General features: G+C 35.9%; 1 pseudogene; it reads left to right on the plus strand.

Moving 5' to 3' along the window:
- The first annotated feature begins 84,574 nt into the window (after window positions 1-84,574).
- On the plus strand, window positions 84,575-84,674 carry LOC122101717 (annotated as a pseudogene).
- Window positions 84,675-144,179: the final 59,505 nt, after the last annotated feature.

Below are 144,179 nucleotides of genomic sequence, written 5' to 3' on the forward strand. Positions count from 1 at the left end.
AGAGAAGATTGTAAACAGAAAATACAAAAAGTGATAGTGCCAGAACTGCTTCAGGAGCTGCTGTCTGATATTTAAGATTTCTAGTACATGATAATGTTTTAATCAGGATTAAATGCTTTCAGGAACCAAATTTTTTCTAGTTATATTTTATTGAAGAAATATGTTGTTCAAAAGTAATGAAAGGGTAGCAGCTTATAACCTGTAGAAAAAATGCTTACACACTCATTGTGGTAGACAGTAAAATATCTTCCCAAAATATCTTTAGTCCCGAAATATCTAATCAATCAAATGTAGATTTACATTTTACGTATAAGTTTGTAAAGTAATCACCTTTCATTACCCAAGGAACACAAATTTGATTAATTATCAGATGGGCAAAGTATACTCAAAAGTCCCAGCTGTAGTTCAAAAGGGACATCATTAGGTAAGAATCATCAGAAAGATGTGAAGATGCTACATTAGAAGATTAAGGAAAAGACAAGAACAAAAATACTGAAGTTTCTGGAAAGCGGAAAAGGAAGTAAATGTCTTTTCCACTAGAATCACCTGAAAAAATATTTTAGCTCTGTAGGAGGCTCAATTTTAATCTAGTGAGACTTATTTTAGATTTCTGTCCTTTAGAAATGTAAATGATAAATACGGATTATTCATGACAATTATCTTGTAGAAATATTATACAGCAGATTTGGTGTAGTAAGCTAACTCAACTACAGCCTTTTCCTGATGCAACTACAAGGGTACCATGTATCCTAGTTTCTGAGAATAAGGAAAAGTTGCCACCAGCTTTGTACACATGTATGATGTACATACTACTAAGGTCCTTGCATTAATGAAGTCTTGAATTCCTAAATAATATTTAAATAAGAAGATCCCTATCTTCATTTTCATATTTGGGGATCACTAAGTACCAATGTTATATAGAAGGCTAGGGTAAGAATATAGAAATGATATCTGTCTCCTGTTATTATAAAGATAATTTATGTTATTTTGATTTACAGTTTCTTAGGTAATAATAAAGGTAAAACCGAAACAGTAACTCAATCTTCTCTACTTCCTATCTTTCCAACAGAAATTAGAGAATCCAGTAAAGATAAGCAATCCCAGGATGGTATAGGATGTTATAGGATCACCAGATGGTGAAAAAGAAGTTAACCAAAATGGATCCCATGGAACAATGGGGGAAAAAATCTACACCTACAGATTGTGATACAGCTAGAGAATAGTTTGCACTATGCTAAGTCTTTGACATTTTAGCTACTTTCATCTCTTAGGAAATGACTTTATTAATACTCAAGGGTTTGCAGTTTATAACCCAGCAACAAATTATGCTTCTAAATATAATCAAGCATGATACTAAGAGTAACCAAGGCTACTTGTATTGCTATAGCTGATAAAGAAGAATGATCTTGGGGAATAGTCAAACAATCTTGAACTTCTTCATACCTTTCCTCTTCTCCAACATGAGAAGTCCTAGTCTAGATATGTAAAATTTCAATAAAGGATTTTTATATTTTTTTATCATTCACACTAAAGCAAATACACTTTTCCTCTTTGCAATCCTGACTTTGAACGAGTCAGACCCTCACCATTATTTTATACACAAACGTTTACTGCTTTGGCTTAGTTGTTTTCTTGCCTTTGCGTGTTGCTCTGTATTATTTTGGCAACTACATAGAAAAAAAAGATAAATCCATTTTACTTATGTTGGATTGTTCAAAGTCAAGCTGTCTTCAGTTTTCTTTTCCCTTCTTCACTGTTAATTGAAGTTTAATATTGCTCTTTAAATGATAACAAAAACGTGATACTTTAACGTATATTCTCATTGAAACCAGTGAAAACAGGAGTGTCGGCAATTGTTTTATAATTGTTTCAAATATTTTCCTTGGCTATTTTCATTATTGCCTTTGTTCCTGTCTTCTAATCAGGAACACAAGGTTAGACAAAAGATCTTCCTAAGGAATAGGATGTTTGGCAGAAAAAAAATAGATATATGATTAAAGGTTTTCATCTCTTAAGAGACTGAAAAGCTCAGAAGACATTTTGTTATTACTTGTACAGTTAAGATGACTTGAATGTTTTGATTCTTAAACTAAGTGAAATGCATGTAAAATGTTACAGTTGTTCCAAAAAACGATTAGGGTTTATATTTTTCTGCTTCAATGAGATGAAACCTCTTACAAGGTTGGAGGGCCTATTTATTTTAAGGTAGAAGGGTTAATGTTAGAAAGCCAAGGGAGATTCCTAAAACAACACTTCCTATCACATATCAGTTAATTATACTTTTGACATATAAGTATATAATCACGCAAATATGAAATGAGTGAGAAATGTGTGATTTACACAATTGATTCAATGACAACTAAAACCAGACTTCACTTCTCTACGTTTATATAAACTAGTATATCTACTGAGGATTTAAAAGTTTTTATAATACATATTTTAACATTTATACCAAAATATTAGTTTTGTAACTGTTTATTTTTAATTTTTGTCTGTCATGGAGCTTGAAATCTTGACCTGGACGATGTTGGTCAGGTCTTCAGCTCAAGACTAATGCTCTACCACTTGAGCCACAGCCAGTTTTCTGGTGGATCATTGGAGATAAGAGTCTCATGGTCTTTCCTGCCTAGGCTGGCTTTGAACCATGATTCTCACCTCTCAGCCTCCTTTGTAAATAGGGTTATAAGCATGAGCCATTGGTGCCTAGCAACATAAATATTTTTTACACATTTATGAAGTATGGAGTGATAATCCCATTCATTTATATGTTGTTCAATGATCAAGCCACATCATATCCATTAATTTCTGCATGTAACATTTCTTCATGGGGAAAATGCTCAAAAACTTATCTTCTGGCTGTGATGAAATATCTATTCTTAACTATAATCACTTTACTTCTTGTAGTATAAAATTAATATATTTACTTTTAGTCATGGAAGTTTGCTAATTACATTTATATAAAACATGAATTGTAAAGTGAAAGAAATTCATAGTTCTTTTACTTGTTTAAAGAAAATAATTATGCATTTTTTCAAGTATATTTCTTTGAGAATGTGTAGCATTCATTGATTTAACTGTTAAAATTGATAAGAGTTACATTATATCAAGTAGATTCAAACTTGTATTTAAAAATTGCACACTGAACACAAATAGACTTCACTTTCTTCTAAGACATAATTAAAATAATAGTATAGCAAAGCGTGGTGTTAGTTGTTCATGTGTAAAATCATAGAAACTCAGGAAGCTAACACCTGAATATTTTAGCTCAATATCAGTCCAAACAGACAAAAATGTGAAAACTTATCTCCAAGTATCCAGCAGGAGGCAGAAGGTGAGGATGTGGCTCAAGGAATAGAATGTCATCAGCCATGAGCAAAAAATGCAAGGGAGACCATTAAACATTGAGTTCAAGCACTAAAAATGGCATATACACAAAAGACAACAACAAAAAATAGTATAAGCATCAATAATTAAGACAAAATAGTAGAAAAAATCATGAGAAATGTTGTGAAAACATCTGGAAGACAAAAATTATTAGATAGAATTTTGATTCATGAGAGGTAAAAGTCACAGTATAATTTGGACAATCTCATTGTAGTCATTTGTGTTGAAACCTGGCTATTGGGTAACATGAGTCAGGTAATGAGTACATTTCCTTTTATAAAATGTCTTCAGTTCCCTCACTTGTTCCCAGTCCCACCCTCCTGTCCCTACCCGTGTGTTAAATAGTTCACTTTCATCAATGTTCAATGAACTCCACTGCTGCAATTTTTCACTAACAAAAAAAAACACAACTAAGAAAAAAATGAACCTCATTTTGCACGTGGTCTTTTATATTGTGGTCCTTTGTACTTGTTGATTATGTGACTATCTCATGAGTCTGGGCTTGAATCACTAGGGAGGGCTACTAGAAGAAAATTTCAAAATCTAGAGCAGCTAACACAGCTGTGCAGTTGTTTGTGGGTTTCGCTACAGTAGCAGCAGGACATATGATATACAAAGGAAATGATTCCAGTGCTTTACAGTCCAGAATGTGATGAAAAGCATACTTTTATCTTCTTAGATGAAATAAGAAGACCACACTTTAAAAGCTAACTAAACGATCAGCCCTTTAAATAACATTGCCATCTTTTAGGCACTCCATATAATTCAAGTCCTTCATCTCCCCACAACCATTGCTGCCATTCACAATCATTGCTAAGGTGAATATCCAGTTCTTTTTGATATTTCAAATGTATTAGGAGCAATATAAACAATAATACAAGTTGTTGAGAAAAGTTAATTTAGAATCAGTAAACAAATAAGATTCAACTCTATAGCATAACCTTTAGGAAAAATGAATTAAGGATTATGGCATGTCCTTTGTAATTTAATATTAGACATTAGGGCAAAATGCCAGAAAAAGACTCTGCAAGAAGGAAAGAGAAGTATTTGATACGATATATTAATGATTAACTAGGGAAAAGTAGTTTTACCTACAGGTTCTATTATATGATAACATACTTTTGTCTACTAATCAGAGAGACTCAAAAAGATTTTTAATTATGATATGAAAAATGCATCATCATGAATGAATGAAATCACGGAGTGGATGGCTCATTATTCTCATTATTTTGAATTATCTGGTGTTTTTGTTTGTGTGGAAGTATGAATGTATGTTATGTCTGGGGAGGAAAGTTTGATTATTAGATCATTGTGTGATACCCAGTGTCAGGAACCTAACATGAGTCAGAGTGGTAAATATGTATGTGTGTGTGTGTGTGTGTGTGTGTGTGTGTGTGTGTGTGTGTGTGTGTGTGTGTGTGTGTGTGCCTGGAAGTCTATATATAAAAAGAAGTATCTTATTTCCCTAAGGGTATATATATATAATTCTATTAGGTGTACTACATTAATGACAGCAGATAAAAGTAATAAACATTTGGGGGCTTATGTTTATGTTCGTATGATTGCATGAACAAGCAAAAAGTTATGTTTGGGGTATGAGTTTTATAGAAGGTCAGCTGAAAATATAAACAATTGGAATCTTGAGAAAGATATCAATGGCAATCATTTCAGTGTAGATCAATTTTAGACAACACTTGCAAAGGTATGCAATCCTATATGTAAATGCAACATTTATTGATTTTCCAAAGCTACACTATTATAGAAATTTGTAGGAAAACAAGTTAAATTATAAAAACACAAAAGTAATATGATTATTCATTGCATAGTTTTACATTTTAGTTTCCTCAAGTAAAAATACCATTTATTTCTTCTGTATAGGAAGGAAAAACCTAAATATTACAGTTTGTGCCATATTTCACATTGGGAAGCATTGCCTATATCAATAAGTTTATTTCTTTTGTTTCTGTTTTCCTATTCATAATGCGTCTTCTCATAGTATTCTTCTAAGGACTTTTTCTTTCTCCCAGATTGGGGCTTAAACATAACTCATGATCTCAGTTTGTTTGCTAACAGTAATCAGTCTACCATTTGAATCATGTCTCCAGCCCAGAAATTTTTTAAGTTAATTGGAGTTAGAGCCTCATAAACTTTCCTACCAGGTGGAAAACCATTATCCCCCAAGTCTCATCCTTCTTAATCACTAGGATTATAGAGATGAATCATGGACCCCAAGAATCGATGACTTTTCATGTCTTATAGATTCCACATGTTTGCTAGTAATTGTAATAGTAAACGACCACAGATTGGGTAGCATTAACACTGTAAATAAATTGCCTCTGAGTTGGTGGAACTAGAAGTCCAAGATCAGAGTTGGCTTCTTCTGAGTCCTCTTTCCTTAGCATATTCAAGGCCTTCTGCATCTATTGGAGGAGACTTCCACTTAAATGCTATCTTTGAGATTGTTTCAATATACAATCACTTTCTAATGCAGTGGTTTTTTGATAGTAAGATTTTAATGGGACCGTATTCAACACATAAAATATTACTTAATGGACTGAAGAAAATCTCATAGGAAATTATTTGGTTTGGGCATGGAAGTTGTGGTTATACTATAAAAAATTAGCAAAAGAGGTAAAGGTTTTATTAGAGCTTGTAACACCAGTATGAAGTCTTAACCTTAGACATGCCACATTCTTACCTGGTACATAATTAAATTCCTAGCTGTACTGGAGGATTGAACCTAAAACCCTATACTTGTTAAACGGCATATCTACTACTGCCATACCTTCAGATTGTAATTGGTTTGCTTATTTTGAGGTAGTATCAGTATGCCTGGGCCTGATTGGACTGTGGTCCTCCTAACACAAGCAAAAAATATTGCACCCAGCAAATGGTTAGAGTTTCTGAAATTTTTTTTTGTGTCTGTGCTTGCCTGTAACTGGAATTCTTTAATCTTTCTTTCCCAAGTAGATAAGATTAGAGGTCTGAGGCTCTTTATCCAGTAAAACTATACAATTTGAAAATATCTTGATATTGCCTATATTTGTGATTAATATATATAACTAACCATAATTTTCTCCCTCTTTTGTTTAGAACTCTGTGTTGAAAACATTGGCTTACTTGATATACATGGCTTTGTTTAGGATGAAATCCCATAACAATCCAAAAAAATCTCCCAAATGTTTATGTTCAAAATCATGGAAAAGAAGGCTTCAGGTTAGAAAAAAAACACTGATCCTTAAGTTATAAATGCAATATATTTATAATGTTAGTCAATGCTTTCTTAAGTATGAGAAGAGAAGGAACGCAGAAATGTGAAAGATGTCAGATATAATTTTGATAACCTACTAGGTCTCTGGGGAAATTCTGTAGTTGTCACTTCATGTTAACTTCCTTTCTTAAAGCTTGCTTTATTAAACCCCTGTGGGTTGGACTGATTGGTAACCTTCTCCAGGAAATGAGGCTGATTTTAGAAAGTCTGATGGTATGGTAAATAAGGAATGATGAGAATGAGGACAGATATTGTCACAGAATGAGCCGACCGGGTTCAACTGCTAAACAGCAAAACAAAGCTAAGTAACAAGTCTGGAAGATATATAGATAGATACGTATATCTCCAGGAAATGAGGCTGATTTTAGAAGTCTGATGGTATGGTAAATAAGGAATGATGAGAATGAGGACAGATATTGTCACAGAATGAGCCGACCGGGTTCAACTGCTGAACAGCAAAACAAAGCTAAGTAACAAGTCTGGAAGATATATAGATAGATACGTATACACATAAATTTACATGCATGCATGAAATAGTAAATCTCCAGTAGAATATAGAGAAATTTGGCCTGACAATTGTTAAAATATATGAAACTGATTGCAGGAAAGGTACAGTAAAATATCAATAGTTTATCATAGATTTTGCATACATTTTTTAAAGGATAAAAAATCTTCCTTCATTATATATTTACCCTTAGTATATTTTAAGTTTTTTTACATTGTAGTAGGAACATATATACAATGCTGAAAATTAGAATTACACACAATATGCAACATGGCTAGCACTGGTGTTTCAAGGTTGAATCTTAGCTAGTTAAGAGATTGAGATCTGAAGATTACAATTTGAAGCCAGCAGGAGTAGGAAAGATCATTAGATTCTAATCTCCAATTAACCAACCGGGCAAATGGATTTCCAGTTCAAATTATATGTAGATCACTGGCCTTGACCACAAAAGCACCATCCCAGCCCTGAGTTTAAGGATCAATAGAAATAAAAACACAAAATACAACATGGAGTTAGATATTTTATAATAAAGCACATTTTTATATACTCTACATTGTTAGAAAGACTAGACTTCTGTGTTAGCTTTATAACCTTCCATAATAAGTGTTATTGTCCATATATTAAGCGGAAAGGCTTACTCAGATTTAAAAGTTTGAAGGTTTCTGTATATGTTCAGTTTGTTTTATTGCTTTGGGGGGCTGTGACAAGACAATGTCAAGGTGGGGAGTATGTCAAAGAGAAATGTTTTTGACTGAGAAAGATTAAAATATAGAAGAAGGAAGATGAGATTCTATGTACTCATAGGTTTCAGTCTAAAGAACTTAATCCCTAGCAGAACTACTCAAGTATTCTCCACAATCTGGGAGGAAATGGAAAGCCATTTTTCTTTCACACATTGGTCTTTCTGGGGCATACTAAAATCAAGTGGCAACATCTTCACCTATGACATAATATTACTCCATTATGATTTACAGAGTAAGTTTCCTGGCATATAATTTTTTTCTTCCTTTTTTTTGGGTGGTGATATAAATATATTTTTCATAAAGGCAACCTTGTCTTAACCATTGCCCACAAAATTTATGCTGTCATAGAATCAGAGTTTTTTTGATTAAATTAACACAATAGTTGGCTCATTTATGCCAACACAAAATATAAACACTAATGACATTTTTCACTGAACAACCACTCATAGAAAAATCATGAAATAATGAAGAACAAATCCATGTAAATTATTTTCTGTGGGTCGTGGGACTTGAACTCTGGGCTGGGCCGGTGTTCAGCTCTTCAGCTCAAGGCTTCCACTGTACCACTTGAGCCACAGTGCTGTTTCTAGTTTTTAGGTGGTTTATTGGAGATAAGGGTCTTACAGTCTTTTCTGACCAGGCTAGCTTTCAACCAATATCCTCAGATCTCAGACTCCTGAGTAGCTAGGATTGCAGGCATGAACCATGAAGCCCAGATCCAAGTCAATTTTTAAAAAGCAAGCTTATTTAAACTTCTGGCTTTTTCCAAAAACAAACTTATTTTTTCAGCATTAGTTTATAACTATGAGTTATTTATAGATATAACTCGGATTATTTTTAATAATATCAAGTATAATTTTATTATTACTCAGTATCTCACAAAAATCCACTTTAATTGACTTTCCCCAAAGTCAATTATTACATACTATCTCACACTATTGTTATTACATTCTATATTGCATATAGTGTGAAGTGAATCTAGTTTGGACAATTTCATATAAATTAGTAGATGCTTTTTTAGCATTAAAAATTCACATCTCTGGTCTTAAACAAAGAAAAGAAGATTTTAGAGTGAAAATCAAATATGAATGTGTAGTGTGTCCCAATTAAACCAAAAATTCTAAGTTAATACAGGCAAAATTATTACCATTGGAAATAGTGAGGCAAGAGGAGGCAGAATTCAATCACGTCAAATAATGTCTCTGTTTTTCTGCTACCTCTTCCACTAACAAGAACTCCAGGGTCCCAGTTGTCACAAAACTTCAAGTATCTCTCTTAGAATTCTATGTGGAAAAGTTCTGAATCACTGATGCTTTTTCTACTTTCTGTTTTATGAAACAAAATATAGACACAAAACAATTAAAATAAATGTACACATATGTTGAAGTCACCACAGCTTGAAAAACAACCAAGAAATTGGAACTACCCCAGGAACAAAAACATGTTATGTTCAGTTTTTTTTTTTTAAGTACGAAAACCTCAAACACATGTTAACTTGAGCAGAGATATAAGGATAACTGTCTTTCAGAAATAAGGTTGTGTTAATTTGTAATTAAATTCATCTGGATGAACCTAATATAGCAAATCCCTTGAATGGATCAAATTCTTTAAAACAAAGGTAACTGTATGTGAAGTAAGATCTGCACATATTTAAAAGAAAAAATATTACAGTATTAAATCACAAAAATCATGAATACTTAAAAAATTCAGAAATGCAACGAATAAGTCCAAAAGTATCCATATAGAGAACTAAATCCTACTGATTTCACAGGAACAAAATATGCAAATAATAGAATCCTAGCAGTGTACCCGAGTATACATAATTTTAAACTACTCCAAATTACACTGTAGAAGATTTAATGTGGGTTATCATAATGAAAGCATCAAAATATGATATAAGTGAAATAAAAAAATCTAATGAAAAGAGAGAATAGGAGTAGTTTCTGGAAAATACTGTTTTAATAAATGTTGGTCAATATCTTTCTAGTACTGACAAAATTGCATACCTACTTAGTTAGATCCAAAAAAGATCCAAGTTACTCTAGCTGATTTGAAACTTTGGCAAAGTAGCAGGATACAACTGTTACAATATTAGGGATTTGACTCTGGCACTGAATTCATTTCCTCTTTCATCTGACAAATGAATATATGAAAGAACATATCTTCTCCAACTAAATATCAAGACCTAACTAAACATATAATCAGAAAAGTCATCATGCAAACCGTATTCCAAACTGGCATTTAAGAAAAATCAGTGATACGTATTCTGTATTTATTTTAAATGATTTTTCCATAAATTTTTTCCTTTAGCTTGCATTTTTAAAACATTGTGTTAAATGATGTATATCTTGGTAACTAATTTTGGATGACTCTTTAAATTTAGTTCTGCATATAATGTCTCAATTCAGCTCCTAATCCATGAAGTGATGTTGATTACGAAACAAATGCTAGTAACCACTTTTTATAATGCACAAAATTTCATAAGCATAATTTCAGTAAGCATAGGTTAACATTTTGATATCATGGTCTCATGACTGATGAGCTCTATCGGCATGAGTATAGTTGTACTTAGATTCCTCAGCCTCAATTTAACCACTGTTAAAACAAATGTTTATATCTTTGTCATCCATCAGTGTTAAACTTGAATATAAAGCCTAAGGAAAATGATAAGGTAAGAATTTAGTTTTTCAGGATATAAAGTAAACAGAAATGCAGCATAGAGTAACTCATTGATTGAAAGTCAATCTATTTCTCCAAAACATTCTAAGCATTTCCTTACAATGTGTATTATTCTCAAGAAGGGAATGGGGAATGTGAGAAGAGGACTAACCAAGTATTGTCTTCGAATATACATAATTTGGATTTACCTCTTTATTTCATTATAGGCATTTGGGATAAAAACTTTTTGAATAATTGATTTCTAGGTCAGGTATAATATATCCTAGTTCCATATACCAAACTACATTCAGAAAATGATATATAGTGATTGAGTAAAGAAAACATATTCAATAAATAGCAAAAAGTATATACCTATAGGGATAATATTTTGAATAGTGCATTGAAAATATTCTAATATAATAATTAATTGGATTGAACAATTTCATATTGACAGCAATTAACTAGGATACTTTAATTTTAATTGGACAAGATAGTTTTTCTAAATGAGCAAAATCAATTTCTCCTTTTACTTTATTAGGGAAATAACTGAACAAAAAGTGGAAATTAACATATGAATCTACAAAAGATGGAATGAATTTTTGTCTTTTTATTATCAAATATTAATTTCACAAGTTATTTTATTATGTTATACACATATCCATATAATGTAGCTTGCTAAATTTTATTCATTTTATGAATTTCATTTCTTATTTTTATACTTTTATTATGTCATATACTAAAATAAATTATTTGAACATATATACTCCACAATATTTCTCTTCATCTCCTCTCTTAATTTTTTCCAAATTTAATCAGTTCCAACTTTTATAACTTAGTGAATCATTTTATTTTCTATGTCTAGATTCTGCGTATGAGAAATCTAGAATTTGTTTTTCACAGTATGGCATATTGCTTTAATATGAAGATTTCTTCTTCTATGTATTTTCTTGAAGATGATATGATTTCAGTATTATGTCTGGCTAAGTAATACATCATTGCGCATATATGCATATATATATATTACAATTTCTTTATTCAATGAGTGATTAAGGGATATGTAGGTTAATTCTATAGTTAGTTGTTGTTTTTTTTATGTGGGATAAGGAAGGATGGAAATAATGATGTTTGGACTGAGAAACATGTTCTTTATGCAGGCACTCTAGGATTTGAAACATCCTCTCAGCTGCTCTTTCATAAGTATTTCAATAATGCATTATATCTAAAAAATAAAATTTAATTACATTTGCAAAATGTTCTATTTCAGTATCTATATTATTATTTATTATAGTGTCACATTTAGTATGTCATATGAGTATGTGGGTGTATGTGAGCATGAAAATGCATGCATTTTTTTATTATGTAGATGAATCTAAGGAAACTGAATTTATGTGAGATAACGTAAGTTGCTAATTTGGTGTATATGTCCAGTTTGTGGAGTGTGATTTCAAGATCACATTTTGGTAGGTTTCGTACCGAGTAAGTAGATGTTTCTAATCCAAAATCATAAGCACTAAAACAGATACTCTGTTTTATAATCATTCAATGTTAGTAATCCAGACATTGTAATAAGGAGAAAAAAATTGCTTGAAAGTATGATGGGTCAGTAGTAGGCCTTTAGAAACTCTATATTTTCCCCAAAATCTTCGGATGTACTCTTTGGATATTAATTTAAAATATATTTATAAACATACAGATATAATATGATCTTGCATATGTAAATATATGTATATAGTGTAAATATATATTTAGTTATATTTAAATTTGTATTATAAATATCCATTTATATTTAATTCATCCCAACTTATATATACTGTGTGTATGTATATGTATATGTTTGTATATATATATATATATATATATACTTTTTTCTTTTTTTAAATTAATTTTAAGTTTTATTTTTGTCGAACATACTGTATAGAGGGGTTACAATTACATGGCCAAGATAATGCATACATTTTTATCAAGCATTGCAGCCTCCTCTTTGGTTACCCTTCACATCCCTTCCCAGCTTCTGCCCCTCACCCAATCCTCCCCCCTCCCAGTACCAACGTTGTAAAGTTCATATATTACATGAAAACTTGTACTTCTCATTGTTGCAACAGGTCAACCTGTATCCTTAAACTACTTGTTTTTCCCCATCTCCTGCACAAATTATACTGACATCAAATACAGTGAAAGTAGGGGTTATATTGTGGGGGTGGTACATACAAAGCAACAAAGAAATAATCTTATAATTGCATTAGAAACAAATGCATGAAAAAAAACATGAAAATACATATGTAAGGGTTCATTTTCCTAGCATCACATTATCTGATATTTTCTGCTTGACTCATACATATACTAGATATTAAAATAAGGGAGACCATGGGACCTATGTTTCTTTGGGCTTGGCTTACTTCACTTAATATAATTTTTTCCAAGTCTTTCCATTTCCTAATAAAAGGGGCACTGTCATTCTTTCTGATGGAGGCATAGAATTCCATTGTGTATATATACCACATTTTCTTGATCCATTCATCTACTGACAGGCATCTGGGTTGGTTCCATATCTTAGCTTAGGTAAATAATGCTGCAATAAACATAGTTGTGCTGGTAGATTTAGTGAGGTCTTGTTTGTAAACATTTGGGTAAATGCCCAAAAGTGGAATTGCTGGGTCATAGGGGAGCTCTATGTGTAGTGTTTTGAGGAACCTCCATACTGCTTAACAAAGTGGTTGAACAAGTCAACACTCCCAGCAGCAATGAAGTAAGGTTCCCTTCTGTCCACATCCCCTCCAGTATCTGTTGTTGTTAGAGTTCTGAATAATAGCCATTCTAACTGGAGTGAGGTGGTATCTCAATGTTGTTTTGATTTGCATTTCTTTTATGGCTAGGGAGGTTGAGCATTTCTTCATGTGTCTATTGACCATCCTTCTTTCTTCTTCATAGAAGTCCTCTTTAAGTCTTTAGCCCACTTATTTATCCGGCAGTTGTTTCTTTGAGGATTTGTTTTTGGGGGATTTAATTTTTTGAGTTCCAAGTATATTTTAGATATGAGACCCTTGTCCGTTGTATGGCTAGTGAAGATATTCTCTCAATCCGTGGGCTTTCTATTGATCTTACTAGCTATGTCCTTTGCCATGCAGAAGCTCTGCAACTTCATGCAATCCCATTTGTCCAAACTTTCTTTGATTTGTTGTGTTTCTGGGTCTCTATTCAGAAAATTTCGGCCTGAGCCAAGGAGATCTAGGGTTTCTCCTATTCTATCCTGTAATGTTTTCAGAGTGCCTGCTTTGACTTCGAGGTCTTTGATCCATTTGGAGTTGATTCTGGTGCAGGGTGATATATAAGGATCTAGCTTTAGTTTTCTACAAGTAGTTAACCAATTTTGCCAGCACCATTTACTGAAGAGGCTGTCTTTCTTCCATTCTCTTGTTTCAGCTCCCTTATTGAAGATTAGATGGCTATAGGTCTATAGATTCACTTCTGGGTTTTCAATTCTATTCCATTGGCCCTGAGGTCTGTTCTTATTCCATAGGTTTATTAAGTCAGTTTGTTCGAACAGGCAGAAAAATGCTCTGCTTTACCCAGGATTTTGCGATCCTCCTCCCAGGCTAGTTAAAAGGGGGGCAGATCTGCTTTGAGTCTCAAAAAAGAGGGGGATGCAGTGATGAGGCTAGGTTCTGGGTAGAGTTGAGGCTTTTCAACAAACAGTAGCTTTTCCAGGGGGCTAATTTGTGAAAAACTCACAGATCCCAGCCTGGAGTCATTCTCAGGGTTTCCGTTTACTGAATTTCAATTGATTGTCCAGGCTGCTAGAGGGAGGGGCAGCTTCTGACTCTGATTACCCGGGGAAGAAAGCCACTCCTAGGGCTGGTGCCCAACCTGGGTGACTTTTCCCTGGGTGGAGCTGGGTCTGGCAGGTCTCGCCGCCATTAAGTACTTGTGACCTGCTAAATGACTCCTTTTATTCCAAGGATTGAGTTGGAGCTAGCAGCTCCGTCGAGCTTTGTCGGTATCCAAGATGGAGATCTCTGGTACTGGGGTGGGGGTGTGACCTTCCCTTCTCTGCTCCCTGAGAAGGAGTGAGGAAGTCAGGCTTCTATTCATGCCGAGTCTTGGTTCCTGGGTCATCTCTGGTCTGTGAACTGCAGGATGAAGATATCTGCTCCTTGTTGGTTCTTGCTGGTGTTGAGTAGAATCCACTCTCTTGCTGCGTCTGGCTCCGTCCGGGACTCTCTGTGACTCAGGTAGGGATCCTGCGATCGCTGCCGCAGATCGCCACCGCTGCCGCCGCCGCAGCAGCTGCTGGCAAGAGCTCAGATGTGTCTGCTTGCCTGGATTTTCTCTCTCTAGCTTAACTCTCTGTCCTGTGATGGCACACTTGGTGTGATTCTCTGGCTTAGGACTGTTCACTAGAACTCTAAAACTGCTTTCTCTGCGAGAGCTTGTTTAGACTCCAGCTTCTCCTCTGCCATCTTCCCGGAACTCCCTTCTTCATCCTCTTAATCTTCCTCCTCCTCCTCCTCCTCTTCCTCCTCCTCCTCCTCCTCCTCCTCCTTCTCCTTCTTCTTCTTCTTCTTTCTTGTTCTCCTTCTACTTCTTCTCCCTCCTCCTCCTTCTCCTCCTCCTCCTGTTCCTCCTCCTCCTCCTCCTCTTCTTCTTCTTATCATTATTATTATTATTATTGTGCTTTAGAGGGGACAGTTAAACACGGGTGGTAATGACTACATTTCTTTCGTCTTTGTTTTGTTTCAGTCAGTAATGAGGCTTGATCCCAGGGCCTGAACACTGTCTCTGAGCTCTTTCGCTGAAGAATGGAACTCATATTGAGCCACAGCCCTATTTCCCTGAGTGCATTTCTTTTGGGACAATGTTACCCTTTCCCTTCATCTCTTCCAGTTGCATAAGTCATTTTCAATATATTACCAATTGAACACCACAGTTGCTCATGTTCCTCCTTTGTCTCCCCTTTTCTTTGCCCCTTTAACTTCTCAAAGAGAGATAAATGAAGAAACATGACAAAAATGAAAGTAAATAAAGAAAAATATCTGTTTATGTTTCCTGGTCACTGGCTATTTTTGAGATAAAATGTGTTTGTGTGTGTGTGTGTGTGTGTGTGTGTGTGTTTCGATACTGGGACTTGAACTCAGGGAGCTGACCTTTAGCTTTTTAACTCAAGGGTAACAGTCTACGACTTGAACCAAACTTCCACTTCTTGATTTTGAATGGTTAATTGGAGATAGAAATTTCACAGATTTTTCCTACCTGGTCTAGCTATAATACACTTTCTGTAGATCTCAGGTTTATAAAAAGCTAGAGTTACAGGTGTGAGACATAGGTAGTGCTTGGCCTACCTTCTTTTTGTTAAGTAGTGGAAATGTAAAAGACAGTTCCAACCATAATAAAAAAGAAATCCATTTAACATTCCCAGCTTCATTAACTTTTAATACTTTGTCACAATTGATATGTACAGAGAAACATTTTTTATAAATGCTCGTGCAATTTGGTTTTCATCTGGGTTTTTTCCTCATGATGAACTTGATTTTATATCTTTTTACCTACTAAATATTGATGAGAATATATCCAGAAGAAATTAATGACCTTTTGTTCGATATCATAAGGAAATGGTGTAAGCTAACACGTGATAAATTTGTGGGCAGGACCCTGATGATATATCCACATTCTTAGCCAGAAGACTGTAGTGCCTGGTACAAATCATCTAGATCTGGCAAAACCCTGACTCAGGCCTTGTTACCACCTTCCTGTATGTCCCCTTAAGAGTACAATCCTGACTCTCCAGTGACCATGAGAGAGCCCTGCTGGGCCTTCTCAGGACACAGGTAGGATCACCAGTCAGTCATAGCACCTACTGCTTCCTATAATGGAACAACACAGGTAATGTTAGGTCCTTAAGCTGTTATCAGTCCCAAGGTTTCCTCCTTGAACATTCGATCCTAAGACTTAAGGAGACATCAAAATCTCTGTTCCTTGTGCCTGTTGTGGACCTGTATTTCTTTTGCTGCTGTAATCTTCGTGGAAAGAAATGATCTGAGCTCTATAAGCCATTTTGCTTATTCTAGGACCTTAGGGTAAGTCTGGCTTTTAGACTTAGACAAAAAGAAATATAGTGATAAAAAATAGCAAACAACATTTTTTCTAGTCTATTTATTACCCAAATATGTTTTCAAATTCTACCAATAATTCTTATTAGTAAGAAACATTTAATTAGCAGTCACGTTCTCAAAGGCCTAAGTTCCTCAGTGAGCTATGCAAGAGAAACAGCAGCAAGTGTCAGGGTCCTCCAGTCTAACTTCTTGCCCAGGGAGGAGTGCCTCCAAATTGAACAAAGAATACTTCTTTCTTATATCTCAGATTACGTGTCCAAGGTATACATACCAAAGAGAGCTAAGGACAGGAGATTAGTCTGACTTAGGAACAATGCAGATCACAAACACGAATTCTATGTTAACAGAAACGAAAAGAAATTTTTCTTATTCATATAATACAATAAAAAGCACTACTTTTCTCATTATCTCTTAATTGTGGCTATACGTACTTAGTACTAGCTTCTTGAAAGTCCTCAGAATCTCTTTGACTGGAACTCAGAAGTTCCGTTAGTATCAGCTTGAGATTTTATGAAAAAAAATAATTTTTATATTTTTAAAAATCTATTTTATTATAAAGATGCTGTACAGAGGGGTTACATTTACATGAGTAAATTAAACATTGTTACCCACGCCAGTGTTTTTCTCCCTCTGTCCCTTCACTGCAGTCCTCCCTACCCCTGTTACATTGTAAAGTTAATTTCTGCCATAGTGTCCTGTGAGTATCATTGATGGAATGGGTCAGCTTTTGTACTTCTTTCAGCATTTTGTTATTTCCCTTCTCTTCCCCCAGTCAGATAAATGCATATACAGGATGCAGGGTACCAGATTCCAAGACAGGAATTGCCATGGATAAAACCAATAGGAAAAGAAAAATGACATAAAATAAGAAGAAAGAACTAGCTGCTGTACATTGGCTATAACAAGCTTGACAATTAAACAAAAGAAGACCTGCAGTTTCTATGTCTTGAAGTTCATTTCAATTAGCATCATTTTGTATGGTCAATTATATATATGAATATACATGTTATGAATATATATATATATATATATATTCAAAACTCCTCAGCTATTATAATCCACTTTCAGGAGTAACAGGTTAATGCTAATCATTGCAAAGGAGGGAAATCATAGAGCCCATGTTTCTTTGGGCTGGCTTGATTAACTTAGTATGATATTTTTCCAAGTCTTTTCATTTTCTTACAAAAGGGACCATGTCATTCTTTCTGATAGAAGCATAAAATTCCATTGTGTAATTATACCACATTTTCTTGGTCCATTCATCTACTGAAGGAGAACTGGGTTCGCTCCATACCTTTGCTATGTAAACAATGCTGCAATGAACATAGTTGTGCTGGTAGCTTAATGTGCCCTAGTTTGAGATCATTTGGATAAATACTGAGGTGTGGGATTGTTGGAGAAGTTCTATGTTGAATCTTTTGAGGAATCTCCATACTGCCTTCTAGAGTGGTTGAACCAGCTTACATTCCTACCATCAGTGTCGTAGGGTTCCAATTTAGCCATATCCACCCCAGCATCTTTTATTATTTGTTCTCTTGATAATGGCCATTCTAACTAGGGTGAGTGGAATCTAAATGTGGTTTTGGTTTTTCTTTGCATTTCTTTTATCACCAGTGATGCTGAGCATCCCTCTTCTCTTTCTGAGATACCACACTGTTACAGGTTTCTAGTGTCTCAACAGAGGCATAGAAACTTGTAATATTGTGTGATTTTGTTGTACATTCACTTCACTTGAGTTTCCAATGACTCCTATAACTTACAGTAAAGGTTTATACTATTTATCTTACTGAAAAAAAACACTCATTTTCAAAAAGCATAGAAAAAAATATCTTTGTCAGGGGTCCCAGTGAATTCTAAGGAAGTTTCTTTGCTGGGAAATTTTACTTGGTTATTTGTTCGTTATGTCATTTTAATGGCGTTTCACCACCAACTGTTCAACAAACTAACAACTATGTTGCCTCATTGGATTTTGCTTCAAAAGTTACAAAATATTTTGACATATTTTTGGTTTGTGTTTGGGGGAATTTGGCTGTTGGAGTTCAAGTGGGCCAGTACTCAGGCTTCAACTGAGGGTCTGGAGCTCTTGCTTAGATTGCTTTACTCAGTGCTGTCACTGTGCCACTCAAATCTCATCTCCACTTCTGGCTATTTCTAATTAGTTGACGATAAGAATCTTGAGGATTTATTACCTTGGTTTGCCATCAAACTGTGATCATCAGATCCCACCTTCGTGATCAGCTAAGATTACAAGAATGAGCCAGACACTGGACATATTGTGCTCTCTATGAAACCTAAACAAGAGCACATAATTCTGAAGCATGTGTGTAAATTTATGTATTTCAAAATTAGTTAGAAAAATATAGCATTTATGTGTGTGTGTGTGTATATACATACATAATATAAATGTGCAGAGGGAAATGAGGATGTATCTGCTGATTTTGAGGAAAGAGTTCACCTATGGTCTTTCTCAGACTGGGCTACACTGTACAGAATGCTTGAGAATAAAGGTGAGGTAAATGATGTCATCATCCAATTAACTACATCCCTTGCTAATATATGCATATACTGTGGTGTTGTCATGATTATTTCGTGTATGAAAGCCAGTACTGGGGTTGAATTCAGGACCTAGGTACTGTTGCTTAGCTTTTCTATGCGATGCTAGCACTCTACCATTTGAAGCACAGCTCAGCTTTCTGCATTTACTGTTTAATTGGAGGTAAGAGTCTTTTTTGCTCAGTTGGCTTTGAAGTGAGTTCTTCATATCTCACCACTCTGAGTAGCTACTTTTACAGTCCTGAGCTTCTAATGCCTAGCTTTTTATTATTACTTTTACAAGCTACATGCTCACACACATTTCTTGCATTCAAAAATCTCACTGTTTATCCTGAATGACAATATGTGAGGAAAGATGGATCAGTGTGTATGTTATCAAATGGGCCTCTAGCCCAATTAACATCCTTCTGGCATTAACATATTCCAATGAGTGAGCACACATTTCCACTTTCACTCTGCCTTTTTTATCTTCCTTTATGAACTGTCTTTGATACATCTTATCTCCCAAACAGGAGATATTATGTGAATGTATTTGATAATATTTCAGATGGGGGTGGTGTTGTGTGTCTGGATGTCTGTTGTCGGAGGCCGCCCAGTTGGGCTTCAGGCACAGAGCTAATGCTTCCTGTCTACTATTTGCATCTTAGACTTCTAAGAAGCTAGGATAACAAGCATGAACCACCTCCAACTGGCTTGTTTTAGAAGCATTAATTGCTTTTCCTTCATTGCTTTTTTTCCTGGAAAGTTGATCTAGACAGGCTGCTTGTACCTCATGATAAGGTCATTTGAATAATACCCTTTGCCTCTGGCATTTCTGAAAATCATTTCCTCAGTTCTAGGCAGATGAATTTGTTCTAAAGCCAATAGCATTTTCCTTCTGAGATGTCAGGTAACTTATTTAAATCTCTTATCCTTTCCTTTGGCAAAGCAATTAGAATGTCTCTTAAAACCCTACTTCTTGAGAGTATTAGAGTTAGAAGGTATCATGTGCACACTTTCAATTAGTGTCTCCTTTTATAAGCATATGTTACAAGATTAGGTGGAAGAATGATGACTATTGAATTAATTTGATAACAACTCTAGGATTTTTAAGGCTTAATGCTCATTAACTCAACGGAGGATTAAAGGCATTCACAATAGTGGAATGTGGCTACTACCCATATGATGTATGTGGAAACTGATCACAATTCTTATGATTAATAAAATAAATCCTCAAATTTCCAGTGGAAGACTGCTATGCTAACTGGAGGAGACACTAATTGTAACAGGGCATTGAAAAATGGTAATGAAGCAAAATATGGGGGAGAGCAATTGCTAAGGATATAATTTCCAAGGCTCATACCAAATACATTGAACGAGAATACTAAGTGATGAATGACTGAGCACCAAATTATATTTGTTAGCTTCTTTGTTTTGTGACGTCATGGGATTTGGACCTGAGGCCTGGGTGCTGTCCCTTAGTTTTTTCCTCAAGCCTAGTGCTCTTCCTGTTGAACCACAGCTTCATATCCATATTTTTGGTGGTTAATTGCAGATCAGTCTTACAAAATTTCTTCTTTGGGCTTAATTAAAACTGATCCTCAGATATCAGCCGCCTGAATAAGTAGGATTCCAGTTGTAAGCTACAATTACATTTTAGAAATATTCTTGTGGTTTTTTCCCTTCCCCTCCACAAATTATAACAACATCAAATACAGTGAAAGCAGGGGTTATACTGTGGGGTAGGGACATGCAAAGCAACAAAGAAAAAAATCTTATAAATGTGTAAAAAACAATCGCACAAAAGAAATAAAACATTTGAATATATATCTTAGGGTTCATTTCCCTAACATCAACTTATCTGAACTTTTCTGCTTGACTCAGACATATACTATTTACTGCAAATAAGGGAAACCATAGGACCTATGTTTCTTTGGGCCTGGCTTACTTCACTTAATAGGGATACAGGTGGACCCAGTGCAACAATGAGATGTACAAGTTCTTATGTCGAAAATGAACTTTACAACTTTGGTGGGGGGGGGGGAATAAGACTGGGTTGAGGGAGGATGGGAAGGGATGGGAAGAGGAAACAAAGGAGGAGGTTACAATACTTGATAAGAAATGTACTCATTATCTTGCCCATGTAATTGTAACCCCTCTGTACAGTATTTCCACAATAAAAAAAGAAAAGAAAGGAAAAGAAAAGAAATATTCTTTTGGAGAATCAGATATGTCTGACTACTATTTTAGCACTTTGGTTCCAGTTGGTCATTTCAGATTTATGGTAAAATCCGAAGTTTTCTTCTTGTAATCCACAGAATACAACATCTATCTAATTTATTCCTATCTTCATTTTTGACCTCCTTTTTTTTCATTGTACAATTCCATTCTTACTTTACAAGCAAGTATGTCTGTTCTTTTTTACTTTTCTGAAGCCAGTCAGGTCCAATCCTATCAATGGGGGATGTATTTGCTGTTCTTACTGCCTGGACTACCTGCTCTTAGATAATTGTCTGGATGATGACTCTCATATCAACTATCTCTTGTTCAGGGAGGTCTCCTCCCATCCCCACTGTGAAGTTGTTGCTACAAAATCACCAATGTCATGTCTCTGATTTATAGAAATTCTCATTATGATTTCTGGTTTTCTTTTCAGCATGAAATTGGTAAAGAGAGAGCCACATTAACTTCTGTTTCTCCAACACCTGTAACAATGCCTAGTCTTTAGTGCTCAGGAGCCTTACATGGAGATCAGTCTTCTCCAGCTCAATTTATCCTAGCTTCTGGTCAGAACAGCCTTCAAGCTGAAGTTTGGTGGCTAGTAGTCATTCCTCTCATTCTTTGTGTATTTTGGTGTTGTTGAGTCCACTACAGGGCAAAACCAGTACCTGACACCTATTTGTGGCTATGGCAAAGGTGGCTGTGACATCATAGCAATTATGGCCATTGTTTTGTGAAGCTGTGTGAGGACACCCACCCCGACACAATTTCCCCCATATATGTGTCTCTTTTGCCCAGGAGTGCCTTAAACAATTCAGCAACCAAACTGTCACCCAGTTCCTGATACACTCAGAGTATGTTTCCATTTCCTTTAAAAAAAGAACAATTCAAGACATGCTTTGATGATTTGTCATTGAATTACTGAAACAGAGTATATAATTTTATGTACTTGTAAGTCTTTGTCCATCTCTCTTGAGCCCTTGCCATATTTCCATGTGTTTGCAGCTTGGGAAGGGAAATAAGGTTTAATTCAGTAGAGTCAGGGACTATAGTTCAGAAGGCTATTTTTAGACCCTTTTGGAGAGAATGACAAGTCTTCATCTGATGTTCTACATATGGCCATCTTGGTACAGGAACTAAGTAGACTATCATAAGATAAGAGGCTTGTCCTGATTTCTACTGACTTTCATCTGGGCTCAGGGAGTGTGATCCCACTGCATATGTGTCTCTTTGTTACACTGGGGGTCCCAGACCTCCTCTAAAAGTCTAAGGCCATGGGGGTAAGTGAGACTAAAACTCAGAACCCAGCTTCCCACATCACTAGGATTAAAGGCGTGAGCCTTATAGACTCAGCTTTTAACTGCTTTTTTATACATAGTGTAGTCATTTTCATTATATTCACTTCATAGACAGATATATAAAAATATATGTATATGTTTATTCATCTATTTATAATCAGTGTTAGATCTAGAAACACACAAATATATTCATATAATTATAATCAAATTATATCAATACTTTCCCCAATAATAATTTACACTAATGTTTTGTGAAATATATACTCAAGACTAAAAATTTAAATGCCTTTGTAGTTTGAAAAATCATATTCAATCTTATATATTATATAATATACTATATATATAACATCAAGAATATAACATATATGTATATATAATTTATTTAATTATGTTATTTTTCTTCCTGATTTTGTGTTTGTTCATCTATGTAAGCCTTTCTTCTATTGATGATGGCTTTTACTTTCCCTTATACATATTTCCTATATATTTTGTCAAATATGTTCAGACCTAAATACATTTTTTATATTATTGGGGCCAAATTTTTCTTCCTTGTTACTGAAAGCACAATGAAGATGTATAAAGATTTGAACTCACTGTTGGAAGAGTGTCCCACATTCCACTAAATGTTGTGCATTTTCCCAATTGACAGAATAGTTTTCTACACATCAGATCTGCTATGTCCTAGACATTTTTAGCCACCTTATCACCCCATGCAGGCATGGCCTGGCTTCTTTGCCTCTCCCTGTGCATTTAACAGTTCCCTTTATATGCAGTAGGCTCTCTTGTACAGCCTCCTGTCACTCTATCCCCCCTGACCAATAGAACACGTGGGTACGATGCCTCAGAATGTAGTCTGAAATAGAAACATAGTTAGTATTCATGAATCGGGAATATATAATGAACATTGACATTTTAATAAAGTTAGAAAAATAAATAGAGTGAACATTTTACAACAATCAGAACAAAAAGAAAATTAAAGATTTTCCCAGGAAGGGAGAAAGGAAACTCTAAATCTAAATTGGTCTCTAAGTTGCCTTCACGCAGGAAGTCTGCCTCATAGTCCTCAAAGTCAAAAGGTATTTACTTCCTCACTAAAGACAGGATTTTCTTTCAGAGTCCAGGGAGGGACAGATTCTAATTTCTCAATTGGAAATTGGATCCCCTGCAGAAGGACAGATTCGTCTGGGTATTCAGTGAGGAAAGATTCCCTTTCCCCAACTGAATCTAGATTTTGGGCCTCATTTATTGGTTTTCCTGAACATAGGCTGCGGTCATTTTCCATTAGCACACATTTACCCTGCATACCAAGACGTGTCTTTTTGACTGGTTTGGAGCCAATCTAGGTGGCTTGTGAATATCAATGGAAGACATTCTGGATTGTCTTCTTCCTTGATGGTATTTGCAGGTGCACCTGCATCACATGTGGGGTTCAGAACCACTGGGACGAGCACAGGACTCAAAACCTGCTTGGGCCTTTCTACAAAATCAAAAACTCTTATATTCACATACTTTTTGGAGATCAGTAATGGCTTCCAATCTCTATCAGTCACCATAGATGACATCACTGATGGGTTCTTTTTCTGGAGTTCAGCAGGAGCTGCTCTATGGTGATGCAAACTTGAGAATGGAAATAGATAGAGGATTCTTAGAACTCTAGATGTTAAGGTTTGACTAAACTTTTATGAGGATGTAATGGGAGAATCTGTAGAATTTGAGTTTTGACTGAACACATGAGAAAGTAGGGTGTTTCTAATGAGTGGCTACTTCCAAGTTCTTTCAAATGGATAACAGATATTACCTGGAAAAGAACATCCATAAAAGGAATTTTGCCAAGCTGGGGCATACTTAGGGCTCTTGGCCAATTCGGCACATCCCTAGAGACCCAGGTTCTATCCCTATACACCAGCTCTGAGGCATCTAAACAAGGACTTCTTCCTATTTTTCTTAGTCTCATGGGTAATGCGTTCCTCCAGCTGGTCCAGAAGAACATGGAAGCAGAAGAGCAAGTTTGAAGAGGGCATTTTGAGTTTGACGTACTGTGTAAGTTCTTTCAGGGTGTCATGGTCCTTGTGCTCATAGAAATCATCAAGTTAGAAGTCCGTCCACATAGGGAAGATGGAACAAACCATGCTGTTGGCAGATTGGGGACAAGAGAAATGAGAGCACGCCTTACCCTTCCTGAGCCTTTTAATATAACGTTTTTCTGGCGGGACATGCATGTTGGGAAGTGGGAAAAGACGCTTCCATGCAGGATGCTCCTCACAACCCACTTCTAGGAATTTCTCTAATACAATCCTTTACAATTTCCCATGTGACAGGAGGAGAAACTTGTTTCCCCACTGGATCTGACTTTTTATACACAACCCTCCTTGTCATCCATGAGAGTCCAAAACGACAACCACATCCACAACTGTGTAATCTGCTATCCACTGACATGGCAAGCCTCAACCCACTGGGGAAAATCACAACTGGTGTGCAAAAAACGATTTGACTTTGATTCAGAAACTTCAAAGATACCCAGTTTTCAAAGACAGAACTTCTCTTTGTGCCAACGTCCACTTATTTCTTCATCTTGTTCATCTTCCTCCCAGTAATAGTAGAAAGATCTGTACCAATGCCAGGAGATAAGGAGAATAACTCTATGCTTTTCCTTTTCTGAACTAACAGGACACACATGGGAGTCGCTAAGTCCCACATGGTAATGTAAAAATGGCAGACAAAAAGTGGAGATATGTCTATACAATTTCAAGGAAATACTGTGAGGATGCTTATATTCCTCTGTCCACATAAATGCACAATGGCTCATGCCTCTAATCCTACTAATCCGGAGAGTGAGATCTACGGATCACAGTTTGAACCCAGTCTAGTTTGTAAAATTGTAAAGACACTTTTCTTCAATTAACCAGCCAAAGGCCAGACCTGGACCTGGGGCTCAAGTGGTAAAGTGCTACGAATGGGACAGCACTCAGGCCCCAAATTCAAGTTCAAGTTGCATTCTTTGTTCTGTCCATATTCCTTCATAGGCTTCCAAGATAGTGATTTCCTAGGAGAGGGTGGACGATGGGTGCCACTGAATCATTCCTTCAATGATAGTTTCTCAGCAAGCATACTGCTAAGGTTCCACTAGCTTATGAGGCAAATGAAATGTTCTGGCAGCCCAATACTAAGGAAGTAGCCGGGGAGGGTACTTCTTTGTCTCAAGCCAAGCTCCTGCACCAGACCCCAGTGAAACACTCTCAGAGAGGTACCAAGTATCCCAATAACCTTCCAGAGGGGGTCTCATCAGCCCTGGGTTTGAAAAAGGAAAACTCACTTTTTAAACAGAATATCCAGCAAGTGCTCCATTGTGGCCCATTCTCTATAATGGTGGAGAAAGTTTCCAACACAGCAGAGATCACCTTTCTGGTAGGCAGGGACCAGTTCCATTACCAGCATTTCCAACATGCCTGAGTCCAAGCTCCATAAATTATCAGGCATATTCAGGGTTTGTGCTGACTGATTGTCACACTGAGGTTGTAAAAAGAATGGATCTTTGAAACATGGAAATGGGAGTACACTTCAAAATGAGTAATTGTAATAGAGTGGATTGAAAAGTACACTGCAAATATTTTCTCAGTAAACACATATAAAAACACACAATAAAAAGATTGTACTGTGGGCTAGGATGAGATTAAATAGATTTCTTGTCCTAGTTATACCTGGCCTGAGTTGCCTTGTGATTCCCTTGGTTTCTTCTTATAAAAAGGTCTGACCATAGCTAAGACATGGAACCAACCCAGATGCCCCTCAGTAGATGAATGGATCAAGAAGATGTGGTATATATACACAATGGAATTCTATGCCTCCATCAGAAAGAATGACATTGCCCCATTTGTTAGACAATGGAAAGGCTTGGAAAAAATTATATTAAGTGAAGTAAGCCAGGCCCAAAGAAACATAGGTCCCATGGTTTCCCTTATTTGCAATATCTAGTATAGGTATGAGTCAAGCGGAAAAAGTCAGATAATGTGATGTTAGGAAAACGAAACCTCAAATATGTATTTTAATGTTTTTGTTTCTTTCATGCATGTGTTTATAACGCATTTATAAGATTATTTCTTTGTTGCTTTGTATGTCCCTCCCCCACAGTGTAACCCCCGCTTTCACTATATTTGATGTCAGTATAACATGTGGAGGTGATGGGGACAAACAAGTTGTTTAAGGATTCAGGTGGACCTGTTGCAACAATGAGAAGTACAAAATGTCATGTCAAAAACGAGCTTTACAATGTCGGTGGGGGGGGGTATGATTGGGTGGGAGGGAGGGGGGAGGCTGGGAAGGGAGGTGAAGGGTAAACAAAGGAGGAGGCTGCAATGCTTGGTAAGAAATGTATGCATTATCTTGCCCATGTAATTGTAACCCCTCTGTACAGTATGTTCTCAAATAAAATAAAATAAAATTTAAAAAAAAAAAAAAGGTCTGAGATATGGGATTCATGTTTATCACTGATCCAATGTCTGCAGCGTCGAGTGAGGCACTCACACCTCTCATGCTGAGACCTGAGTCTCTTGAACTTTGAAAACAACACAGGAACACCTTTCTTGTTCCTGAGCTACAGGCCACATGAGGTGTCTTGAGCTGACTGTCAGTTACAGTTGCTTAGCTTTCAGAGTTCCATATTATATTCCATTGTGAGGGAAGTAGTGTCATCTCTCAGAGCCCAATGATCTAAGCTGTTTGCTCACATAAGAACATGCCAAAGACAAACTGAAGGCTGAAATCTCCCCTCCCACATCACTCTATACACATGTGGACATTGTCAAATCCCAACATCCTCAGCTAGGCCTAGGAACCAGCACGGTCTCAGCCTCATAGAACCCTTCCTAAGTCAGATCCATGCCTTGTTTGTCACTATTCCTCTCATCTGCACAAATCATTTTGCCTCTCAGGGCCCTCTCAGCCTGCTATGTGCTTCTTGCATCTATTTTTGACATCCACTTCCTAGAACATTGTTAGGTTTTTGTTTCCTAATCTTCTGTTTGCTCTTGAAGTACCTGTGTGATGTCATGTGGAAAAAAGGCAAGTATAAAAGGTGGGAAAATCATACAAGTATTGAAAACAAACCTTACACATATAGTCAGATATTTTTACAGGTGTACATTCTGGTAAGATAAAAGATTATTTTGAAACTTTTGTCATATTTTATGATTGAGGGGAAGGGGAGAAGATAAGAGAGGTTACATTGTCTTCTCATAATACAATGATTAAAAATACTGTGGTTGAAGGAATGTAAGATTTAAAGATAAAAACTGCTCCTGTCTGTTTTATAAGCTAGTCGTTTATAAAGTATTCCTCACTAAAGTCTTATCATGACTGTCCCACGAACTACCTTTCTCCTTCAAAATAATCAGGAAAAACATTCAGAAATAAGTGAGCTGTTTTCCAATATCTGGATAAGAATTTAAGATACAACACTGCCTGCAATGTGTGTATACATGTGTGTGGGAGTGTATGTGTGTATGTGTGTTAATGTGTGTCTGTGCAAATGTGTGTTTTAGGACTTGAACTCAGGGGCTAGATGGCAAACCTGAGGCATCTTTCCCTTGAATGTAATGCTCTACCAATTTTGCCACAGTTCCACTGCAAGCTTTTTGTAGTGAACTGGAGAGGAGAGACTCATACAATTTCCTGCTCAGGCTATCTGAACTAAATCTCAGGACTCAACCTCCTGATTAGCTAGAGTTATAATTATGAGCCTCCAGAACCTGGTGATGAAGCATTGTTACTGGAGGCAATGGGGTTTCAAGTTTCAGTCCAGCTTCACAACACTCTACATCATAAAACAGCAACAGCAAAACTCTATATCAAAATATAATAATAAGATATAATTAGAATACAATTTAGTGATGTAGTCTGCTAGCATAACTTTCAGGAAACCATGGTCTTAATGATTTAGCATCACAAAACCAAACAAAATGAGATAATTTCATTAGACTCAACAAATTTTTTAATTCTATCTTATAATAATTTCAAAACATTATAAGAAACAGGAAAACATTCATATGTATAAGGAGAATGTAAAGAAAAATGGCAGATTTTGAAATGGAAAATTCTACACTGCAGGAAAACTATTGTCATGGTGAATAGGTGATAATGTTCTTCAGAGCAGCAGTAGATAAATATTTATTTCCTATACATAGTCAAACTTGTATCTATCTTTATCAACTTCCAATCTTCTAGTGCACATTATCAATGTATTCATGTTTATGGTATATTTCAAAATAGCTAGCAAAGTCAGGAGGTTAACAAAATACATTAGCTTCAATGTTTTAGGACATAAACCTGCTAATTATATTGACTATTCTATATATTAAAAATGAAGTGTGTTATCATTGTATGCTGTAAGTATGTACGTACACTACTTCAACGTGAAATGGAATACAAGATTTTTCCTGTGAAGCTTGCTATTCAGGACATCACTTCCAGACCAGTGTAGTTTTACCTGCAATCCTCCCCAACCATTAGCTACGTGTGATGGAATATGTTTATCATCCCAGGTTCATGGGTAGTTGAGAGCAGGAGGATTTCAATTCTATGCCATTCTAGGCAAGAATTTCCACATGGCTCCATCTCAACCAAAGAAGTTTCAACATTGCCTAGCACCTATCAACCCTCACCTAGGAGAAAATAAAAATAAGAGCATTGTAGTATAAGAAACAAATTATATTAAAACATGCCAATATAAACTATCATGAACAACACACACCTAGTGTTTGTTTCTCATACCTGTAATACTAACTATAGCTAGGATTATATATGTGAGCCCGAGGCACCAAGCAGTTCATCATTTTAAAAAAGTCTATTTGAAGACAGGTGCCAGTGTCTCATGCCTATAATCCCAGCTACTCACTAGGCTTAGATCTGAGTATCGCAGTTCAAAGCCAATCCCCATAAGAATCTTATCTCCAATTAGCAACTCAAAAACCAGAAGTGGCCTGTTGCTCAATTGGTAGAGTGCTACCTAATTTGAGCACAGAAGCATAGGGACAGTGCCCAGACCCTGAGTTCACCCCACAACTGACTCAAAAAATAAATAAACTTTTTAATGGCTGAATTTCTTGTGAATTAAAATGACAGCTGTGGTATACAATTCTATAGACTACAACAGATTTCATTATATTTGTAGTTAGAAAAAGCAGCAGCACTTGAATAAAGGACATTTTTTTTCATAAACTGGGGCAGACTGGTCTCTAATTAGAGGAAATTGCTGGACTCATACGTAGTATTTTTTGGTTGGTTTTTGTTTTGTTTTTTGAACAGGATGAGAAACATTATTTCTGCCAATGGTCATTTGGATATGTTTGACATCATTCACAGGCCGTGTAGAATTAACAGTAAAGACAAGACACAGTCAACTGGCAATAAACCTACTTGTTTTTATGCCATGTTCCAAAGGATTGTTTAGCTTATATGTCCCTATGGACTATAGTTTCCTATTCTTGCCTTCATCAAAATACAAGTATGTTCCACCAATTCAGATTTGAGCCAGGCAATATGTAGTATTAGTGCTAAGAGTCGAGGAAAATTGTAACACAACCAGGGAAGCATAAAACCAACACTTTAGTAGCTGGACACTGAAGACTCAGGCCTTTAATCCTAGCTACTCAGGAGGCTGATGATCACAGTTCAAAGACAGCAGGAGTGAGAAAATTTGTGACTCTTCTCTTCAATTAACAACCAAAAAGCCATAAAAGGAGCTGGGGCTCCAGAGGTAGAGTAGCCTTGATTACAAAAACCCAGGGGCAGCACCCAATCCTGAATTCAAGCTGAAGGTCAGGTACACAAATAAAAAACATCAACAACAACAAAAAAAGAAACTGGGAGAAAGCTCAGGAAAGGATGGCATTGTCTACAAGAAAAATATACACATGACATGAATTGTGAAATGGTAAACTCACTGTACACACCTTAGTAACAATTACATTTAAAAAATAATCTGAGAAATCCCAAAGCCATGGGCCTTATGATGTGCATCTGCTTTCCAGAATTTCAAAGTTACATCATCTGAGCTGGTACCTCATCTGAAGCCCAGGGTGATTAGTAAATATGAAGGCAGAGACCTTTTCAGAATGTCCCACCAAATCTTTGCTTACGTTAAGCAAAAAAAACAAAACAAAGCAATGAAAATAGACTTTCAGGTTAATTAGGCTGCTATTAAAGATTCAGATGTTGGTATACTTTGTGGAAGGGAAGGGAAAAAATTGTTTAAATAGGGATACAGTTGGACCCATTGCAACACTGAGATGTACAACATATTATGTCAAAAAATGAACTTTACAACTTTGGTGGGGTAGGTAGGGGATGGGAAGGGATGGGAAGGGGAAACAAAGGAGGAGGCAACAATGCTTCATAAGAAATGTACTCATTACCTTGCTCATGTAATTGTAACTTCTCTGTAAGGTATTTTCATAATTGAAAAAATTAAAAAAAGGATTCCAGGCAAAATTATACTGTTACATGATAAGTTAGTACATATGTTTTGTAGATACTGAACTCACATGTGTCAGAAAAATATCCATGGATTCAAAACTAGAAACACTGAAGTGTAAGGTATATTAATTAGGGAAGTTTCATTAGGTAGCCAACGAAAAGAACACCACATGTTATTCAGTCAGGTAAAGTAGTTTATTTACTGAACTGCTGCCCATGCCATACATGGCGGAGAGGCATGTAAAAAAAAGGGGGGAGCAACCTAACCTAGTGTCAGGACATATCTAGGCCAAGGACCGGATGAGATATGGCCAGGCAAGGGAAATGTCTGGCCACATTGTATCTGGATGTGATCTCAGGGCCTGGGATTCACCTGTAGCCACATGGAAAGTGTTACCAGAGGCTGACCAGGTTGTGACTTAGCAGGAGGGGGAGGTGGCTGTCTCCAGGTGTGCCAGATACCTAGGTAACACATAAAGGGTGGAAACAGCCATAGGAAACAGTCTGCATAGGGTCTGCATGCTGGGGCAGACCTAATACCAAATACTGGTAGTTCCTCGGCCAAGTGACTCCTGACTCCAAACCATTCATTCTCAATCATTTTCTTTCTTTGTTTCTTTCTTTCTTTGTTTCTTTCTTTCTTTGTTTCTTTCTTTCTTTGTTTCTTTCTTTCTTCCTTCCTTCCTTCCTTCCTTCCTTTCTTTTCTTTCTCCTTCCCTCCCTCCCTCTCTCTATCTCTCCTCTCTTTCAATCAACCTCCCACTCTCCCCTACCTCAGTATTCTCAATCTCAAATAATGAACACTTGCTGAGTTGAACTCACAGGCTGGGAAGAGCAGCTCAATTGGCAAATGTGAAATTTAATTTAATATTTCCTCACACCTCTACCACAGGTCACTGGAATCAAATTGTGAACAATTAGCAGCATGGCATTTCAAGCCTTTTGGAGGAGGAAAGCAAGCAAATATACTGCATTCTGTGAGGCCCACCCAGGGAAGGTGAGGCAGACTCCTTCCTCCTCTTGGCTAAATACCAGCCCAGTTTCTGGATCAGGAGAGGTGAGTGCCTCCAAGTGAGCCAGGGGTCTATGTGACACAGGTACTGAGCAGAGACTTAGCTTCTTGTGGTGCTGAGAAGAATGGCATGATTCAACATGATCCACTATTTTGTTGAGATTGATACATCCTAAATTTTTGGTTAGGCAATGTTCAAATTGTGATCTATTTTTTTCTGATTGCTAACCATGTTTATAGATGTGAGCCAGCACATCAGACCATTCAAAGTCCTTTATTACATATGGAAGACATGAAATTTCCCAAATGACATACAAGTTGACAGACAGCAAAATAAAGCCTTAATTCTGGTAGAGATGTGTTTTTAATGTGAAACAAAATTACTTAGCAAAATATCTAACTACTGTGGTTCTACTTTCAAACTTACCCTACATTTTAATATCAAATCACCTATATTAGCAAATGATTCACTCAAATTACCTGTAATCATTTATTTCTATCATATCTTCTAGAGGTAAGCAGAACTGAAGCACACACTATTAAAGTGGTAGAATTTGAGAGGATCACAGTTCTGAATCAGTCTAGGAAGGAAAGTATCACCCATATCCACCCATTAGGTAGGGATATTGGAATGCAATCATGATCCCAGATTTTTAGGATAGGAGCAAAAATTGCTACTCTATGAGTAAAGTAACTTAAATAAGAAAGGATTGGTGGAATTACTCCACTGGTGGAGTACCTGTCTGGCAAATACAACATCAAAACTGCAATCAACTTCCTAAATATAAAATAAGAAAAGGAGAGAAAGAACAACTCATACTGAGTGAGCATGTGTTCAATGTAACATTTACACTAAATTATTATAATTATAATGCCATCATTTATTTCTAGGGGCAAACACATTTTGTGTCAAGCCTAAATGAAAAAAATAATACACTATATCCAAAGCTTTGTTAAAACACACATCTGGCTTACAATTGTGAACACTTACGTTTGTATGTGCAGTACTGTTGCAGGGTTGTTAAGGTTTCTGGAAGTCCATCCTTTTGATGAACTTGACATGATGAAATTACCTAATCATACAATTCACTGGAAAGATACTGTATATATATATATATATGTATTTATATACTAAGTGACATGTAAATAAAATAAAATGAATAAATTACAATGAATAAATTTAGCGAACTGATACCATTTGCAAATAATTATTGTACCTTAATAAATTGTGTCTTAAAGTATCCAATGCTATATCACACTTAAATGGTAGTTGATCTTCTGCAGCGTTTTTATTTAATTTATTTATTTGGGTCTGATCTCTGGGCATGGGCACTGTCCCTCAGCTCCTCAGCTCAAGGCTAGCACTCTACTACTTGAGCCACAGCATCAATTCCGGCTTTTTTTCCTGCTTATGTGGTGCTGAGGAATCAAACCCAGTGCCTCATGCATGCAAGGCAAGTGCTCTACCACTGAACCACCTTCCCAGCCCCTTCAGCTTTTTTATGATATTTTTGTTCTTTGTTTTTCAGATGAAAAAGCCTGCAAATAAATATACTTGTCTGACGTTCCTTTCTTTAGAAAATGAAAAGCAGCTGCATAATCTGGCTCTTTATGTGTCATCAAAATAATTTTTTTATAATTTCAAGTCTTAGACTTAGATCTCACTCATTTTCTTCCAAAAATACCTATGGCAAGGAGAAAATGAAGGATCATTCTGTTACTTTGGGGGCTTCTGTTCTTAATCATTGCAATAAATATTATGAAAATCAACCTCTGAAACTATTCAGAGAGATGACTTGAAAGTTAACTTTCTACACACTCATGCTACTCCCTCAACTAAATCACAGAACATAAAATAAGTAGCATTTTAGCTGGGAGCCAGTGGCTCATGCCTGTAATCCTAGCTACTCAGGAACTGAGATCTGAGGATGGTAGTTCAAAGCTAGCCCTAGCAGGAAATCTGAGACACTCTTACCTCCAATAAACCACCAGAAAACCAGAAGCGTCACTGTGGCTCAAGTTGTACAGTGCTAGTCTTGATCTAAAGAGCTTAGGGACAGCACCCAGGCCCGGAGTTCAAGCCCCATGACCAAGAATAATAAAAAAGGGGAAAAGCAACATTTTAACGCTAATGTGCACATATGCACAAAAATTGTCTAGAAATAAAATTATAACAGCCTCAGGACTGGCAAAAAAAGAGATTAAAGTGAAACTGCCTTCAATCATTCATTTAGTCAATCTATACACAGGGCAGGCTCTTGGAATTCACATCACTAACTAAAGGGGTAGAATTTGAGAGGATCACAGTTCAGAACCAGTGTGCAAGGAAAGTAATAAGATTTTAATATCATCCTAAAGTCTCGCATGTTGGAATGCATTTGTGTTCCCAGCTACTTGGAAGACAGAGGTGAGGAACTTAGCCTTTGTTCAGCCATCAGCAAAATTGATAACCTATAAGCAAAGTAACTAAATTGAAAAAGGATTGTTTTAATGGTAGAATACTTGTTCAGCAAACAAAATATCTAAATTCATACTCGTTTCCTAAAAGAGGAAAGAAAAGGGAAGAAAGAAAGAGAAAGAAAAGACAATAGAGACGGAGGAGGAGAGAAGGGAAGGAAGGAAGGAAGGAAGGAAGGAAGGAAGGTAGGAAGGAAGGGAGGGAAAGAAAGAAAGAAAGAAAGAAAGAAAGAAAGAAAGAAAGAAAGAAAGAAAGAAAGAAAGAAAGAAAAAAAAAGAAAGAAAGAAAGAAAGAAAGAAAGAAAGAAAGAAAGAAAGAAAGAAAGAAAGAAAGAAAGAAAGAAAGAAAGAAAGGAAGAAAGGAAGGAAGGAAGGAAGGAAGGAAGGAAGGAAGAAGGAAGGAAGGAAGGAAGGAAGGAAGGGAAAAGAAAGAAAGGGAAGAAGAAAGAAAAGGAGAAAGAGAAGTATAAATAAACAGCTCAGCATGTGTCACATGTTAATAATAACCCTAAAACATTTTAGCTATAAATGCCATCATTTAATTCTCTGGACAGAGACATTTTGTATCAAGCCCTGTTGTACGGACTTGGGACCCCCAAATGTCCACGAGGGACCACAACCAATGTGAACAGCAAAAGAGTCATTTATTTGCAAGCTCAAGCTTGGTCTTCCGTGCACTCGGTAACGGGTGCCAGTAAGAGACCCCAAGCACAAAATCAGCATAGCTTTTATAGTATTGAGTGAACACGTTTAGGGAATTTCCACACAAGCAGTTACATGATTGGATTGAGTCCACCCTAACTGCATTGTCCTTTTTCTGAACTATTGGCATATTGTGTTCCTGGAACACTTGGAAAACTGCTCTGCTTTCTTAAGGGTGAGCAGGGTTGGTGGCAACCTGTGTTTTTTTTTTTTTTTCTTTCTCTTGGGGTTAGTCTGAGGGCAGCCTAGCACAAGATGGTGAGGTTAATCTCAAATTGGAGTTACTTTGACTCTTCATTCCCTCCTCTTCCAGATCATCGGGGACCAATCATGGACCCCTAATTGGCACAGTCTTCTATATTTACAGTTTGGTATTGGGATCTCAAAACAAATAGATGGACTGTGCTGATCCTTTCTTTTACAAAGGACATCAGTCTGCAATATCTGATTGTGAGTAACAAAATTAACAGTACCAATGGCCTTTCATTTTCTTCCAGCAATCCTGACTCCATATATCACAGCTCACTTACTTTTTATTTGGGTCTGGTTGTGAGGCCTGAACTCTGGGCCTGGGAGCTGTCCCTCAGCTCTTCAGCTCAAGGCTAGCGCTCTACCACTTGAGCCACAGCGCCACTTCCAGCTGTTTTCTTTTTGCTTATGTGGTGCTGAGGAATTGAACCCAGGTCCTAAGGCATGCAAGTCAAGCGCTCTACCACTGAGCCATTTTCCCAGCCCCAGCTCAATTAATTTTATACCAGCTGTACTCATAAGTTCCAATTTTAAGATATACTCATACCATTTGCTACATACTTAAAATTTCTGTGGTTTGTCTTCTTTATAAACATTTTAAGACATTCCTTACTTTTTAAATCCTTTCTTATCCAGAGGATACCATTTTTTTTCCAATTCTTTCTGTAAGACTTTCTTTATTACCCTCCTCTTCTTTGTGATTCCTTGAGCTTTTTTGTGACTAGAGTTTAAATCTGCTCTGTTTTCCTTTGACTTGTGGAAACAAGTTATCTCAGAAAGCTTCAAGGAATGGGATGAAACGCTTGCTAGATTTTAAGGCTAAGATTAGGGTGGGTCTCATTCCTCTTACTACCTCCATTGATTTAAAAAAATCTCTCCTTTATCTTTAAAAAACACACAGGAAGAAGCAGGTTATTACCATACCAGAGACAAACTAGGCGATGGCCCTGAAGTGCCTAAGGCAAGCCAGTGATATCCTGGCCCCCAATATCCACTGTGGGAGTGGAGGGGGTTACTAGATATCAGCAAAAGAATGTCCCACAAGATCTTATTTTGTAGCAGATTTCAACTGGGAAGCATTCTCAGGTGATGGAATCAAGCAGGAGTTCAGTCTATTTTACTGCAATGGAGGTGATCTGGGTGATGATGCAGATTTCCTCCAGGTGACTGCCAGGCTGTCGTTGAATTTTACCCATTAGGGTGTTCTTCAGCAGCTCCAGCAGCAGCAGCACCAGCAGCAGCAACATCAGGGTCTCTCAGTGGCTCCAAGGGACAGTCACACCTCATGCTGAGCTGCAAATTCCTACACAATCTGGTTAAGGACACATGGCATAGGCTTAGCAGGCTGTGACCCCACTAGATTTTAAAACTATTTAGATAATAGCCCGGGACAATTTACCCGGATGACAACTTTTTAAACTAGATAGTTCTTTTAATAAAGCTAGGATTTTCTAGGCAGATATAGTGGGCTCAGGCCCATACTATTATTCCCCATGTCTTTTCCTTCTGTCTGTTTGCCACCTTTTAAAAAAAGTAAATCTGGTCCCTTGTTCTTAAAAGGGGATGATGCTCAAAGATTCATTTTCTGTCACTTCTTCTAGCTGACTCAGTGATGTTGATCCTAGTTAGCCAGGAGTCTATAACCATAGCCTATTTTACAAAGAGGTCATTAGGGTTAAATGTCATTAAGAACAATATTTTAACTTTTAACAAATGCACAGACCTTTTTTCTGGCTATAGCAGTGGAGCTTATTTGACTTCTGTTTGCAAAAGGATCTTTCTGGATGGCATAGTAATGTGATCTCTGGTAACCTAAGAATGTCTGAGTTACCTATGCAGGCCTTCAGACAGATATCAATAGAAACACACTCTCAGGTTTACAAAGTTATTTTCCTGAGCAGATGAATTTCATGTAGCTGGCATCAGGTCAAAATTTACTGCCAATTAGAGCTTTTGGCACATACAGGGGTTGGGATCTAAACTATCTTCCACATTTTAAAACCTTATCTTTTTAGTACTATCACAGATGACTGACGAGTTCCTGTCCCTTATAAGCTAGATAGGCATAGACATTAGGCATCCTTACAAACTATGTTCCTATGACCTCCTGTCTCTGACCAATTTTTGAAAGGTTAAGCACAAATGACTCTAGGATCTGACATTATTTCTGCCATCCAAGCAGTGGCTTCTGGTATCTGGATGCTCCTCCATTGCTTTCATCCCAGGCGTGTCTTCTCCACACTGGGAAAAATGCCTCATTGGCATTTCCCTTAGTTAGTTGCTGAACTTGAACTCGGGGCCTGAGTTTTGTTCCTCAGCTCTACAGCTCAAGGCTATCACTTTGCCACTTTGAGTCATAAAGCAACTCTGCTTGCTCTTTCAGATATCTTTTGGCTGTGTAGAGGTGACAGTTTCACAAGGACCTTTTTCTCCCTGGGCTGGCATTGAACCAGTTTGCAGATCAACAATTCTCTAAAAGGCCACTTTCCTCCACTTAAAAGCAACAAGGTGGTCAACATAGAAGTGTCTTTTAAACATGTTCTTACCTGAAAATTACTAAGAGCCAAAGTTACATCTGATAAACTTACAAGAATCCTCACTCCTTTTTGTGGGCCTGCTGGGAACTGTTACAAGAAAAACCTATGAGAGCAAACTAAATTAAGAATTAAGCAATTATTTTGGTAATCCTAATTTTTCTTTTTAGCACTTTGAGGCAAATGTTTAGAACATTTTTACTTTTAAACTTTATATACAGAAATCAATTCCTAATTTGTAATCTCCGTTTTAATATTCTATACTTTAGTTTTTAGTTGCATTTTGAAAAATCCCTTGACCTCTTAAGGCTAGGTGTAACTCATTTAATCTTGGCTGATTGTTTTAAAACAGATACACATTAAAACTTTTAAACTCAAATAACAATTTTTTCTTATTGCAAATATTACAATCACCACCACTGTACCATGAAGCTAGATTTAACACCATTATGCCTTAAAAAATATCCAATAGCAGAATATCATTGATAACAAATCACATTATATAAATAAACTTTTTAACCCTTTTCAAGGCCTTCTTAATTTTAATTTTAACACATCCAAGGGACAGTTTTAGCAATGCTAATCAGATCATTACATCATTCAGTTTTACCATCATGTTTCCAGTGTCTATCTGAAGGTAAAAGGTACAGAATAAAGATGAGCCACTTAGCCCTTCCTGTGTAATGGGCACGCACCCAGTCCGACTCTTTAGGGTTAGATGAACTGCGTTTGTGCCAGCTTGCCTTCTTTCACCATGCATGGTTCTACTGTGCATGCCCAGCTGAACTGCACTTCTGCATGTTCACCCTTCACTCCTAAAAATAGTTCTTCTCTTGTCTTTTAAGTTTCTCCTTTTTGTTAAGCCAGATATCTTGATTACAGTGTAAAGAGACTTATGCATTCTAAAATACCAGATTTTCTAATTTTCAAGTTAAAGAATCCTTAAAAAGCCATTTGAAACAAAGTGAAAATTCTTTAAAAAAATTTTTGTTAATGTCCAAACCTCACAACCTTTTGAATTTTAAATTTAAACTCACCCAATAGTTACAGAATGTTGAAAATGTCTATCTTCAACATATTAACAAACACATACAAAACACACTCACACAGATCTTTAAGCACGCAAAAATAAAAACAACTTGTACATACATTTTCTAAAATTTTCAAACAAGAATTTAAGATAATATTTCTTTTTAAACTGAGTATCTTTGTTGAGCTTCATTTTTCCTGGGCTTGCTTGTTTACGAAGGCATTTCACCAATTAGTCTTTTCAATTCCTTCTGTTGGAGGAATGCTGGGGGGAGGGTCACCTGAAACTAAACTGGCCTGATTTTTATCCAATTTTAGACAAGAGCACTTTACATTGTCAGGACTAGCTGAAAAGTGAAACCCAGCCACACAGCCTTCTCTGTGACTGAGCTCAGCTGGAGGCTGGAGCTTTTATTTCCCCAGAGATGTTCAAATAACAAAAACACAAAAACCAAAAACCCACCTTTAAAGCTCGTACCAATTCTAAAACAGAACTAGACAACTCAACACCCAAAGGCTGAGTTTATCCCTATCAGAACTCAGTGCCATTCTCACTCAGCAAGCTGAATCCAGAGTCTGCTGAATGAGCCTGCCACTCTCACCCAGAACTTTCCTACCTCAGGAAACATAGAACAGAGAACAATCAGGTCTCAGTGAATGGGGTGATGTCTCACCAGCGTTTTTGTTGACCCAGGGGCCTTCCAAAGTGAAAGAGAAGTCCCAGTCATTTTGGGGCAAGGGAAATAAGTCTCTAGCAGCCATCTGCTCAGACTGACAGATTCTCCCCCATATTCAGACCCTCCTGGGCCAAGGACAAAGGCTAAGATAAACTCCAAATGACAAACAGAACACTCAACACAAAGACAGAACTTACAAAGACACACTGCATCATTGTAAATTGTAAACCAGAAAGTGCCAAACTACAGATGGAGAGTTTCCCCCAAAATGGAAAACTTCCCAATACAGATGGAAAACTTCCCAAAAAACGTCTGCATGAAAGTGCCAGACTACAGACAGAAAATTTCCAAAAAAAGTCCGTACTGAACAGCAATCTACCCAGAGGGGTCTGGGGACATCTTCTCACAGACCCCGTTGGCAGTCTTATAGCGCGTCTACCAAGAGTCCTTACAACCAGAATACAGACCCTGAGGGAAAACAGAATTACAGGTACAGAAATTGCAGGCAACCAAATATACAGAACAGCAGTGCCTTGAATTAACAGCGGGTTTTTTTTGAGTCTCTGTGATGGGGCGTCTAGATGGTTTATGAGGGGGATTCCACATGAACCCCCAGAAATTTTGTACAGATTGAGACCCACGAAAGACACCCAGAGACCATGACCAATATGAATAGCATAAGAGTCCTTTATTTGCAAGCTCAAGCTGGTCCTCTGTGCACTCACTAACCGGTGATGCTAAGAATCCCTGAGCACAAAATCAGCACAGTTTTATAGTACTGAACAAACAAATTTAGGGACTTTCCACGCAAGCAGTTACATGATTGGTTTGAGTCCACCCGAACCGCACTGGCTTTTCTCTGAACTATCGGTATGTACTGTTCTTGGAACACTTGGGCAACTGTTTTGATTTCTTAAGGGTGGGCAAGATTGGTGGCAACCTGTGGTTTTTTTCTCTCTCTCTTGGGATTACTCTGAGGAAAGCGTAGCATAAGATGGTGGGGTTAATCTCAAATTGGAGTTACTTTGGCTCTTCAGCCTGAATAAACCATAGCATACCACATACAAGGCTTTGGTAAAACACAGGTCTGGCTTACACTGTTGGACCAATAGGAGTGTATCTCTACTGCTGTTGCAGGTGTGTCTTAAGTTAGGTGGAGTTTTTCATCCTGATGATCTTGCAATGATGAAATTGACTAACAACACAATTACCTGGGCAGATCCCTGCTGAGACTTTTAATATTAAGTCACAGCTTAACAAAGAACAATATTTACAATGAAATATATTGAACAACCAGACATGGTGACCAAAATAATTTTTACCTGATTCAGTATATTTTTTACACTCTATATCAAATGTACAAGTTCTTCATTCCCTTCTGTGTCATTATGTTGTCTTTCCTTATTTTGGTTTTGTTTTCAGAACCATGGCATAACAGGGAATTTCTTATATTTTTGTCTTCTAGTCTTCAGAAAGTCAACAGTTAAATAGGCTTAAGTTCCTTTTGTTAGAAAATTAAAAGCACATTGGGTGGGGTCTTTATCATAATTTTGTTATGATCTAAAATACGTTTTTATATCTGGCATTTTATCTGTATAATCTCATTTCAATCTTTTCCAAAGGACACTTTAGTGGTAGGAGGAAATTCAAAGTGGATTCTGTTAGAAAATTTCTTGTTTCTTTTTTTTGGGGGGGGAGGGTCCAGTCGTGGGGCCTGAACTCTGGGCCTGGGCGCTGCACCTCAGCTCTTCAGCTCAAGGCTAGTGCTCTACCACTTGAACCACAGTGTCACTTCCGGCTTTTTCTTTTTTGCTTATGCGGTGCTGAGGAATCGAACCCAGGTCTCATGCATGCAAGGCAAGCACTCTACCACTGAGCCACCTTCCCAGCCCCCTGGTAGAGAATTTCTGTTGCTAAAAAGTCTGGTACATAGGATGGTAAGCAACTCCAAAATTATTTATTATAGAGATGAGTTGAAAGTCATCTAATACTCTTTCCTCAAGGAAAACAGAGGATTTAAAATAACTAATATTTTTTAAAGTTAATGGGCACAAATATGCACGAATTTTCTAGAATTAAAATGATCATTCATGAAACATTACTGATACTTTAAAGAATGGTTTCCAATAAGAGAAATCACCTTCATACATTTTCACACAATGTGTATCTGCCTGGTAACAGAACCCCAAAGTAGAATAAGGCATCTAATAACTATCTAACTTTTGTTGCCTTTTTGCAATACTGCTTTCTTATCATATTGATTAGTATGAATTCTGTGGCCAGTGCAAAATCACATTTCTAATAACAGTTACTAGATTGGACTTTCATGGATGAGATGGTGTGGGTTTCTGGTAGAGCCCTCTCTGGTTAAAAGGGGGAGTTGGTATTGGCACAGTCTCTGCAGTTGAGCAGGGTGAGGCTTAGGGGGTGAAGACCTGTCTGTGTAACGCTTTGAGACCGCAGGGAGGAGACAGGAAGTATTAGACTTGTTAGGGGCCTGGTCTCTTCTAGAGTAGGCGGGACTTTAGGAAGAAGGCTGAGTCACAGGGCTGGAGGCTGATTGGGGCAGAGCTTTGAGAAGGAAGAACAAAGCTACAAAGGAGGAGGTTACTTAGAGGAAGGGTTCTGGGGAAGCATTGTGAGCCCTTGTGGGATATGCAGGATGAGGTTTCCCATAAGGCAGGGAAGTGAATGTAGGCAAGAGGCTGACAGAAGTTGGGGATTCTTGTGCAGGAATGCGGAGTTATGAGGGAGAGGCTTTTCAGGGTCTGGCTTTGAGAGGTCAGGGTGGTAAAAGGAAGACATGGACTAGTAAGGGGCAGGGTTTCTGGTGGACAAGGGCAGGCCTTTGGGGAGTGTGTTAGGGTGGAAGTGGGGTTTCCTGCAGAGAAGGATGTAGTCGCAATGTATAGAGGAGATTTTCAGAACCAGAGCTTTGTGAGAGCACTGATAGGATCCACTGCACTAGAATGGTTATGATGGGGTTTCTGATATATTCAGTCACCACTTTAAAAAGAGGAGTAATGTTGGGTGGGGATTTCAGTGTTGCAAGGCAGGCCATGGTCTTTGGACAGGGTTTCCAGTAGGACAAAGCAACCTTCAAAAAGGGAATATGGAGGGACAAGGACTTACAGTTGAGCCTGGTGAGACTTCCAGATGGAGGCCAACTGGTGCAGTTGTTTCTAGTGGAGCAATGTGGGTGTTGAGAGATGGGATAGTGTGGTGGGGTTATTCTAGTGGGGTTTTTCTGGAGCAAGGCAGGGCTTAGAGCCATGGGGTTAGTAGGAGGAGGGGCTTTGAGAAGGAGTGCAAGAGATACAAAGGTGTAGATAATTATGGGCAAGGTATCTGGTGGAGTAGGATGTGGATCCTTGGGAAGAGCCAATAGGGGTCAGGTTCATCTGGGGAATAAGGCAGGGCATTGAGAGAATACTTGTGGGAGGTGGAGAGGCTTGTGGTGGAACAGGGCTGGCTTTCCAGTCAGGAGATGGGCTGTGTGAGAAGCTTCTAGACAAGCAAGGTGAGGCTTCAAGGGCAGTTATAGGGAGGTGAAGGGTTTTTGGTATTGCATGATGGGTTTTGTGAGAAGAGGTAGGTTCAAGGTTGGGTTTGAGAGGTTAGTCCACTTAGAAGTAGGCTAGTTATGGGCGGAGGTTCTGATGAAAACAGGAGGGGCTCGAGGGAGAAGGCTAGTTGGGGGTGGGGTATGAAAGGGAAAGGAGGAGCTTGGATGTACTAGGAAAGGGGAGCAATGCGACTATGAGGGACTAGAGTAGTTAGGATGGGGTATCTGGTGGATGAGCTGGGGATTTGAGGGAGGAGCCTGATGTAGGTAGAGTTCTTGGTGCAGCAAGGTGGGACATAAAAGGAGATATGTATGTGGCCTGGCTTCTGGTGGTGCAGAACAGGGATTCCAGGAAGGTTTGGAGTGGAAGAGAGATTTCCCTATAGCAGAGGAGGGCTTTCAGGAAGGAGTTTGTTTGCAGTCAGGCCTTTGAAAGTTTATAGCAGGGCTACCAGGGGGTAGGTTAGTTAAGGTTGGGCTTTTTAAGGAGGAGGCTGACGGGAAGTGAGTTTCCATTCGATCTAGTCAAGTTTTATGGGAAGGAGGGATAGGAAAGGGGCAAGACTTAGTGAAGAGTGGGGCTACAAAAAATAAAAAGTTACTACTAATAAATACAATAGGAGAACACTATTTTCGGTCAGTGTAGACTTATATTACTTTTATGTATGTGAGAGATACTGGAGAAAGTAACCAAGTAATAATTCTTTCCTAGGGAAGTTTTTCTTTATTCCAGTTGAGTGAAAATAAAACCACAGGTCACATCAGGCTTAGAGGCACACAGTAGACTAAGACACATGAAGCACTGGACTTGATTCCCCAGCACCACCTTAAAGGATCACAAATAAAAAGTTTAAAATGTCTCACTTGGTCATAAGGGAAACTATTGTCTTAAAATTGTGAATGAATAGAAATTTTACTCTGACCATTTTAGAAATCCTAAAACTAAGTAAATAGTAATGTTTTAACTTTATACAATATTGTAAAGAATGCTAAAAATAATTAGGAAAATATAAGATTGTACACAATGTTCATTCTCCAGCATCAATTCTAATCTAAAAGAATTTAAAACCAGAAAATTGCAGTATAGTGAGGTTGCAACATGGTTTATTGCATTCATCAAAATGGTGATTTAAGCAATGTGCCTTTATCATTGGATGCTTCGATGTTAAAGCATACCTAAGAATGTGAAGCACTACTATACAAACCCTGAAGAAACTCAGAAGGATCTATGAAATTATATTGGAATAAAATTAATGACTGATTACAGTAGGAATTGATCTTCACTAGGCCCATAAATACTTTCCAGAAGAAAAGGCTAAAATGAAAAATAAACAATGAAAAGGAAGCAGGCAGGCAGACCTTGAAGTAAACATTATCCAATGAACAACAGCTATTGAGGAATGATTGCAATCTTCTTTTACCTAAGTTACAGTTACTGACCTATATTCTTCCCTAATGCCATTCAAAAAGCCATGAAAATTCAGTAATTATTTTCAAGGCATTAGACTTTACAGAAAGAATTCAATGAATGTATTGCTAGAAAGTATAAAGATAGATGTCTTAGCTAAAGATTGAAAAAATATCCCCATCTCTGGCCCTGCAGGGTGAGAAAGGTTAAGCCAAAGCACAATGAGAATGGACAGAAGTTCAGTAGTGCATACCAGTAGTTCCCAAGATGAAATGATGAATGAACCAGCGGGGAAAATAAACAAGATCATCATGGGATTTAGCACTGTAGAGTAAAGAGCAGTGAAAATTCAAGGAGAATTACAAAGGATGCCCTTGCATATTTGGCAGTAGAGCAAATGGCATTTAGGTCTAACATACGTGTAGGTATTATAGAAACTACCTGTGCTCATAAGGTGCCACAAGAAGTGATGAACTTACGATTTACAGGACATTGAATAATCATAAAAGTCTTGCTTCAGTAGTGAAGAGTTAAACCTTGATAAACTCTATTTTGAAACACCTAACAAACTGTAAAACCAAGAGAAGAAGATTCAAGAAGTGTATGTTACTTGACTGTTTGTAATAGTGGAGATAAAAAAAAAATCAAATCACATAATGTGGATGCAAAAGGATAACATTATTAAGGTAATCTTCAAACAACACACATTTTATTTGAATAGTACTGATTATAAATGATTTGTTTTCCTTACAGATTTTGGATGCACAAAAACAATAAAAAACAAAAAACAAATCAAAGCAAAAGACACTTGGCAATAGAGCTGGCTGCCATTGCCTTATCCCTATTTCTAGATAGTCATGAGCCTGAGATTGGAAGTTCATAGTTTACCGATGGCTGGGGTAGCAATCCATGAGACATTTATGTTCAATTGTTCAATTAAAGACAGATTGAAACCTTGTATCAAATAGTACAGACTCAGTCAGTCAGTGAAAAAACCAAGCAAGAGTTTGAGGCTCCACGTCAAGTTTCATTACTGCGCAGTGCGCGTGCACGTGCTCAGAACACACACACACACACACACACACACACACACACACACACACACACACACACACACACACACCTACACACACACAAATGGAATGAGAGAGGAAGAGGGAGACAAAAGGGAATATTAAGAGATTAAAATGTGAACCTGTCTGCCAGGACTATCCTAAGCATATATTAATAAAAATAAAGGAAACCATGGAACCTAGGTGCCATGACTGTTTTCTCACGTCTTTCCATTTTCTTAAGAAAGGGGCTGTGTCATTCTTTCTGATAGAAACATAAAATTTCATTGTGTATATATACCACCTTTTCTTGATCCATTCATATATAGAGGGGCTCCTAGATTGGCTCAACATCTTATATATTGTAGTAATGCTGCCAAAAATATAGTTGTAGATTTAGTGAGTTTTAGCTTGAGATCATTTCCACAAGTGCCCAGGAGTGGGATTGCTGTCTCCAGAGCTATGTACATTTGACCTTACGAAATGATGCTAATTGAAATGAACTCCAAGATATGGAAATAAGTCATTTTTTCAGATGTCAACCTTGATATCTCTAAAGTAGTGTATCTAGATCGTATTTTATTCCATTTGCCTTTTTCCATTGGTTTATCTCTGGCAATCTCTGTCTTAATTCTGGTATCTTCCATTTTGTATATACATTTATCTGATTTGGAGAAGGAAAGGAAAAACATAGTGATGAAAGAAGTACAAAGAGCGACCCACTGCAACAATGATATTCACAAGACACTATGTCAGAAATGAACTTGACAACTTTTGGGTGGGGAGAAGGGTAGGATGTGGGAAAGGATATGAGAACAAGAAAGGAGTGGTAACAATATTCAACAAAGAATTTACCTTACTCATGTAACTGTAAGCACTCTGTAAAGTATATTTGAAATAAAATAAAATTTAAAAATTGAACCTATCCTAGGAAAAATATCCTTTTCAAAATAATACATCCCTCACAGTACTTGTGAGAGATTCTAGAGTCAAGTTGTTAGACCTGGAAAGGGATATATTGGGAAGCCATCTCAAACAGCAATCAAAAGGCTGAGAGCTGTGCTCTGGGAAGGTCAAACAGTCAAGGGAACACAGGGGTATGAGTTATTACCTCATGGGTATTTAAGTTAGAGCTGTTGGACACTAAAAGATTAAGACTTTCGAGACAAGATGGATGTCTGTGCTATAGTTGTAATGACTATTGCTCCCTTCTGCTCCCTAACAATAAGGGATTCAATTATCACTATGTTTACAAACAATACCTCATGTTAATAATTATAACCACAAGCTAGATTGATGCCTTAGTTTGTGGACATACCTGTAGTCACTGACCACCTCCGTATAGTAGAATGAATATAAAGTCTGTTAAGCAGGATTTGGGGATCCAGAAGCTGGCAATGAGGCTTTGGGTCCTCTGGTGTCTTCATTCCTATCACTTCCTGTGATTTCTCAGTTCTTTGGCCAGGTATCCCATCGTATTTGCTGTCCCAAGGTTGCGGTTAATGACAGCACTGATATTCTGAATACCTCAAAACAAACCACATAAAAATACTTCCTCAAAGAAGATTGACAAATGTATAGGATCACCTGGAAAGATACCAAACATCAGCAGTCAACCTGTGATCCTCTAGCAAGAAAGTTCAATTCAGGACTATCTTTACTTCTGATAATACAAGAGATGGATAATTGTCCCTTTTGTATATTTGGTATTTGGTATTGCATACATTTTCAGAAACACATATACATTGTGAAATAATGTTATTTATTTCATAGCTCAGACCACGTCACTGGAGTGATTACCCAGTTGCCTGAATTACACTTAGGTGAGTGTGAATTGCCTAATTACGACCATTTCTCCATGAAATTCAACAACACAGAATGAAGTATCAGGGTCAGGCCATTCCATACCTGTGAGGATTTATACATACATTAGAGTAATATACACCTCTCAGCACTCATGGCACATTTGTATGTTATAATTGTCTTCAGATCAGAAAAATGCTAGAGCTTAAAGTAGAATGGTGGGCAATACATTTTCAATGCAAGAGTGATGATCACCCCTGCAGTTATTCTCAGTGGAGAATCCTTCCTATACATTTTACTGACTTAACTTCTACTCTGTGCTTTACCATTATCAGGCAGGGTCGCACTGTAGTGAGCTACAATACTGCAGCAACCTTAACTGCTTTGAATGTTACCTCCAATCTTGTTACTAAGGTCAACACTGCAACTTTAACCACATAAGTTAGTTGACACCCGAACTTTTCAAGCCTGGTTAACAATTGAGCTATCATTGCTCATTGCCAGTATTAAAGATCTCACTCTTTAGATTTATTGTTTATCTTCCTGTATTTCCAACACTGCCTTAGATGTTAGTTTTTGAAATAGAACTTTTAGTTTGCATCTAATTTATGGGGTTGCTAGTGATGCCAGTTGAACTGCATATATTGTAATGTAAGTAATTTGATGTTTTGACATATGAATTAAATTTTGGTAATTGAGGAAGTGAATACACATCACTCACAAAAGTTTCTTTATGTGTATTTGCATTGCTATATTGTGAACTTCCTAAACGCCATCCATGGGAGCACATGTCCCTAATTTCATCACTTCTGTCACAGAGACAAGGCTTGAAAGGTCCAGACCATTTGGCACCTCATAGTAAGAACCTTTCTACAAAAAAGGGGGAGAGAATAGCAAAAAGAGCAAATGAATCTTCCAACAGTTTTGTTACATATTCATTATGCTTAGCCATTAAGACCACCATAATAGTATTGTTTATGACTTCTTACCTACTGTTTTCTGTTCTGAGCAATTTTATTTATGGATCTTTAAGAAATCATAAAAGAATAACATATGAAATCGATGTAAATCATATAAGAAATCATAAAAAATAGTCTGTCAGGTATATATACTCCCAAAGACATAATTTCAGGAAAGTATTAAGCACATAAAATGTAATGCAGTGACTATTTATTGAAAACTTCAGTAGTTGTAGTTTGTTTATTCTGAAAACAAAGTTTATAAAGTAAGTTAAAATACTATTGCAAATGGAACACAGAACTAGAAACATGAAGGATAGCACTAAATTATGTTACTGCTACCACTAATAGAGTAAGAATGAAATTTAGGTAAAACTCCTTCAGAGTAAAAGCCACAGGCCGCCCATCATTACTTTCATTGTTGATATGAAGAAAAGACCTTTTTGTAGTAAAGACAAATTTTCACAGATATTAACATCAATTGGGTATATATTTCTTAAGGCATTCAGGAAGGACGCTCTGACCATGTTAATTGAAGCTGACTTCTCTGGCACCTACTACACAATGCACAGACACTATTCCAAGCACTGCACCTGCATTAGGGTAATTGTAGTGCTCATGAGTGTTTTTCAAGTTAGAAAATGAATTAAATATTTTATTAAAAACAGAAGTAGGCAACAAGGTGAAGCAAATTTCCCAAATACCCAAGACTGATCAGTTTTAGACCCATAATTCAAATCAAGGTTTACACCAGGAATATCTGAGGATATTCTTTGTCACATTCATTACCTTTCAAGAGCTATGGAGCAGATGAACCCACATTATCTTCCTATAATGGCAATAACAATGCTACAGAATATAAATATTTTTAAATGAAAAGGGTGTGGCTAATGACAGTGTATGTGCACTGATCTTTATACCAAACAAAGATCAGTTTAATTTCCCAAGAAATACATGAATGAACATCATTCAGCTTCCACTTTTTATTATTCCTGAAGTAATTGCTTAAGGAGACCAAATCCATGTCAAAGACACTTGTGCTGATAAACACAGGCTTTTGTCATGAAGTCCCGTGAATACACAGTGAATAGTTTGTTATGGATATATAATCCAAAAGCAATAATTTCGTGACTAGTTACATCCTTGTTGTACCAAAGAAAATCTATTCCCTATTCTAAAACATATCAATTTAATGGATATTAGTGTTATCAGTATAAATTATGTGTGCATAATATATGTAATGTATTCTATTACATAACATATAAATCATGTTTATACCATATGTATCATTACTGATATTCTATAATATATTATTTATAGTAATATTGTACTGTGAAGGATACCAGGAATGACAAATTTATTTAAATAAATATAGTTGTATGTTTTAGTCACATAATTTATTTTTGTGCCAGTACTGAGACTTGAACTATTGTGTGGGTGTTGTCCCTGAGCCATTTTACTCAGATTGGTTTCATCTAACAATCTTCAGATCTCAGCCCATAAGTAGCTGGGATTATAGACATGAGTCAGGTTATATTTTTTAATTCCATCCTTGGCATGTTCTTACATAATTATTTTTGAATGTTAAATTATATTATGATAATCCATTTCTAAACCAATTCAGAATAAATAACTATTTATTGGGTAAAACTATATGTTGCAACCGAAATTGTAAGGACCCTACTTTTCTATCAATTTTCAAAGATATTGCTAGTTTAATTCCTGGACAGACAAGTAGAAAAAATAAATTTTGTGTGCATAGTATATGTAATATACTATATGCATAATTAGGGATATTTTATAATTACTATAAATAATATATGTATAAAACTGGTTTTAATATTATTCTGTGAAGGATACAAGGAATGACAGCATCACTATTTTAACTGTCTTCTTTTCAACAGTATGTAAACTATGCTATAAACATATATCTTCAAGAAAGCAGACCTCTGTAATCCCATATTCACCTTCAAATATTCTCCACATTGCTATAAACATCCGCTAAGATTGGCAACACTTATCCACAGAAAACAATTTGTAATACTTTCTGGATAATGTTGCTTGTCCTCATCCCTATCAGCCTTTCAGCAATTTCAGTGAAGAGCATTTTCTCCTGCTTTGCCTGTAGACAATACCATCTTTTTTTATTTCCCAGCAAAGAAATTGTGGCTAGCAGGGTTGAGCACTCGTACATTCAGAGGTTCTTCGGTTGTGAATTTTTCTTTTCTTTCTTGGACAGTGAACTGGAATAACGAAAAACACTTAAAGCAGTGTGTTTTGGTGTAAATGAAAACATACTAATTTGAAAATATTACAAATATTCGTTCTTTAAATTTATTTTTAATTCAAATATAATAGGGGTGGTTTTAGTGGTTCATGCCTTTAAATCTTGCTATTTAGAAGTCTGAAAACAGAGGATCATAGTTTTAAGCTAGACGAGGTAAATGGACTATTAGACACTTATCTTCAATGAAGAACCAAAAAGCTAAAAGTGGAGCTGTGGCTCAAATGGAAGACTGACAGCCTGAGCACAAAAGAAAAGTAAAAGAACCTAGGCCCTGAATTTAAGTCATAGTATTAGCACTCATGTACTATATATTCTGTGAGATAATTTGTCAAAACCTGGTCATAGATTTCATATGAGGTGTGAAAATGTATGTAAGTCTGAAATGACTCCAAGGTATTTAGACAAGACAACTAAAAGAGGTATCACTTAATCGAATAGTAATGAAGGATAGGTTTGTAGATAAAGATCAAAGCTCACTTTGGAATCTTTTGAGTTTGCTAAAATAAGTAGCTAGGAGTCGTCTGTAGACAGGATGCTATTAAGGACTTGAATTAAAGAAAGAACAGAGTCGGAGGGGAAAAAAGCAGAAATAATTACATGTACTTAGTGGTAAAATCATGAGAAGGAAGATTACAGAACTACGCCCTGGGATACACAAATATGTAAAAGATGACAAATGAAAAACAGTAATAAGTATGTAATGCAGACTTATATGGATATGTATTTTTAATGTTTAAGGGCTATGAAGTGATTGTGTGATGACCTAAAATTTAAGAAATTAACCCTCAAATATGTATTTTAATGTTTTTGTTTCTTTCATGCATGTGTTTCTAACGCATTTATAAGATTATTTCTTTGTTGCTTTGTATGTCCCTATCACTATATTTGATGTCAGTATAACATGTGGAGGAGACGGGGACAAACAAGTCGTTTAAGGATTCAGGTGGACCTGTTGCAACAATGAGAAGTACAAAATGTCATGTCAAAACCAGCTTTACAATATTGGTGTGGGGGGGAGGGGGGTATGATTGGGTGGGGGGGAGGGGGGAGGCTGGGAAGGGAGGTGAAGGGTAAACAAAGGAGGAGGCTGCAATGCTTGGTAAGAAATGTATGCATTATCCTGCCCATGTAATTGTAACCCCTCTGTACAGTATGTTCTCAAATAAAATAAAATTAAATTAAAAAAAAAATAAAAGAAATTGGTAAGATCTACTATCTCTTGAGCCAACTGTAGCTGATATTTTAAGTAAAATTGGACCACAATAGTGTGTCTTGATTTGCCAAAATGAAAACTGGTCAATATTTGGAAAGCCATTTTTTGTACATGTGGTTGGAGTGACAAATACTGGTTTGTTCAAGTGACAGTAGAAGGGTACAATTTTAGCAAAATGATGGAAGTCTTTCAAGGATCTGGCAGATTTTCCTATTGTCTTCAATTTCCTTTTTTTCTGAGAACTAAAATAGCATTATTGGAAGCCAGTCCTAAATTGTACCTTTGTCAAGTTATCAGATATTCAGTCTATCACATGCCCAAATAATAGAGAATGGGAACAGGTATACATTGAGCACTCACAAGTCTCTGGACTTTCTCAGGAAGAGCCTTCTGCCATTGTGGGATGGATAGGCCTGGGTAATTTACAAAATATTCATCATAGATTGAAAGTATTCTGCTAAGTTGACACCTGAGATATTGGATGTTTTAATTGCATTTTATTGATTTTTATGAATCAGTTCATCAGATTCTTTATACTATATGATGTTACTAGACTGTGAAATGCATGTTTATTGCATTTCTTTGTATAATATATAGTATGTTTTGAAATTTTGTATAAATCATTCATCTTTTTATTTTTTTTCAATATGGATTACTCCTAGTTCTCAAGAGTGGGGAAATGCCCAGGAACTTTGTAACTTGAAGTCATATGTGTCATGTGACATATCATATTTTCCTTGTAGAGAGTTGGTAAGAAATTATAAGTAATTTATTTTTTATTTTTATTTATTGTCTATTGCAGAGTTTGAACTCAGGGCCTGGGCACTGTTCCTGAGGTCTTTGACTCAAGGTTAGCTCTCTACAACATCAAGCCACAGTATCAATTTTAGTCTTAATGATTAATTTGAGATAAGTGTCTCACGGGAACTTTTCTGCCCAAGCTGGCTTTGAACTGTGATCCTCAGATATCAGCCTCCAGATTAGCCAAGATTATAGGCATGAGCTACTAGCACCTGGCCATATGTAATTTAAACTGTAGTTTTCTTCAAGTGTTTCATCCTACATTGAAGTTATTTTTCTTACAAACTTTCTAATAAATATATAATCTATTCAATTTTGAAAATTACTGCTGTACCTCCCACTTATTTGTGGCATTTCTGAAATCCAAGTTCCTCTGTGTGTCAGAGTGGATACTGTTGCCTGTAACAAGTATTGTTGTTGAATACATAGCATCTGGCTACTTAGAGAGCAAAGGATGTGAAGCTACAGTAGCCAGATAAAGAACTTCCAGGACAACTAAAGGGACAATCATGTACTCTCTGTGTAGGTGAATAGGGCACATAGAAAAAAAAAAGTCTTATATTTGAAAGTGATTGAGTGTGTGTGCACATATGTGTTCACTTATGTAACTGTTGCTATAGTTTTACACATTCACTAGTATAAATATACATATATATTCATACACATACACACACACACACACACACACACACACACACACACACACACACACACACACATATATATATATACATGCAGATCACAGTTTCCAAAATCCAGAGAACCACCTCCATGGGCATCGCGTTCCTATGTTGCTCTTTGGGTAATAAGAATGAAACTTGGATTTGTCCAGTGGTAGAGAAATTACTCAGAGATTCAAGCATATGTCTTTCAATATGTTGCTTGTACCTAACACTAAAATTAGGAAGTCTGTTAATATATAACATGTTATATTATAATATATTTAATATATCATATATAATGCATTTGTATATTATATATTATTTATAATACCTGACAGTATTATAAATTTATGAGGAAAAATACAATAAACATATCAATGTCCATACTTTCCTAGCCATGATTAGGTTCAGTAGAGTTAGGTGCATTACATCTCAACAAGAAAAGTCTACTGAAATGATGATGACATTGAGCTAGATAAGGAAAATTCCTGTAAATGAAGCCACGCCTCAATTTTGAGAAAAGATAAGTTTCGAAGCTTTTTTTCTGTTTTATTTTTTTTTGGGGGGGGGGGGTTTCTTTTGCCGGTCATGGGACCTTATCTCTGGGCCTGGTTGCTGTCCCTCACCTCTTCACCTCAAGGCTAGTGTTCTACCACTCCAGCCATAGCGCCACTTCTGATTGAGGAATCAAACCCAGGGCCTTATGCTTATAAGGCAAGCACTCTAACTACTGAGCAACCTTCCCAGCCCAAGTTTGGTAGTTTTCCAGAGAGGAATTTGGCATTTGTTTTCCATCCTTGATTAGTAATGAATAGGTATTATTTTGCTCCAAATTTTGTCTCCTTTTATGTTCCCTAAATAGTTACACAGGATCATCATTCCATCACATATATTTAAGTCCTTCTTTTATTTCTTTTTATCATTGTTGTTTTGTTGGTGTTGTTTTGCTGATCCTGTATCTTGAACTCAGGGGCTAGGCAGTGTCCTTGAGCTCCAGGCTAGTGCTCTACCACATGAGCCACACCACCACTTCTGGCTTTTTCTGCCTGGGCTTCATTTAAATCATAATACTCAGATCTCACGCTCCTGGGTAGCTTGGATTACATGTGTGAGTCACCAGTGCCCAGCAATCCCTCTCTTTGAGATATTATTCTAAAAGCCTCCTATCCAAGGTCACTCCTAAGATAGTAAATGGAACTATGCCAATAGTTCCTTCACACTCTCATCTCCTGTAATGGCTATGGTGTGTCTTTTCCATCTTATCTTGAACCTACTTCACTGTTCTCTTCCTAACCCATGGTTCTAGATGTGTCACAAATAATTACCTAAATTTAGTAGCTATAAACCCTGAATCAATCAACTATTAATTTCATTTAATTTTTTCCAATACGATTGTTTTTCAGCACAAATCTGAGCTTATACTCACCTTCTTGCATCTACCTCTTGGCCTAGGCCTATTCTACCTCAAATGCAAAGGTTAGCCAAAGTATAGCCTACAGTATTCCTGCCTAGGAGTCAGGACAAGTTTTTGAGTGCCTGCAAGAAGCAATTAATTCCTAGCATGGGAATTGGTGGGAGAGACAACTGCCTAAAGAGCAAACTGGTAGTCCGTAGTCACAACATTTAACAACTTCTCCTTTGGGGAAACTGACCTCCTGTAAAGTGGCAGTGAGATAACTCACCTAGTATATTTTCATATTTTAATGAAGTTGTCATGTTTCACTACACAACTCACTTGTAGTCAAATAGAAGGTCATTCTTTTGTGTCCTCCTTAGACCCAGTCTCAATCTCCATCTTAGACTTTGCTCAGACTCTATTCCTACCAGAAGGTCCCTGATGAGGAGGAAAGTGTGATCTCTTGGGCTTCTGAATGGCCCTGTGGGAACTGAGGCCAATTTAGTTTTCAACCTCTTCCTCCTGACAAGACTGTTGTGGGTGGTGGGAAAGCTCATTCTCTGAATTGTGCCCTAGTACCAAATCTCTTCAGAGAAAATCAAAGAATGACAGATTCTGCCTGAGGGAGTGAGTTTCTCCCTTTCCAAAAAGGTCAATTAATATCTGATTCTGAGACCCAGGTGGAGTTCTTCACCAGATCCTCCAAGCTGGAGTGGATGTTAGGTCAGAATCCAGGCCATCCATCCTATTTCTCCAGCCCTTTCTCATGAACCAAAAAGTCACAGGAGTTGAGTTCAGAAACAAGGAGAATTGAGAGTAACAGACGAATCATTGGCAGGGGGAGGAATTAGAAACTTGGTGTGAGAAAGGCTCAGATAATCTAGGATCACTCACATCATTTGGGAATCACATCATAAGATTAGGGAATAAAAGTAATAAATTACTACCTAAATTAGTAACACCACTGCTCTGACTATATAACAACTGCTCTGTCAAAAAGTAGCTGTCCTAGCTCTCTTTAGATGAGGAAAATGGTGCACATTCTTTCCTCACAATGTTCTACTGAGTATCTTCATCCATACCCTAGGTTGTTCTTATTCTCTACTTCTCTGTTGCTTTCCTTTGCTGAGTTCAATCAATTACACTTAAATGTTTTATCATCTTCAGACATGAAATCACATTTTTTAATCCATTTGTTATAAAATAAAACAAATTATGGAGAAACATATGTCTATGGTACATTTTCTTCCATGGCATATTTATTTGATATTATTAAGTATTATTTTAATAGTTTCATTTTTAAAACCTGAGGGAAATGTTTTGTTACTATTAGCACTAATTATTTGCACATTTTTTTTGTATTTTTCCATGTCTGCATATTTGTTATTAATCTTCTAACATTGTCTTTTCCCCCAATTGTTGCCTTCTTAAAATTGCTTCAAATTATAAACTATATATGATGGTCCTGGATGTGTTCATTTATATATTTAAATTTTGCTTTAATATCCACGTATTATAGGATATCTTCAACATATTTTAACTGCTCTGAAAATCAATATGGAGCTCCCTCATTAAAACAAAAACACAATGCTACAAAACCCTATGAAATTAGGGTTAGGTATATATCCGAAAATATTTAACAATGATGCAGGAGAAACAATCACTTCTCTTATATAACAGAATATGTTTATAGCTATGAATAGAGCATTTTCTTTATTCCCTCTTTCTTGTGCATCTAGGTTGATTACACAGCTTGGTTGCTATGAATATTGCTGCCATGATCATGGATGTTCATGTTGACTTGTGTTCCTTCAATATGTATCCAAGTTGCCGAAAAGGTCATTAACATATGTGTCTTTTTGGTATTATGTAAACTTCCATTATGTTCTCCATATGGGTTGCTCTAGTTTACAATGCCACAAAACCAAATACAGTTCTTGATTTATTTCAACCTCTCCAGCAGTTTATTTATTTGAGTGGTAATATCTATTCTGGTGTGTAAGATGGGATCTCAGTGACCTTCTTATTTATTTTCCTATGTATTTCCTATGTGGATAAGAATCTCAAACATTTCATTTACTTATTAAAAACTTACATTTGTACTTCATTCCTGATCAGTGACTTTCTTTTTCTTTTAGTATTTGATCAATTCTTAAATTCTATAATATTTGATTTTTTCCCATTATAAATACTCACTTTCGTCAAAAGATTTTTTTTCATTACAATGGTGCACAATTAACAAAAACAACTGATTGTACATTTATTTCACTGGATTTTTTTTTTGTTTTTAAAGCCATGAAATTATTACAATAAAGATGCTGAACTTCTTTCACTATATAGACTGAAAGCATAGTATCTCATATTGGCCTAATCTAATCTCAGAATTAACAGTCACAGCTTGGGCCATATAAGTCTGGCCTATGTAAAACAACTAACAAAGCATAAACTACATCTAAAGAGAGCAAAGGGCTTCATAAAGGTTAAAAGAAAGGCACCACTTTCATGAAGCAAATGCTGAAGTTCACAAGCAGACCGTAGGAATCTGAATATCAAGAAGATCAAAGAATAAAAGTATATGAAGGACAACTTTAGAACTCAGAATTCGGGAGGGGGAACAACCACTAGATACAAAACATAATGCTGAAAGGAAGAAGTGTTTTACCCCAAAGCTCAGCTGACTCTCTCACATCTCACACACACACACACACACAACACACACAACACACACACACACACACACACACACACACACACACACACACACACACCTAGTGAGAGGTTTTAGCCAAAGTACAGCCATTCTGGACTTAGACTCCATTTTGAAGGCCTTTACAGAAAGTATCCATTGTGAAGTCCTTTACTGAAAGACTTTTACTGAAAGTTATAAATCAGGTTCCCGGAAAAAGTGAGAAATGTCCCAATAATGTTCTGCTCGTTACTCCCCTAGCAATAGCCATGGATGACAGGTTCATATGGATGACGAATGACAGGAAGGTACCTAAAAGTACAGATGTTTAAGACATCATAGTTAACTTAGTTTGCTGCTTACTGCTTAGCCTGTGCACGCTAGCCAATAAGATTGTTACAAGACTCACTCACTAAATGTCAACCAATAATGAAACTGCCAAGCTAGGAACCCCCTAACCTCAGCCCTATACCCTATAAAAACCCTGTTAACTGAAGGGTCGGGGCTCTCAACTCTGACCCGCTGGGATGGTGACAGTTGTGAGTCCAGTCTCAAGTTTGCAATAAATGATTCTCATGTGCTCGCATGGGAATTGGCTCCTTGGTGGTCTTTGGGGATCCTTATCTCAGCACAAGACTAGTGTACATTGAGAACTCCAATGGCAGCTCTATCTGTGACAATGAAGCTTTTTCCTCTTCCTTTTAAATTATCAAACATAATGGGGTGGTTGGCTCCACAGTTACCCCACACCTGAACAGGAGGAGTCACATCATGACTTAGACTGCAGGACAGCCTTGTGTTCCCCTGGCTTTCTGTGTAAGAATGCAGTTTGTATTCCCTTAAGCAGGGTGGCCAAGCTGAAATGGGAGTACACTTTACCTGGAGGATGGCACCCTGTGAGCCCTGCATGCATGGTGAACCATAAGGGGGCAGCCCTGTGAGCATCTCCGGGATGGCATCTCAGAGGCCAGGAGAAGATGACTCTTATAGATGGACATGGCACGAGGTTTGAGGACAGCAGGAATCCAAAAGATGGGAGAGGACAGGAACAAATGCGCCTCTCTGTGGAGACTCCTCAGCCATGTTAAGGAAGTTCCAAGCCCACACTTGGCAGCCACCACGCAGGTCACCAGAGACCACTTGTCTGGAGGTCAGTCCCTGGTCCTGATCCAGAGCCAGAACTTCCGCAGTGGCCCTGGGCCTGGTGGTATGGAGCAGTGCCCACCAACCATTCTTCTTTTGCCCTGCTGCACAAAGCCTCCCAGCAGCTGCCTGGTCTGCAGCACCCACACCAGGCAAGGTCTGTGGGGCAGACTGAGGCTCTGCTGGCAATTCCTGATGCCTGCTTCAAGGGGAGACTGAGGCCTAGCCCACAGCAAAGCTGGCCCTCACTCACTTCCAAGGGCCTCCAGAGAAGCATGACCACCACTGGCCCAGCATTGCTGCCCTCCCAGACCCCAGAGTTTACCTACAAGTCCCTGCCTTTGTTCTTGAAATTCTTCAGCCATGGTTGTCTCATTTCTCATTGTCTCGGTATGATTTGAAACTCCTTCCTCTCTTCACCCAGCCACCGGGCCCCAGGGGCCAAACTCTGCACCTCACAGACACTCTCCAGAACCCAGCTGCCTTTGGGGCTGCTGCTTTCTGAGCCACTGGCCTACTGCCTCCTTCCTCCCTTCATCAGCATCTGCCAGGGCCTCCCGTCCTCTCCTTACCATCCCCAGCCCCAACCCCAGCTCGGCCTCCCCCGTGGCCTCCCAACCTATCCACAGAGCTCGCAACTCCAACCCCAACATGGCCATGGCTCTGGGGAAGACAACTGTGGGCTTAGCCCAGCAGAATCAAAGGTGCCACAGTGTGCAATCGGCTGAGAACTGGAGGCAGCATAGGTCTCTGATCAGTGTCTTTCACTTCACTTACACAAGTATTAATTGTATTAATTTGGTATTTAATTTTGGATTTCATAACTTCTTATTAAGCCTTTGCAGAATAGCTGGTAGAAATATAGTCCCAAAATTCAGATAGTCTCTTGTTTAATTCTTTCAAGATTCAAAAATGTTTAAGTAGTTATAACCACCATGAATTCTCATTTCCATATCAGAGTGTTATTCAGAAAATAATTGCTTATGAATCTGTTATCAATTATTTACAAGACTTAAAACTTTTAAAGTTTCAAATATTACAGGATGATCTTTGATTCATGTTGAATGGATGTGAGTAGGTTGAGTTGTTGCATACATTCTTGTGTGTGTGTGTGTGTGTGTGTGCTTGTGTGTGTGTGTGTGTGTGTGTGTAGGGGGATGGATGTGTATCAAAGGTTATCCTTTGTTGAGCCCTGGTCTGAAATTTTTCTTTTTTCTGAGGTATACATTATGGTGTTTCTTTGTTGGTGGTGGACTCTGATTGCTTATCTTTGTCCTATGTGCATATTCCAGCTCAATTTTTCAATTAAGGCTTCTTATTTATTATTGAGCACATAGAGCTCTGATATTGCTTTGACTTTAGTCTGCCATCTAGGATCTTCTTTCTTCTTTAAAAATTAACATTCAATATAAATTTTACCTCCTGACTGATTTTCCCTTTAATTTGCATTTTGAAATAAGTATTATAAGACCTTTGATCTCTGTATTCATGAAGAAAAACCATTTTGAATTTTCTGTTTAATGTAATAACACCTGGACATATTTGTTAGTATCAAGATCTTAAAATTTATTTTGTAGTTTTAGTTTAAAATACCTCCTCTATGTTTTTATCATGGGGAGACAAAAAATTCCTAGTAACAATGATAGTTTTATTCATTAAAATATCAGATAATTCATAATTTTGAATATGTCTAGTGGCAAATGAATACATTTGCTCAATATATTTTCTTGATACACCCCTGCACAAAAATACCACTCATAAGGGCTGAGAAGGTGGATCAATGGTTAACAGCTTACCTTGAATGCGTGAGACCCTGGGTTTGATTCCTCAGCACCATCTAAGCAGAAAAAGGTGGAAGTGGTACTGTGGCTTAAGTGGTAGAGCACTAGTCTTGAGCTGAAGAGCTGAAGGACAGCAACTAGGCCCAGAGTTCACCAACATCAACTAATAAAATAAATAAATAATACTCATACTCAAGTACATTAGTTTTAAAGGTTGATTATCATTTTATTTAGGGGCAGGGTGCCAAGATATAGCAGACATCTGTTGCAAAGCTTTCAGAAGGATTTCAACACCTCACAAGTACTGAAAAAAGACTAAAAAAAATCTCTGCCAACAACATATAGAATTGCCACTCAAAGAGAAACTGGTAGTAAGAATGAAATACTTTTTATAACATTTCTTAAGAGATTCTGGCTCTATATTCATTATATAAATTGACCTTTAAAAACTCCATTGGTGGGCCTGAGTCTTAAGGGCACCTACAAAAACTGGAGGAAAGAATCAGAAACCTGGATTTTTCAAATTGTTATTGTTAAAGGTAGTATACATATGGATCACCATTTTGTAAGTCAGGTAATGAGTTCATTTCTTGTTTGACAATCTCATCACTTCCTTTGCACTCTCTCTCTGATTTTCCCTCCTGTCCCTGTCCACAGTGTTATACCTCATTGTGAACATAATATCTACAGAGTACAACTGCTGCATTTGTTTCCCTGTTCTCTTTGAATATCTCTGGCTCCCTCAATGCCCATAAATGGATAAACAAGAATAGGAAAATCCCTCTTGTTTCGAATTCCTGGAATTCATTTCATATAAATATCAGTAGTTTTATGAGAGTGTCAGACTCTGTCCACACATCCTGAACACGTACACTTCCTGTACTCAGTCATAACTCCCACCAGATTCTAAGGTCCACAAAGTAATTCTTTTCACTTTCCACACAGGAAGAAGCTGAGATTCAGAAAGATTAAGTAACTTACAGGAAATACTGGGCTAAGCATAGTGGCTCACACTCATACATTACCTATTCCATACAGTAAGATCTGAAGGTCATAGTTTGTACAAATCCAGGTTGACATATCCAATACATGTTTATCTAGTTAACCAGAAGAAAGCGAGAATTGTGTTTTTCAAGTGGTAGAGCTAGAAAGCTACCAGACTTGAATGGGAAACCTAAAGGATAGTGTCAATATGATGATTTTTAAGAACCAATGCTGTCCCATATATAATCTCAGACCACCATCCCCACACACACTCCTTAAAATACATGTTAGTACTGAAATCTAAATAGGTGTTTTTTATTTTCATGTTATATTTTTAGCTTTAGTGAGGTTTGATTTGGTAGTTTGTACTGATGAGCCACAACTTACATTTTTGTTATAATTATATCCATGTCCATATTCAGAGAAACGTTCTCCTAGTTGTCTTCCTCCTTTTCCAGCAATGATAAGTTTTCTCTTCTTGGTCCAGTTTCTTCTTTGGGGACTCAATATCTTACACTTTTCTGACTTGTACTGTCTGTAAGTTCATTGATCCAGTAGATTTTAGCCATAGTAATAACCTGGACAGAACCTGCTTGGGAAAATTTTTCTAAGCTCACCATTCTGTGGAAGTTGTTAGTACTCACCCATAATCATTTTGTCTTCAGAATTTGGAACATGTTGGGTCCAGGAATTCAGCAGAAGCACTTACTTGTGCTATTTTATTCTTTTTGGATTTAATAGCAGCTTCCAGCTATTGTCTACTTTAAGCTTTGTGTGAAGAGAAAGATTGTACCTAAGAGACAGAAGCACTGTACTAGATGTTGCTCTCAAAACATAGGAGGAGGGAAAGAAGTTCTGAAGGAGCCATATAGCCTAGAAACTGAGTTCTTAGAAACTCAAGCTGCCTTTTATCTTACCTTCAACATAGAAAGTCAGAGATTTCAGTGACTTGTAAGCTCCAATTATATTCCTGTGCATGGGGCTCCCTTCCCCTTTGTCTTTCTGACCTTTTACATTAGGGGCAGATGGGAAGATGTAACAAGAACACCTAGAGTTTGGGCCTGGGATTAAAAACTTCATTTTGTGATCATAAACATTCCACCACTTCCTGAATTTGATCTGAGGGGCAGAGGAAGTTAGGTTAGGAATTCAGAAACTTATAATTACTTCTAAGTTTGCTATCTAAACTCATCCTTTCCCACCCTCAGAATCCTATTTCTCAATTGTGTAGACAGCCTTACACTCTGTTCTTCTGGAGCATTTGAGTGTGGGGTATCATCTGTTTTTTATGTCTACTCCCAATGGAGATTTTCTCCTAGGCTCAAAACGATTTCATTGATGGGGGCACTGTGTAATAAGCTAATCAAGGTTGTTCATGTGTTCATACCCGAGGTAGAACTAGTAAGGGCTGAGTAGTAGTCAGTGCTCACTTGCTGCCAGTGGTATTGCTCTGAGGAGTTTCTGTCAATGTTGCCCACATATATAGTACACAGCCTCTCAGAAAGGCTCCAGACCAAAACTATTTGAGTCTCTATGTTAGCTAATCATCATTGAGCAACTATGTTCCATGGTTTGTGAGACATTCACTTCTCTGAGTATATGCATATGAGGGCCCCAGAAGAGAATTATCTGGAAGGAAGGTCCTAGAAGGGAAAACGTCTACTAGCATAATGGAAACCCATGGTTTGGCATGCTAATATTTTAACCTGTGCACTGAACTAATAGGAGAAAATGACACACTAAGAAACCTACCAATTATGCCAAATAAAGAGATATGGTGAAGGTCAGAGAAAGGACATTGATTTAATGGTAATCATGACAAGACAACAGATTATCACACCTTCAGAATACTAATCCATACTCGCCTACTTTTCTATTCACCCATGTCATTAGGTCTGTGTTGTATGTAGGAGTCCTCAGGCCTTCAGATCAGGAAGATCTAGGGGAAAGCCTAAGATTGGTCTGCCACTTGGGACATAAAATAACTAGTTTGATGAAAGCCCTTAGTAGTTTCCTACAAATATGTGGGTTTATCCTACTACATTTGATAAGTATCCCCTCACTAAATTATCTTTGGTTGGGTCACTTGCTGACATAGCAGCTGTCTAGTATCCCCATTGTGACTTCACTTTATTCTACTGAACAAGAAATGGAGAAGGAGAGACTGACCACCACACATTTGCATCTTTCTCAATGAGCAATGAATGGCAGGGGAGTATTTAAGATGTTCCCCATGTTCTCAGTTAGCTAGTACCACCTGGGATTCCAGGTCAAATCTTGATAAACAGATAAAAAAAGTTACACGTAGCTTGTTGTGCTAGATTCACAGCTAGAGAGATAGATGAGAAAGTGGAAGGGCTTGGTGTGATAGCCACAGGTTGACATGAAGCGCAATTCAAAGGAAGTGGAGATGAAGCGAGCTACCTGGAGGGAAATGGAGAGGCAGCTGAAGATGATGAGCACCTAGAGAGAGAAGATGGAGCTAATTCGAGGCTTCCTGGACATCAAAGTATCCCATCTGAGGTAGAACAGTCTGGCTGTCTAAAGCCACAGAGAGAAGTTGGAAGAGCATCAGTAAATGCTCTTGCCCATTTCTAGGGAGCTCCCAGAATGCCAGGGTAAGATTTGGCAACTTCTCAGAGCACTGCTGTTGAGCACATCTCAGATCCCTTTCTATCATGATAATTGACACTAGAGAGGAGCGGCAAGTGTTGTTTGAGGTGATTGCAACTCACTATGTGGAGCCTGTTCTGCAGCATTGTGGAGTGTGGTCTCTCAGGATGCTTAGGGCAAAGATAATATAGCTGGTGTCAAAGAATGCAATCTACTTGGAGTAGGTATTTATAGATGGCACGTGCCTGAACACAACAAGCTGATAATGAGCTGCTAGAGGTAGTTCCCTAAAGATCTAACAGCCAAAACTGGAGAGGCAAACCCAGAGTTTTGAACCACATCAGCCCACCATTCCAATTGCTTCTAGCATAGTACTGGCTACCCATTTTCACACCCATGACCTTGTTGCCCTGATTGTGCCCCACAATCCCTCACAACTTTTACTCTTTCACTTTTTCTATGCTTTCTTGTCCTTGTTAAATAGTTTTGTATGCCAGTATTAACTGTTGTTGCTACCCAATTTCCTGCCACTGCAACTCAGCAATTACAGTCACAATTACCATTTCCCTGGTATCCTAGTCTCTGCTACTCTTTTCTGCTACCATAATTCATAATACCATGGTTCCAGCCACCTGATCCATGAAACCCTTGTCTCTGATACCCCATCCCCAAACAAAGTAAGTGATGAGTGGTTACAGACAGTCGACTTGGATACTCCTCTTGCAGGCACATTGGGACAAGTAATTCCTCAGGTATTTAACACGAGGGACTAACTGGCAGTGGAAAGAAAAGACGTTACTCAGAGATGACTAAAATCCAAGGACATGACTTATAACTTGTTGCTAACAAAAGAAGGCCCTAAGGTGAATGTTAATGAGAAAAGAAAATTCTACATAAATTATTGGGGATGATATAAAAGGCTTAGCTTAATCTCTTCTACTAGTATTCTGAATTATTTTATGACATAGATATGGAACTACTTTGCATTTTAAAAGTTATATGAAGATACAAATTATGTGGTACTTATATTAATTGGTGGAATAGTTGTATAGAATCACATTAATGATATTAAATAGTTTATGCTCTGTGATATGGTCATGAGCCTGACTTTGGCCATATTAATTGAGCTTTCTAACAACAAATGGAATTTCATTGTCAAATACTACAAGGAGATTACGGATGCTGGTACCAAAACAAAAGCTGGAACAAGAAAACTGAATAAAGCTACAAGTTTGAAGGGAGGGGTCAGTGTCAAGGTTATGATAAAAGAGAAATTATTCACCATGGAATCTTGGAAGAATAGAATGTGTTTTGTTGAATTACTAGCTTTTGAAACATTCTTAGAAAGCAGAACATTGTTTTTTATTCTTGCTATTTGGAACCTCTTTAATGAATGGTTTAAAAAATTAATAAAATAAATTTGAAAATTCACTGGTGTGAATTTTCGGATTAAGCTACTCAAAGTTGCCTTGAGATGCAGGCAGGCCGCATTCCTTTTCTATTAAATTAATGGAATAAGCTTCCTTTGAATGTTTGGACAGTCCATGACACTTGTTCCAGAACAAGAAAAGATAGTAGAGAGAAAAAAAATAGGAAGGAGACTCAAGGCTGCTGAAATTAGCATATTTCCCATTTGGACTTTAATGGAATTTATCTACAAAGAATAAGAATTTCATCTTAACATAAGAATTTCAAAAAGATGTTCTACAATATAGCTTCTAAATGTAATTTTTAATGCTGTTGGATTATTTGAATACAAAAGTTTACAGAAAACTTTAAATTTCAGAAAAACTGTAATGTTCCAATAAACAAGTAGAAGAAAAATAATTTTAAAATTCATGGTTCAAATCAAACCCTAGCAAGAAAGTCTGAGAGTCACTTATCTAGAAACAGTAAGTGGCACTGTGGCTCAAGTGGTAGAGTGCTTCCCTGGAGCTGAAGAACTCAGGGATATGTTACACCCTGGTCTTGATTTCATTCCCTATGACTGACAAAAATAAATTTAAAAGAATTAAAGCATTGGGGCCTGGAAGGAGATTCAGTGGTAGAGTGCTTGTCTTGCATGCATGATGTCCTGGGTTCAATTCCTCAGCACCACATAAGCAGAGAAAAGTGGAAATGGCATTGGGCTCAAGTGGTAGAGCACAAGTCTTGAGCTGAAGAGCTCAGGGACAGCACCAAGACCTAGAGTTCAGGCCCCCTACCACAACCACCACCAACAACCAATTAAAGCATCAAATAACCTGAAAATGATGTCCAGAATAATGAGTATCGCATTATCCGTTTACATGACTTAGTGACTTGAAACCTAGTTTACCAGGGGAGGTGGTGGGCAACTTTTGTGTGCCAAAACCTGCAAAATTATTTTGTACTTTCCCAGGGAGGAAGAAAGGAGAGAATGGAGGGAGGAAAGTAGCTGTTTGGTGACCTTGCCTTTTGGTTCAGTGATTGTTTTCTGGAGTCAAATTCAGAGAAATTCTGCTTGCAATCCTTGTTGCATTGGGAATTAAGAAGCCATGTCCTGGAAGTGGTTTTGTCTAGTCCTTGGCCTGGTTCCAACCACCACTGGATAAGCCAAGTCCCAGTTCATGACCAAGATGCCTTGAAGACTACTGATCCACTGGGCAGGTGGACATAACCACAGCCAGAAAAGGCAAAAAATGCAATGCCAAGGGCAGCGCTGGAAATCAACACCAGGCAGAGGGTTTTTATATATTTTTATTGTAAAAGTGCTGCATATAGAGTTTACAATTACATGAGTATGGTAATGAGTATATTTCCAATCGAGCATTGTTACCTACTCCTTTGTTTTTCCCCTACTATCCCTTCCCTCCCCACCTCTCCAACTCCTCCTTCCTTTACCCCTGCCTGACATTGTAAATTCATTTTCGACACAGTGTCCTGCACATCTCACCATCACAATGGTTGAACCTCCATCCACATTTATGCATTCTGCTATATCCCTTACACTCCCCAAATTACAAAAATGTATATACAAGATGCAGAACACTGGAATCAAATACAGTGAAAACAAGGGTTATACTGTGATGGGATAAACCTACAAAGGAATCACATAGCGCATTATAAGTATATTAAAAACAAAAGCAAGAAAGGAAAACCCACTGTGTCTCTGATTTGGGGTACATTTCGCTTATCATCATCTTATATGGTCAGATGTGCATTAGCCTTTGATCTTCTCTGCTTGTCCTAGACATGTACTAGTCCTTGCAAACAAAGAAAACCATGGGACCTATATTTTTTGGGGGCTGGATTACTTCATTTAATATCATTTTTACCAAGTTTATCCATTTCCTAAAAAATGGGGCAATGTCATTCTTTCTGATGGAGGCATAGATTTCCATTTTCTCTCTCTCTCTCTCTTTATATACAACTATATGTATATATATCACATTTTCTTGATCCGTTCATCTACTGAGGAGCATTGAGGTTGGTTCCATATCATAGCTAAGGTGAAAAATGCTGCAATAAACATGGTTGTGCTGGGAGCTTAAGTATGACCTAGTTTGTGATCATTTGGGTAAATATTCAGAAGTGGGATTGATGGGTCATAGGGCAGGTCTACGTGGAATATTTTGAAGTACTCCCATACTGAGTTCCTAGAACCTAAAATATGTTCAGATTTACTAAATATTTATCCCATTCCTTTTTTTTCTTTTTGTTGGTAGTGGGGCATCATTTCTGGGCCTGGGTACTATCCCTGAGTTCTAGGCATGGGCACAATCCCTGAGTTCTTTAACTCAATGTGTACACTTTACCTCTTGAGCCACAGCACCACTTTCTTTTTTTCTGGTGGTTAATTGGAGATAAAATTCTCACAGACTTTCCTGCCTGGGATGGCTTTGAATTGTGATCCTCAGAAATGAGCTTCCTGAGTATCTAGGATAACAGGCGTGAGCCACGAGTTTAATCCATTTCTTTACTCTATCCTCAACCCCCTTTAACCAGAAACCAAATCCTAATCACAATCTGAGTTAACAACAAATGGTTAATGTAAGTAAAATTGTTTGGATTCTATTGAATCACTCAATTTTTTGCTTCTACTTCTTAGTGGAAAAGTAAATTTTACCCTAAAGCTTATTCTTCCCTAATCCTAACAAGAACTAAAACAGTAACTCACAGTTTAAACCAAATTATATCTGAATGTTTAAAATTACACCTACATTGGTTTTCATTCATTCTAACTTTGATGCCATTCATTCTTCTTAAAATATGTTGCAGTTTTACACAATATCTTACATCTTTTTTCTTATCCTAACCCCAGCTCTAACTGGAACACCTTGCCTAATCCTAAGCCTACATATAACTGAATCATAATATTAATAGCAAGCCTCTATTTCACATTTATCATATCTCTTGCTCAGCGTGTAGGTCTAAATTTTACTTGCATTTTGAACCTAAATTTTTAAAGTTTTAAAGTGTTTTTCTATTTCATTTTCCATTTATATTTTCTATTTATATATCTATGTCAGGTTTTATTTTTCATTAATTTTTAAATCTTATTTTATTGTAAAGAGGCTTACAAAGGGATTACAATTACATGTGTAAGGTAATTCGTTCTTTTCTTGCAGAGCATTGTTATCCCCTTCTTTGTAGTTGTCCCACTATCCTTTCCCTCTCCTACCTCCCTCAGTCTTCTCTCTCGATGGTGTAAAGTTCATTCTCAATAGAGTATGTTGTGAGTATCATTGTTTCAATGGGTCATCCTGTGTTGAACCTAAATTTTCTGTTACTCTAACCCTAATTCTAATTCTGTCTGGGATCCTAACCCTAACCAAAATAATAATGATAGCTCAATTCAGAAGTTAACTGAAAATACTCAAGGTTTTGTTCATCCTGTTAATCCACTGTACATCTTGAATTAAGTTGCAGTTCACATTAAATTTTCCAAATTAGATTATATGTGCATATATAAAGATGTAATTTGATGTGAAAAATAGAAGATCTTTGGAGAAAAGAGTAATAAAAAGGAAATGGAGTATAATCAAAAGTTTTAAATATATTATGGAAAGAGCATAATGAAAATGCCACTACTGAAAATTAATAACCATTAACAAAATAACTAAAAATTAATAAATACATAACACTGCCTTCCAGTGTTCTTTTTTTTGGGGGGGGGTCCGGTCGTGGGGCCTGAACTATGGGCCTGGGCGCTGTCCCTCAGCTCTTCAGCTCAAGGCTAGCACTCTACCACTTGAGCCACAGCGCCACTTCCGGCTTTTTTCTTTTTGCTTATGTGGTGCTGAGGAATAGAACCCAGGGCCTCAGGCATGCAAGGCAAACACTCTACCACTGAGCGACCTTCCCAGCCCCCTTCCAGTGTTCTTTAAGAGTGACATTGGTCTATTGAAAAAAATACATGTGTTAGATAAACTTTGTTTATGCAAATTTATATTGTTATTGGCTAATTATTTAATTTAATGAATAAAAATCAAATAAGATTCCATGACAGAAAATATAAACAATTACTTAGTAATTGCTTGAGAAAAAGTTGTAGTAATGAGTTTTAGGAAACTAAACTAAATTTCTATTTCTCTACAAAGCAATGATTTAGGGTTAGTAATCTAGTATTTCTAGTAAGTTTAGAGAACATAACTGGCATGAAAAGCAATGAACTGTACATCTTTTGTCTTGCATGAGTGATATTTTAAACATTGTATTTTATTCAAATATATACTTAGGTTTACTTTTTAAAAATAAATGCAATTTTATCTCCTTTCAGAACAAGTACTTACCCTGCAATTAAATGTATTACTATATTCAGATATTTGAATGCTAAGTTTTCTGTTTAATATATGATCTAAATATTCAGAATGACATGATTTTTGTATTTGTAAATGTCTAAGCTCTAGGATTTTTGCTTCATCAATATAAATTATCTCATGAGTTTGTTGTGAAGGCTCCAGTAACCAGTGTGGTCAAAAACATTTCTTAAATTCTAAATTTAAAAAATAATCATTTTTAGCCTTTTATTATATCAGTTCTTGTCTCTTAACAGTAATTAAACTAAAATAAATACTATTTTTAAACATTTCACTCACATTGTAAATAATGTTAACATAGTTCACAAAGAGACTAATCATTTCAAAGTCACCATATTTGATGATCTTAGTGTGACGAATGTAGAGAGTATAAGAACCTTATACTCAATAATAGTTTCGGTTAAATTAAATTAAATCATATATCTGGATTTCTAATTTGGAGGTAAATCACATGGAAATAGGAAAATAAAAAGAAAAATAATTACTTTGGGATTATTTTCTTCTTAAAATTATTTTTTTATTGTGAAAATACCGTACAGAGGGGTTACAATTACATGGGCAAGGTAATGAGTACATTTCTTATCAAGCATTGTTGCCTCCTCTTTTGTTTTCCCTTCCCATACCTTCCCATTTCCACCCCCCAGCCAAAGTTGTAAAGTTCGTTTTTCGACATAATGACTTGTCCATCTCATTGTTGCAATCAGTCCACCTGTATCCTTAATATTATGAAGCAAAAATATCTCTAAGAAATATACTTTTCAATGAAGTGTTTCAATACTTGGGTAAAGGGAATTATGCTCTAATATAAAATTTATCTCAAATTAGAAATTCTGCAACTAATCTAATGTATGTTTTCCTACACAAAATGCTGTGTCTTCTATTCTTGTCATTTGATGTAAATTATATATTTCATTTGTGACATGTTCTCTACTTACATTTATTACAAACTTCTATAATTTTACAAATCATGCATGTACCCATTAATTTATGTAATTTAATATTCAAACAAAATTATCTTTTTTCCTGTCTCCCACAGGGAAGGATGAGGTGCTGCAGTATATTAAATGAAAGCACTCTAAAAGAGAGTCTGTATGGAATGGAAATTTGAAACATGAGGATGGGATCATGAGCATTTTCTATTTTGCTGAACAGTACAGTACTTTCCTACAGTACTTTCCTACCATTTGATCACACAGGGAAAGCCACAAAATTTGAAGTTCATATGAACGAATTACATTCCTAAAAGATGTGGCAACCTGCTCAAAAGTTCGATCTTATCACTAGTACTTTGTGCTTGCTGGCTGATCTATTTCTCCATCATATGTTTCATATTATTAAGCACATTAATAATTTAGCTGTCACTACATTTCAAGAGACTCCTGAAATCACATCTATTGCTGTGTAACATTCAGAAGAGAGGAATAAGTTTAAACTGATCTCTGATTCCTCTCTTTGGCCTTCAATATGCTAATTAATTTTCAAAACAATCGCGTTAGATATTAGTTTATTTTCCCTATTTAATTAGAGATTAAGCAATTGTTTTTCGCAGTAAAAAGTGATGACAATGGTATCAGAGCTCTGATATGAGCACCCCCTCCCTAATAAGTAATGCTCTATTGTCTATAAATATGGAAGCCACACTAAAATTCTCTCTCTCTCCACACACACACACACACACACACACACACACACACACACACACATACACACACACATGCAAACACACACAGCTGCTACCCAGAAACATCAGAGATCAGTTCCATTCCTTTGTAATTATAGTTGATTGGTGTTTTCTACATTGATTTTTCTTTGCTTCAGGATCTTGCCTGGACCTGTATGTTTCCCTGAGATCAAGTCCCTTCTTCTTAGTATAGTGGGTGTCTTTGTATGCTTCAGGCCAATTAACAGTAACCTGAATACAATACCTACAATCTTGACATTCAAGTCAAACTCCATGAATTAATATTATTCCAAAATTCTAAAATGTATTGGATCTAGAGACCAAAAAAAATCCACCTTGTTATTTTAGTAGTAATTGACATCATGAAATAGAAGAATATTGATCAGGAACTGAGGTAAGAGAACGGGAGTATGTGGAAAAATGCCGAATATTGTATGTGAGTTAGAAATACAGAATTACATTCTATGGGCCCATTATTGAAAACTTGCCATCTTATATTGAAAGCTCAATTTACATATACAGTTTTCCAGTTACTTTGCTTACCTATCATTTCTGAACATAAATCCTCTTATGAATTTTTATAGTATCTTTGAATATATCACATGATTTGCAGGTACTTATCATCTTAAGGAAAGACAGTCTACTTCTACATCTTACATTCTGTGTCAAACCCTTATTTTTATTTCCCTGTTTGCTGAAAAAATGTATTCCTGGAAACAGTATATTGTCAGCAAATCTGGGTATAATTTTCATTTTGTAAACTTCAAATATAATGTAAACTTTGTATTGACTAGTCATTTTCTAATAATAAGTGATATTCATGAACACAATCTTTTGGTGCCTTTAAGTCAATTGAGAATTCGTGTGGTAGTCCTTGAGTCTAATTGTCTTAACCATTATATTATTTATATATGAACATGTGCATTGCACTTTTATATTTTTATATGTAAAATAGTTTCCAGGGGTTTATGTTAAAGTGATAATGGAGGGGGGGTGGCTTCCAGTTCCAAACCTTATATTTCATTAAAAGTACTAGACACATGATGTTTACTGGAGCAATATAAAAGATGAGAACATATTTCTAAAGAGAATGCATTTATTGATTAAAACATATAATAGAGTAAAATAGGTTTCTTGCTTGAGACTGCATAAATTACATATGAATGTAGATCAAGATGAGGCTCAGAGATAAATTCGTATTTATATTACTGAGATTTATAACACAATATAAGAAATATAGGTATTTTAAGGAATTGGTCATTCAAAGATATGTAATGGATGAAGAATGGAATTGAAAATAGCAGAGGAAAACAATTCAACATACAGGTATTATGATTTTCTAATATTAATATGAAAGAAATGGAGCTTTTGCCTTTCTGAAGAAGAATGTTTAGCCAGTAATTTCAATATAAGGCATAAGTTGCTATGAGTCTAAAGTCTTTTCCTCCAGGATATTCCCCAGTAGTATACTCGTCCTCTGTAGAGTAAGAAGTAATTATTTTCATTAGCTTTGCTTAATACTAATTTACTTGTAGCAAATAGGTTAAAATGTCTTCTCTATTTCTCTTAATGTAATAACAAATATTTCTCTATTTCTGTCTCTTCATAGAAGCCTGAAATAACTACTTCAAAATAACACAAGCAGAAAAACAAAAATAACCTGATACAACCATCACAAATCCCAAATTATGTGAAAAAATCAACAATATATAAAATAAATCTGAGGAAGAGGAAAAACAATGGCAGAATAACAACAGAAAATTTCCCTAACTCTCTCTAATGAACCAGAGATTTAGAGTCCTTGCCAGTACTCCACTTCTAGAGGGTCACACCAAGATAGCTATAATTATAGATATAAAGCTATAATTATAGATATAATTATAGACATAAAATTTATAAGAAGATTTTATACTATCTTCACTAGAAAACAGAAATCTTTGAAAACGTGTCCAGCCAGGCAGGTGACTGCTGTGACTCTATTGGCCAACATATTCAAAAGCACATCTGCAGTGTAGAAATAAAAGGGCCACATAGAAAAAAGTAGGAACAGAAATGTACATCAGAGAAAGCCACATGCATACACAGAGACAATTCAACATACCATTGGACAGTCCGAACTGTCACTGGAAGCATAAGTATTAACATCACAACATCTCACCACAAGTGATTTATACTTCTACACTTAATTGTATAGACAAAAACCTAATTCCAGAAAAAAAAATCAAAACAGAAGACCAAACCAACACCTGGCAAATCAACCAAGAACATAGAGAATCAATTATTAACATCATAGTTTCCCCAAGAGAAAACCTCCAAATGGACACAACCAATCAGAAAAAAAATACAAGAAAAATTATGTCAGGGTACTTCAATTCACACAATAAATAACCAGGCATTAGAACAGACAATCAAGGACCTAGAAGATAGTTATCAAAATACATTTCAAATGCTGCTGAAAATGTGATTAATGAAAAGATAGAAAACCTCTACAAGGAAATTTGTGAACCAGATGAGACCAAACAAAGATTAGCAAAATAATTCATGGTGATAAGAAACAAAGATAAATAAATTCTGAGAAGTAAAGGGAGTCCAAGGAAAAAATGGATGCCTAGTTAAAAGATATGAGACAAGACACAGCTAAAAAAACAACCTTTGAAACCTCCCCACCCAAAGAAAAAATGTACAGAAATTCCATACAAGACCTAAAACTAATCTTTAATAAAGAGATAGAAGCCCTAAAAAAGGACCAATTAGAAGTCAGGGAAATCAAAAACAAAATAGAAAGTGTCCACATAAATGACATGGAAGATAATCTCAGGGTCAAAGACAAAATAGGTTTAACAGGAAAGAGGAAATTATAATTTAGAACAAATACAAGAAATAAGAAATGATATTGCCAGAAGTACAAGACTCATTTAGAAATAAAATTTTGGGTAGATAGGTATCAAGAATGAGAAGAGCAGGAAACTAAATGGATGGGAAACATATTACAGAAATATAGCAGAGAACATGCCGAACATCCAGAGAGATAGGCTCATTCAGAAAAGAGAAAACTTTAGTACACCAAACAGAGAAGTCTAGAACTGAATAATCAACCACTACATTATAATCCATTAGAAGATCATTAAAGATCAAGGAAAGGATTCTTAAAGCTGCTACAGAGAAAAGACTGATTATTTATAAAGGATATACAGTGTGATAAATTACAGGTATTTTAGCTGAAATAGCAAAAAGGAGAGCCTGGCATGATATATGACAAACATTAAAGGTAAACAACTACCAATCGTTAATACAGGCCCAAGCCAAACTTCTTTGCATTTAAAGGAAATATAAAAATATTTCATTACAAAACAACTTAAAGCAATGTATCTCCACCAAATCAGCAGGATAGAAGTTAATCAAATATATCCTACATAGAGAAGATCAAGAAGAACAGCAACTGATTATGGAAAATGCTCCCTATCAGAGAACAAAGTAAGTAGATTAAGAGTAGATGAGGCACAGCTCCTAACAGCAAATGTATAACATAGCAGGACTTATCAGGCAATTCTCAGTCTTAACTCTACATCAGTGGACTTAAATTTCCAAATAGAAGACATAGATTAAATAGTGGTATCAAAAAACACGTCACATCCATCTAGCATCTACAAGAGACATATTTTATTGACAAAAACAAACACATACTCAAACTGAAAGGCTGGAAGGAAAATTTTCAAGCAAATGGACACCATAAACAGGCTGCAGTAGAATTACTAACATAAGATAAAATAGAATTAAATTAAAATTAGTACAAAGAGACATTACATATTGATAAAGAAAACGCTCAATTAGGAGGATATAACATGTCTAAATATCAATAGCTTGAATCCTGGAGCATTCCACATCATCAACAAATACTACTTAACCTAAAAACACATCTCAACACATCATTGTCATCCATGAATGACCCATTCAGGCAAAACTCAACCAAGAAACTACAGACTTAAATAACTACATTGACCACCTAGCCCTAACAGACATCTACGGAATATACATTCATCATCAGAATACACATTCTTCACAGCAGCTCATGGAAGATTATCCAAAATAGAACATATCCTATGTCACTCAGACATTTTGTCCAAATTGAAAGAAAAATTACTTGAATTCCCATATCTTGTCAGACTGTAACAGAATAAACTTAGAATTAAACAGCTAAAGCAAAAAAAAAAAAAAAAAAAAAAAAAAAAAAAACATTGTAAAACCCATGAAGACTGAATAACACGTTGTTGAATGACCAGTGGGACACTGAAGGGATTAGAAAAATACTGAAAGTTTCTGGAATTTAACAAAAATGAACACATACAATACTAGTTTCTCTGGGACACAGGAAATGCAGTAGTTAGAGGAAAATTTATAGCTCTGAGTGCCTACTTCAAGCAATTGGGGAAATCTCAAATAAATATTTTAATGATGTACCTCAAACTCCTTGAAAACAGGAGCAAGCCCTAACCCAAAGCAGTAGACAGAAACAAATTTTAAAAAATCAGAAATAAATAAAGACAAAATAAAACATTGAAAGAATAAAAAAAACCAGAGTTGCTTTTTTAAATAAATTAACAGACTTGACACAACCATACCAAGTCTGAGTAAGAAGAGAACTTATATAGATAAGTAAATAAAAAGCCAGCAGATTGGGAGAAGATCTTTACTTGCTCTGCAACACACTATGGCCTCATATCTCAAATATATTTAGAGCCCCAAAAGTTAAATCCCCCAAATAAAAACATATCCGCAAAGAAATAACAACTCTCTTAATAAGTGGGCTAAAGATTTAAGGAGAGACTTCTCTGAAGAAGAAATATGCATGGCCAATAGATGCATGAAGAAATATGCAACATTTCTGGCCATAAAAGAAGTGTGAATCAAAGCAACATTGAGCTTCCACCTCACCCCAGTTAGAGTGACCATTATGAAGAAAACTAAAAATAACAGATGCTGGCCTGGTGGGGATGTGGCCAAAAAGGAACATTACTACAGTATTGGTGAAAATGTAAACTTGTTCAAATACTCTGTAAAGAAGTATGGAGGTTCCTCAATAGAGCTCGCTTATGAGCCAGCAATGAGGGATCAAGAAAATGTCATATATGTTCACAAAAAAACTCTATGCTTCCATCAGAATGAATGACATTGCCCCATTTGTAAGGAAATGGAATCACTTCGAAAATATAATAAGTCAAACAAGCAAGACTCAAAGAATCATAGGCCACCGATTTTCACTCCTTTGGAAACAATAGAATATGTCTACAATATTCACAATAGCTCAAAAGCAATATGCATATCACCATATAAAATAATGCTTATCGAAATGAGTTCCAAGAAATGGATACAAGATGATTGTATAGTGAGCTGTTTTGGGTTATTTGTATTTAGTTTTTACCCTTTGGTTTATTCCTTGTACTCACTATTTTTTATTTCTGTACACTTTGTTTTATACATGTTTATCTGATTTGGAGAAAGGGAAGAAAAATCACAGAAATGGTGGCACAAAGATTAACCAAAGCAAAAGTGATATACACTAGACACTATGTTAGAAATTAACTTTACAACTTTGGGGGAGTGGGATGTCAGGGTTGGAGGAAGCAAGAAAAAATGGGGAAGGGTTAACACTTTAAAATTGTACTCATTACTTATGTAACTGTAATGACCCCTCTGTATATCACTTTCATAATAAAAAAAATAAGAGGACTCACTCAAATAGAGAAAATTAGAGACAAAATGAGACAACACAACAGAAATAAGCAAAATTGAGAATGTTATAAGACTTTGAAAACCTTATGCCAATAATCTCGAGAATCCTGGAGAAATTGATGCTTTCCTATACTGAATCTGAAGCAAGAAGTAACACATAAGAAGTAATGAATATTAAATGTCAATAAAACACTTCCCATTCCAGAAAAAGCTAGGATTCAATGAATTTACCATGAAATTAAGGCCTGCAAAGAACTTACAATATGCAGGTCTAATTCTTCAATGGAATGGAAAGGGAAAGGGAATTATCAAACACATTCTATGAAGATAGAATTACACACTTCCCCAAATCACATAGGGACTCACCAAAGAAAGAGAACTCTTTGATAAGCATTAAAACAGAACTTCTTAATAAAATTCTCACCAGCCAATTTCAGTAACTAACAAAAAATACATATAGTATGATCAAATAGGGTTCATCCTAAGATACAATTTGATTCAATATTTTTGTCAATAACCATAGCACAAACCATCAGCAGAAGCAGGGGTGAGAAACACATGATCATCTATATGGATATAGAAATAGCTTTTAAAAACCTCCAATACCCCTTTATGATTAAAAAAGTCTGAGAAGCTAGGAATGCATGGAACACTCCTCAATATAATACAGAGTATGGTTATGATAGAGATAATTAGCCTTTACCTAACGGTGGAAGCATTAAGACAAAATCACGAATGAGACAAGGATGTTCGCTCTCTACTACTCGTCAAAATGGTAGTGGACTTTCTAGCAAGAGCAATTGGAAAGAGAAAAAAAGGGGATACAAATAGGGAAGAAGTAAAACTATCCCTTTTTACAGATGAAATGATCCTGTATTTAGAAGTGCTTATAGCTTCCTCCCTCAAGTTAGTAAAGGTGATGCTAACCTTGAGTTATGTAGCACGGTATAAAACTCACAAGAATCAGTTTTTCTGTGTTACCAACAATGGGAAGAACCAACCTGAAATCCAAAATACAACCTCATATGTATTAGCCTCAAAATCAAATCAAATCTAATCTAAACTAAACTAAACAACAATAAAACTAGGAATTAATTAATTTAACTAAAAATGTGAAGGGACTCTACTGTGAAAACATTCAAATCTAAAACGGGAAATTGAAGGAGATTCAAGGATATGGAAAATCTTTCAATGTTCCTGGTTGGAGGAATTAAAGTGGCAAAAACTGCAATACTGCCCCAAACAATTGACCATGCGATACTCATCAAAATCCTAACAATATTCTTCAATGCAGTAAAGAAAGCAATCCAAATTTAATATGGAATTACAAAAGTACACATGAAACAGAAGACATAGAAATGAACTCATGGGCCGATAATCATCTCACACACACACACACACACATGTACATGTGCGCGCGCGCAAGCGCACACTGGAATTCTATTCACCCATCAGAAAGGATGACTTTTCACCAGTATTAAGGAAAATGAAAGGCTTGGGAAAATTATACTAAGAGAAAAGAGAAAGGAATGCAGACTCTGAGCAATATAGATTTCATGGATTCATTCATGGTAGCTAGAAGGTGCCCACAAATCTACAAGTAAACAAGACAGATTCTACCTCATCCTAATTAGAATGGCCATTATCAAGAAAACTAGCAATAGAAAATGCTGGCATGGATGTAACCAATTGGGAACTCTATTACACTGTTGGTGGGAAACTAAACTTGTTCAACCACTGTGGAATGCAGTACAGAGTTTCCTGAAAAGACTAAACGTTGATCTCCCTTTAGACCCAGTAATTACCCTCATTGGCAGTAATCCAATAAATAACAAACAAGCTCACATGAAAACTACCAGCATAACCATGTTCTGGGCCCAGGCCCAGAGTTCAAGGACTGGAAAAAAAAACTTACAACTGCTGGTATTTGTTTCCGCAAATATGAACCTTTTGACATAGGATAGCAAATCATTCTATTTGCAGTAGCTAGAATAGGACTTAAATGTAGTGGTTGACAAAATGGCTTCTTTGTTGAATGTTAGTAAATGATGTAGGCAGTCCAAGAAAAGGGAGATTTTTGTTGTTGGCCGAGGGGCTTGGAGTATGGACTTGGACACTGTCCCTGAGCTCTTCAAGTCAAGGTGAGTGCTCCACCTCTTGAGCCACAGTGCCACTTCTGGTTTTCTGGTGGTTAAATGGAGGTAAGAGTCTCAGGAACTTTCCTGCCTAGGTTGGCTTTGAACCGCCGCCCTCAGATCTCAGCTTCCTGAGTAGGTAAGATTACAGCTGTGAGCCACTGGCACCAGGCTAAAAATGGGGGATTTTTAGAAAAGAAAATCGACCTCATCACCTGTGTCTAAACCTCAGATATCACTATTAGAACACTTCACCCTCTACTCATTTCATCAGACATTTGTAAATTTTCTCTTTTCCTTCATGTGGGAATACTGCGGTCAGTATTAACTCAGCTGTGGGACTGGATCAATTGTATGGTAATTGCTAGCACCTAAATCAAGAACTGTTAGATCAAAACAAATGAAGCTCTCATTTGGAATAATTATTTACTCTTGTTTTTAATTTAATTTAATTTTATTTGAGAACATACTGTACAGAGATACTCTTTTATTACAAATCTGTGCTTGATTACTTCCTAATGTGATGTTGGACCTCCTAACAGAGTGATGGCATTTTCTTTCTCTTCAGCCTTCTTCCACATGTCGTCAAATATTTAAGAATTCAAATATTTCCATTGATAATTCATTAAGCTGACTTCTAAGAAAATGTGCATTTCTGGAATTTGGTCTGCTGTCTTGTTCTTATATGTGCAGGCTTACTATGATTTATTTGTTCTTCAAGGAATTTTATTTTCCAATTTTTGTGTGACCAATTTTAGTCTCTCTGATCAGTCTTCCTGACCCTCTCTCTGGGGTCTCATTTCAGTCTGCCTCATAAAAAATATATTAGTTATCATCTAAATAACTCTCAGCTTCTCTTTTTTTGCCTGATTTTAAGTAGGCTGTGATAGCAGACCTGACTGGCTGTACTAACTGGAATTTTTTTGTTTGTTTGATTGTTTGATTTGTGTGTATGTGTGTGTGTGTGTGTTTAGTTTTAGAGGTCTAGGATTACTATTCAAGGTATTAGCGTCTCTGGGCCCCAGTGATTCCCTGGCCTAGAGTCAATTGGTTTTTCCCTGGAAGATACAAAGAACTGGTGACTAAATTCCTGTTAAATTGTCTCAAAATGAGGCAATCTGGCATCTTTACAAAGCCATGAATAACTCTGTAGTAATACACTTACAGAAATGGTCTATCAAGATGGCTTTTCAAGGTTGACTGTGAAAAAGGTTCATTTTCAAGTAACCACCATAAAGCAGATCACAAGCCGGGAAGCAGACTTTTGGAAGGGAGGTTCCACATCCTTCCTTCTCTTATGATAGATCAAACCATAATATTCTGCAGTTGTGGCCAGCCTGGAGCACATTTTCCCAAGGATATTCTGTAGTGTAAAAGAGGACCAGCTATCAAAATAAAGGTGAAAATACTTTTCTACTTCAGACTGATTTATCTTGCTTATATCTGTTGTTATTTCCATTACTTCTAACACATGGATAAATTATATTAGTATTGGATTAATGGCAAAGAATTACTTTCATAATACCAACATAATACACTTAACCCAGTTATGGAAAATTAAATTTAACTGTAGAAACAATATCAGGAATATAAAATAAGCCTCAATATGCATAATCTGGCCTACATACACCATCATTTAATCAGAAATTCAGTCTCTCTATAAATACTTATTTGGTACAAAATCATAAAAATTTAATTAATGAATATGACTTTTAAGTATCATCTGAAGTACTCCTCATGCATATAATTGTATATACTTGTATAGATGTCACCTAGACAGAAATATAACATATATGTAGAAATCAAATTTCCACAAATTAAACTTGATGAGAGGGGTAATTCCCTCGTGTATTGTGTGGTGTGAATTTTAACACAGTTCTGAATCCTTCCACCTAAAACCGAGTCATGTGAAATAATTTATTATTTGATGTTAAGATGAGTGTTAAGTGTAGAATACACTTTGAATTATTACATTAATTCACAGAAATAAAACAATAATGATAAATTATTTGTTTAAATTCTAATGTTTCTCAGTTTTACAATTCATGAAATATATCATTGACAGAGAGTCCGGGACGAAGGAGCCAGACACAGCGGGTGAGAGGATTCTACTCAACACCAGCAAGAACCGACAAGGAGCAGACATCTTCATACTGCAGTTTGCAGACCAGAGACGACCCAGGATCCAAGACTCGGCGTGAGTAGAAGCCCAACATCCTCACTCCTTCTCCGGGAGCAGAGGAGGGAAGGCCACCCCTCCCCGCCCAGCACCGGTGATCTCCATCTTGGATACCGACAAAGCTCGGAGGAGCTGCTAGCTCCAACTCAGGCCTTGGAATAAAACGAGTCATTTAACAGGTCACAAGAACTTAACGGCGAAGTGACCTGCCAGACTCAGCTCCATCCAGGGAAAAGTCACCCAGCTCAGGCACCAGCCATTGGAGTGGCTTTCCTCACTGGGTAACCAGAGCCAGAGGCTGCCCCTCCCTCTAGCAGCCTCCACAATCAATTGAAAAACAGAAACCCTGAGAATGGCTCCAGGGTGGGCTCTGTGAATTTTTCACAAAATAGCCCCAGGGAAAAGCTACTGTTTGTTGAAAGGCCTCAACTCTACCAGAACCTAGCCTCATCACCCCTCTTTTGTGATTCTTAAAGCAGATCACCCTCCCATTAAACTAACCTGGGAGGGGGATCTCAAAATCTTGGGTAAAGCAGAGCATTTTTCTGCCTGTTTTGAACAAACTGACTCAAGAAACCAATCAAGCCACAGGACCTCAAGCTGACCAGAGACTCCAACAAGAGGCTGGGTACAGACAAAAGGGAGATACAGGATTCTTCCCACCCCTCCCAAAAAAATCAAAAAAAAAAAATCAAAGAACTTTTTTTTCTTCTTTTCTTTTTTTTTTTTTTTTGGTACCTTATATATATAAAAATTTTTTTTTCCTTTTCTAAAACTTTTATTAATCTTTAATTTTTGCCTTTTTTGAAAAAATAATTGTTTTCCAGTAACTTTTTTTTCCCTCTTATAATTTTTATTTTAGGAATACGTGAATGTACATTTTCCTTTCTTTTCTTGTCTTCTCTCTCTTTTTCTTTCTTTCTTATCTTTTTGTTTTTTGTCTAGCTCTACTGAACTTCTGATCTTTTTTTTTTCTCCCTTTCTTATCCTTTTCACCTTTTCCTTTCTTTTGTTCCTCTGTATGTGACTTAACTCTTGCCCTGCACATCAGATAAACCCATAGTTAACTAGTAGACCCTATCCCCCATTGTGTACACACTTAATCCACAAATTTATTACTCAATCCAAAACCTCTGAGACTTAAATTCCTTAATAGCAGTACTACCTCTTTATATCTATATAATATTTTAAGCATTTTTTAAGTTTTTCACATCTCCTCTATCTCCCTCCTGTTTTCTCATTATATTCACATTCCTCACTAAATAGATGGTCTTTCAATCTCCATAACTATATTAATTTTTACGTTTCTAATTTTTTTTCTGGTCTCTTTTCATTTCCCTTTCCCTTTCTTCTTTTTCTCTCCCTCTCTACTTGCATCCTACCCAACCTATTTCCTGCATTGAGATTAGGACATAGTTAACTCTCCCTGTGCCTCCCCACACCAATCTATTCCTAATTTTTACCCACATCTCTCCCTAACCCTAAAAATTTCTGGTTTTCCAAATTCTTCTCTGCGGTTCGAAGCCCATTAACATATAGTTGTTTGATGTTGAATAGATGTATCTGTTGAACTAGATTGTATTTGTAGACTATTGACTGTATAAATGCAAACGTTGGTTGATGGTTGCCTTAAGATAGTGTTCTAGCACAAAACTGGTGCTATTTTCATCTCAAATGGGCAGAGTAAGCCGGAAAAACACAAGAAAAATGGCAAATCCGGGTATCTCAATTCCCAATCTTGATAATCAGGGGTCAGATCAGATAATGAACAATCCAGAGGAGAGTTCCCAAATAGCTCTACAAACACTGGTGGCAAACATGATAAATGAGAAGTTTGACAACTTAAAAAGGACTCTGTATGAGCATGATAGGGAGAGAGAGGAGGCATCCCAAAAGTTTATACAGGAATATCATAAGCGTGAGGAAGCTACTCAAAAACTGTGGTTGCAATGTTGTGGTTAGGGTATCAAAGGCAACTGTGTTTTAAAGTATTATTCCATTATTTCTGCCTCAGTGTTTGGTAGAGTTGGACCTAAAGCTTTACCATTTGTAATTTACAGCCTAGAGGCAAGATGAAACACTGTGATTAAACCATTACCAATTTAAGGCATAATATCAAGGAGAAACATATAGACTTCTCTTGTACCTATGAAAATATTTGGTGAAAGAAAGGCAGTAGTGTAAATTCCTGCCTGGTTGGATGGTAGCCTGGCCAGGACATTAGGTAATCATGCATATGAATTTATTTTCACCTTCTTGGCTTTAGCTTCTTTTAAAATGTTAGGTATAACAAACAATTATATTTTGATAAAATACCTTCTAGTCTAAACGATTCTGTCTTAACTGTTCATTTCTCTATAATCCCTCTTAACTAAGATTAGTTTTGTTCCAAAAAGGAAATCTATGCTGTCAGGGTAAGATATTCTGGTTGGTCTGTTGCTACATGGAAGAAGAGTGAAGGGTCAGGTAGACATTTGTGCCAGTAAGACCTCATTTAGGAAATTTTAAGCTGCAGAAGTTTAGAAATAGCTCTTAAGCAAGGCTTATTTTGAATCCATTAGCTCCACAAAGCTAACTCAGTTGATAAATAAGTACTTGAAAAGCCATCACCTTTGGATCTAGCTATAAAGGCTTCAAAGTATGATCAAATTTAATTGAAAAAGACTTAAAATAGTCATTGACAAAAAAAAATTGCAAATGTGAGCAATCGACCAAACAATGTAAGTTTTCCAATATACACAGAATTTTAGAGAATTAAGATCAATAGCATTTTGGGAACAATAAGTTTTCCTGGTTACAAACAGTCAACCAAGGATATATGCCTTTATAAAGACTGCATCATTAACTATGTAAATTTACAGGATATGACATGCTTCAGCAGCACGTTTACCCAAATTACAACAATACAGAGATTAACATGGCACTTGTACAAGGATGATATGAAAATTTGTGAAGTATGCCATATTTTTCATTCTTCAGATGCAAGAAATGAAAAACAGTTATTAAAAATGATTACAAAAATAAAAATGTAACAATACATGTAATTAATTGAACTAAAAGTTAGTTTGACATCAGTGTATTAAATCCTCACCTTAGAAAGGCCTTTACATAGCATAATCTTTACAAAACGTTTGAAATTAGATAACATCGTCATTTTATTCCAAAGAAATAACATACTATAAGGACCTAGGAAAAAAAGGAATGTTAAACTGTTTCTATATGGAATGCTATCTGAAATAACACATTTAAAAATGAACCTATATATTATAAAACAATGTAGAATTCAAACTATTATATCTAGGAGAGAATGAAATAGATTATGGATATTATACAAACAAAATACAGATTAGATTAAAATATACTTTTTTCTGATTGAAAGTAACCAGCAAAAGCTAGAAATGGAGCTGTGCGACAAGCAGTAAAATTCTAGGCTTGAGAAAACTAAAACAAAAAAACAACAAATTCTGGGACAGAACCAGGCCCTGAATTCAAGGCTAGTATTAGCACAAAACAAATGAATGAATTAATTAATTAAAATAAATTAAGTGGTCACATGTGGCGAGGCAAGTAAAATGTAACACCCATGGTGACTGGATTGTGTATTATTTTGTAATAAGGCAAATTAACGTTTGTCCAAATCACTAATATTTTATTTGTACTTTTTGTACTAAACCCTGAATTTAGCATGCATATATATGTGTGTACATGTGCACACATGTGTGTATGTGTATATGTGTGAGTGTGCTGTTGCAATGTTGCTTGCCAATGTGGAAGGGGTGAGGCTGAAAAGAGCTAGCTGTGTTGCAATGTTTTTATTTATCAGTGTTCTGTCATGTCATTTCTATGGAGCCACTCTTCTGTACTACTTCTTTATATCTATATAATATTTTAAGCATTTCTAATTTTAAGTTTTTCATATCTACTTTCTAGCCCTACCCTTATCTTATGCTATACAATTTCTTCTCTGATTATTATGTCTGCATTTTGCATAATTTTTAAGTTTTTAAGTGTTTCACTTTTTAATTTTTAATATTTTTCTTCTATTTTTTCTTGTCTCATTTTTTCTCTTTCTTTTCTTTTTTCTCTCTTTCTCTACTATCATTCTATTCAACCTATTTCCCGCTTTGAGATTAAGACTTAGTTAAGTTTACTCACACTCTGCCTTTCCACATCCCTGTATTCCTATTTTTACCCACATCTCTCCCTAAACCTGATAATTTCTGGTTTGCAAAATTCTTCTTTGTGGTTCGTAGCCCATTAATACATAGTTGTTTGATTGAATAGATATATCTGTTGAACTAAAGTGTATCTTCAGACTTTTACGATGCAACTACAGACTTTGTTTGATGCTTAACTTAAGATAGTGTTCTAGCACAAAACTGGTGTTAATTTCATCCCAAATGTGGAGGGCAAGCCAGAAAAACACAAGACAAATGGCAAGTTCGAGTATCCAAACCCACTCATGATACTCAGGGGACAGAACAGATAATGAATAATCCACTGGAGAGTTCCCAAAAAGCTCTACAATCACTACTGGAAAACATGGTAAATGAAAAGATTGAAAACCTAAAAAGGACACTGTATGAATGTGATAGGGAGAGAGAGAAGACAAACCAAAGGTCAATACAGGAATATCATGAGCGTGAGAAAGCTACTCAAAGATTGATACAAGAATTGTGTGAGCAGCTAGAGAACACTCAAAGAGAAATAAAGAAATGGCATGAGCAGGCTGAGACCAGTCAAAGAGATAGACAGGATTTGGGGGAACTGGCCTAGGACAGACAAAGAGAAAGTCAGGAATGGCGTGAGCAGGCTAAAAATACTCAAAGAGAGCAACAGGAATCACATGAACGTGAGGAATCTAATCAAAGAGTAATTCAGAAATTGACAGAGCAGGATGAGAATACAAAAAGGCAATCATGGAATCCATAAACAGAGAGCTGAAAGAACTCAGGGAGTCCACAAAGAGAATGCTGAATGCAAACCAACAGAAGGAATGGGAGTCCAAGGAAACCATAACCAATCAACTAGGTGATTTGATAATAAAAACTGAACACCAAATTAAGGAAGTAAAGAAGTTCATACAAGATCTAAAACAAAGCTCCAACAAAGAATTTGAAGCCATCAAAGCCAACCAATTAGAAGGAAAAGAAATAAAAAACAAAGTAGAAAGTCTTGACAGTAGATTAGAACATGCAGAAGATTGAATCTCTGGGATTGAAGACAGCCTAGATATTATAGAGAAAGCACATACAACCACCCAAGAAAAATCCAAGAAATATGATAGATCTATTCAACATTTTGAAAACACCATCAGAAGGCCTAATCTGAGGATAATGGGTGCAGAGGAGCACCTAGAGACAGAAGTTAATGGTCTAGGAAATTTGTTTCACAGCATCCTAGCAGAGAACTTCCCAAACATGCAAAAAATATAGGCCTATTCAAATACAACAAGCTTTTAGAACTCCAAATAGGCCAGACCAGAATAGGACATCCTATTGTCACATTATAATCCGCACAGGATCAATTCAGACCAATGAAAACATCCTTAAATCTGTCAAGGAGAAAAGATCAATCACCTATAAAGGGAAACCAATTAGAATCACCTCAGATATCTCAGCAGAGACAATCAAAGCAAGAAAAGCCTGGAATGATGTATGCCATGCCCTAAAGACAAACAACAATGAACCAAAAGTACTGTACCCAGCTGTATTCTCCTTCATAACCGAAGGGCAACTAAATACCTTCCATAGCAATGAAAAATTGAAACAATATATCTCTACCTAACCAGCCCTACAAAAGATTCTTAAAGATGTCCTACACATAGAAAACCAACAAGACCACAATAGAGGCCAAGAAACTGCCCCCAAACTGAGAATCCAAGAACCATAGGAAGAACCTAGTTGCCGCAGCCCCCAAGAAAGTGGATAAAATGGCAGAAACTCCTAAGTACCACTCTGTCCTATCTCTTAACATTAATGGACTTAACTCTCCAATTAGCGACATACACTGTCTAGCTGGATTAAAAAGATCCTTCTATCTGCTGCCTTCAGGAATCTTGCCCATAAAAACAAACACATTTTCAATGTGAAAGGTTAGAACAAAATGTACCAAGCAAATGGCCTCCATAAAAAAGCTGGAGTTGTAATCCTAATATCAGATGAAATAGATTTCATATTAAAATTAGTAAGAAGAAATAAAGAAGGTCTCTACATATTAATTAATGGATCTTTCCTTCAGGAGGATATTAAAATTCTAAACATCTATTCGCCAAACAACGGAGCACCCAAATTTATCCAAGAAGTATTACTTTCCCTCAAATATCAGATAGATCCAAAGACATTAATTGTTGGGGACTTTAACACGTCACTTTCCCACTAGATAGATCAACTCGGCAAAATCTCAACAGAGAAACCGAAGATATAAGCAACTGCATAGATCCACTAGATTTAACAGACATCTACCGAATATCTCACCCAACAGATTCACAATACACGTTTTTCTCAGCAGCACATGGAACATTTTCCAAAATATACTACATTGAAGGACACAAAGCAAACTTGTCCAAATTAAGAAACATTGAATTTATACCTTACATTCTCTCAGACCACAAGGGAGTAAAATTAGAACTCAACACCAAAAGCCACCAAAGAAATTCCTGTAACACATTGAGGCTGAACAACACACTGCTGAATCACGAGTGGGTCATGGAAGAGACTAGAAAGGAAATTCAAATGTTCATGATATTTAACAAAAATGAACACACAAAGTACCAGCTCCTCTGGGACACAACAAAGCAGTACTCAGGGGTAAGTTTATAGCTCTGAGTTCCTACATGAACAAATTGGTGAGATCTGAAACCAACAAACTAATGAGGCATCTGAGCATCCTTGAAAATGAGCAGCAATATAAATCCCAAACCAGTAGATTGAAAGAAATAATTAAAATTAAATCAGAATTAAATGAATTAGAATCCAAAAAAACTATAGAAAGAATCAATCAAACAATGAGTTGGTTCTTCGAAAAAAACAAAATTGACAGACCCTTAGCTAATATTATCAGAAAAAGAAGAGAACACACCCAAATAAATAAACTTAGAGAGGAGAATGGAAACATTACTCCACAAACAACCAAGATTCAGAACATTATAAGGAAATACTTCTGAAAACCTTATGCTAAGAAGTTTGAGAACATGACAGAAACGGACCTTTTCCTAACAAATATTGACATGCCGAAATTAACACAAGATGAGTTAAATCATCTAACAGGCCCATATCAAGTATTGAAATAGAAACATCAATAAGAGACTCCCATCTATGAAAAACTAAGGACCAGATGGTTTAACAGCAGAATTCTACAAGGCCTTCAAAGCAGAGCTCACACCAATACACTTCCAACTCTTCAATGAAATTGAAAGAGAAAGTTCACTACCGAATTCATTCTATGAAGCCATCATAACCCTCATCCCAAAACCAGGCAGGGACTCATCAAAGAAAGAGAACTATAGACCCATGACTTTGATGATCATTGATTCAAAACATGTCAAAAAATTTTGGCCAATCGACTTCAAAAGGTCATCCAAAAATCATACATGATGATCAAACAGGATTCATTTCAGGGAAGCAAAGCTGGTTCAATATGAGCAAGTCATTTAATATAATTAATCACATCAACAAGAGCAAGGATAAGAACCACATGGTTATTTCAATAGATGCAGAAAAATTATTTAACAAAATCCAACTTCCCATTATGATGAAGGTTCTGGAAAAACTAGGAATCCATGAAACATTCCTCAATACAATAAAGGCTGTATATGACAAACCTACAGCCAGCAATATACATAATGCTGAAAAACTAAAGCCATTTCCTCTTAATTCAGGAATGAGACAAGGATGCCCAGTCTCTCTACTGCTATTCAAGCTAGTATTTGAATGCCTAGATATAGTAATAAGACAAGATACAAACATAATGGGGATCCAAATAGGGAAAGAATTTAAACTCTCCTTCTTTGCAGTTGACATGATCTTTTATTTAAAGAATCACACAGAATCCACTCCCAAATTACTCAAAACTTTGGCAAAGTAGCAGAGTATAAATTTAAATCTCAAAAATCAATGGCATTTCTGTATGCCAACAATGAGAAAAGTGTGGCTGAAATTAGGAAAGCAATTCCATTCGTAATAGCCCACAAAAAAATAAAATATCTAGGAATTAACTTAACCAAAGAAGTGAAGGACCTCTATGATGAAAACCTTAAAAACTTGAAAAAGGAATTCAAAACAGAACTTAGAAAGTGGCAAAAACGGAAGGACATGGGAAGATGGTGGAGGAGAAGCTGGAGGCAAAACAAGCTCTCACATAGAAAGCAGTTTTAGAGTTCCAGTGAACAGTCGCAAGCCAGAGAATCACACCAAGTGTGCCATCACAGGTCAGAGAGTTAGGCCAGAGAGGGAATATCCAGGCAAGGAGACAGATCTGAGCTCTTGCCAGCAGCTGCCGCTGTAGCATCTGCGACAGGGGTGGCTGTGGCGGCCACAGATGCCATACCTGAAACAGAGAGAGTCCAGGACAAAAGAACCATACGGAGCAGGTGAGTGAATTCTACTCAACACCAGCAAGAACCGACACGGAGCACACATATTTATCCTCCAGTTCCCAGACCAGAGATGACCCAGGAACCAAGACGCGGCTTCAGTAGAAGCCTGACGTCCTCACTCCTTCTCAGGAAGCAGAGGAGGGAAGGCCACTCCTCCCCGCCCCCCAGTACCGGAGATCTCCATCTTGGATACCAACAAAGCTCCGAGGAGCTGCTAGCTCCAACTCAAGCCTTGGAATAAAACTAGGGTCATTTAGCAGGCCACAAGAACTTAATGGTGTGACCTGCCAGACTCAGCTCCACCCAGGGAAAAGTCACCCAGTTCAGGCGCCAGCCCTAGGAGTGGATTTCTTCATCGGGTAATCAGAGCAAGAGGCTGCCCCTCCCTTTAGCAGCCTCGACATCAGTAAACAGAAACCCTGAGAGTGGCTCCTGGCTGGGCTCTGTGAGTTTCTCACAAACTAGCCCCCAGGAAAAGCTACTGTTTGCTGAAAGACCTCAACTCTACCCAGAACCTGGTCTCATCATGGCATCTCCAAACTTGAGGAAAAAGCCATCACCGTCTTTTGTGATGCTCAAAGCAAATCCCCCTCCCATTGAACTAACTTGGGAGGAGGATCGAAAAATCCTGGGTAAAGCAGAGCATTTTTCTGCCTGTCCAAACAAACTGACTTAAGAAACCAACCAAGCCACAGGACCATAAACAGACCAGAGACTCCAACCACAGGATGATTATATGCACAAGGGAGATACATGATTTTTCCCAACCCTCCCCCAAAAATTAAAGAACTTTTTTTTCTTCTTCTTCTTTTTATACCTTTTACAAATTTGTTTTCTTTTCTAAAACGTTTTCTAATTTTTAATTTTCACCTTTTTTGAAAAAAATTGTTTTCTAGTAACTTTTTTTCCTCCTTATAATCTTTATTTTAGGGGTACATATGTGTGTGCATTTTTCCTTCTTTTTTTTTTTTCTTTAAAAAAAATTTCTTTTTGTTTTTTGCTTAGCTCGACTGAATTTCTGATCTTTTTTTTTTCTTTCTTCCTTATTCTTCTCACCTTTTTCTCTCTTTTGTTCTTCTTTATGAGACTAAATTGTTGTTCTGCACATCCTCAGATAAACCCTAGTTGAATATTAGACCCTATCCCCCATTGTGTACATACTTAATCCACAAATTTATTACTCAATTCAAAACTTCTGAGACTTAAATTTCTTAATGGCAGTACTACCTCTTTATACCTATATAATATTTTAGGTATTTTTATTTTTAAGTTTTTCCCATCTCGTTTATATCCCTCCTACTTCTCTCATTATATTAACGTTCTTTGAATAATTTGTTCTCGATCTACATATTATTAATTTTTAATCTTCTATTTTTTCTGGTCTCTTTTTGTTCCCTTTCTTTTCCTTCTTGATTTCTCTCTCACTACTTTAATCCTATCCAAACTGTTTCCTGCTTTGAGACTAGGACTAGTTAAGTTAACTCTCCCTGTGCCTTCCCACATCACTCTATTCCTATTTTTTACCTACATCTCTCCCTAACTCTAATAATTTCTGGTTTACCAAATTCTTCTTTGTGGTTTATAGCCCATTAATATATACTTGTTTGATGTTGAATAGAGGTATCTGTTGAACTAGATTGTATCTGCAGACTATTGACTGTGTATATACAGACTTTGATTGATGCTTGCCCTACGTAAGTGTTCTAGCACAAAACTGGTGTTACTTTCATTCCAAATGGGCAGAGTAAACCGGAAAACCACAAGAAAAATGGCAAGTCTGGGTATCTCCAATCCCACTCATGATAATCAGGGGACGGAACAAATAATGAATAATCCAGAGGAGATTTCCCAAATAGCTCTACAAACACTGCTGGCAAACATGATAAATGAAAAAATTGAAAACATACAAAGAACTCTGTATGAGCGTGATAGGGAGAGAGAGGAGGCCAAAAAAGGTCAATGCAGGAAAACATTGAAAACGTACAAAGGATTCTGTATGAGCGTGAGAGGGAGAGAGAGGAAGCAATCCAAAGGTTTATGGAGGAATATCATGAGCGTGAGGAAGCTACTCAAAACCTGATACAGGATTTGCATGAGCAGCTTGAGAATACTCAAAAAGAAAGGCAGGAATGGCATGAACAGGCTGACAACACTCAAAGAGAACTACAAGAATGGCATGAACGGGAGGAAGCTAAGCAGAGAGTAATATAGGAATTGAGAGAGGAGGATGAGAATACACAAAGATCACTAAAGGCATTCATGGGATCCATTAACAAAGAGCTGAAGGAAGTCAGGGAGACCACAAAGGGAATGCTGAATGGAACCCAACAGAAGGAATGGGAGTCCAAGGAAACCATAAAAAATCAATTAAATGATTTGAGAATAAACACTAAATACCAAATTAAGGAAGTAAAGAAGTCCGTACAAGATCTAAAACAAAGCTTCAACAAAGAATTTGAAGCCATTAAAGCTGAACAATTAGAAGGAAAAGAAATAAAAAACAAAGCAGAAAGTCTTGACAGCAGGTTACACCATGCAGAAGATCGAAACTCGGAGACTGAAGATAGCCTAGATATTATACAGAAAGAGCATACAATCATCCAAGACAAGTCCAAGAAATATGAGAGATCTATCCAACACTTGGAAGACACCATCAGAAGGCCTAATCTAAGGATAATGCGTGTAGAGGAGCATCTAGAAACAGAAGTTAATGGTCTAGGAAATTTGTTTAACAGGATCCTAGCAGAGAACTTCCCAAACATGCAAAAAGATAGGCCTATTCAGATACAAGAAGCTTCTCGAACTCCAAATAGACCAGATCAGTATAGAATATCCCTCCGGCACATTATAATCCACACAGGACCAACTCAGACCAAAAAGCTGTGAAGGAGAATAGATTAATCACCTATAAATGGAAACCAATTAGAATCACCTCAGATTTCTCAGCAGAGACAATCAAAACAAGAAGAGCCTGGAATGATATATGCCATGCCCTAAAAACAAACAACTATCAACCAAGAATACTGTACCCAGCTAAACTCTCCTTGTTAAATGAAGACCAAGTAAAAACCTTCCATAGCAAAGAAAAATTGAAACAACACATCTCCACCAAACCAGCCCTACAAAAGATTCTTAAAGATGTCCTACACATAGAAAACCAACAAGACCACAATAAAGGCCAAGAAACTGCACCCAAACTGAGAATCCAAGAACCATAGGAAGAATCCAGTTTTTGCAGCCCCCAAGAAAGTGGATAACATGGCAGGAACCCCCAAATACCTCTCAGTCATTTATCTTAACATTACTGGACTTAACTCTCCAATTAGGCGACATAGACTCTCTAGTTGGAATAAAAATCAAGGTTCTTTTATCTGCTGCCTTCAGGAGTCACATCTTCCCATAAAAACAAACACATTTTCACTGTTAAAGGCTGGAGCAAAATCTACCAAGCAAACGGCCCCAATAAACAGGCAGGAGTTGCAATCCTAATATCAGATAAAATAGACTTCAAATGAAAATTTGTGAGAAGAGATAAAGAAGGTTGCTACATGCTAATTAAAGGATCTCTCCTTAAGGAGGATATTACAATTCTAAATATCTATTCGCCAAACAATTGAGCACCCAAATTTATCCAAGAAACACTACTTTCCCTCAAATCCCACATGGATCCAAAGACATTAATTGTTGGGAATTTTAACATACCACTCTCGCCACTAGATAGATCAACTCGGCAAAAACTCAACAGAGAAACTTCAGATCTAAACAGCTGCATAGATCAAGTAGATTTAACAGACATCTACTGAATATTTCCCCCTGCAGCATCAGAACACACGTTTTTCTCAGCACCTCATGTAACATTTTCTAAAATAGAGCACATTTTAGGCCACAAAGCAATCTTGTCCAAATTCAGAAACATTGAATTTATACCCTGCATTCTCTCTGAACACAAGGAATATAATTAGAACTCAAAACCAAAAGCCACCAAAGAAAGTCTGATAACACATGGAGGCTGAACAGCCCACTGATGAATCACGAGTGGGTCATGGAAGAGATTAGAAAGGAAATTCAAATGTTCATGCTATTCAACAAAAATGAGCACACAAATTACCAGCTCCTCTGGGACACAGCAAAGGCAGTACTCAGATGGATGTTTATACCTCTGAGCTCCTACATCAACAAATTGGAGAGATCAGAAATCAACAATTTTATGAGACATCTGAACCTACTTGAAAAAGAGCATCAAGAAAAACCACAAACCAGTAGATGGAAAGAAATAATTAAAATTAAATCAGAATTAAATGAATTAGAATCCAAAGAAACTATAGAAAGAAAGAACAAAACGAAGAGTTGGTTCTTCGAAAAAATTAACAAAATTGACAAACCCTTAGTAAATCTTATCAGAAAAAGAAAAGAACACACCCAAATAAATAAACTTAGAGATGAGAATGGAAACATCACCATGAAAACAACCAAGATTCAGAAAATTATAAGAGAATACTTCTCAAAACATTATGCTAATCAGTTTGAGAACTTGACAGAAATGGACATTTTCATAGCAAACATAGACATGCCAAAACTAAATCAAGATGAGTTAAACCATCTTAACATTCCCATATCAAGCATTGAAATAGAAACAGCAATCAGAGACCTCCCAGCTAAGAAAAGTCTAGGACCAGATGGTTTTACAATGGAATTTTACAAGGCCTTCAAAGCAGAGCTCACACAAATATTCCTCCAACTCCTCAATGAAATTGAACGAGAAAATTCACAACCGAACACATTCTATGAAGCCATCATAACCCTCATCACAAAAACAGGCAGGGACTCATCAAAGAAAGAGAACTATAGACCCATTTCTTTGATGAACATTGATGCAAAACTTTTCAACAAAATTTTGGCGAATCGACTTCAATAATTCATCCAAAAAAACATACACCACGATCACACAGGATTCATTTCAGGGATGCAAAGCTGGTTCAATATACGCAAATCAAATAATATTATTCATCACATCAACAGGAGCAAGGATAAGAGCCACATGGTTATCTCAATAGATGCAGGAAAAGCATTCGAGAACATCCAACACCCCTTTATGATGAAGATTTTGGAAAAGTTAGGAATCCATGGAACATTCCTCAATACAATAAAGGCTTTATTTGACAAACATACAGCCAGCATTATACTTAATGGTGAAAACCTAAAGCCATTTCCTCTTAACTCAGGAACAAGACAAGGATGTCCACTCTCTCCACTTCTCTTCATTCTGGTATTAGAATGTCTAGCTACAGCAATAAGACAAGATGTAAACATAAAGGGGTTCTGAATAGGGGAAGAAGAAATAAAACTCTCGCTCTTTGCAGATAACATGATCTTGTATTTAAAGAATCCCATAGACTCCACTCCCAAATTACTCAGGGTGATTCAAAACTTTGGCAAAATCAATGGCTTTTCTGTATGCCAACAATGAGAAGAGTGTGTCTGAAATTAGGAAAGTAACTCCATTTGTAACAGCCCCTCAAAATATAAAATACCTGGGAATTAACTTAACCAAAGAAGTGAAGGATGTCTTTGATGAAAACTTTAAAATCTTGAAAAATGAAATTAAACAGAACTTAGAAAATGGCAAAACCTCCCACGCTCCTGGATTGGAAAGATTAACATCGTGAAAATGGCAATATTTACCAAGGCTATCTACAACTTCCATGCAATACCTATCAAAATTCTAACCTCATTCTTCAAGGAAATAGAAGAGGCAATCCAAAAATTCATATGGAACAATAAAACACCCCCGAATAGCAAAAACGCTCCTCAATGGACAGAACACTGCTGGAGGAATATCAATACCAAATTTCAAACTCTACTATAAAGCCATAGTAATCAAATCCGCTTGGTATTGTCACAAGAAGAGACCTCAGGACAATTGGAATAGAACTGAAAACCCAGAAATGAACCTACTGACCTATAGCCATCTAATTTTTGATAAGGGAGCTAAAAAATAGAATGGAAGGAAGACAACCTCTTCAGTAAATGGTGCTGGCAAAATGGTTAACTACTTGTAGAAAAGTAAAGCTAGATCCTTATATATCACCCTGCAGCAGAATCAACTCCAAATGGATCAAGGACCTCGGAGTCAAAGCAGACACTCTGGAAACATTACAGGATGGAATTAGAGAAAACCTAGGCCTCCTTGGCTCAGGCCGAAATTTTCTTAATAGAGACCCAGAAACACAACACATCAAAGAAAGGTTGGACAAATGGGATTGCATGAAGTTGCACAGCTTCTGCATAAAGGACATAGCTAGCAAGATCAATAGAAAGCCCACAGATTGGGAGAAGATCTTCACTAGCCATACAACGGACAAGGGTCTCATATCTAAAATATACTTGAAACTCAAAAAATTAAATCCCCCAACAACAAATCTTCAAAGAAACAAGTGCCCAATAAATAAGTGGGCTAAAGACTTGAAGAGAAACTTCTCTGAAGAAGAAAGAAGGATGGCCAATAGACACATGAAGAAATGCTCAACCTCCCTAGCCATAAAAGCCATAAAAGAAATGCAAATAAAAACAACATTGAGATGCCACCTCAATCCAGTTAGAATGGCAAAAATCAAGAACTCTAACAACAACAGATGCTGGAGGGGATGTGGACAGAAGGGAACCTTACTTCATTGTTGGTGGGAATGTAAACTTGTTCAACCACTTTGGAAAGCAGTATGGAGGTTCCTCAAAAGACTCCACATAGAACTCCCCTATGACCCAGCAATCCCACTATTGGGCATTTACCCAAATGTTTACAAACAAGAGCACACTAAAGCTACCAGCACAACTATGTTTATTGCAGTATTATTTACCATAGCTAAGATATGGAACCAACCTAGATCCCCCTCAGTAGATGAATGGATCAAGAAAATATGGTATATATACACAATGGAATTCTATTCCTCCATCAGAAAAAATGACATTTCCCCATTTGTTAGGAAATGGAAAGTCTTGGGAAAAAAAAAAATTAAGTGAAGTAATCCAAGCCCAAAGAAACATAGGTCCCATGGTTTCCCTTATTTGCAATATCTAGTATATATATGAGTCAAGCAGGAAAGATCAGATAATATGGTGTTAGGAAAATGAACCCTTAGATATGTATTTAAATGTTTTTTTCTTTCGTGCATTTGTTTCTAACTCTTTTATAAGATTATTTCTTTGTAGCTTTGTATGTCCCTCCCCCACAGTATAATCCCTGTTTCACTATATTTCATGTCGGTATAATTTGGGGAGGAGATGGGGAAAAATAAGTCGTTTAAGGATACAGGTGGACCCGATGCAAATATGAGAAGTACAAGTTGTCATGTCAAAAACGAACTTTACAACTTTGTTGCCCGGGGGGGGGGGATTGTGTGGGAGCGCGGGGGGGGGCGGGGGGGCTGGTAAGTTATGTGAAGGCAAACAAAGGAGGAGGTTGCAATGCTTGATATGAAATGTACTCATTATCTTGCCCATGTAATTGTAACCCCTCTGTACAGTATGTTCACAAAAAATAAAATTAAAATTAAAAAAAATACCTGAGCCTTTAAAGTAGCTAAAACACTTAATGAGTTTTATAAGAATTATTTAATCACACATAGAATTGTAATGTCATCATTTAATTTTGAGATTAAATAATCAAAGAACTTTGCCTTATGAAAAAACTGTGGCAAAAACTCTCATGCTCCTGGACTGGAAAGATCAACATCGTTAAAATGGCGATATTTCACAAGGCTATCTTCAAATCCAATGCGATACCTATCAATATTCCATCCTCATTCTTCAAGGAAATAAAAGCGGCAATCCAAAAATGTATATGGAAAAATAAAAGACCCAATAATATCTAAAATGATCCTTAACAGAAAGAATAGTGATGGAGGAATATCAGTACCAAATTTCAAACTCTACTACAAAGCCATAGTAATAAAAACAGCTTGGTACTGCCACAGGAACAGACCTCAGGACCAATGGAATAGAATTGAAAACCTTGAAATAAAACTACAGACCTATAGACATTTAATCTTGGAAAGGATAAGGGAGCTAAAAAATAGAATGGAATAAAGTCAGCCTCTTCAGTAAATGGTGCTGGCAAAATAGGTTCATCACTTCTAGAAAACTAAATCTAGATCCTTATATATCACCCTGCACCAGAATTAACTCCAAATGGATCAAAGACCTCAGAGTCAAAGTAGCCACGCTTCAAACATTACAGGATTTAATGGGAGAAACCCCAGGTCTCCATGGCACAGGCCGAAATTTTCTTATAGAGACCCAGAAACACAACACATCAAAGAAAGGTTCGACAAATGGGATTGCATGAAATTGCAGATTTTCTGCATGGCAGAGGACATAGCTAGCAAGATGAATAGAAAGCCCACGGATTGGGAGAAGATCTTCACTAGCCATATAACAGACAAGGGTCTCATATTTAAAATATACTTGGAACTCAAAAAATTAAATTCCCCAACAACAAATCCTCAAAGAAACAACTGCCCAATAAATAAGTGGTCTAAAGACTTACAGAGAAATTTCTAAGAAGAGGAAAGAAGGATTTCCAATAGACACATGAAGAAATGCTCAACCTCTCTAGCCATAAAAGTAATGCAAATCAAAACAACATTGAGATACCGCCTTATCCCAGTTAGAATGGCTATAATCAAGAACTATAATAACAACAGATGCTGGAGGGGATGTGGACAGAAGGGAACCTTAGCATTGTTGGTGGGAGTGTAAACTTGTTCAACCACTTTGGAAAGTAGTATGGAGGTTCCTCAAAAGACTCCACATAGAGCTCCCCTATGACCTAGCAATCCCACTTTTGGGCATTTACCCAAATGTTTACAAACAAGATCACACTTCAGCTACCAGCACGTCTATGTTTATTGCAGCCTTATTTACCCTAGCTAAAATATGGAACCAACCCAGATGCCCCTCTGTAGATGCATGGATCAAGAAAATGTGGTATATATACATAATGGAATTCTATGCCTCCATCAGAAAGAATGATATTGCACCATTTCTTAGGAAATGGAAAGACTTGGAAAAAATTATATTAAGTGAAGTAATCCAGGCCCAAAAAACTTAGGATCCATGGTTTCCCTTATTTGCAATAACTATTATATGTCTGAGTCAAGCAGGAAAGGTTAGATAAGTTGATGTTAGGGAAATGAACACCATGATATGTATTTCAATGTTTTCTTTTTCTTTCAGGTGATTGTTTCTAACACATTTATAAGATTATTTCTTTGTTTCTTTGTATGTCCCTCCCCAATACCATAACTCCTGCTTTCACTGTATTTGAGGTTCGTATAATTTGTGGTGGGCAAGGGAAAAAACAAATCATTTAAATAGGTATACAGGTGAATCCATTTCAACAATGAGATGTACAAGTCGTTATATGGAAAAACAAACTTACAACTTTGGTGGGTGATGAGGAAGATTGGGTGGGGAGACTGGGAGAGGATCGGAAGGGGAAACAAAGGAGGAGGCTACTATGCTTGATAGGAAATGTACTCATTATCTTTCCAATATAATTGTAATCCCTCTGTACAGTATTTTCACAGTAAAAATTAAAATTAAAAATAATCATCTAGTATTATTATAGTATTATATTCTGACATTACTTTGTAACAGTTTTTAAACTTTTTGCTTCTCTGCTGAAATTTATGTGTTTAAATATTATCATCAAAGTATATCCTTCGGGTACTGGGGGCAGATTTTACAAAGTTTTTAACCAATGGCTTTTAAGAATTCTTAACTGGTATATTATTTGTTTCATTTTTAATTTCAATTTTATTTATTGTGAAGGTAATATACAGAGGGGTTACAGTTACATAAGGTAATAAGTACATTTCTTATGGAAGGAACATTGATATCCCCTCCATGGGTTTTATTTCTACACTCAAACAACTACTGTACTTTTGCTTTCTTTGTTCATGTATTTTCATTATAAAATTGATATACAGATGGTTTGCAGTTATTTAGGTCAACTAAACAGTACAATTCATTTTATTTTCTAAATTTCAAATTTTGAACTTCTTTTGTTTCTTTAGGGTAATTCTTTTTTCATAGTTGTAGGATTAGTTAATTTAATTTTGCATGATTTTAACACATGTAAATTATTCAGGCACATATATTTTGCTTTTAAAATATTTAACATGTGAATATCTAAAATTATTTCCTTAATTTATATATGGAAGGTGAATTTAAATAAATTTATTTTCTTATAGTTCTAAACATATTTTCCAGGTAACAAATACTTACTATATTTCCAAGAAACACATACTTTATTAAGAAAAACTTCATAACCCAGTTATTTTTTGTAAATATTTGTACTTGAATTAAAAATAAGTTTGAGCTGGGCAAGGTGATTTGTGGCTTCCATTTTCTAGTTATGGTAGTAACTGTGAATAGGGTTTGTAATTCAGGAGAGTCTGAGAAACTGAGACCTCATTATAAAAATATCCATATTGAAATGATTAGAGATATGGTCATCCCTAGTGAGATATAGAGCAGCTGGTTATCACGAGTAACATCAATATTTTGTCAAAATAAAAGGATAAATGCTTCAAAATGTTCATTATTTAAAACTTGTTTGCAAAGGTTCTCATGTCTTCAATTTCTTATTTTTCAATTAACTTAATCTATAAGAATCTAAGTATATTGTGACTATTTTATTTCTACTAAACTTTTAAATAGTACAAGCAATATTATGATTTACTATATTAAATTACTTTTTACTATTTGTGGTAATTTCTTTTGTTTAATATGATAATAATAATACCAATGTGTGTATGTGGTATGTGTGTGTGTTTATGTGGTTTTTGTGTGTGTATGATTTGTGTGTACTTTGTAATGCTTGGGATATCACTGGGATATCACTTGGGATAACATTGTTTCACATATGCTAAACCAAGTTTTTACCTCTGAACTATACTGTGCAGTTATAATGTAAATAGTGCTTTAAATTATGACTTTTAAATTTTCATTCCTAGTATGTTTTTTCAAAATTATATATGCTACAATGTGATCCATATTCTATCCATGTTAGCAAATTTTATTGTTATTTTGTTGTTACTTAGAATATTTCCACTTCCAAACCCTTGCGTTTGTTGATAAAGGTTTTACTGTGCTTCTTTTCTCTCTTCATTCTTTTTGCCTTTAGATTTTACCTATTCTTTCTCTTATTTCTTTGGTAATTAATTATCACAATCTTATTACTATTTCTTTACATTGTAACAGGTCTGTACAATGCTTTATTTTCAATTTTATTTTTTCCCATCTTCTCTGACTCTCAGTCCACACTATTAGGTGGATTAAAAAGAAACTTGATTCAGGACACTTCAATTATTTTCCTCCTCCTCCTCTCTCAAGACTTTCTGTTTTTTGAAACACAAAACCAATGACATACACAAAACCAATGACATACAGCTCATATGTGGTCCATCATTCTATTCTATCCCCTCTCACTCTCCTCTGTAGTACAGCTCAAATCATTATCATTCAGGTTTATTGTGCTATAGTGTTATCTAAATTTTAACTCATTCCTAAATTAATTTTAGTTTTTTCAAGCATTCTCTTAAGACATTTTACTATATGTAATATCTGGGATCGTGTGTTTTCACAAAGTGCCAAATATGATTGATTATCAAACATCTAGATAACTGTTAAATACTGGTCCACCTGCTCAATAAACTTGTATGTAAATTCAAGGAATACAGGTCAGTCAGAATAATTTTGTAAACTGCTGTAGCTTGAGCCCTCATACTAGATTTGAATCATATTACCATGTTTAGTCTACTATAAGAACAGACACATAGAAGAATGTAACAGATTTGTCAAAAATAAATTCTTAGTTTTATGGTCAACAGATTTTGAAGAGGATGCCATGACTTTATTAAATAAAAATAGAATCTTAAATTGGTGTATTTGCACTATTTCCTCTTTAGATTTAAAGAATGAGCTTAGAGTACTTCCTCAAACCTTATACAAAATTTTAAAATAAAATATGATTATCAAACTAAATGTGAGATGTAAAAACCTATAAAACATTAATGTAAAAATTCATGACATTGGATCAGTAAAGGTTTCTAAAAATTTGACATGGAAAGCATTAGTGGCTAAAGAAAAGAAGAATGTACTGGTTAATATCAACTGATAACCTTTTATAATTCTATGAAAGAAGTGAAAACATATCCAACAGATAGAGGGCACATATTTGTTAATGGTACAATGTTAATGCTACAATGATACTGAGTCTTAAGTACTTTTATATCTTCTAATTTTATATAATGTTTTCCCAAACAGGATATTTCTTTAAAGAACATATGTAAATTAATAGTCAATAGGAGGAGCATATGAAATAAGCTCCTCTTTAATTTCTAAGAAAAAATAAAATGAAAACTCACAAGTATGACCATAATATAAAAAGATGACACAAAATATAGTAATGCGTTTGTGGAGAAATTGATATACTCCACATAGTAGATTGATTTGCATAATACTGTAATCATTTTAGCAAGCAAGTTTTCAAGTCTTCAAAAGGTCAAAGAGAATTGTATATGATTCAGCCATTACACTTCTATGTGTGTATTAAGGAGAATTAAAAAACGTATTTGGACATAGAATGTAGTTCACTGACAGTGCACTTCAATAGTCTGTGTGAGACCTTGGAAATAATCCCCCAAAACGAATTTTGATAAGACACACAATTGAGGATGTATGCTGGACAAATTATTGTAAGTGAATTTTATATCTATTTTAATGTCTGTTCTAAAATTTACACCATTTCTATTTGAAGAAATGCAAGGGAAAATTAGGCTTGGAAAATCTATGATTGTACAATTCACTTCCAAAGCACTAAATTGTATAGAAGGAGATAATATATGGCATGTGAATTACATGTTAGCAAAAAAAAAAAAAAAAAAAAAACACTATTGTTAAAGATACTTCACACAAATTGAAGAATACCTAAAAAGATGTTTTCGGTGTTGGCTAAATCTATTTCTAAACTACAGCTTTTAGAACAAAGATTTGATTTCTGTTTATTTTGAGTTTTTTGGTCTGTTTGTTTTAGTTTTACAGAGATAACTCAATCAAAAAGTGTATGTGATACCTGGAATACCTAGGGATTATGCATCACTTATAAGTAATTGATAACCTTTGCTGGAAGAAACGTTTAGCAAATGACAGAAGACCCAAATCTGTACACCTGTGATTTATGAAAGCCATATGTTACTTGCTCAATCCAATTGCTTTTCTCTACTTTGCTAAGAAAAAAAGTATTCTCAGGATAAGAGCCAATAGCAATGAAAAGAAACAAAATACACAATAATCTTGATTTATTTGTGAAAATAGCAAATGAAATAAAGCAATTCCATTTAAGGGGCTCTAATACTAGTATCTATGAAGATGTTCCTGAATGCCAACATCCACTGAATTTTTGAATTTTAATTTCTACCAACATATGAAAACTAGAATAAGAAAACAAATACAGTCTTAGAGTAACCAGACTTGGAATAAATTTCTTAATAGTTTTGAAATTACAAAAGAATTGATACCATTAAAAATGATTCTTTACTATGGAAATCATTTAAAAATGTTTAACATTTATTATAATTCAAATACCAAACAAGAGTAATTTTACATAATCATTACAAATATTATTTTATTACTATGGCAAAATAGAATAAAACACCAGTCTTGATATGTTATCATTATTTTTAATTCCTAATCATTACCTAAATATCTTAAACAATCTAAATAGTCATGTATTTAACATAGATGTAAATATTCTATACTTTTACTGAACATTTTCCAGGGGCATGTATTCATGTTTCTAAGAAATGTACACAGCAGTTAAAAGATGCTTTTGTGAAATTAATGTAATATATTTTGTTGCTGTTGTTGTTGTTGTTGTTTACAAGGCCGGTGCATTGTCCTTAAGCCTTTTTATGCTCAATGCCAGCACTCTACAACTTGAGGCACAGATCTAATTCCTGTTTATAGTGGTTAATTGGAGATGAGAATCTAACAAGTACTTTTCTGTCTGGGCCAGTTTCAAAAACAAATCTAAGATCTCATTACCCAGAATAGCTCCATTTATAGGCATGAGTCAGTGGCACTTGGTTTGATGTATTTTTTTAATTTTAAATATGTTTTAAGATGTTTGTTTCATTGTAATGTACATATTCTACACATAAATGTAGACATATGTATATATTTCTGATGACAAATAATCTCTAGAAATGTATGTCTTTCTATTCACACACACACACACACACACACACACACACACACACACACATTTCTGAAGATAGACACCTTCTAAAATTTTATGCTCTTTTTTGACCTTTTTTCATTTCAAAGATATACAGTATATTTTTCCAAAAGTTTCCTAGAATAGAATGACTAACCTTCAATAGAAAGTAGAGTTTATTACTTTCAAGGGTATTTTAGATATACACATGATATTGTAGTAACATTTACAGTATATTACTTGAAATGATTCTGTTCAAACTCTTAAATATTTGTGTGTAGTGGTGGGGAGAGAGGAAGTGAATTCACACTGGTTAGGAATTTGCAATACTTCAAATTTCTATTCCATAATTTGTTATAAGCACATAGTCAAGTTACCTGTTATGGCTTAATTTTTTTGTTTCTTTATTTGTTCAAAATTTTAATATGGATGTATGCACAGTGGTAACATTAAAATTATTAATCAACAGAGAAATAATTGCAAAATCATAGATACATATCAGACTTCAATAGTTAGCAAATATGATGCTAATATTAATTTTATGATGATGATGAGGGCCACAGTGTACCCTGATAATGACCATGTTGTGATTCAAAAGGAAAAAAAAAACTTTACACAATTTTGAAGCTAGATTTCCCACATTGAATACATAGTAATCAACAGCTTTGGATTACATACAATAAGAATAACAAGACGAGAGTTTCAATATCAAGAAATGTAATCACAGACAGTAAAACCATAATGTAATTCCTACAGTCTCTTTCATGTATGCTCACTATTCTTGGCGGTATTGTTTTCTTATAAATAAAATCATTAATTTCCACATTTTGATGGAATAAGTTGTACTTTTCAACTTAGTGTGATTAGTTCAAATAACATGAAAGCCATGGCTCTCATATACACACAATTCAATAACCAATGTTTTCCAGTAATATATTAAGAGTATGTTCTTCAATACAGCTGTAACACATGACAAAATTTACATAATACTACTTACATATCTGTAGTTACCTTAAAAGGACTTAGGCCTTAGAGCAAGGAGGTAAAATTTATTTTTATTTCTGCATGAAACAATTTGTGACATTATACCAACAAACTGAATTTGACTCTTTCCTTATTTGTAAGTTAAGTTGGAAAATGTAAGGTCTCTTCACTCTTCTCTTTTCTTGCTCTAGAAGTCAACAAATATATTCTTCATTATTTCTGGTAGATTACATCCATTTACAGATGGGAAATGTAAGGCCAACAGTCAATGTAGTGAGCAAAGAATGATAGCAGAATTTTTGTCTGAGGTCTTCACTCTGTGTGCTTACAAAGAGTAATTTGGTGATGGAGAGTACCAATATGAAAAGAATATGGGGAAAAAGCATACTTTGGAAATGGTTGTTTTAGGACTAGGTGACAGTGATGAGTAAATGAAAGAAGCTGGTGTCAGGGGCATGAAAAGGAGTACATAGAAATCATATTAGTGACAAAACCTGAGAAAATCTTGATCATTCATCTTATCTAATGGGAGGGAGTAGAAGGGTAAGAAGAAATCTAAGGTCCTTCCACAGGTCTGGCTAGCAACTGTATTAGTGATATTCTTAGTAATAAGGACCACAGGTGGAAATGATGGATTTAGGGGATAAAACTCTCTGATAGTTCTAAAGTTCATATTAAACAGATGCAAAGATAGGTCTGTTTAGACATCATCAAAATATCCACGACCATGGATATGAAAAAGGATAATAAAATAGGGGGGGTATTATTGAAGGGAAGAGGAAAAGAAAAATTCTCACACAAATGTGAGCAATGTGAGCACCAGTGTGGACAAGATTGGAACAAAGAGAAAAACAAGGAACCAAAAAAGTAATAAACACACATTTTCCTAAGTAAAGGAAGGAAAGAATTTTCAGGAAGATATTGAAGGGAATATGCTATTTGGATTTGAAAAGTGAAAGGATATAGACAAGTTTAAAAAGAACAGTGTTTTGTTGAAAGTTATATTGATAAAATTTTGAGCCCATAAAATTCTGGATCCATGAATTCAACAGATCCTGTTGATTTTAAATGCTGGGAACAAATGCTTTTTATCCTGACCTTAGCAAAATTATACAGATATAACTCTCATGAACTTTACTTAGAGGTATTGTGTGAATATTTTTGAATACTTTGTTCAGCCAGCAGATTAGAGATTGAACTACAGCACAGACAAGCCTAATTTGTCCTACAGTTCCAATTAGTGACCCATGTATCCACAACAGTTTGAGATTTTATTGAAATATCTTTAGATATGTTTGGATATTTTATCAGCCTATTCATTATAAATGTAGGAAAAGTAAAACCAAGTATTAGGTTGAACATACAGCTTTGCTGATGTGATTGAAGACTTCTGGAATTGATTCCTCTTTAGAGTAGAAAATGCCTCAAAAGCCATTGACACATCATAACTGCCGTATACTCTATTTAACTCTAGTTCTTGTTAGGGATATCTCCACGCTGAAATAAATCAATGAATCGGCCACAAATTCTTATATGTAGGAAGTACTCTTATAAACTTCAAGCTTTTATTGAATGGAAGAGTTCAGACATTTCCCTCACCACTAGGATTAAATGCCTATAGAGATAAGACATTTTGCTTTAATGCCTTTCTTTCATTTTCTTATACCCATTTGCAAGTAGGGAAGGATTCTGCTGTAACAACAATACAATGGTGACTTGTTTTAACACAACGTCTAAGATCTAGTGTTAATTCGGATACTAACTAATTAGCTCCAGATTTTGTGGATATTTATATTTCTCCTGGGTAAACTAATGAGCTCCAAGAAAATGTCCCTAAGAAGCCTTTCAATTCTAATATCACTGTTTGTCTCAAAATGCTTTAAATTCTACATCCTCTAATGTGGTCATACGGTTATATTGTGGAACTTTTCTCCTCAGAGAGTGAGTACTACCCTATTTCTTAACATGGACATAGTACCAAACAAAAAGTGGTAGTTGAACAATGTTCTTAGCAATTTTTACAGATGAAATGGAAATAGAGCAACTATGAACTCAAAAGGAATGTGCAAAAAGACAGGGTCACAAAGTAGAATGTGCCACAGAAATGCTGAAGTGTAATTTGAAATTATGTGTTCAAGTGTGAGGGAGTGTTCAAAGTATAGCTTCAGACAATGTAATTGGATATCTTCAGGCGAAACTTCTTTAAACTATTCTGGGATAATTGTACAAGTAGAAGCCCCTTAGTCTGACTCTAATCAGCTACAACATAATCAACTTAGGGATTATATTCCATGTGCAAAGTGAGAAAAAGAGGGCTCATCAGAGTTAGTGTTCAGGTTGAAGTACGTCTTCATTTATTTTGGAGCATTAAACTAGGAAAAAGCCAAGTAAACATTTTGCAAGTACCTTAATTAAGTGGGACTGGGGCTGGGGGGTTATCCCAGCAGAAGGGCGCCCTTCCGGCACGCACAAAGCCCTGGGTTCAGTCCTCAGCCCTGGAAAAAAAAAAACACCTAAATTAAGTGAGACGTATTATATTGGTCTCTTTTTAACTTGGAAGTTATAGATTGTGTCCTTTTATACTTGGGACAATGATCTGCGGTCAGTTATTTCTTCTCTTCTGCTTCTTTTGCCCTTCCACTTGCATAATTTTTATTTAAAGAGACATACTTGCGCTTGCATTTCTAAATCCTTTAAAATTATCTGAACTGCTTCATACTTCTGGCAACCTCCTATATCTTTCTCAAGGGAATATTTTGTCACTACCATTTTTTATCCTATATGATGCAGGATACCTTCCTGCCTAATCCAGTGCAAGATATACATTAGGCTGATACACATGTCTCAATACTTGGACCACCATGAAATCCTGTCTTATATAGAAATCATGATTTTAAAATGTCTGGGGAAGTGGCTCTGTCATTTTTGAATGGCCCTACGTGATACTTACATGCAATCATGTTTCAAACCAATGTGCCACTCAGTAGATGAGCGAATTGACAAAATGTGATATATATATATATATACCAGGTGGAATTATATCCTTCCAATTCATAAGGAAATGGAAAGATTTGGGAAAATCCTACTAAGTAAAATACACAAGACACAAAGAAATTGATTCCATGGTTTCCCTCATTTGTAATAAGTAGGAATATCTAGGATTGTCCTAGCAGATGAGCACAATTGTTCAATAGCTATGTGTAAGATGATGCTGAGCAAAATGAACTCCTACATATGGAAACAGAGGTTTTTCTTTGTGGTTGTTGTTTTTAATGTACTATGTGATTTCTTTTTTCTTTTGTGTTTTCTCCTATGGCTTGTTCCTTGCTGTATTTGTTTTCAGTATCATGTGTCATTGTATATATATTTATCTTAATTTGGCAAGGGAAGAGGAACAACAAAATGGCGAGACAAAGGTCAAAGTGCAAACCAATGCAATAGCAATACTCACAAAACAAAATTTTGGAAATTTACATTACAACTTGTGAGGGGTATTGGGGTGAAGGAAAACAGTAAGGAAAATGAGGGAGTGGGTAAAAAGTTCATGTTATATATTCACTACCTTACAATTACTTCAATCCCTTCTATATATCCCCTTGACAATAAAATTTAATTAAAATATATGCTACATAAAATATAATTTCACTGTATTGATATAGTCAATATAATTCAATTACCCCTTTCTTTATCAGAGGGTCATCAACTTGAATGTTATCAAACTATACAATATTTTCAGAATATACTTGCCATTATTTTGAAAAAAATATTATTTTAGTAATGTCTTATACTAAAACAGAAAACAGTTCTACTCTATGGAAAGTACTAACTTTTAAAACTGAATAATTGTTAAGAGGACAAAATATATGTGTTCTTCAAAATTCCTATGACTACTAAATACTCATTTTCAAATTCTGAACATACCATACCAGAGACATTTAAAATAGTATCTGTTTGCCTTTTATTTAATTCTGCAATAGATGCAGTTTCCAATGGGATGTTACATATTTAAAAGTCAACAAAAAATGGCCACATTCTGGTAGAAGATAAACCTATGAACTATCTAGAATAATTTATTCCTGAAGAGTATACATTTGTTCATCAGAGTAAGCTATTATTTCTATGACAATCAATCCCAAGTTTTTATGCCATAAAGTCATCCTAGCACAACAGTTTCCAATTTGTAAAGTGCACCTTAAAATTTCCTAAATTCACATCATGACTTGCTTATCACTATTGTGAAAAAATACTACACTTCTGCTGTGATGCCCTCCCAATTGTGCGAAGAACACTACAATAAACTTTGCTGCATCATTTTCCCCCGTTTTATTCTTGAGATCAGAACACTTGCAAATATTATTTATTGTTATATATTTATTTTATTATATATTATTATTATTTCATCTATCATAGATATTCAGGAGATCCGAATATCTGAATATTAAGATCTGAAGATTATGGTTCAAAGCCCACCGAGGCAGGAAGTTTCCTTAGCTTCTTATCTCCAATAAACTGTTCAGGAAAAGCCAGACATCACTAATGAAGTACAGTGTTAAGACCTGCAGGACTCATGGGGCTGTTACATGTGACATTATTATGTAAAGCACCATTAACAGTCATCTCCGACATCCATAACATTCTGCTTCCACTTACAAGTAAATCAGAGTGGCTCGAAGAAGAATAAAAATATGATTTTTCCCTGTCTGGCTTCCACCATAATGTGGGACCATGACTCTAAATATCTAATAAACCATTTGCCTTGGCTATTTTTTTAAAATAGCTTTTTAAATAAATAGTAATTTTAAAAAATTTTTAAAAATAATTTTTAAATAAATAGTAATTTGTTGTTTGCTTTTGGCAGGCATGAAATAAGACTGCATTAACATTTTGTGAGTTGAGAGGCTAAATTTTATCAGAATCTAAACAAAATGAAAAATAAATGATTTTAAGATAAATAGCTGTTAGGTACATTATTTTTATTTTTTTAATTTTACTTTTTATTTTTTGTGAACATACAGTACAGAAGGGTTACAATTACATGGGCAAGGTAATGAGTACATTTCTTATCAAGCATTGCAGCCTCCTCCTTTGTTTACACTTCACATCCCTTCCCTGCTTCCCCCCACCCACCCACCCAATCTCTCCCTCCCCCGCCCCCGTAAGGTACATTTTTAACGTGACATACACCCAGAGACATCCTTTTTCTAAGCAGTTCATGTAATTCAAATAACTGTGTTTCAGAAATAGATGACACAATAAGTTAGAAAAAGAGAACCAGTATTGGGTAGTATAGTCTTTAAAAATAGCTGACAAATAAATATTAACCATAATTCCAAAATAATAGCAGTCAAATGTTCTTGAAAAGAGAAGATTTTAAACAGAATGTATAAAAAGTTCCAGTGCCAGCACTGCTTCAGTAGCTGCTCTCTGGGATTTAGGGCTTCTAGAACATGAGAATGTTTTAACCAAGATTAATTGCTTTGAGGGACTAAATTTTTTTTAGTTATAATTCATAGAAGAAATATGTTGTTCAAATTTAATGAAAGGATAACAGTTCATATTAGAAAGAATGCTACACACTTATTGTGGTAGGCAGTGAAATACCTTCCCAAAATATCATCCCCAAATATCTAATTCCTTAAATGTAGATTTGCACTTTATACATTATCTATCTATCTATCTATCTATCTATCTATCTATCTATCTATCTATCTATCTATCTATCTATCTATCCATCTATCTATCCATCTATCTATCCATCTGTCTATCTATCTGTCTATCTATCATCTATCTATCTATCTATCTATTTATCTATCTATCTATCTATCTATCTATCTATCTATCTATCTATCTATCTATCTATCTATCTATCTATCTATCTATCTATCTATCTATCTATCTATCTATCTATCTATCTATCTATCTATCTAATCTATCTATCTATCTACCTACCTACCTACCTACCTACCTACCTACCTACCTACCTACCTATCTATCTATCTATCTATCTATCTATCTATCTATCTATCTATCTATCTATCTATCTATCTATCTATCTATCTATCTATCTATCTATCTATCTATCTATCTATCTATCTGTCTATCTATCTAAGTTTGTAAAAATAATCACTTTTCATTACCCAAGGAGTGCAAATTTGAATAATTATCAGATAGGGGAAGTATATTCAAATGGGTACTTAAAAGTCCCAGCTGTAGTGGGAAAGGGGCATGATTAGGGTAAGAACCCTCAGAAAGATGTAAAGTTGCTACATTAGAAGATAAAGGAAAAGACAACAACCCATATTCTGAAGTTTCTGGAAAGCGGAACAGGAAGTAAATGCCATTTCCACTAGAATCATCTGAAAAGTATTTCAGCTCTGTTGGTGGCTTGATTTTAATCTAGTGAGACTTCTTTTAGATTTCTGTCCTTTAGAACTAAAATGATAAATACGGATTATACAAGCTGTATATCTGTCGAAATTTGACAGATTTGATAGAGTAAACCAAGTCAACTACAGCCTTTTACTGATGCAACTACAGGGACAACACATGTCCTAGTTTCTGGGAATATGAAAAAGTTGCCACTGGCTTTGTATACATGTATGAGTACATACTACTAAAGGCCTTGCATTAATGAAGTCTTGAAATTCTAAATAATATCTAAATAAGGAGCTCCCTATCTTTATTTTCACATTTGGGGATCACTAAGTACTACAGTTATGTAGAAAGCTAAGGTACGAATAGGGAAATGAAATCTGTCTCCTAATATTATAAAGATAATTTATGTCATTTTGGGTTATATTTTCTAAAGTAATAAAAAATGAAGTAAAACAGAAACAGAAACTCAATTTTCTATCCTTCCTAACTTTCCAACAGAAATTAGAGAATCCAGTAAAGGTACAACAATCCCAGAATGGTATAGAATGTTATAAGATCACTAGATGTTGAAAAAGAAGATAACAAAAATGGGTCCCTTGGAACAATGGGAAACAAAATCTACACCTACAGATTGTGATATAGCTAGAAAATAGTTTCCACTATTCTGTCTTTGATATTTTAGGTTTATTTACACAGCAACTTTCCTCTCACAGGAAATGACTCTTTATTAATAGTTAAGGGTTTGCAGCTTATAACCCAGCAACAAATAATGCTTCTAAATGTAAAAAAGAATGATACTGAGAGTAACCAAGACTACTTGTGTTGCTATAGCTAATAAATAAGAATGATCTTTGGGAATAGTCAAACAATCTTGATCTTTTTCATACCTTTCCTCTTCTTTAACAAGAGAAATCCTAGTCAAGATATGTAAAACATTAATAAAGGATTTTTATATTTTTTATTGTTCACACTAAAGCAAATACACTTTTCCCCTTTGCAAGCCTGATTTTGAAAGAGTCAGAACCTAATAATTATTTTATAGGCAAAAGTTTATTGCTTTGGCTTAGTTGTTTTCCTGCATTTGGCCATTGCTCTCTATTATTTTGGCAACTACACAGAAAAACATGATAAATCCATTATGTTTATGTTGAATTGTTCAAAGTCATGCTGTCTTCAAACAAAGTTTTCTGTTCCCTTCTACACTGCTAATTGAAGTTTAAATGATAACAAAAACGTGAAACTTTAATGTACATTTTCATTGAAACCAGTCAAAACAAGAGTGTCTGTTATTGCTTTTTAAAATGTTTTCAAGTATTTTACTTGACTATTTTCATTATTGCCTTTGTTCCATCCTCTAATCAGGAACACAGAGTTTCACAAAAAGATTTTCCTGAGGAATAAGATGTTAGTCAAAAAATAGGTGTATAATGAAGATTTTCATCACTTACGATACTGAATAGCTCAAAAGACATTTGCTATTACTGGCATGGTTCTTAAACTAAGTGAAATGCATGTAAATGTGACAGTTATTCCTAACAATGACTACGGCTTATACTTTTCTGCTTCAATGAAATGAGTAACGTTACTGTAAATGAAACCTCTGGCAAAGTTGGAGGGCATATAGATTTAGGGTAGAACGGTTAATGTTAGAAAGCCAAGAGAAATTCCATAAACAGCACTGGCTATCACTTATCACTTAATTATACTTATGACATATGAGTATATAAACATAAATATGAATTGAATGAAAAATATGTGATTTACACAATTGATTCAATGACAACTAAGACCAGAAAACACTTCCCTACATTTATGTAAACTATTATATCTGGTGAAGATTTAAAGAGTTTTAGAATACATATTTTAACATTTATGCCAAAATATTTATTTTTACCTGTTTATTTTTACTTTTGGCGGCTGTGGGGTTTGAAATCTGGGCCTGGACGCTTTCTCTAAACTCTTCAGCTCAAAGCTAGTGCCCTACCACTTGAGCCACTGCCAGTTTTTTGTTGGCTCATTGGAGATAAGAGTCTCATGGACTTTCCTGCCTAGGCTGGTTTTGAACCATGATTCGCAGCTCTCCGAATCCTTAGTAGCTAGGATTACAAGTATGAACCACTGGCACCTACTACATAATTATTTTTACACATTTATGAAGTATGGAGTGGTAATACCATTCATTTATATCTTGAGTTTTCCTGCCAGCATCCAGTTTCTCTGTTTCTTGATCGCATTTAGTATGGACATTATTGTATTATGTGAAGTAATTCTCATATATGTTTTATGATGTCATGTTAGTTCTAATGTTCATTCATTTGATGACTGATGATAATTTTCTTGTGCTTATTTTTCACAAGGGGTACTTTGATGTTTTCTAATTGATTTTTTTAACATTAGGTTTTGAGAGTTCTATGTAGACTCTAGGTTTGAGGCATGCTTCAGATACAGGATTTGTAACTATTTTATCCTTGACTATGGGTACCTTCCATCATCATCATCATTATCATCATCATCATCATCATCACTATTAGTATTACTACTATTACTTTTTTACATGTATGTATGGTCCTGGGGTTTGAACTCAGGGCCCCTGAGATTTGTTGCATTTTGTTAACAATTTACCATTTGAATCATGCCTCAGTTCTGGCTTTTTTGCTGATTAAGCAGAGATAAGATTCTCAGGAACTTTATTTTGTGGGCTGCCTTCAAACACAATACTCAAATCACAGCCTCCCAAGTAGCTAGGATGTTATACATGAGCCACCTGCTCCCAACTTCTATTCATTACTTGTATATGAGCTTTTACAGACTAAATTATTTTACACTTTTATTGAGTTCTACTATATCAAGTTTTCCTTTCCTATAATTTTAATGCCATATTTAAGTATACTTCATCTCCAAAATTGTCAAGACATCTTCCTTTGCTTTATATTTACATCACTCTTTTTGTTTTATATGCCACCTTCAAAACCTGCTTTAAGAGAATATTTGAATAAATTATTATATTTAAGTCAACATTCACTTTTTAATTCTCCCCAATACTGTCTAATCTATCACCACTATTAAAGAAAATGTCATTCCACAAGTGTTTGGTTTTACACTTTTATTAAATATTCCTTGATAATATGTATGTGGCTCTAATATGGTGCCCTACAGACCCATTTAGCTATATAATCTTTCCTCTACAAATATGACAATTTTACACTAAAAGTTTTAATATTGGACAGAGAAATATATTCCAGTTTATATTCCTTTGTCAATGAATTAAAGTGTGTTGGTCAGGTGTTTTAAGAAATTGTCAAAAACTTATAAATAAAATTGTGAAGTTGGGTGCTGATATCTCATGCTTATAATCCTTGCTGCATAGGAGGCTGATATCTGAGGATTGTGGCTCAAATGCAGCTGGAATGGGAATGTCTGTGAGACTCTTATCTCCAGTTAACCATGGGAAATCTAGAAGTGGCAAAGTTGCTCAATGGGTACAGCACTCACTTTGAGGTGAAGAGCTGAGGGACAGTACCCAGGCCCAGATTTTAAGCCCCAAGAATGACCAAAAAATGGGGGGGAGGAAGCAGGAGACAATATGCATCCTCCAATCCATAAAAATTATATGTCTCTATTTATTTAGATTTTTGTCTTTATATTCAACATGGTATAATTTTCAATGATGGTGGGTGAACAGCACTGAAATAGATTTTAACGATGTGTGGAGATAGCACAAAGACATTCACAGAAAACCATTGAAAAATAAAGGGCTATGGGAATTGAGAAAGACAGAAACAGGTTAATCGGGCCCTTGATTAATATGTGAGTGTGCAAAATATTTCAATACGATTTCTTCATAAAATTAATATACACCAATTAATAAATATCTTCCAAAGGCATTGGTATTCAAGCATGACATAAAGGATAAATACAGATTCTGTGGTGAAATGAAACAATGATAGATGAGAAAATACATGATTATAGTAATTGTGTAAACAAACTAAGAAATTTGGTCAACAGTCGGGGCTCATGGCTCATTAGAATAGAAGGCCATTGGTGTCTAAGATAATACTAAAATATTAGACTTGAACCTATATTTAAGACTGCTTATTGCTAAAGCCAATAAAGGACATGTTTGGCAAATAAAGTAAAATGATAGCTTACGGACAAATGAAAATAATAATAATAATATATATATATATATGTCTATATACATGTATATATACATCTGCATATTCATTTATGTGTATACATATATAGTTATTTGTATATATACACATGTAAGTATGAATATATGCATACGGACACATAGTAGGTATACATATACACTGATTTAAAGAGACTTGAATCAGAAATATATTAAGGGCATATTAATGCCAATGAAAAACTTAACCATCCTGACTAAGTTATCAAAAAGTCCAAATACATATCTTTGTAATAATATGTCAACAACCAAATAACATTTGGAAAGAACATAACCTACCTAGACATTGCATACATATAGAGATTAGTGGAAATAGAAACAAGATAGCACTGCACAACCACTATGTAGAAATTGGAATCCTTATACATTGGTGTTTAGCACTTAAAATGATATAGTCAGTTTGTTAAACATACTGACAATCTTTAAGATATTACACATATAGTTGCTCTATTATCCAGCATTTTGAATCATAATTTTATATACAAAATAGATTTCAACACATGCCCAATGAGACACATGTACAAGAATATACATAGCAAAACCTTTTACAATAATATATAATAAAATATTGAAATGCCAATTGAGGACATTATACAATTATTCAAATGCATACAAAACAATATGCTCTATAATTGAGAAAAATTTATATGAACTTACTTGGGAAACACTAATATTACATGGGAGAAATACATAAAATAAACTTCATTTTGTAATTAAATTAGCTTTATAAAATTGTCACATCTGTAGTGGTAGACTATGAAGTAATGGTTGGTCAATGGATGGTAGGTTGAAATGATGACAGGAAGTGACTACTAATAAATACTGGAGTATTTTGAGAGGGTTGTGATGACAAAATATTCTAGAACTGAAGGTGATGTTCATAGTCCAACTGTAACTTTCTATGAATCATTGTACTTTATCGAAGAATTACAGATTGCATTAGCATTAACCTTAGGAAAAATTTTAGAATAGTAGTGGGTGAATCTGAGAGATAATTTAGAAATTAAAATCACAGAATTCTGTAATGCATAAGTTTAGTATGTTGATGAATGAGATTATCTATAAAATATTATCTGTGGCATATCCTCTACGTGACTATATATGATATTGCGAGTCAGTGAATATTCTACAAAATTATGTAAATTGAGGGATGAGATAGGATTGAGAAGGATGAGGGAAAATGATCATCAAGATGCATTATACTGGGCAGGGAATGTGGCTTAGTGGTAGACTTAGTGGTAGTATGAAGCCCTCGGTTTGATTCCTCAGTACTACATAAACAAAAATTCTGGAATTGGCACTGTGATACAAATTGTAGAGTGCTAGCCTGAGGAAAAGAAGTTCAAGGACATTGCCCATTGTCAAGACCCTAAGTTCAAGACCCAGGACTGCCCAAAATAAAAGGAAGCAATGTATTAAGACAGGCACTAGTGGCTCATGCCTGTAATCCTAAATAATCAGGAGGGTGAGGATTGAGGTTTGAAGCCAGCCCAGGCAGGAAAGTCTGTGAGATTCTTATCTCCAGTTAAATCTCAGAAAAATCTGAAAGTACTACTATTCCTCCAGTAATAGAGTTCTAGTGTTCATCCAAAAGAGCTGAGGGGCAGCACCCAGGCCCAGAGTTCAAACCTCAGGAGAGAAAAAAGGAAACCAAAATAACTCACTAAAAACTATTTATAAACTGCATGGTCAAACAGCAACCCCCAATTACGTGCTTAAAGTTAATTAAAAATATGCTTAGAATAAAATACAAGTCATTTTAGGGACCAAATATAGATAGAATTCAATTTTTTGCCCTGTAAACAGGGGCAAAGTAAATTTTATATCACGCAGTTTGAGTTGGCATTTATTCTTCACTCTTAATAAATAATTTATAAAATTGACAACACTGCCAATTATAGGTCAATTTCATTGAGGAACAGATTGAATTCTGCTGTCTTTTCATAGCAAATCATAGTGATGAATTTTTTGCCACTTGTTGAAGTACATCTGATATTTTAAAGTAGATTTGCCCTACTATAATATTAATTTAATCAATCATTTCATTATCTTATCCCTTGTACTAAATGAGAGCATGCTATGTCAGTCTCCTATTAATATGACAAAATACTTTATAAAATCAACCTAAAAGGAGGAAAGATTAATCTTGCCTTCTGATTTTATACATGTCAGTTCATGTTTCTTATCCTCATTGCTTTGGGTTGGTGGTGGCACAGTACCCCATGTCAGGAACATGCGATGGAGTATGTGTTTTCATGGAAGCGTGGAAGTAAAGAAGAGGAGGAATAGGAGTGGGAGAGAGAGAAAAAGGAGGAGGGGGAGAGGAAGAGGGAGAAGGAAAGGGAGAAGGAAAGGGAGAAGGAGACAGAGAAGAAAAAGAAGGAAGAGGAGGAAAGGTCTTTGATTTTATTGTCCTCTTTGATCACAAGTTCAGAGTGACCAAATCTCTACAATTGTGCCCACTTGAAAATGTTCACCACCTCTTTATGGCAACATAGTGAAAACTAATTATTAATCCCAATCCTTTATGATTTCAGATTTAATTTCTAGAGTGGTGGGTAGATATTTCTGTACAATTGTATAACTTCTGTTCCTAAATATTTACTTGAATTAATCAGAGGAGATATTTGGCTTGGAGTTGGTTAGGTTATACAATTGCTGGAGAGATGAATGAAATATTTTGAGTGCAAATACATTTTATTTAACAGATAAGGAAGCGTCAAGATATTTCATTTTTTATCTTCAAAAATGACTATTTCATCTAACTCATAATGGCTTGAATTTTTCCTAATTTTATGGCATTTTTATTCAAGTTTTTTGTCATCTATAGCGAGGTTCATTCTTTCAAGTAGAAGGAAAATGAATACTATCACTTCTATAGAGAGTAGGTATAATATGATTTTCCTGCCATTCAACAATAAGTTATATTCAGATCTATAGGAATAATTGGATAAGTCATGGAATATCTTGCTTTATTCATCTCATATTTAGATTGATTCAATTTCCAAAAGTCAGTGTTGACATAAAATACATGAAATTAACCTCTGAAACCACTTCTACTCGAACCTCAGAAATACATGACCAGTAACTAAGATTTCTGCATACTCAAAAATTATATGAATCTACATTTTATGTCAAAAACGTTTAGGGTAAAAAGCATAGAAAATCGTGTAGCCACAATAGATAAAAATTAATGTTAATGACAAATTGCTTCATTCAGACTGACAGAGCCTATTGATTTTAGCTTACATGAGACATTTGATTAATGATCGTTTTGTCGCTTTTGAGTAATAGAGTATTTCAATTTGTCCAAAGATTCTGTCATTTAAACCTTCGAGTGTATATTTTTTCATAAAAATGAAAAGTATTTTTCCACAGTGCAGGTTCAGATTTAATAACTAAATAAATATCTAAATGTTAGTTTGTTAAATTGACCTCTGGAATTCAAATAACAAGAAATTTATTTTATATTTAAATATATTATATCCATGCTGAATATGAGTCTCTCAAGCTTCTAATCCTGGGTAAGCTGGAAGCTGGAGTTAAAAGCCAGCCTTGGCAAGAAATTTTGTGAGACACATCTCAATCATACAGAGAGAGAGAGAGAGAGAGAAAGCCAGGAGTGGAGTTGTGGATCAAATGTTAGGACACTATACTTGAGTGAATAAAACTAAGGGATAGGCCTTGAGTTCAAATTACAAGAACAAAACACACGCACACACATACACAGAGAGACATGGAAATTTTTTTTTTTTTTAAATTTTATTTTATTTTATTTGAGCACATACTGTACAGAGGGGTTACAATTACATGGGCAGGATAATGCATACATTTCTTACCAAGCATTGCAGCCTCCTCCTTTGTTTACCCTTCACCTCCCTTCCGAGCCTCCCCCCTCCCTCCCAATAATAACCCCCCCCCCCACCGACATTGTAAAGCTGGTTTTGACATGACATTTTGTACTTCTCATTGTTGCAACAGGTCAACCTGAATCCTTAAACGACTTGTTTGTCCCCATCTCCTCCACATGTTATACTGACATCAAATATAGTGAAAGCGGGGGTTACACTGTGGGGGAGGGACATACAAAGCAACAAAGAAATAATCTTATAAATGCGTTAGAAATACATGCATGAAAGAAACAAAAACATTAAAATACATATTTGAGGTTTCGTTTTCCTAACATCACATTATCTGACTTTTTCCGCTTGACTCATACCTATACTAGATATTGCAAATAAGGGAAACCATGGGACCTATGTTTCTTTGGGCCTGGCTTACTTCACTTAATATAATTTTTTCCAAGCCTTTCCATTTCCTAACAAATGGGGAAATGTCATTCTTTCTGATGGAGGCATAGAATTCCATTGTGTATATATACCACATCTTCTTGATCCATTCATCTACTGAGGGGCATCTGGGTTGGTTCCATGTCTTAGCTATGGTAAATAATGCTGCAATAAACATAGTTGTGCTGGTAGCTTTAGTGTGGCCTTGTTTGTGATCATTTGGGTAAATGCCCAAAAGTGGGATTGCTGGGTCATTGGGGAGCTCTATGTGGAGTCTTTTGAGGAACCTCCATACTGCTTTCCAAAGTGGTTGAACAAGTTTACATTCCCACCAACAATGAAGTAAGGTTCCTTTCTGTCCACATCCCCTCCAGCATCTGTTGTTGTTAGAGTTCTTGATTTTTGCTGTTCTAACTGGAGTGAGGTGATATCTCAATGTTGTTTTGATTTGCATTTCTTTTATGGCTAGGGATGTTGAACATTTCTTCATGTGTCTATTGGCCATCCTTCTTTCTTCTTCAGAGAAGCTTCTCTTTAAGTCTTTCGCCCACTTACTTATTGGGCAGTTGTTTCTTTGAGGATTTGTTGTTGGGTGGTTTAATTTTTTGAGTTCCAAGTATATTTTAGATATGAGACCCTTGTCCGTTGTATGGCTAGTAAAGATCTTCTCCCAGTCCGTGGGCTTTCTATTGATCTTGCTAGCTATGTCATTTGCCCTGCAGAAGCTCTGCAGCCTTATACAATCCCATTTGTCCAGCCTTTCTTTGATTTGTTGTGTTTCCGGGTCTCTATTCAGAAAATTTCGGCCTGAGCCAAGGAGACCCAGGGTTTCTCCTATTCCATCCTGTAATGTTTTCAGAGTGTCTGCTTTGAGTTCAAGGTCTTTGATCCATTTGGAGTTGATTCTGGTGCAGGGTGATATATAAGGATCTAGCTTTAGTTTTCTACATGTAGTTAACCAGTTTTGCCAGCAACATTTACTGAAGAGGCTGTCTGTCTTCCATTCTATTGTTTTAGCTCCCTTATCGAAGATTAGATGCCTATAGGTCTGTAGGTTCATTTCTGGGTTTTCAATTCTATTCCATTGGTCCTGAGGTCTGTTCTTATGCCAATACCAAGCTGTTTTGATTACTATGGCTTTATAGTAGAGTTTGAAATTTGGTATTGATATTCCTCCAGCCGTGTTCTTTCCGTTGAGGAGCGTTTTTGTTATTCGGGGTCTTTTATTGTTCCATATGAATTTTTGGATTGCTTCTTCTATTTCCTTGAAGAATGAGGGTGGAATTTTGATAGGTATTGCGTTGAATTTGTAGATAGCCTTGGGAAGTATTGCCATTTTCACGATGTTAATCTTTCCAATCCAGGGGCATGGGAGGTTTTGCCATTTTTTAAGTTCTGTGTTGATTTCCTTTTTCAAGATTTTAAAGTTTTCATCATAGAGGTCCTTCACTTCTTTAGTTAAGTTAATTCCTAGGTATTTTATTTTTTGTGGGGCTATTACAAATGGAGTTGCTTTCCTAACTTCAGCCACACTTTTCTCATTGTTGGCATACAGAAAAGCCATTGATTTTTGGGGGTTAATTTTATAACCTGCTACTTTGCCAAAGTTTTGAATCAGCTTGAGTAATTTGGGAGTGGAGTCTATGGGATTCTTTAAATACAAGATCATGTCATCTGCAAAGAGGGAGAGTTTTATTTCTTCTTTCCCTATTTGGATCCCCTTTATGTCTGCATCTTGTCTTATTGCTGTAGGTAGGCATTCTAATACTAGATTGAAGAGAAGTGGAGAGAGTGGGCATCCTGAGACATGGAAAATATTATGTGTAAATTCTTATTTTAGTTTGAAGAAATAAACAATATCATGAAAAGTCATATTTGTTACATATACTGCAACTTTTGTGAAGTGGTTTTTAGTAAAATTTGTTTTAAGATATAGCATAGGTTATTAAAATTAATATTAATCTACTTAATAGTTATAATTCCTCATAACACCTTGGAGTAGAACATTTGGTATTTTTCTATAGTCTTAAGAAATATTCTGAGTAAAAGAAAGAAAGGAAGAATGGAATAAAGAAAGAAAGAAAGAAAGAAAGAAAGAAAGAAAGAAAGAAAGAAAGAAAGAAAGAAAGAAAGAAAGAAAGAAAGAAAGAAAGAGAGAAAGAGAGAAAGAAAGAAAGAGGAGAGAAGAAAGAAAGAGAGAGAGAGAGAAAGAAAGAGAGAGAGAAAGAAAGAAAGAGAGAAAGAAAGAAAGAGAGAAAGAAAGAAAAGAGAGGAGAGAAGAAAGAAAGAAAGAAAGAAAGAGATACCTGAGACGCAGTCCGGGAAGAAGGAGCCAGACGCAGCGGTGGAGCGGATTCTACTCAACACCAGCAAGAACCGACAAGGAGCGGACAACTTCATCCTGAACTTTGCAGACCAGAGACGACCCGAGATCCATGACTCCGCGTGAGTAGAAGCCCCACTTCCTCACTCCTCTGGGAGCAGAGGAGGGAAGGCCACCCCTCCCCCCACCAGCACCGGTGATCTCCATCTTGGATACCGACAAAGCTCGGAGGAGCGGCTAGCTCCAGCTCAGGCCTTGGAATAGAGCTAGTCATTTGGCAGTTCACGGGAACTTGGCGGCGAGGTGACCTCACAGACTCAGTTCCATCCAGGGAGGGGTCGCCCAGCTCAGGCACCAGCCATTGGAGTGGCTCTCCTCGCTGGGTGGCCAGAGCCAGAGGCTGCCCCTCCCTCTAGCAGCCACCACAATCAATTGAAAAACAGAAACCCTGAGAATGGCTCCAGGCTGGGTGCTGTGAGTTTTTTTTTTCACAAAATAGCCCCAGGGAAAAGCTACTGTTCCTTGAAAGACCTCAACTCTACCCAGAACCTAGCCTCATCACTGCATCCCCCTCTTTTGTGATTCTCAAAGCAGATCACCCTCCCAGTAAACTAACCTGGGAGGGGGATCTCAAAATCTTGGGTAAAGCAGAGCATTTTTCTGCCTGTTCCAACAAACTGACTTAAGAAACCAATCAAGCCACAGGACCTCAAGCTGACCAGAGACTCCAACCAGACTCTGGTTACAGACAAAAGGGAGATACAGGACTCTTCCCACCCCTCCCAAAAAAAAAAAAAAAAAAAAATCAAAGAACTTTTTTTTTCTTCTTCTTCTTCTTTTCTTTTTTTCTTTTTCTTGTTTTGTTTTTTTTTCGTTTTTTGTTACCTTATATATATATAAAAAAATTTTTTTTTTGCTTTTCTAAAACTTTTATTAATCTTTAATTTTTGCCTCTTCTGAAAAAATAATTGTTTTCCATTAATTTTTTTTTCTCCTCTTATAATTTTTATTTTAGGAATACGTGAATGTGTGTTTTCTTTTCTTTTCTTGTCTTCTTTCTCTTTTTCATTCATTCTTAATTATCTTTTTGTTTTTGTTTTTTTTCTAGCTCTACTGAACTTCTGATCTTTTCTTCTCACTTTCCTATCCTTTCCAACTTTTCCTCTTTGTTCACCTTTATGTGACTTAACTCTTGTCCTGCACATCCTCAGATAAACCCGTAGTTAACCAGTAGACCCTATCCCCCATTGTGTACACACTTAATCCACAAACTTATTACTCAATTCAAAACCTCTGAGACTTAAATTCATTAATAACAGTACTACCTCTTTATACCTATATAATATTTTAAGCATTTTTTAAAAGTTTTTCTCATCTCCTCTATGTCCCTCCCTTTCTCTCAACATATTCATATCCCTCTATAAATAGATGGTCTTTTAATCTCTAAAATAACATTAATTTTTACGTCTCTATTTTTTTTCTGGTCTCTTTTCATTCCCCTTTCCCTTTCTTCCCTTTTTTCTCTCTCTCTACTTGCATCCTACCCAACCTATTTCCTGCATTGTGATTAGGACATAGTTAACTCTCCCTGTGCCTTCCCACACCAATCTATTCCTATTTTTTACCCACATCTCTCCCTAACCCTAATAATTTCTGGTTTTCAAAATTCTTCTCTGCGGTTCAAAGTCCTTTAACATATAGTTGTTTGATGTCGAATAGATGTATCTGTTGAACTAGATTGTATCTGTAGACTATTGACTGTACAAATGCAAACTTTGGTTGATGGTTGCCTTAAGATAGTGTTCTAGCACAAAACTGGTGCTATCTTCATCTCAAATGGGCAGAGTAAGCCGGAAAAACACAAGAAAAATGGCAAATTCGGGTATCTCAACTCCCAATCCTGATAATCAGGGGTTAGAACAGATAATGAATAATCCAGAGGAGAGTTCCCAAACAGCTCTACAAACACTGCTGGCAAACATGATAAATGAAAAGTTTGACAACGTACAAAGGACTCTGTATGAGCGTGATAGGGAGAGAGAGGAGGCATCCCAGAAGTTTATACAGGAATATCATAAGCGTGAGGAAGCTACTCAAAAACTGATACAGGATTTGCGTGAACAACTTGAGAATACTCAAAGAGAAAGGGAGGAATGGCGTGAGCAGGCTGAGAACACTCAAAGAGATCTGCAGGAATCCCGCGAACGGGAGGAAGCTAATCAAAGAGTAATACAGGAATTGAGAGACCAGGTAGAGAACACACAAAGATCACTAAAGGCATTCATGGAATCCATTAACAAAGAGATGAAGGAAGTCAGGGAGACCACAAAGGGAATGCTGAATGGAACCCAACAGAAGGAATGGGAGCCCAAAGAAACCATAACCAATCAACTAAGTGATTTGAGGACAAACACTGAACACCAAATTAAGGAAGTAAAGAAATTCATACAAGACCTAAAACAGAGCTTCAACAAAGAACTTGAAGCCATCAAAGCTGACCAACTAGAAGGAAAAGAGATAAAAAACAAAGTAGAGAGTCTTGACAGCAGGTTAGAACATGCAGAAGATCGAATCTCAGGGATTGAAGACAGCCTAGATATTATAGAGAAAGAACATACAACCATCCAAGACAAGTCCAAGAAATATGATAGATCTATCCAACACCTGGAAGACACCATCAGAAGGCCTAATCTAAGGATAATGGGTGTAGAGGAGCACCTAGAAACAGAAGTTAATGGTCTAGGAAATCTGTTTAACAGGATCCTAGCAGAGAACTTCCCAAACATGCAAAAAGATAGGCCTGTCCAGATACAAGAAGCCTTTAGAACCCCAAATAGACCAGACCAGAATAGGACATCCCACCGTCACATTATAATCCACACAGGATCAACTCAGAACAAGGAAAAGATCCTTAAAGCTGTCAGAGAGAAAAGGGTAATCACTTATAAAGGGAAACCAATTAGAAGCACCTCAGATTTCTCAGCAGAGACAATCAAAGCAAGAAGAGCCTGGAATGATGTATGCCATGCCCTAAAAACAAACAACTATCAACCAAGAATACTGTACCCAGCTAAACTCTCCTTCATAACTGAAGGCCAAATAAAAACCTTCCATAGCAAAGAAAAATTGAAACAATACATCTCCACCAAACCAGCCCTACAAAAGATTCTTAAAGATGTCCTACACATAGAAAACCAACAAGACCGCAATAAAGGCCAAGAAACTGCACCCAAACTGAGAATCCAAGAACCATAGGAAGAACCCAGTTTTCGCAGCCCCCAAGAAGGTAGATAACATGGCAGGAACTCCCAAATACCTCTCAGTCCTATCTCTTAATGTTAACGGACTGAACTCTCCAATTAAGCGACATAGACTGTCTAGTTGGATTAAAAAACAAGACCCTTCTATCTGCTGCCTGCAGGAGTCACATCTTGCCCGTAAAAACAAACACATTTTCAATGTTAAAGGCTGGAACAAAATCTACCAAGCAAACGGACCGCATAAACAGGCGGGAGTTGCAATCCTAATATCAGATAAAATAGACTTCAAATTAAAATTCGTGAAAAGAGATAAAGAAGGTCGCTACATACTAATTAAAGGATCTCTCCTTCAGGAGGATATTACAATTCTAAATATCTATTCGCCAAACAATGGAGCACCCAAATTTATCAAAGAAACACTACTTTCCCTCAAATCCCATATAGATCCAAAGACATTAATCGTTGGGGATTTTAACACACCACTCTCCCCACTAGATAGATCAACTCGGCAAAAACTCAACAGAGAAACCGCAGATCTAAACAGCTGCATAGATCAACTAGACTTAACAGACATTTACCGAACATTTCACCCAGCAGCATCAGAATACACGTTTTTCTCAGCAGCACATGGAACGTTTTCTAAAATAGACCACATTTTAGGCCACAAAGCAAACTTGTCTAAATTCAGAAACATTGAAGTTATACCTTGCATTCTCTCTGACCACAAGGGAATAAAGTTAGAACTCAACACCAAAAGCCACCAAAGAAAGTCCGGTATCACATGGAGGCTGAACAACACACTGCTGAATCATGAGTGGGTCATGGAAGAGATTAGAAAGGAAATTCAAATGTTCATGCTATTCAACAAAAATGAACACACAAAATACCAGCTCCTCTGGGACACAGCAAAGGCAGTACTCAGAGGCAAGTTTATAGCTCTGAGCTCCTACATCAACAAATTGGAAAGATCTGAAACTAACAATTTAATGACACATCTAAACCTCCTTGAAAAAGAGCAGCAAGATAAACCCCAATCCAGTAGACGGAAAGAAATAATCAAAATTAAATCAGAATTAAATGAATTAGAATCCAAAAAAACTATAGAAAGAATCAACAAAACAAAGAGTTGGTTCTTCGAAAAACTCAACAAAATTGACAGACCCTTAGCAAATCTTATCAGAAAAAGAAGAGAACACACCCAAATTAATAAACTCAGAGATGAGAATGGAAACATCACCACGGAAACAAGCAAGATTCAGAACATTATAAGGGAATACTTCTCAAAACTTTATGCTAATAAGTTTGAGAACTTGACAGAAATGGACCTCTTCCTAGCAAATATTGACATGCCAAAACTAAACCAAGATGAGGTAAACTATCTTAACAGGCCCATATCAAGCATTGAAATAGAAACAGCAATAAGAGACCTCCCAGCTAAGAAAAGTCCAGGACCAGATGGTTTTACAGCGGAATTTTACAAGGCCTTCAAAGCAGAGCTCACACCAATTCTCCTCCAACTCTTCAATGAAATTGAAAGAGAAAGCTCACTACCGAACACATTCTATGAAGCCATCATAACCCTCATCCCAAAACCTGGCAGGGACTCATCAAAGAAAGAGAACTATAGACCCATTTCTTTGATGAACATTGATGCAAAACTTCTCAACAAAATTTTGGCCAACCGACTTCAACAATTCATCCAAAAAATCATACACCACGATCAAACAGGATTCATTTCAGGGATGCAAAGCTGGTTCAATATACGCAAATCAATTAATATTATTCATCACATCAACAGGAGCAAGAATAAGAACCACATGGTTATCTCAATAGACGCAGAAAAAGCATTCGACAAGATCCAACACCCCTTTATGATGAAGGTTTTGAAAAAATTAGGAATCCATGGAACATTCCTCAATACAATAAAGGCTGTATATGACAAACCTACAGCCAGCATTATACTCAATGGTGAAAAACTAAAGCCATTTCCTCTTAACTCAGGAACAAGACGAGGATGCCCACTCTCTCCACTCCTCTTCAATCTAGTATTAGAATGCCTAGCTACAGCAATAAGACAAGATGCAGACATAAAGGGGATCCAAATAGGGAAAGAAGAAATAAAACTCTCCCTCTTTGCAGATGACATGATCTTGTATTTAAAGAATCCCATAGACTCCACTCCCAAATTACTCAAGCTGATTCAAAACTTTGGCAAAGTAGCAGGTTATAAAATTAACCCCCAAAAATCAATGGCTTTTCTGTATGCCAACAATGAGAAAAGTGTGGCTGAAATTAGGAAAGCAACTCCATTTGTAATAGCCCCACAAAAAATAAAATACCTAGGAATTAACTTAACTAAAGAAGTGAAGGACCTCTATGATGAAAACTTTAAAATCTTGAAAAAGGAAATCAACACAGAACTTAAAAAATGGCAAAACCTCCCATGCTCCTGGATTGGAAAGATTAACATCGTGAAAATGGCAATACTCCCCAAGGCTATCTACAAATTCAACGCAATACCTATCAAAATTCCACCCTCATTCTTCAAGGAAATAGAAGAGGCAATCCAAAAATTCATATGGAACAATAAAAGACCCCGAATAGCAAAAACGCTCCTCAACGGAAAGAACACTGCTGGAGGAATATCAGTACCAAATTTCAAACTCTACTATAAAGCCATAGTAATCAAAACAGCTTGGTATTGGCATAAGAACAGACCTCAGGACCAATGGAATAGAATTGAAAACCCAGAAATGAACCTACAGACCTATAGCCATCTAATCTTCGATAAGGGAGCTAAAACAATAGAATGGAAGACAGACAGCCTCTTCAGTAAATGTTGCTGGCAAAACTGGTTAACTACATGTAGAAAACTAAAGCTAGATCCTTATATATCACCCTGCACCAGAATCAACTCCAAATGGATCAAAGACCTTGAACTCAAAGCAGACACTCTGAAAACATTACAGGATGGAATAGGAGAAACCCTGGGTCTCCTTGGCACAGGCCGAAATTTTCTGAATAAAGACCCGGAAACACAACAAATCAAAGAAAGGCTGGACAAATGGGATTGTATAAGGTTGCAGAGCTTCTGCAGGGCAAATGACATAGCTAGCAAGATCAATAGAAAGCCCACGGACTGGGAGAAGATCTTTACTAGCCATACAACGGACAAGGGTCTCATATCTAAAATATACTTGGAACTCAAAAAATTAAACCACCCAACAACAAATCCTCAAAGAAACAACTGCCCAATAAGTAAGTGGGCGAAAGACTTAAAGAGAAGCTTCTCTGAAGAAGAAAGAAGGATGGCCAATAGACACATGAAGAAATGTTCAACATCCCTAGCCATAAAAGAAATGCAAATCAAAACAACATTGAGATATCACCTCACTCCAGTTAGAACAGCAAAAATCAAGAACTCTAACAACAACAGATGCTGGAGGGGATGTGGACAGAAAGGAACCTTACTTCATTGTTGGTGGGAATGTAAACTTGTTCAACCACTTTGGAAAGCAGTATGGAGGTTCCTCAAAAGACTCCACATAGAGCTCCCCAATGACCCAGCAATCCCACTTTTGGGCATTTACCCAAATGATCACAAACAAGGCCACACTAAAGCTACCAGCACAACTATGTTTATTGCAGCATTATTTACCATAGCTAAGACATGGAACCAACCCAGATGCCCCTCAGTAGATGAATGGATCAAGAAGATGTGGTATATATACACAATGGAATTCTATGCCTCCATCAGAAAGAATGACATTTCCCCATTTGTTAGGAAATGGAAAGGCTTGGAAAAAATTATATTAAGTGAAGTAAGCCAGGCCCGAAGAAACATAGGTCCCATGGTTTCCCTTATTTGCAATATCTAGTATAGGTATGAGTCAAGCGGAAAAAGTCAAATAATGTGATGTTAGGAAAACGAAACCTCAAATATGTATTTTAATGTTTTTGTTTCTTTCATGCATGTGTTTCTAACGCATTTATAATATTATCTCTTTGTTGCTTTGTATGTCCCTCCCCCACAGTGTAACCCCCGCTTTCACTATATTTGATGTCAGTATAACATGTGGAGGAGATGGGGACAAACAAGTCGTTTAAGGATTCAGGTGGACCTGTTGCAACAATGAGAAGTACAAAATGTCATGTCAAAACCAGCTTTACAATGTCGGGGGGGGGGAGGGGTGGTATGATTGGGTGGGAGGGAGGGGGGAGGCTGGGAAGGGAGGTGAAGGTTAAACAAAGGAGGAGGCTGCAATGCTTGGTAAGAAATGTATGCATTATCCTGCCCATGTAATTGTAACCCCTCTGTACAGTATGTTCTCAAATAAAATAAAATTAAATTTAAAAAAAAAAAAAAAAAGGAAAAAAAAAAAAAAAAAAAAGAAAGAAAGAAAGAAAGAAAGAAAGAAAGAAAGAAAAAGAAAGACAGACAGAAAGAAAGAAAGAAAGAAAAAGAAGGAAAGAAAGAAAGAAAAGAAAGAAAGAAAAAGAAAGAGAAAGAAAGAAGAGAGAAAGAGAGAGGTAGGGATGGAGGGAAGGAGGGAGAAAGGAAGGAAAGAAGGAAGGAAGGAAGGAAGGAAGGAAGGAAGGAAGGAAGGAAGGAAGGAAAGAAAAAAATGAATGAAGGAAGGAAGGGACAAAAACAATTTAATTTATAAAATCTGCTATTTAGCCCAACATAAATTTCATGTAAGTTAACCCTTTAGTAATTGCAAGTTTGTAATTGTCATTTCTCTGCCTGTTCTCTATGCATGAATGAAACCAACAAATGAAGGATCAGAAATAACCACGTGAATGTTTGTATCTGTAGTAAATATGTACACAAAGCTTTTTCTCATTTTCTATACATCATCAAATAACTATTTACAAACAATTTACATTTAGTTATAAATATTCTAAAAATTGATGGAACCAAAGGATGTAAATGTATTATATAATGTGAGCAGTAGTATTTCAAATGTTAATAATATTACAATCTTCATGTTATATTAATTATAACAATTATTTATTTTATCAGAGAAATTAGCATCCTCTAATTTTGGTGTCTGTGGGAGTCCTAATAGCAGACATTATTAAAATCAAAGGAGATCTGTATTTCTGAAAGCAATTAACTCAATGGACATTGTTCAAATACATCAGAAGGGCCTTAGAAAGGTTACACCATGTTTACATGATTACCTTTGATCTAGTTCAAGAGCCACAAAACAATCATACTTCGCTTTGTCATCACTATAAATATTCCCATTGTAAGAAGAACCATTCATATGATTTACTTGTTATAGGTTTATCCTTAAGTTATTATTTTCTATGAAATAATATCCAAATGATAAACTACACTGAGTTAAAAGTTGCAAAATATATTGGACGATGTAAATCCTCCCAAATACATATTTTGAAATTGTATTCACCTGTCTGTTGACATTAGAATTACCCTTTCAGAGATGACCCTGAAATAATGATCCTGATAAAAGAAGCCCAATATAACTACTCTGCCATGTGAACATCCAGTAAATAAAGTATAATGAACTAGAAAGTAGACGCCCGTAGGACAAGGAATTGATTTGAATAACCATTTTTTATAATCAATGTTCAAGTTTCTAGATTATAAGTAATATACTCCTGATGTTTGTAAGCCACTTACTTTGAAGTATTCTCTTATAAAAGCCCAATGGTTGACAAAAAGCAAAGTAGTTTTGATTTAAATTTCAAATTTTCAGAAAAAAAGATTCATAATGTTTTATTATTTGAATATTATTCTCCAAACCTTCAGGTTAAAAATATTTTTAAATGGGAATTGAATTGATGTGCAACTCTCTATTCAACTATCATAATTAATTTTTTGAATATTTTAATATCTTTAAAAAGTTGTACAAAGGAGTTGCCATTCACTGAAACAGTTTATGGTTGCAGTGCATCTTGGTCAATGTCACCCTTTCAATATTCTCATTCACTCCTCCCAATCAACCCCAGTCTTTACGTATCTCAATATTATGTTATATACGGAATTACTTGCAATTTAACAAAGCAATTTATGTGTACAATGCACCTGGAATTGTGTTACCATTTCAACAACTTGCCTCCCATTTCATTCTACCCCTTGCTTTGTATATTTCAATTCTGGGAAGTATGCAATAGTTTAATGCCTGTATTCTATCCTTTTCCCCTTCAATTTCCTACCCCTCTCACATTGTCCCCAGTGTCCTCTCTTGCAGTACACATTCATTGGTATTTATTTTGTGGGGCTTTGACTTAATCTTTTAAGAGAATAATAACAGTATTTCACTCTCCATGGACTCTGATACTTGAGATAATTCATTTGTACCTGTTTGTATACCATCTAGTATATTTAACCCCCATGGTATAACCCCCGCTTTCACTGCATTTGATGTTGCTATAATTTGTGGAGCGGAAGGGCAAAAAAAATCGTTTAACTAGGGATACAGGTGGACCCATTGCAACAATGAGATGTACAAATCGTTATGTTGAAAAACGAGCTTTACTTTGGTGGAGAGGGGGAGGATCAGGTCGGGAGAGGTGGGGATTGTATGGGAAGGGATGGGAAGGGGAAACAATGAGGAGGCAACAATCCTTGATAAGAAATGAACTTGTTATCTTTCCCATATAATTGTAACTCCTCTGTATGGTATTTTCACAATAAAATTAATTAATTAAAGAAGAATTTTACATTTATAAGAACTTTCTATCTACCACAAATGAAGAAAATCATGCAACCTACGTTTCTCTGAGTGCAGTTAATTTCACTTAATATCATTATTTCTAAGTATTTCATTTTCCTTAAGAATGGTGCAATATTATTCTTTCTGATGGATTAATGGAATTTGATTATTTATATATATATATATATGTATATATATGTGTGTGTATATATACATACATACATACTTAAAAATAGGGATCAATAAAATTATATATATATATATATATATATAAGTCTTGTATGTGTATGTATATATTTACATATGTATGTATGTATATGTGTGTGTGTGTGTGTATGTAGGTTGCCTGATTTCCCTTATTTGTTGCATTAGAATGTGCCTGTAATTCTACAAGTAAACACACTTAGATGGTAAAAGAGAAAACATTAGACTTGGACAAGATAAGTTATATGGGATTCTAAAAATTTATACAGTGAGATCAACGGAGGACGCCCTTTGGAGAAGATCACAAAAGCTCAATAGCTGTATGAGTATTATCATATAAAATAATATTCAGCAAAACTATCTAAAAGAAATGATCATGAGAGTTTTATTATTTTGCATTTTCCTCCTGGCTTCTGTTGCTGTTTTGATTTTTGTACCTTTGGTCTTATATGTAAGTTTGGAAAGGGCAAGGGGAAACAGAAATGGTGGGGCAAAGGGTGAACAAAGGCAGCAGTGCTACTCAATAAACACTACATTGAAAATGAACTATACAACTTATAGGGGAGGGAGGTTCAAATGGAAAATCTGGGAGAACATGAGGGAAGAGGTGAGACGGTTCAAAAGAGTGTCCAATATCTGATTATATAATTGTAACCCTTCTGTACATCAGCTTTTTTTATTGTGAAAATACTGTACAGAGGGGTTACAATTACATGGGCAAGATATGAATACATTTCTTATCAAGCATTGTAGCCTCCTCCTTTGTTTCCCCTTCCCATCCCTTCCCATCCTCTCCCCTCACTGAATCCAACTCCATCCCTCCCCCCTCGTTTTCCACATAACGACTTGTATGTCTCATTGTTGCAATAGGTCCACCTGTATCCCTATTTAAACGATTTGTTTTTTCCCTTCCCCTCCACAAATTATATCAACATCAAATAGAGTGAAAGCAGGGGTTATACCGTTGGGGAGGGACATACAAAGCAACTAAGAAATAATCTTATAAATATGTTGGAAAAAATCGCATGAAAGAAAAAACATTTGAATATACATCTTAGGGTTCACAAATTAAAAATGGACTGCATAAACAGGCTAGAGTAGGTATACAAATATTAGATAAAATAGGCTTAAATCAAAAGTTGGATGAAAGTAAAAAGAGACAAAAACGACATTAAATATTGACAAAGAAAACGGGGATATAACAATTCTAAATATCAATGCCCTGAATCCTAGAGCTCCCAAGTTCATCAGAAAAATGCCACTTAACGTAAAAATATGCATACATCCAAACACATTATTGGTTGCTTGAACACATCATTCTTACCTCTGGATAGGCCAGCCAGGTAAAAACTTAGCAAAAAAAATCTTCAGACCTAAGTAACTGCAATGACAAGCTATTCCTAATAGTTATCTACAGAATTTTTCACCTAGCAGCATCATACTATATATCTCTCTCAGCAGCCCATCAAATACTCTCCAAAATATATATCTTAGATCACAAGGAAAATCTATGAAAATTCAAAAATAAAAATGAAATTACTCCTTGTATCCTGTCAGACTATGATGGGACCAAATTAGATATTGACATCAAAAGGCATCATAGAAAATTCTGAAACTCACAGAGACTGAATAAAACATTTCTAAATCATCAGTGAGTCACTGAAGAAATATGGAGGGAAGTTCCAACGTTTATGGAATTCAGTGGACATGAACACACAAAATACTACTTCCTCTGGGACACAACAGCACAGGCAATACCTGGAGGAAAATTTATAACTTTGAGTATGTGCGGTAATAAATTAGAACAATCTTGAATCAGCACTAATGGTGCAGGATTAGGTCCTTGAAAAAGAGGAACAAGCCAAACCAAAAACCTGTAGACAGAAATAATACAAATTAGATTAAAGCAATAAATAAATCAGAAATTCAAAAAAACATACAAGCAATCATAATTGACTTTTATCTACTAGTAACTCACAAATTCACTCAATGAATGTCAATGTAGCTATTTTCAGAGATAGACTCAAACAGCTCAAACCAGTGAACAAAAAAAACTTCTAGAATTCTAAAAAGCAATATTCTATTTGACTTTAAAAAATTTCTCTGTTGTTATTATTAAGGTGATTTATAGAGGGATTACAATTGCATGAGTCAGGTTATGAGTACATTTCCTTTTATGAAATGTCTTGGTTCCCTCACTTGTTCCTAGTCCCTCACTCCTGTCCCCATCCATGTGTTAAATAGTTCACTTTCATCAATGTTCAATGAACTCCACTGCTGCAATATTTTACCCTTTTCCCTAAAGCTCTGTGCACACCCCTCACCTTCCTGAAGACGTACAATGAACATATCAGGCGTAAGGTAAAGACAGATTCATCACAAAGTATAAAGAACAACAAACACAAAACAAAAAAGGAGACTTCTGTTTCCATGTCTCATAGTTTGTTTGAGTATGTATATCACGTTATATAAATATAATTTTTTTTATCATAAAAGTCAATTCAGGGACTATGGTATGATAACTTATAATGTTGCTTTCTATTTAATAATGCTTTTTTTAACATTAAATTTGTAAGTAACACAATTCAAGTCCTAGTGAAATTTGAAGGTTCAGGTTTAAAGTTAAATTTTCAAAGTGTGTAATAGTTCCATTTTGGCAACCAAAATGAAAATCAGGGATGTTTTATACACAAGAATGTCATTATTTCATGTGTAAAAAAATTAAAATAAATGTAATATTAATCCAGTGGAAATAAGAAATCAAATTGTTTTGCAATGAATCAATTCCATAGATTATGAGATCTATTGATAAAATTAATAAAACTAGTAAAATGGTTTTTAGACAGAACTTCTTGTACATTTTATAGTTGTGAGGGTCTGCCTGTATCTCTATTTAAACAATTTATTTTTTCCCTTCCCTTCCACAAATTATACCAACTGGGAGATGTGAAGGAATGTGAAGGGGAAACAAAGGAAGAGGCAACAATGTTTGATAAGAAATGTACTTATTACCTTGCCCATGTGATTGTAACCCCTCTATAGGGTATTTTCACAATTAATTATATATATAATAAAACCCAGGACTAGGAAAACATATTTTAAGAGAAAAAAATTAATACAACTTGTTTTAAGTAGATTACTTAAGACATGAAGCAAGTGATAATTTTCTTTTCTAGGTGGTTGATATAGAAATCAAACCCAAAGATTCCAGAGTTCGGTGTGCTTAATACATGTCAATTTATACATGTGCTTGACTCATCTTAACATTATATGAAAATAACTGAGAACAGGACTAGAATAAAAAACATCACCGAAATGTTTATTTTATGACTGAATATGTCTTTTTTTATATCTCTTTATTTTATTTGAAAAATCTGGTAATTTATTTAAGTTACATCAGCAGTAATGAGAAATAAACAGCCCCTAACTCCTTAAAAGACAATCAATAAGACAAAAAGGAAACAACAAAGAAGAATATTGAACCACATTTTGTACTTTGTCTTTGTATATTGTGGTGCTTTGTAATTGTATATTATGTGCCTATCCCATGAATCTGGGCTCAAATCACTAGGGCTACTGGAAGAAAATTTCAAAATCTAGAGCAGCTAACACAGCTGTGCAGTTGTTTGTGGGTTTCACTACAGTAGGAGATAGACATGAAGTGCTTTGCAGGCAAGAATGTGATGAAAAGCATACTGTTATCTTCTTAGATGAAATATGAAGACCACACTTCAAAAGCTTACTAAATGATCAGCCTTATAAAGAACACTGCCATTTTTAAGTCAGTCTATATAATTCAAGTCCTTCATTCCATCCACAAGCATTGCTGCCATTCACAAATCACTGCCAAAGTGAATTTGCAGTTCTTTTTGATATTTCAAATGGCTTAGGAGTAACATAAACAATAATTCAAGTTGTTGAGAAAATTTAACTTAGAATAATCAAACAAATCAGATTCAACTCCATAGCATAACCTTTAGGAAAAATGAACTAAGGAATATGGCATGTCCTTTGTAATTTAATATTAGACATTAGGGCAAAATGCCAGAAACAGAGTATGCAAAGAAAAAGAAGTTTTTGATAAGTTATATAAAAGATTACACAGGGGAAAAGTAATTTTACCTACATTTTCTATTATATGATAACATATTTTTGTCTGCTAATCAGAGAGACTCAAAATTATTTTAATGATGATATGAAAAATGCATTGTCATAAATGAATTAAATCAGGGAGTAGATGGTAAAGGAACTGAGTGATTCCGTTAAATAGTCTCATTATTTTGAATGATCTGGTATTTTTATATGTGTGGAATTATGAATGTATTTTATGTCTGGGCAGGAAAGTTTGATTATTAGATGATTGTCTGATACCCAATGTCAGGAACCTAACCTGAGTCAGAGTGGTAAGTGTGTGTGTGTGGGGGGGGGGGTGTGTGTGTGAGAGAGAGAGAGAGAGAGAGAGAGAGAGAGTGCCTTGAAGCATGTATTTCAAAGGAAGAATCTTATTTTCCTCAAGGTATATACTTAATTGTATTAGTTATACTACATTAATGACAGCAGGTAAAAGTAATTAACATTTGCTTCATATGTTTATGTTTCTATAATTACATGAACAAACTAAAAACTTGTGTTCCGGGTATGAGTTTTGTGGAAGGTCAGCTGAAAGTATAAACATCTGGAATCTTGAGAAAGCTATCAATGGCAATCATTTCAGTGTAGATCAGTTTAAGACAACACTTGCAAGGTTATGTAATCCTATATGAAAATGCAACATTTATTGATTTTCCAAAGCTACACTATTCTATAAATTTGTAGAAAAACAAGTTAAATTATGGATCTTCACTAGCCATAAAACAGACCAGGGTCTCATAACTAAAATATACCTGGAACTCAAAAAATTAAATCCCCCAAAAACAAATTCTCAAAGAAACAACTGCCCAATAAATAAGTGGGCTAAAGACTTAAAGAGAAACTTCTCTGAAGAAAAAAGAAATATAGCCAATAGACACATGAAGAAATGCTCCACCTCCCTAGCCATAAAAGAAATGCAAATGAAAACAACATTGAGATACCACCTTACCCTTGTTAAAATGGCTATAAATAAGAACTCTAATAACAACAGAACCTGGAGGGGATTTGCAGAGAAGGGAACCCTATTGTGTTGTTGGTGGGCGTGTAAACTTGTTCAACCACTGTGAAAGTAGTATGGAGGTTCCTCAAAAGACTCCACATAGCGCTCCGCTATTTCCCAGCAATTTCTCTTTTGGGCACTTACCCATATGATCACAAACATGACCATACTAAAGCTACCAGCACAACTATGTTTATTAAAGCATTATTTACCATAGCTAAAATATGGAACCAACCCAGATACCCCTCAATAAATGAATGGATCAAGAAAATGTGGTATATATACACAATGGAATTCAATGCCTCCATCAGAAAGAAAGACATTGCCCTATTTTTTTAGGAAATTGAAAGACTTGGAAAAAATTATATTAAGTGAAGTAAGCCAGACCCAAAGAAATATAAGTCTCATGGTTTCCCTTATTTGCAATTATTAGTATATGTGTTGGACAAGCAGCAATGATCAGATAAGTTGATGTTAGGTGAAATGAACCCAAAGATAAGGACTCAAATGTTTTTAATTTCTCTTGCTATTATTTTTAGCATATTTATAAGATGATTTCTTTGTTGCTTTGTATGTCCCCTCCCCCATGACATAACCCTTGTTTTCACTGTATTTGATGTTGTTATAATTTGTGAAGGGGAAGGGAAAAACAAGTTGTATAAATAGGGATACAGGTGGTCCCATGCAATAATCAGATGTACAACAAGTTATGTCGGAAAATGAACTTTACAACTTTGGTGCCTGGGTTGCTTTGAGGGGTAGATGGGAAGGAATGGTAAGGGGAAACAAAGGAGGGAGAAACAATGTTTGATAACAAATGTAATCATTACCTTGCTCATGTAATTGTAACCCTTCTGTATTTTTACAATAAAAAATAATGAAATAATAAAATAAAAGTCCATGTCATTTTTTTTTTTGGTGGTCGTGGGGCTTGAACTCTGGGCCTGGTTGCAGATTTCAATGAGCTCTTCTGCTCATTGATACCACTGTACCATTTGAGCCACAGTGCCGTTTCTAGTTTTCAAGTGGGTTATTGGAGATAAAAGTCTCACAGACTTTTCTGTCCAGGCTGGCTTTGAACCACTATCCTCGATCTCAGACTCCTGACTAGTTAGAATTACATGCATGAGCCACCAAAGCCCAGATCCAAATCAATGTATAAAAAGCAAGCTTATTGCAACGTCTAGCTTTTCCAATAAACAATCTTACTTTTTAGCATTAGTTTATAATTATGAGTTATTTTTAGATGTAACTGTGAAGTTTTTAATAGAATAAAATATAATTTTTACTATTACTCAGTATCTCAAAAAATCCACTGTAATTGACATTCCCCAAATTCAATTATTACATATTATATTACTCACTATTATTGCAGTCTATATTACATATAGTGTGAAGGGAAAATAGTTTGGACTATTTCATATAAATTAGTAGATGCTATTTTAGCATTATAAATTCACATCTGTGATTTTAAAAGAAGTAAAGAAGGTTTTAGAGTTAAAATCAATTATAAATGTGTAGTGTGGCCCAATTAAAGCAAAAATTCTGAGTTCATACAGACAAAATTATTTTCTTTCCACTAAAGACTTTGAAGTAATACTATTTGAAATAGTGAGGCAATAAGAGGAAGAATTCAAACCATGTCAAACAATGTCTGTTTTATTCTACTACACCCTCCACTAACAAGACTTATCCAGTCCCAGATGTCACAAAACTTCGTGTCTCTCTTAGAAATCTATTTCAAAAAGTTCTAAATCACTGATTCTTTTTGTACTTTCTGTTATATGAAACAAAATATAGACACAAAACAATTGAAATAAAATGCACACATATGTTGAAGTCACCACAGCTTGAAAAACAACCAACAAAGTAGAACTCCACCAGGAATAAAAACATGTTGTGCAGAGTTATTTTTTTTTTATTTATTTTTTTAAATTTTATTTTATTTTATTTGAGAACATACTGTACAGAGGGGTTACAATTACATGGGCAGGATAATGCATACATTTCTTACCAAGCATTGCAGTCTCCTCCTTTGTTTACCCTTCACCTCCCTTCCCAGCCTCCCCCCTCCCTCCCACCCAATCATACCCCCCCACACCCCCCAACCGACATTGTAAAGCTGGTTATGACATGACATTTTGTACTTCTCATTGTTGCAACAGGTCAACCTGAATCCTTAAACGACTTGTTTGTCCCCATCTCCTCCACATGTTATACTGACATCAAATATAGTGAAAGCGGGGGTTACACTGTGGGGGAGGGACATACAAAGCAACAAAGAAATAATCTTATAAATGCATTAGAAATACATGCATGAAAGAAACAAAAACATTAAAATACATATTTGAGGTTTCGTTTTCCTAACATCACATTATCTGACTTTTTCCGCTTGACTCATACCTATACTAGATATTGCAAATAAGGGAAACCATGGGACCTATGTTTCTTTGGGCCTGGCTTACTTCACTTAATATAATTTTCTCCAAGCCTTTCCATTTCCTAACAAATGGGGAAATGTCATTCTTTCTGATGGAAGCATACAATTCCATTGTGTATATATACCACATCTTCTTGATCCATTCATCTACTGAGGGGCATCTGGGTTGGTTCCATGTCTTAGCTATGGTAAATAATGCTGCAATAAACATAGTTGTGCTGGTAGCTTTAGTGTGGCCTTGTTTGTGATCATTTGGGTAAATGCCCAAAAGTGGGATTGCTGGGTCATTGGGGACCTCTATGTGGAGTCTTTTGAGGAACCTCCATACTGCTTTCCAAAGTGGTTGAACAAGTTTACATTCCCACCAACAATGAAGTAAGGTTCCTTTCTGTCCACATCCCCTCCAGCATCTGTTGTTGTTAGAGTTCTTGATTTTTGCTGTTCTAACTGGAGTGAGGTGATATCTCAATGTTGTTTTGATTTGCATTTCTTTTATGGCTAGGGATGTTGAACATTTCTTCATGTGTCTATTGGCCATCCTTCTTTCTTCTTCAGAGAAGCTTCTCTTTAAGTCTTTCGCCCACTTACTTATTGGGCAGTTGTTTCTTTGAGGATTTGTTGTTGGGTGGTTTAATTTTTTGAGTTCCAAGTATATTTTAGATATGAGACCCTTGTCCGTTGTATGGCTAGTAAAGATCTTCTCCCAGTCCGTGGGCTTTCTATTGATCTTGCTAGCTATGTCATTTGCCCTGCAGAAGCTCTGCAGCCTTATACAATCCCATTTGTCCAGCCTTTCTTTGATTTGTTGTGTTTCCGGGTCTCTATTCAGAAAATTTCGGCCTGAGCCAAGGAGACCCAGGGTTTCTCCTATTCCATCCTGTAATGTTTTCAGAGTGTCTGCTTTGAGTTCAAGGTCTTTGATCCATTTGGAGTTGATTCTGGTGCAGGGTGATATATAAGGATCTAGCTTTAGTTTTCTACGTGTAGTTAACCAGTTTTGCCAGCACCATTTACTGAAGAGGCTGTCTGTCTTCCATTCTATTGTTTTAGCTCCCTTATCGAAGATTAGATGCCTATAGGTCTGTAGGTTCATTTCTGGGTTTTCAATTCTATTCCATTGGTCCTGAGGTCTGTTCTTATGCCAATACCAAGCTGTTTTACTAGGGCTTTATAGTAGAGTTTGAAATTTGGTATTGATATTCCTCCAGCCGTGTTCTTTCCGTTGAGGAGCGTTTTTGCTATTCGGGGTCTTTTATTGTTCCATATGAATTTTTGGATTGCCTCTTCTATTTCCTTGAAGAATGAGGTTGGAATTTTGATAGGTATTGCGTTGAATTTGTAGATAGCCTTGGGAAGTATTGCCATTTTCACGATGTTAATCTTTCCAATCCAGGAGCATGGGAGGTTTTGCCATTTTTTAAGTTTGTTGATTTCCTTTTTCAAGATTTTAAAGTTTTCATCATAGAGGTCCTTCACTTCTTTAGTTAAGTTAATTCCTAGGTATTTTATTTTTTGTGGGGCTATTACAAATGGAGTTGCTTTCCTAACTTCAGCCACACTTTTCTCATTGTTGGCATACAGAAAAGCCATTGATTTTTGGGGGTTAATTTTATAACCTGCTACTTTGCCAAAGTTTTGAATCAGCTTGAGTAATTTGGGAGTGGATTCTATGGGATTCTTTAAATACAAGATCATGTCATCTGCAAAGAGGGAGAGTTTTATTTCTTCTTTCCCTATTTGGATCCCCTTTATGTCTGCATCTTGTCTTATTGCTGTAGCTAGGCATTCTAATACTAGATTGAAGAGAAGTGGAGAGAGTGGGCATCCTTGTCTTGTCCCTGAGTTAAGAGGAAATGGCTTTAGTTTTTCACCATTGAGTATAATGCTGGCTGTAGGTTTGTCATATACAGCCTTTATTGTATTGAGGAATGTTCCATGGATTCCTAATTTTTCCAAAACCTTCATCATAAAGGGGTGTTGGATCTTGTCGAATGCTTTTTCTGCGTCTATTGAGATAACCATGTGGTTCTTATTCTTGCTCCTGTTGATGTGATGAATAATATTAATTGATTTGCGTATATTGAACCAGCTTTGCATCCCTGAAATGAATCCTGTTTGATCGTGGTGTATGATTTTTTGGATGAATTGTTGGAGTCGATTGGCCAAAATTTTGTTGAGAAGTTTTGCATCAATGTTCATCAAAGAAATGGGTCTATAGTTCTCTTTCTTTGATGAGTCCCTGCCTGGTTTTGGGATGAGGGTTATGATGGCTTCATAGAATGTGTTCGGTAGTGAGCTTTCTCTTTCAATTTCATTGAAGAGTTGGAGGAGAATTGGTGTGAGCTCTGCTTTGAAGGCCTTGTAAAATTCCGCTGTGAAACCATCTGGTCCTGGACTTTTCTTAGCTGGGAGGTCTCTTATTGCTGTTTCTATTTCAATGCTTGATATGGGCCTGTTAAGATAGTTTGCCTCATCTTGGTTTAGTTTTGGCATGTCAATATTTGCTAGGAAGAGGTCCATTTCTGTCAAGTTCTCAAACTTATTAGCATAAAGTTTTGAGAAGTATTCCCTTATAATGTTCTGAATCTTGCTTGTTTCCGTGGTGATGTTTCCATTCTCATCTCTGAGTTTATTAATTTGGGTGTGTTCTCTTCTTTTTCTGATAAGATTTGCTAAGGGTCTGTCAATTTTGTTAAGTTTTTCGAAGAACCAACTCTTTGTTTTGTTGATTCTTTCTATAGTTTTTTTGGATTCTAATTCATTTAATTCTGATTTAATTTTGATTATTTCTTTCCGTCTACTGGATTGGGGTTTATCTTGCTGCTCTTTTTCAAGGAGGTTTAGATGTGTCATTAAATTGTTAGTTTCAGATGTCTCCAATTTGTTGATGTAGGAGCTGAGAGCTATAAACTTGCCTCTGAGTACTGCCTTTGCTGTGTCCCAGAGGAGCTGGTATTTTGTGTGTTCATTTTTGTTGAATAGCATGAACATTTGAATTTCCTTTCTAATCTCTTCCATGACCCACTCATGATTCAGCAGTGTGTTGTTCAGCCTCCATGTGATACCGGACTTTCTTTGGTGGCTTTTGGTGTTGAGTTCTAACTTTATTCCCTTGTGGTCAGAGAGAATGCAAGGTATAACTTCAATGTTTCTGAATTTAGACAAGTTTGCTTTGTGGCCTAAAATGTGGTCTATTTTAGAAAACGTTCCATGTGCTGCTGAGAAAAACGTGTATTCTGATGCTGCTGGGTGAAATGTTCTGTAAATGTCTGTTAAGTCTAGTTGATCTATGCAGCTGTTTAGATCTGCGGTTTCTCTGTTGAGGTTTTGCCGAGTTGATCTATCTAGTGGGGAGAGTGGTGTGTTAAAATCCCCAACAATTAATGTCTTTGGATCTATATGGGATTTGAGGGAAAGTAGTGTTTCTTTGATAAATTTGGGTGCTCCATTGTTTGGCGAATAGATATTTAGAATTGTAATATCCTCCTGAAGGAGAGATCCTTTAATTAGTATGTAGCGACCTTCTTTATCTCTTTTCACGAATTTTAATTTGAAGTCTATTTTATCTGATATTAGGATTGCAACTCCCGCCTGTTTATGCGGTCCGTTTGCTTGGTAGATTTTGTTCCAGCCTTTAACATTGAAAATGTGTTTGTTTTTACGGGCAAGATGTGACTCCTGTAGGCAGCAGATAGAAGGGTCTTGTTTTTTAATCCAAC

The sequence above is a fragment of the Dipodomys spectabilis genome, unplaced genomic scaffold, assembly GCF_019054845.1.
Source record: "Dipodomys spectabilis isolate Male_0828 unplaced genomic scaffold, ASM1905484v1 ptg000679l, whole genome shotgun sequence".
Lineage (NCBI taxonomy): Eukaryota > Metazoa > Chordata > Mammalia > Rodentia > Heteromyidae > Dipodomys > Dipodomys spectabilis.